The 144,179-nt window shown below is 42.5% G+C and overlaps 2 protein-coding genes, 1 long non-coding RNA gene and 1 pseudogene across 9 annotated transcripts in view; 3 read left to right on the forward strand and 1 right to left on the reverse strand.

Annotated features, from left to right (window-relative positions):
* The first annotated feature begins 25,901 nt into the window (after positions 1 to 25,901).
* PRR5 (proline rich 5) lies at positions 25,902 to 109,929 on the forward strand. 3 transcript variants are annotated; one of them, XM_042889839.1, is made up of 10 exons: positions 25,902 to 26,040; positions 46,026 to 46,162; positions 59,775 to 60,034; positions 69,629 to 69,709; positions 78,285 to 78,333; positions 78,993 to 79,050; positions 83,316 to 83,407; positions 85,595 to 85,735; positions 105,949 to 106,087; positions 108,756 to 109,929. In XM_042889839.1, the coding sequence occupies exons 3-10, from the start codon at positions 59,904 to 59,906 to the stop codon at positions 109,301 to 109,303; spliced, it is 1,239 nt and encodes a 412-aa protein (XP_042745773.1). In that variant the 5' UTR covers positions 25,902 to 26,040; positions 46,026 to 46,162; positions 59,775 to 59,903; the 3' UTR covers positions 109,304 to 109,929. The 3 variants fall into 3 exon arrangements, with proteins under 3 accessions (XP_042745773.1, XP_042745774.1, XP_042745775.1); XM_042889840.1 differs by having other exon boundaries at positions 25,903 to 26,040; positions 59,921 to 60,034; XM_042889841.1 differs by lacking the exons at positions 25,902 to 26,040; positions 46,026 to 46,162 and adding an exon at positions 59,644 to 59,709 and having other exon boundaries at positions 59,921 to 60,034.
* Positions 45,497 to 59,291, reverse strand: LOC122190104. 2 transcript variants are annotated; one of them, XR_006182081.1, is made up of 4 exons: positions 59,170 to 59,291; positions 49,763 to 49,874; positions 49,506 to 49,645; positions 45,497 to 45,821 (listed from the first exon to the last, which is right to left on the reverse strand). It is a non-coding gene; the product is annotated as an uncharacterized LOC122190104 (long non-coding RNA). The 2 variants fall into 2 exon arrangements; XR_006182080.1 differs by having other exon boundaries at positions 45,497 to 47,115.
* A 9,860-nt stretch (positions 109,930 to 119,789) lies between the features above and the next one.
* Positions 119,790 to 122,113, forward strand: LOC122190103 (annotated as a pseudogene).
* An 18,472-nt stretch (positions 122,114 to 140,585) lies between these two features.
* ARHGAP8 (Rho GTPase activating protein 8) overlaps positions 140,586 to 144,179 on the forward strand; it is a 76,740-nt gene continuing 73,146 nt past the window's right edge. For 2 of the 4 annotated variants that reach the window (XM_042889835.1, XM_042889838.1), the window contains exon 1: positions 140,586 to 140,688. The gene's annotated coding sequence lies outside the window, so the exon portion shown is untranslated. Of the gene's footprint in view, positions 140,689 to 140,872; positions 140,893 to 142,425; positions 142,530 to 144,179 lie in introns of those variants that run through there. The other 2 variants (XM_042889837.1, XM_042889836.1) reach the window with 2 other exon arrangements.

A 144,179-nucleotide genomic window follows, 5' to 3' on the forward strand; every position in this document is an offset into this window, starting at 1 on the left:
AGTGGAGATGCAGGTGCTAGATTTCCTTTCTTAGAGAACCGTGGCAATATTTTTGGAGTCTGCAACAAAAGGCTTCAGAAGGCTTCAGAACAGATTCTCCAGTATCCATGCATGGAGCAGAAAAGACACAGAAACACTGGATCCCTTATGTGCTCTTCTCTCTGTTGGCAACTGGAAAACAAGCTGCAGCTCAGAGATGCTGCATCCTGGCTGCTCCACTCTGCCAGAATCCCTGCGGAGACAGTGGAGATTCAGGCCACGAATGTCTTAATGCCTCAGTGTCAAAAGCAGAAGGAAATGCTGTGGTTTAAAAATGAAATCCAACTTTATAAGCCTATTTTAATACATGAGAATGAGACACAAAGGCAGATTTTTGTTTGTTTGGACTTATTCACATTTTTAATGTGATTTCCTGCCTAAATAGCTCATAAAAAATTGAGGCCATGTATTCAGTGGTAAAATCTGATCTAGGTCTACTAATTGCAAAGAGGCAACTGTCTTCATGCTTCTTGAGGTTTTGGCCCATTTAATCAAGCTTCATATGACAGAGCCTCTTTGAGCATACCTTGATGCAAGGACAAGAAATATGTATTTGGAATTCATGACTTAATTCTGCATTAATGAAATGTAACTCATACTGCTTTCATATACTGTAATACCATCTTATTTTTAAAAATGTAACTGGCTTACTTTTATGCCTTTTCTGCTTGTTGCAATGCAATATTTCATGTGCATTGATTATATTCAAAAGTACACAAGCGATAATTTCTCTTCTTTTATGATTGCTGTATATCACATCCTGTGAAATTTGATCTGAAAGTTGTTTATTACAATTGACAGCTGAGTACATAAGAACCAGAGCATGTTATCTACCTGTCTTGGTTGTCTTCCTGGAAGTGTCCTGCTCCAGGCTATGCTGTCTCTTTGAAGCTTTTGTCACTTGAAAAGTAATTATTACACAAAGGTGTCCCTGGAAACATTGATAACAGAATTGGTAGAAAACTTCAAAATGAAAAAAGATTGGCTAATTTTAAGTCATTTTCAGTCTACAGGTTTTGAAAGGAAGTCATTTTATGTGTCTGACACAGTTTGCAAACATTTTCATACAAAATGTTCTTTCATCTCTTTTGTAATATTTCCTCTTCTGTATACTTTTTGTCTCACCATATATCCCTTCCCAGTCTTAGCATGCAGGTGGAACAAAGGAATGAAATAAGGGAAGAAAAATTAGAAGTGTTGCAGAAGATATGTTTTAGAATGAAGGAGATGATGACCTAAAACTGCTCACTTTCTGTTCTCCTGCAACAGAAAAGGCAGAAAATTGAAAGGAAGAATAGAAAAGGCACTCTTATTTTAAAGCATCTTTAACTAATAGTCTGCACATTACGTTTAGGTGAGGAGGATGTAAAATCATACTGAAACATTGTGTGGAAGATCATGCTGCTTTCTGTACCCAAGGTTGCTGCTGCCCTTGCAGCTGGCTCTGTTTGGACTCCATGCAAATACTTTGTCCATGTTCTGAATTATACTGTGCTCTCTGAGAAGTCCTGGTAACAGATGGAGGTCCAGGCCTGGAAGAGTACCTGTCCCTAAGGAAAGGAGACCACTGCTTCTCACCCAAAGGAGAATTGTGCTGAAACTGGAGTTGGTGCCCACTAGCCATCCTGAGCATGATCCAGATGTTCCTATGCTTCATGCCCAGAGGCAATGAGTTTGCAGTTTTTCAGAGAAGAATGTACCATAGAGATCGTTATTTTGGAAATTCGTGTCATAGAATCACGGTCTTTTGAGTTGGAAGGGACCAATATATGGGAAATGTTTTCAAGACCATCTTCTCCGTTCTCTTTTTCACATGGAGGGTGGTGACACACTGAAACAAGTTGCCCAAGGAAGTTGTGGATGCCTGGTCTAGCGGTTGGCGACCCTGCACATAGTAGGCGGGTTGAAACTAGATGATTATTGCAGTCTTTTTCAACCCAGGCCATTCAATGATTCTGTGACTCTATGATTCTCTCTGTGACAGTTACCTCTCCATTGCTGAGCAGTATCAGTAATTTCTAAAACATATGATCAGAGCTGAGCACAGATCTGTGGATGCTAGATTAGGAAAAAAGCATCAACAGTTCTCAGTAGAAGTCTAAAATAAAAAAAAGTAAAGTCTTCTTTCTGTGCCCAAAACTGAGCAGTGCTCTGGTTAGAGGAGGAGGAGAGAAATGAAGGATTGCCAGCAAGGTACAAATAGCTTTTATGGCTTTATTGCACTTTAGAGGATCTCTGTCAGGACCTTGAGGACACCAATAAATAGATGCTGACCAGCCTCATCTGGGGTCTCTATAAATCCTGGGGCTCTCTTTAATCTCAGGTCTGCTTAAACTGCTGTTTGTGTTCCTGACTGAATACCATTGGAAATATTCTATTCCACTGCTGCTTTTACACTTGATCAGGATCTCAGCCTGTGGGCTGGTTTCTTAGCTCAATCTGGGACCTTCCAGCTGGTTGATAACTGAAACTGATCCTAGCCCTGGCATGTGGGCTGACTTCTCAGATTGATTCTGACTCTGTGGGATGGATACTGCCTATTGTGGCCTCTCCCTGACGGCTGTGAGGCTCTCCTTGGCTTGTGGCTCACCTTTCTTTAGGCCTCTCTTTGGTTATTTCTGGCAAAGACAGGCCTATATCCTGAAGGGAGAGATGTTTCTAGTTGTATTACTTTACACAACTCTTGCTTAGAGTCTGTCACTGATGCCATAGGGTTCAGACTAGAATGCAAGTATCACAGCCTCAAACAGAAGGAAATGAGATGCTATCTTTTGAAAGCTGTGAAGTGGGGGAAACTATTTTTGAGTCTACTGCTTGCAAGAGACTTTTTTAACTGCTCTTTGGTGAGAGCTGCCATAGTAGGAATTGTCATCAGAGCAGCCACAGCTTGTTCAAGCAGGTAGGTGTGCAAGAAAGGACAAGCAGTGAGCAGCAAAGCAGGGAGCATCTGGTGATGTTGCAAGAGGAGACAGGATAGCAGTATGAGGACCACCAGATTAGTAGCATCTTGGATCAGGTCCTGATATCAGCTAACACTAGACATTCTCCAACCGCAGAGTGATATACACAGGAGGAACTGGGAAAGGAAACGACTGGTGAAATGGTCACAGAAGCCATCTTACAAGGGGAAAGCACTCTAGGACACCTATGCTGAAGGAAATTGGCATGTGCCAGCATGTTTGGTCTTTTTTTTTTTCCCTTTTTTTTTTTTTTTTAATTTGAAGGGGTCTTGCTCTTGAAAAAAACCCACAAAATTATGATGTTTACATCAGAATAGCTCACTGAAATTAAAATGTTTATTTTAACTCTTTCAGCTCTCTTAGTGAAACTTGAGCTATTAGTGATGTTTTAAAGCTTGATCTGCAGCTGCTGCTGGTAGGCAAGTGGTGGCAAAAAACTTAAATATAAAAGCTTGTATATAGGAAAGTATTTCGACAGTGACTAAGGCAAACTTTTAAATGATTTATATAGAAAAAAATGGTTCAAAGTGTTAAGGGTAGCCAGGTGAAGCAAATGTAAGTTGAGCCTCCTACTTGTCACCTACAAAATCTCCAACTGATAGCATTATATTCTAACCAGCCCATACAGCCTTTCTGCAGCTGATTCCTCCTTTTGTGTATGAAAAGGCTCTGGGGAATCATTCTATATGATTCCCAGTGTTACATAGGGTTGTCATTTCACAGCGAGAATTCACTGAGCTCTGATGACTTCTGCAAATGTTGACTTGTGGCCAGGTGAGACTTCAGAGCACCCTATATTGTCTATCATGTTAGAAAATAGAAGGAATGAAACACCTGAGTCATGAATTTATCAGGTGTTTTCACTGCTGTAGCTTCATCCTGCTCCCTTCCCACACCTATTTCTGTGCTGTATCCAGCTCTGCTGAGTATTGCTGACTAAATCTTTTATGGGTGACTCAGAAGTGTTCATCCTGGTTAAGTGTTTTACTGTGTAATTATAGGGTACCAAAGTTATTAATGTTGCTACGAGGCAAAGATATTATCTTCAGTCTCCATATGTTCTGTCAGAACAAATGTTATTGCTACAAATGACATTTCTTGTGCAAAGACATACAAATGTAGCTGTTTTCTCCTGCCACTGCTGTTCATTTTTACCTTCCAAGTAACTGTTCGTGCTTTATAAGATGAAGTGAATCCATCTGTGTTTTGCAACTAACAGGATCATATGTCTGGTAGGGGTCAGCTGTAGACATGCAAAACAATGGGAGTCGAGGAAAGCAATTAAAACAGCAGCCGCTGTACGGTCTTAATAATGACAGACATAAAATTTGATGCTTAGCCAAATGCTTGTTCCAGACATTTTTGGAGGGAAGTGCCAACAACTGTCAGAGATATCCTCAGGAAGGCAGAATGTTCCAACCGGCCAAATGCTGGAAATGCTTGGTGACTGACAGTACATATATGAAAAAAGGGAGTGTTAAAAGAAGTAACAGCAAAGCCGTGCTGAACAGAGCAAAAGGGTGGTGTGAAATCACTGTCTTGCTAAGACTTGTGCTTTGTCACAGGACTTTGGGACCTTACTTAGTCTACAACTGAAATCCTTTTTTCTACCTCTTGGCCTTCTCCGTTCCTCACTTTCTCCACTGAGTTGAATTATACCTCTTGCTGTTCACTTATACTGTATTCGTGGTATTCATCACCAGTATTCTGTTTCACTTGGCTGCTGTTTTAGGAAGTTTAATGAGCCTGTCCCCAAAATTTCAGTTCTTTCTGACATCTTTGTTTTTTGTAAACAGAGGTGGGTCAAATATTTTTAGTCCACTGTTCCTTTACATACTTTGAAACAAAACATACATCTTCAGCAGAGGGCTGTGTCCCACCACATCGTCTAAGACTTTTATCCACAACCTAATCATCTTCACATAGCACCCAGAAACTGGAAAATAGCTGAGGTAAAAATGGGAATTTAGATTCTCACAGGTACCTATCACTTGTCAAAATGCAATGCATCACATTTGCCCTCCGATAAATTTATATGTATTCTACAGACTCTCATATTGCCAAGATGTTTCCAGCAGAGCTGATATTCACAGATAACTCCTCTGTGTGGGTACAGACTTGGGAAAGGTCTGTCAGTGATAGTCTGATGTAGTTGATTCAGTCACAGGTGTACTGCTGTGCTATTCATTCCTTACCATGTCCCATGAATACTTTCCTTACAATGCAGTATTGTTATTCTGTGCAATCCACCCATTCAAAAATGTAGGAATTTCGGTCTTTGCATTCTTCAGAACTCTGATTTTGTGCAGCTGAAAATCTTCTAGAGCAAATGAAACAATGATCTACTATAAGTGAATTAATGCCAGTCACAAACTAGTTAAGGCACATGTCAGGTGGATATGTGTCTGTTTAAGTGTCTTTGTGCTTACATGGAGATTTCCAGTCTGTCCTGATATGGTAGGAGAGAACTATCTAAAGACTAAAAAGGCAATTAGAGAAAGTTAGTTCTTTTAATAAAAAATAAACTGCATTCATTAGATGTTAATCACTCATAAAACAGATGCAGCAATTCATTTTGAATGTATCTCTTCCAAATAACAAGACTATTACAAGAAATGTAATTATTAGTATGAATCATCATAACCGTGATTTGTGGCCCAAAAATGAGTATTTAATGGTTTTTATAAAAGTTGTGGTCCTCATATGTGTGTTTGCTGCTGCGCCGTAGCTTAACGAATACAGGTTTCAGTCACGGGTTGCAGTTCAACAAAGACTTCAGAATACACACAGTATTAGTACATGCATAAGGGTATTCCTATTCCCTTGGCCCGTGCTAAATTGAACTCCTCAATTCTTAAAACTTATTATCTTTGGCATACTGTGAGATTGTGTTACCGTTACTCAGCAGTTAAATCTCTACTTCATTGCACTGTAACATTTATGTGATCTTTCTCGTCGTTGTAATGCCATATAGCATGCTATGGCTGTTCCCTTTTGAAATGTAGGCACTTTACATGACAGATCCATGCCTTAGCTGCACCCTTACACTTCACTTGCAATTATTTTATTTCTTTGTTGACTGTAATTGTTCCAGTCTAGTTTACTCACTGCTTTCATTTCATGATCATCATTCAGGTGTCATTGAAAACCAACAGCATGATCACTGCTCTGTTTTAAGTAAGGCAAGACATACTAGATATCATAAGTTTATAACTGGAAATAGATTGAAAGCCTGCTGTTTCTGACCCAATAACTACTCAGCAAACAGCTTCTCCAGCTCAGTTATTGCCTGTTTACACCAAATGTAAATTCCAGGTAGAAATGTTGTTCTTTCACAGGAATCAAAGAGAAATGGTGCACAACAACTTCCATTATTCCCCTGGATAACCAGGATTATGACTGCACAGGACATCTTGGGACACGACTTCTGATCTGCTGAAGAGAAAGGCAGCCTGGTCCCCATCAGTCTGTCTGCCAAGGACATGGTGGACTGCAGTCTCATTGGTAGACCACCTTGCTCATCTACTAAATACATAAATAAAATGTAGAGTTTTTTTCTTTTTTTTCTTCAAAGTAACCCACCCGATTCAACATATGGCAAGAAAATATCTGTTTTTGATGTAATGGAAATAGTGGAAGAGTCCAGTCAAGGGAGAAGAAAGAGATGAGCAGCTGCAGCTAGACAAAGTTGTGAATAATATTAAAATACATCCTAAGTCCAATATTATTAATTTTTTTTTTTTTATAGATTTAAAGGCAGTTCTGAGTTGCTCCCAAGACCGTGAATGGGAGACTAAGAAAAGAAGAAACAGTTAATAAAAAGTGATTAATGTAACTCATTTAATTACTTGTCATAGTTGTTCCTAGGATGCGATCTAAAGTCCAAGTTACAGGTAGGCAAAAATAGAAAGGATGTGTAAAATATATATCATTTTATGAAAGGCTCATTATGTGAAATGCATATGGATAAATCACTATGAGTACTCAGAAGGATTTCATTCCAAGCAGAAAACAAAATAGTTTTTCCATTCTGTAGAAAGCAATCTTCTTCTGCAACTCTTCAAAGTTTTGTATCAGCTAGATCACAATCTAGATTCATTGATTTCACTCTTCAAACTTGCCTCTGTTCAGATAGCTAGGTATATTCTTAGGTCATCCAAGTATTCCTTGAGGAGAAACAATGCAAGTAGATCAAAGTCGGTGTTCCCAGTCATGATTATATATTTTCACAGGTTTTCTGGGCTTGGCTTTTACCTAATCCAATGAAAAGCAGCTCAGATGAAGAATGCATTGACTGAGGGTATAGAGCAGCCCTGCACAAAGTAATGTACATATATAAAAATATAGCGAACCTTTCATCTGCAAATCTCTGTAAAAGACACACATCAAAAAAGGCTGCCTTAGAGAGCCTATAAATAAAGGAAGAAAGCAGAATGCTGGTGTAAGTATAGAACTGGAATACATGGCAAAAACTTGGATTTTCATTTGCCATATGTGCATGCCAAGTAGAGATGCACAGCGGAGTATTTCTGCACTCCCTCAGCCATGTTTTGTTAGGAGGAATGCCTTTGTTGGCATTTCCTCTGGTGCGCTGTGTTTTCAGCTGTGTAGGTTTTTCCAGAAAATGATTTATGAGACCTATTGCCCCCACTGATTACTTGTCTATTTTCTTAACAGAAACAAATGCAGCTAACTGTGGAGCAAATAATGTTTAGTTCACTTCAATATCATTAGACTATCTACTCTGGCTGTTAATGGTTTTAGGTCTTACGGCCACAAAAAACAGCCTAAGTTTTGCAGTGAGAAATTGTTTCAAGGATGTCTTGCTTTTTTTAAAAAGTTCACAGCTACTGCTTAGATAATATACAGCCACTTCTCCTGTGCAATTTTAGATGGCGTGTGAAATGCATTTTATCTTCCAACTAGCAGATGGAAAGTGGGGGGGGAACCTTACAAAACTGTCCTGTACGTTCAATGCAATGCCTTCTCAGTCCAAAAAGAAGTATCGATTAGCCATGAGTTGTTAATCCCAGTCAGTAATTCATGTCTTTAGCCAGAGCCCAAAATTCACTGAACAGCTAAAGATATTGCTTCTGTGTAATCCTAGGTTCTAATTTGCCCTTAAAATATTTCTGAAGGAGCCTATCCTCTCTCTACTGCTCTGCTAGAGAAGTCTCCTGGCCTGCCCTGTTCACTCCTTCCCTCCCTGCATTTCCCATATATTTTCTAAACATGCTTGATTTTCTGTATTTTTTTCTTTTCACATTACTGTTTTATTTCTTGCATGCATAGTTGTTTGTGGTGCACACATTCCCTCATTCCTTCCCCCCCTCTCCCTCCCCCCCTCAATGTAAGCCTAATTAAATCTAATTGCTTTGCCTGGATAGCCTTCTACAAAGCTTTGTCTGCAGCATCCCACTTGGTTTAACTCAAATGTTAACTAACTGTGCACGTCTTGCAGAAAGCATGTCAAATGAGACAGAGCCTAGGATAGCGAATAATGAGAAATAAAATGGAGCACCATAACTTCACTGTCATACTTTTTTTTGCTTTGAATTGGAAATGCAAGCAAATATTAACAATTTTTACATTTTTTTAATTCACATGCAGGGACTACAGTAGGTTTCTGAAGAAAGAAGAGTAGGGTATGAATATCATGGAGTGGGAGAAAAAGTCCCTCAAAGTTTGAGTGGTGAGGGTTAAGGGTCTGCAGGCCCTGTAGAAAGGTCAGAGTTCAGTTAAGGTTACAGGACAGAGAGCAAGCTCCAGGAGTGCTGCACCCTGCATTGCTTTACTCCCCAAATGGGGAAAGCTTCATGCTTAAGGAGAAGTGTCCACCAATAGTTCAGGATCTGGATAAAGCCTTGATGACCTTAGGAACTTATCGGTACCTCCAATAGTGGTGGTAAACTTTGTCTGTAATGATTTTTCACTACATTTTAGCATGAAAAATATATATCTTAAACTGGTATTATGCTCTTGTTTGGATACCTTGCAGAGATGAGATGAGATGAGATGTTTGCAGGAAGTGTTCAGATTATGACAACACCCATGATCTATCTGTCAAGAGCAATGGGTAGAGTGTGCAAAGGATAAGGGTTCAGACTGCTCATATACCCATCTGCAGAGGCAAGGGGTTGAATTTCAATGGATAAAAACTGGGTTTGATACAATGGTTTGCAGGGTCAAGGGGAGAGTGGGATGTGCAGTAAATTCAAGCTGTGGAGATGTTAATTGCTACAGGCAGTTTCCTAGAGACAAAGAGTGGAGTTTATAAAGAAAATGCAAATATCATAAAAATATTTATAGAGAGTTTATAATGAGTTTATAATACAGGGGCACGTCCATGGCGATGGAGATCCCCATGAGGGCTATGATATCCACGAGGGTTCAGTGGCTGTGTATGACTCGTGCTGGAGCAGAGGAAGATGAGTAAAGGAGATATGTGGCACAAAGGAAGTGTTAAGTGTGTAACCCAAACCTCCAGATCTGTTCAACAGGTCAATAGAGGAATTGGGATGGACTGAGTATGACCTACTATGAAAATTAGGGAAGCTGGGGTAAGGAAAAGAAGAGAGGTGTTTAAATTGAGCTTGGAGGGTGGAGAGTCATTACTAAAGCAGAAGTTGATTGGCAATAAATTGAATTCCAAAAAAATTCCCTGAGTTGCAACCCTTGCCTGTCACCTTGCTGAATGAGCAGGAGTACACAGGTGAAACAAAAGAACAGTTGAAGGTTCACAAGAAATTGAGCAGGAGGACCCTGGCTATCCAGAGAACCTGGGTCCACACTGAAGAACATATGAATTAGTGGGGAAGACAAAGATTTTAGCTGGATTAATTACTCTGCCTTACATTTCTTGGCTAAAGAATCAAGAAAAGCAGTCTTTTTTGTGACATTCATTTGTAACAATCCTGTGTACATGACTGAATGTACACAGACACCAAGCACATCAATACAAAAAGTTTAACATAAACCAGACAAGTAACATCTCCATTATCAGTTTGGGGATGGAGTGTTCAGGCTGTTTTGGAGCGAGAATTTGGGACATGCAGTATGTCCTTCATTACTTACCATTTTAATGGCATGATACTTCAAAAGACATGTGTCCTTCATCTGGCTTTGAATTTCCAATCTTCCAGTCAGCACATCTTGTAATACTCTGCTACTCATTTAGTTATCCGTATTATCCACCTAATATCAAAAAATATTCTGTATAGAGCTTCTTAAGATTTCATTATTAGTTCTCCTTACATGTTTATCCTGCATGATGGAATGAAGGCAGACTTTTGAATTCCCAAGTCATCCATTTCATCATTATACCCTTTCCAGCTTTTGAAAAATACAGATACCAGCAGGTAATCTATCTTGGAAAGGGAGATTGAAGAGAATGATCTTTGAACTTTTTCATTTTTTCCCACTAAATGATTTTTAGATTCTTTATCTATTTTGATAATGCCAGGCTTGGGCTAGAAAGATCCTAGATTTATTCTTGGATTTATTTGTCTTTGATACAGTGTAGACTCTAAGAACATCTTTAAAAAGAGATAAGCTCTTCCTCCAAAAACTGAGAGATGTCTGTTATCTCTGTTTAGTACCTAAAAAGATCCTGGTCCTTCACAGAACTTTAGCTGAATACATCTGGGAAAACCAAATCAAGTCAGCTGCTTCTGGCATTAAATCTCAGCAATTTTGTTCATGTCTCCCTCCCACCAGGAAAAGTAGTCTTCATTATTCATTGGCTACATAGGCAGTATAAGCTCCTGTCATATTCTGAGCAATGGTGAAGATGAATGCCTGAAGAAGGTGGTGTGTTTTTTTCCCCTCTGAATACATCCGTGTGGCATGCTGCAATGCTATGTAAAGATATTCCTATTTCTATGCACTGAAGTCAATGGTTCTGTATTTACAGATCCTTTGAAGCATCATTTCCTCAGCTTTGCTTGTTAAAATATATAGGCATATCACTGTGGCCTTGAATGAAATGAGATGGATATATAGACATGCATAATGCAACCAGACTGCACTCTACTGAATTCTACATCTACACATTTCTGTTTGTTGGTATGATCTGCAGAAGAAACACTGAGGTGATTTCAGAGAATGAAAATATTACAGGAATATGTCAAATACGTTTCCATCACCAAGGCTTAACTCTTGTGGTGTGTATTTGGGAGGAAAAAAGGTACTGTGATTTAAGACCTATCCCACTTAATTTGAATTGCTGGGTGGAAGAAGAAAGGAACCAAGAATGCAGGATTAACAACGGCTTTTCTGGAGCTGTTCTTGTGAGCTTCAGCAAAAATGATTCTCACAGATGTCACAAAAGTTGCATTTACTATTCTGGTACATTGTCATGAATGTGTCTTAGATGCAAAAATTATATTTGATCTCTCTGCTTTCTCTGCAGATTCACTGTAGTGGGAGTAGGATCAGGCTTTCAATAGATATTCTGTTCTGCACTCTGTCTCTGTCTGCACCTCCCTCTCTTGCACTCTTTAATCTTTGTAAGCAATTTTCTCTCTTCCTGCAGGGGTGATTGAAATGATCCTTTGAAGCAACCAGCTCTGACATTTGGAAAAGAAAAAATCAAAAATGAAAGAATGCTCTAATTAAGCAAAACATCAGTTAAAGCTCGCGCAAAACTGTAAGAATCTGATCAGTTCTTTCATGTAAGCTTGAAAACTGCACTGTGTTAGCAGAGGAGCTCATTAGAGGGTGCTTACTAAAAGTCCAGGTTATGAAGCAGAGACCCATGTGTGATATCCAAGACTACCTAGGAAAAGGTAATATTCAGAACCCTTCACATAACATATATTGTGACCTACTGCCCATGTAGTTCAAGGAAAAACAAAACAGTTTTATTTATACTGGGACTACTAATCACTGATGCAGACTGGAGAGGGGCTCCAAAGGATGCATATAATCTCTTCTGGGTATTTTACTGAGAACTGAGCTCTCTACTTTCCAGGCTCTTGCACACATATTTAATTGTACCTCTGTGATACTATATCAACTATGGCAATTTATTATATCCATTCAAGGCCATGTTTTTCTTATTATTTCATGGTGCTATGACTCTTAGGTGTATGGCAGTTTAAGGTAGTTCTTCAAGTATGAACTTCACCTTGCATTCCTATATCTTACAGTAACCTTTTGTATTTTCATATTGAAAAATACAGCTGAATTTGATGGAGAGAGCTGAGGCTGGCATTTTTGCAGTCAGTGCCTGCAGCTTGTTGTTTCAGCTAGATGGGGTAGAAACAATTTTTGCTGTAAATGTGATGGCATAACGAAGAGATGTTCTGACTTTCTTCTCAGACAGGCTCTTTGGAGAAAACTCCCTCCCTCTCCCAAATGCAGGGCTAGAGAGGATGTCTCAGTTTGGTCCCATAGTGCTTCAGAAAGCAAGTTTGCAGAATCCACTTCATAACAGTGGTGAGATACAGCTTAAAAATGAATAATTGTGGTGTGCCCACACACCGCCTTTTGAAAAGCTGTTTAAGAGGAGTGGTATAAATCGTTCACATTGTTTTACTCACTTTCCTTTTCTTTTTTTTTTTTTGCTGAGCAAGGAATAGTTGTCTGTGGCTGGTTTTGCCCTGCTGATTTTCTTTCTTTTTCTGAAGCTTTCTTAATTCATTTAGTGTTGTTGGGCAGAAATGCTGGAAGAGCACAATGGGTGCAATTTAGGAAAGTCCACTGCCTCCCTGAGCCTTGGTTGTGCCCAGTTCCTGGCATAGGTTATTTTCGATTAGTCGTAAGGTTTTTGCATTCCAGGCCTGCAGATAGTTGCATTTAGTTTATCATAATCTGTCCTGTTGGAAAGCAGAACAACCATAGGAGACAAAATGGATGAAACAGGAATAAGTAGAAGCAAGAGGAGGAGAGTCCCAGAACTTTGGCTGGACTGGGAGTTAGTTGCCTGTGTTAATAACATGCCAGAGCAGGAGAATTCTAAGAACTGACTCCATGTGGAGGTGCTGCTGCAGTATAGAAAATCTTCCCAGCAAGGAAACACAGTCTCTGTTGTGCAGCAGTCATTTATCACCAATCTGTGCCCTAGCAGTCTTGCTCTTCAGGCCTTGCTGACTTTGTTTACTGTAATCAAGTCCTGGAGAAGATGTGGCTTTTAGATGTGAATAATTTCCTTGCATCCAGCTACAGAATAAGTAAAAAACAAAAAGACAGCATTGGGAAAAAATGGACTTGGAAGAAATAGAATCTCAAACTATAGGCAGGACAAGGAAGAGCCTCTTCTTATCTCTGTCATCAAGTTTTGTTGGCAGTTATTTTGGCAGCATAACACACACTGACCACGAACTTACACAACTAGGATGGGAAGATATGGTGATGAGGACTGTGATGCTATTTGATTCTGCAACCTTTCTCTGATGCCCAACATGATATAAAAACTCATTTTGACAGAGTAAGTCCTGTGTTCCTTTTCTTTTAAACACATCTTTGGTTTTACATCACTCTCCCAGAAAACTCACTAACGTGTTAAAGTTGATTTCTTTGATAGCTTCAATCAGATCTGACAAGGAGTCTGCTTGCAACAGATATTTGTTGGAGTTTCTTGTCTAAAGCATCCTCTCAAACTTTTTACAAATTCAGTGTCTCAACACTATGAATATCACACCCACCACCCCCAAAATTCTGACAGAGCAAGTGGCTTTCTTTAGAAATGTCCTCTTTCCAAATTTTGCTTGCTGAAACTTCCTGTTCATATTCACTGAAGTCTAGCTTGTGGGAGGATCTAATGACATCGTCTCTCTTTATCTTAATCTCCAGCTTATCAGTTGTTCCTGCCCTGCAGACTTGAGGTCTGATTCCTCACCACACAATCTCCAGCCTCTGCCTAGCAGCAAAGCTGGGAAGCAAGTCCATAGTGTCAGTCCTGTGAGCAGGAACTTGTGCAAGGGTGCCTGCATCACTACAAGAAGCAAAGGCTAGGGAATGGATCACCTAATACAGCTCTGAACAATAAATATTAATTGTCAACTGCTGGCGAGCAGTGGTGGCAGACAGGGCCTATTTGGTTTGCCCTCTCATCATAGTTTACCTTCCTGTAAGAAGAAAGCTGAGTGAAGGAGCATCTAGAAGAAGTAATGCTCTTTCTTTTAGGAAGAAATTGCATCTGCCTAAGGGAGAGACATCCATATTGCAATGTGGATCAGAGGAAGCAGCAGCAAACCCTTAGCAAGGCGGTAATTTGCAGCACAGCTTGATCTGAGAGACTGCTGAGAAGCAGTGAGAATGCCTCAGTCCAGACCCCTGTGCTGACATAAAAGCAAATTTCTTTGAGAGCTGAGGAGACTCTTCAGATAGCTGCTACTCCAAAAGAAATTCCAAAATACAGAGTGAGAGTGATGGCTGATCTTTCTCTAGGAAGCAATGGGCAGGGGCAGATTTGTTCATAACCCCTTTTAACTGCTCCTATCTTAGCTAGTCATTTGACATTTTCTGAAAGAGTTGACAAGTTTTTAGTCTAATAAAGACTGACTCTTTCCAAATCTGAATGCTTAGGTCCCCTTTGAGGAGCTCCCTATGAAAGAAAAGGTCTTGACAGATTCATATGAAGTCTTCAGCCAACCTGGCATCCTATCACACAATCTTATGGCTTTCATAAAATGAATTAGCAGACTTACCTGGATTGGATTGAACTGAATCATCAGAGTAAAAAAAAAGACATTTTGTTCTCCTGTTACTAGACGTCTCAGAAAATCCTGAGAATGAATCATCAGATCATCATGAAATGCTTTTCCATTCTCTGTGATGGGTCTTTGCAAATCTTATGAGGTGCATAGTGGGACGGAGGCACTTGGATTGCCTCTGATTGGGTAGATGATGTACTCTTAAGGGTAGTGGGCACTTCAGTTCTCTTGTTAATCAGAACACTGGTCATTCTTAATACTGAAAATGTGCCCCCTAAAAAAAGCATATCCAAGTTTCCCAACAGTTTGAGGGTACTTCATGCATTACTGCACTCTGGGTAGCAGCGGACATTTGCCTGAATGGGTAGAGTAACACCTGTTTGCGTGGCTCTTTCTGCCTGTATAGCTGACAGCCTAATTGGGGCAGGAACTGTCTCATACTGTGTGACTGTAAAATGTACGCTGATGATCTTGTCCTGGGTTGAGGCTGCTGGAAGATGATCCAAAGAGGAGAGATGGGCATTTCCTTTCTCTGACTTTGGTAGATAAGATGCACTGTTTTTGGGTTGCCCCAGGCAAAGATATTAGTTTGCTATGTGCATTCTCTCAGATGCTCCTTGGGAAATTTAAACCCTGTGAGGCAGAGGCACTCACCAAACCTGGAACAACAAATTCCATATGGTCCATATGGTATTACATATCCATGTGTTCCATATGGAACACATATTCCATGGGCTAACGTTAGAGTCACATGGAGGAGATTCACAAGGCTCATTGAGTTCAACTGCTGGCTCCATATAGGACCATTCAAAATCCAAGCGGCTGAGAGCGTTGTCCAAACACTCCTTGAACACCAGCTGCTTGGGGGTTGTGCCCACTGCCCCGGGGAGCCAGTTTCATGTCCACCACCCTGTGCTGCAGCCCCTGTCCCTGACCCCCAGCTGCCCTCCCCTGACAGCTCCATGCCGTTCCCTCGGGCCCTGTCGCTGTCACACAGAGCAGAGCTCAGCGCTGCCCCTCCGCTCCCTGTGAGGAGCTGCAGCTGCCATCAGGCCTCCCCTCAGCTCCTCCGCTCTGGGCCCAACGCACCAAGGGACTTCAGACTCTTCTTATATGTCTTGCCCTCTAGAGGCTTCATAGTCTTTTGTAGCCTTCCTTTGGACACTAATAGTTTTGTACTGCTTGGTTCTGTAGCTTCATTCTCACTTCCCTTCTCCACAGCTGTGTAAGGACTGAACCTGCCGTGAGCCCAGGCAGAGGCATGTGCTCCTCTGCTTCTTTAGATGTCAGCAGAGCTATGAGATTTTCCTCTGCAAAACATCTGGCTCAGTATTACCAAGGTACTCCCTAAGACACTGGTGCTTCATCCCTCTCTCTGGATTTAGATACTAGCCCTAAGCTTTTGCAGAGAAAAATTTCTCTGAGAGAGCAAGGAAGTTCTTTTCTGTACAGTATTCAGAAGGATGCTGGTATATATGAAGTCCACCCTGTTCATGTGAGAAAGAAGGGCAGTAAAAGGAAAATAGGTACCTCCCACATAGAAAAAAGAATCATCAGTTAGCAGTTGGACTAAAAAAAATGTTATACAACACCACTCTGAAACTATTCAGTAGTTTTATATCTGGTCTAACCAGTCTTTTGCATTATGGAATCTTCTCCTACATACTATTCATTAAACAGAGGAATTTATTAGAGCAGAATCGGATTTACTTGGGATAGACAATATCTCTAGTGCAGGAAAAAAAGGCAGGGAAAAGAGCTCTAACCATTCTTTGGAATATATTTCTTTTATGTGAATGGCACTTACTGCTCCTTCTGTGGTAGGAATGATGTATTACTTAGGAGTGCACAAAGATTTTCCACTGTCTGAACAGTTAAAAGCCAACAAATACTATTGTTTTCACACCCCTTGCTCATACATGACTTGCTCCTAGTGTGCTCCTCTATCTTATTTTTCTGCTGAAAGTTTTATATTCCATGCAATGGGCTTTCAGCTGCTACTGAAATCAACTTTCATATCGGCTGTTTTCTACACTGATTCATGGACTCCTAGGTGTCTCTAACTTTTTCAGGTCCACTCAGATGCCCAAAGAAAGAAAGCAACAAACAATCAAAAACACTTGTTTTGATAAGTGGGCTTATGTTTTGCATATAGATTCTCTTGGAAGGCTTTACAATTCAACAGCAAGAAAGATTGAAAACTCTAAATTAGATGAAAGCAGAAAGTGTTGTTATACTTCTACTTGCCTGTTTAGCCACCTGTTAATTACCCTGTCAGAGCAGATATTCTCCATGAGTGAAGTGAATTACACAGGCAGTGTTTATCATTCTGGTGATGCACAAGTCTTTCTTCCAGTTATTTGCCTAGGCTGTTCATTTTTCCACACCAATAGATGTTTTTTTTTCTCTCTAAAGCTTCCTTGAATTGTCCCACTTCAAGGTATGAACAGGAAATTCCTAAACAACTGTGCATTGTTCCTTGATCAAGGATGTTTCTTAGTAGGCCCTTTTTCAAAAAACGACACACAAATACACAAACCAACCGACCATCCATCCAACCAACCAACCAGATCAAATCCTTTTCTACAGAGCTGTTCTTTGGAAATGTTAGAATCTCACATTGTGAAAAGGGAGCAGAATTGTTGATGATAGAAAAGATGTCCTTGCACGGGACATCTACTACACATCTAAGTATGCACCCATGTACATAGATACGCCATTTGATACTTTGAAAATACAGAATTTGGAGATTTTAGACTTTGCTGAGTAGCAAACTACCACTGTCATTTTGTTTTTTACACAATTCCCACAGTCTTCAGCCATTCCCAAAGAACATAACACTCATCAATAGCTAGAACTTTCTTAATCTACATCTACTGGTCCCCTTCCCCAAATCAAACTGTATGAAGATGTTTGTATTAACTTCTCCCTTCCTCATGTAGCCAGTAAAGACTGGAAGTTTAAACTCAAGAAATTCCTAACTTACAAATATATGAGATTTGAATTCTGTTGTATTTGTTGCTAGAGAAATGTCAGCTATAGATGCTTCTGCAAACAAGTGTTAGATTATAAATGAAATTGAGCTGATCTAAACTGTCCAAGTAAGGCACGCAGTGTCAGGATACATTATTTGGAAATAACAGTGGCTATACAGAGACCAAAAGGTCTTTATACTGTATGAGTAGGGTAAAAATTTCAGATTTTTTCATGGTAATAGTAACTTTTAAAAAAAATAATAGTTGCTATAACAGTAGATAAAAGGGAAAAAGAAATGTATGGATTATAATTTACCACATTTAGTTCAGCATCATATTTGTAATGTTCCTTAAATTCATTTTGGTACATGAATTTTAAAGACCCTACAGCATTACTGGTATGCCATAATTAATATTTAATTTTTTTTTTTACATTAGGACTTTACAGTAGGACTACTGTAAGTAGTAGGACTACTTTTTATTTGAAATATTAAAAATAATATTTCAAAAAGAGAACAGATTCTCTTAAGGAAAAGCCTTAGTATGGTAGCATTATTTTTTTTTTCAAAACACATACTGGAAAAACATAAAATGAGAAATATTGAGATGAAAATATTTCCACAAGAGCTTCCTATCACTATGTGATACACATAGGTTTTTAGCAAAACATCTTTTCTTAAAAGGCCTCTGTTATTACACACTTCTGAATCTTACTCCGAAGAAATTAATCTTAATTCTCTTCTACCTCTTTGAAAAATACTCTCAGCACTTGAACAACTTTAGACCTCATAAGATATGAGAATAACTTTTGCAGTGGGGGAAATGCAGTCAGAGCTGAGATGGAGAGTGGCAAGTGCTTAGTAGAGAGACAGCCATGCTATATGGTATCTCGGTTGTGGGAGGAATGGAAGGATCAGTTGAAGTAGATCATGTGGTGAAATCAGCAGTGGTCTGAATATAGTGGTCTGAATAAGCAAAAGTCTTAAAAAGGATGTCCAGAGATGTGGTGTAACACAGCTCCCTGGACCAAAGAAAGCTACTTATTCAGAAAAGCAGGAGCATTACATCAAGGAAACACCTGCAACAGTCCCCACAGTGTCCATGGCAGAGCAGTGCAGAAATAGCATTCACTTCCTGCGATGTTTCTCAATATTCAAAATATTTCTTAGTCTCTTCTGATACAGCTGTTCTGCTCTGAGGAAGTCATCAGATACTCAGCATGGCTGAGAAAGTCCTGGTATGTCAGCCAGTGAGTAGCAGCAGCACTTCAGGCCCATGTGGAGTGTGAGGGGGTTTAAGAAATGGAGGGACAGAGGAGGTAGTGCTGTCCTCAGCTGTATTACCTGGGAAGGCAGAGTGAAGTGCTCAGCAGACTTTGTCAATAGAGGTGGGAACAGGGTGAGTGGGCAGCAATAGCTTTTTTTTTTGCTAGATTCATTTTGCCAGCAAATTTCAGATGCTGAGGTTTGAGGTGTTGCTGTAGTTGAAGTCATTGCTGTAAGGTTCTCTGGTGGCCAATGGGAGCCACAGGAAAGAGCCTGCTTCTTTGACCACTTCATCCTGAACAGTTCAAAGATGAGAGAGAGGAAGAAACGTTGGCGCCCTAGAACAGTTAAAAACATGGTCATAGGTTTGCTTCTACAGGAGCTGTGGGAGACCTGCATGCAAATTCAACATTGGAACCAAAGCAAGAGCTTGGGTCTCACGCATCTTGGATAAGCATTTCTCAGTCCTCAGGTGCCTTGCATGTTCTCGGGGCAGTCTCACTGATTTGGATCAAAAGTTGCAGTCTGGATTCAAGAGTCTTTTCCTAATCAAAGCTTAATTTGAAAATTCCTTCTGTACAAAATCCTGATTGGTTTATCAGATGAGCTAAATATAGGCAGAAGTCTCTCTCTCTCTGCAGTTTGTAGCCATCTAGTCTGTGGGATGGTAGGCTTAGAACTGTAAGCTTCTCCTAAATTTCACCCCTGTGTGTTGGAACAATGCTAAGCATGAAAAGAGCAGTGATCCCAGCTGGCATCACTGAAGCGCTGCAGGACTGCTACCAATAATTGTGCTCAGAGCTTACGTTGCACTGAATTGCCTCATCAAGCATGCTGGTTTTTGCAATGTCAGCTAAATGGCAGTTTATGTTCCTTCCCTGCAGACTACCAAATTGAAGCCTCTGGTTTATTTCATGTATCCTCCAGTGTTGGCCCAAATAATTCCAAAGTAAAAAAATGGTTCTAGTGTTCAAATCTTTGTATGGTGAATGCTTGGTGGCAGACATCTTCATGTGAAGAACTACTGCAGTACTCACATTTAACTTACAGATACTTGCTTGGTACAACACTTAAGGTTGGTAAGATTCTTGACCACCAAAAAGCAATGGGAGTTGGGATGCAGGATTTGTGCCAGAATTACAGTGCAGATTTGTTACATGCCCTTCAGCAACTCATACATGCTCTTAAACTTCCATTTTATAAAATAGCTATCAGTGTTTCAACTGAATGCTTTCAGAGAGCTAATTAATGTTAGTAAAGCATTTGGTATTCTTGGATACACAGCTACAGAAAAATAAATCGCTATGCTTTATGTTGTAAATCAGATTGCACTCCATTCCTAAACACTCCTTTCATCTAGGGCTGATAGCAAACCTTAACAAGCTCATAAAAACAAACAAACAACAACAAAAAAAAAAAACAACACACAAGGTAAGATACAATTGCCTGGGGGCATTTTAATCAGAAGATCTTTCCTTTTCAGGTGAAAAAGACATCTACAATGAACAATTCTACTAGCCAAGAAACAAAGAAAAGGCTTCTTATGCTAAGTTATATGGGCGTAATTACTTTGTGGCTAGACAGTGGGAATGAGAAGAAGGCATCCCATTTCTGAGCCGCTTAAGCAAAGAAGAAAGCCAAAGTCCTGTGTCTAAATTAAGAATTAGAAATGAAAGGTCTTTATCCTAGCTGTCCTGTAGCTGAGGAAGCTATTTAATAATCAACTCAAGCCTCAGTTGCTTTTTCCGCTGTCTGTCCTGTACCTTAGTGCTACAAGCCCTATTTCAAGCACCGTGATGATGGTTCATCTTTGCTTCAGCTGAGTATGCACAAAAACTTGTTACTCTGGGCAATAAAGTGATTCCAGGCTTGTATTAATTTCAATCAGCTGATGAAAACTGAGCTTTTGCCTTTGCTCACACTTCATCATTTAGGGAAAAAAAAAAAAAGAAAAAAAAAAGCCTGACTGGAGAGGTGTTGTTCTTGCCAACAGAGGGAAATATCTGCTGTGGTATGAAGCTGCCTGGTGGGGCACGCTTAGCTGAGCAGAGGACATAGTGGCAGTGATACTCTGATGGTCTGAGCTGGTAGTTTTCCACAGCACTTACCCAGTATCAGGACATCAACCTTTTTCCATTAACTCATCCTTTCTGCAGCTCTGTGGTTTCCTGTGCTTGTTCTAGTGCAAATTTCTTTCCATCCCCAACTTCTGTTGCGCAGTTTTTACTTCATAAGGCAACAATTTTGTTCCCATTTTGATAATTGTGAGCTGCCGAGGACAGAAAAAAGGTGCTAACCACTAACACCCTACATTTCCAAGAGCCCTACATACTCTTTCTGCTTCCATAGCTGAAGCATTTAAAGAATGCCCCACGAGGCATGAGGAAACACTGGCTTAAAATTAACTTTACCAACCTCAAGACTCTTTGGCAGCCTGAGGATGTGCATGTGAGCAGCCTCTGGAAGCACATGGGTGCCTACATTTCATGTTGCGCAGCTCCCTAGCATGGATCCAAGACCTGAAACCTCTTGTGAGAAATATTTATTTGCCTCACTGCTTTGTGCAGATCCTTTGCCAGGCAAACTCCCTGCGGCAGAAAGATTTCCAGACCCCAGTATCACTGGAGGCACATTTTCAGGAGGGAGGCTGGCTGGCACTTGCAATGGATGACCTGACACACAAGGAGTGAAATCAGCCCAGCTGTCTGCCGGTTTACCTTCTGCTGCCTTTCTGTGCATGCTTTGGTCATTTTGAGTGGGTGATATTCCACTCAGCAAGGAGTATTTGCAGGATAATCTCATGAAAACTAAGCTCCAATCCTGCAAGAGATTCCTACTTAAGGGCATTTGTGCCCGTGCTAGTTTTGATGGGATTCAGCCAGGCTGTAGGGAGGTGCAGAGGGGTCACCAATTTGAATTACCACCAGGTATGACCCTGATACCTAGCCATCTTCAAAACAAACTGTAAGTGCAGCTTCTAAGCTTGATAGGGAGCATACAGTTTTTAAGCTAAGCTTTAAGAAAACTTCCAGAGAGAATGCAGCTTGTACAATTTGCTGACTTAAACAAGTGAATGTATTTGAGACTCCTGATGACAAATTCAGGTACAAGTTCCCACTCAAAAAAAAAAAAAAAAAAAAAAAAACAAAACAGAAAAACAAAACAACAACAACAACAAAAAACCAAAAAAACAAAAAACCCTGAGGTATCGGTTATTCACAATTCTGTAACATTTCTGGAACAACCACCCAGTTCAGGCTCCTTTGCATTACAATTATCTGTTTTTTTGTTTGTTTGTTTGTTTTTTAATTAATCCTTTTGGTTTATATTTCTAAATGGAAACAACTTCGAAACTTATGCAAACATCTTTTCCAAGGCTTTTAGTTTGCTCTACAGACTTCTATATGAATCTATCTATGTATCTATGTATCTATCTATCTATCTATCTATCTGCATGTCTGTCTGTCTGTCTGTCTATCTATCTATCTATCTGTGGTATTGAAGAAAAAACATCAGATCTGGGGAGAAAATTGCTTCATGATCCTCATGGACATGTTGTAACCTTCATTCCTTCCCCCAGGTTCAGAAGGGCAGCGTTACCCAGATTTCTGTGGTTGGTTAAGCTAATGAGAAACCATGGCTTCCTTCCATGGATTAATACAGCCTGCACGCTACATGATTCTTGCACAACTTTGCTATGGCCTCAGTTGTCCATTCAGTTCACCACACCAAGTCACTGACGTCCAGAAACTGGACAGCAGAACATGTGAGCAGCCTCTCTCAAGAGGAGGAAGAGCACGCAGGATGAAGCTGATGGGGCTGAGACATGGGCTATAAGCACAGCCACCCGACCACCCTTTGGGTCTGTTGCATGGCACAGTCATTCCTCGCGGGCAGTGTGAAGCAGAGCAGTGTTCCCACCAGCTCCCCGAAGCGAGCTGGCATCTGATGCGGCTGAAATCAGTGCTGGGATCGATTTCTGTAGCACCTGCTTTGGTTTAAACCCCCTCAAGAGTGTACGTCGAATCCCGTTAACTCAGACCAAAACTACTAACGGCAGACCAAGCAAAACCGCAAGTTGTGACCCGGATCCGCAGGGCAAACTCCAGCCGGGCAGCGTTTTGCTCTCCCTGCGCCGGGTGCATCCTCCCGCACAGCCTCGCCCGAAGCTTCCTCACACGCGAGTCTGTGGGGCGCGGCTCAGCCCGCACCTCCCCTGGAGTGGTTCAGCGTTCGCTCCTTTAGCCATTTCAGCCCTGTCCGCAGCTGCCTGGGGCAGAATGGGTCTCCCTCCGAGGGCGGCAGCTGCCCCGCAGTCCGGCTCGGCGGCTGGAGGAGGAGCTCAGCCCCGCCTGTACCCCGGTTCCACAGGGCATCGCACCCGGGCATCCTCGGCACCGGACGGGGCGGCGAGGCGGGAAGGGAAGGGGCGGCCGAAAATGACAGCAGGGCCCCGCGGGCGCTGCGGCATCGGGGACGGCGGGGCGGGGCCGCGGCCGGGGCGTGGCGGATTTGGGTTGCAGGGGGCTTAGGGCTTTTTCTAATCCCCCCTCCCGGCGGTGAGGAGGCCGCCTCGCCTCCGCGGTTCTCCCCGCCCCGCTCCGCCCTCGCGGCCGCGCATTGTGCGGCGCGGTGCGGCCCGGCCCGCACTGAGCGGCCACGGGAGCGCGGCCACTGCTCGCAGCGGAACACGGTGAGCGCGGCGGGTCCGGGTCTGAGTCTGGATCTGTCCCTGTTCCTGTCCCTGCCCGGGCGACGGCCCCGGTCCTAGCGAGGGGAGCGGGGTGTCCCCTCGATGTTGGGGCTCTCAGCGAGGTGGGTCAGCTCAGGGCTTTGTTCGTTCCTTTGGAAGCAGAGCCACGTTTCCCCCTAGCGTGGTGCTCCTGTTAGTTCCAGACCTCGGGCTCGCAGTTCTTGCACGCCGCGGGGCTGTTGGGTTAGCGTTTGTGCAGACGCTCATCTCCTTTCTCTTGCAGTCTGAAATAGCTGTCTCAGGTAACGAGCTGGCTCTAAATGTGATTCCTGTGGGCTGGCTGCTGTGAGCCTTATTCACGCAAGTACGATCTGTATGCATGAGTAAGATTTTTTACAGAATGATTTTGCATGTTTCCATCCTGAAGCTTGTAATAATCTCTGATAGCTTCTGCAGAAGATGGGCTCGTGTGTTTCAGTTTCAGTATGTGTGTGTGTGCGCGTGTGCAGGTGCTGATAATTTTGGCAGTTTATTGCTGATGGTTGATAAAGGTCCGGTGCCTCCTTTCTCTACAAGAATACATTAAGTTGGATGCAATCTAGCATTTAATACTGGAGAGGCAACAAGAGCAGGCAGCCTGAGGAAAAGGATCAAGGAGATGATTTAGCTATTCTACTGCTTCTAATTCCCAGCCAGTGTGCTTTTGAGCATTTCATTTTAAATCGGAGGAAATAATCAGTTTTTTGCAGTCATCAGCGCATTGATTAATTATCAAAATATACATTTAAAACAAAAATGTTAGTGCTTCATTTAAAGTAAATGATTTTCTTTTCTGTTTCACTGTCTCTCACACCTATTAGCTGTACAGAAAGAAGAACAGTAGGTGATGATGAGGCAGCCTTCCTATAGTTTGAATAATAGAAGTTGTACCATTTAGGCCAGCTGTGAAAGAAGGTTGTCTTGGTATGTAGGACATAGGTGGATTTCTGACTGTGGTGCTGCCTTGCAAAACTGTCCCTTGGTCATAACTTCTCCCTTAGCCGAAGAATAACTCATTTAAAACTTAGTTCTAGGAGTCAAGTGAATTTAACTCCAGTTGTTTTATTCCATGTTAGTCTATTAATGTGTTACTAGATACACGTATCGACAGAGAATTCATACTCGAAACACACACTATTGATGGGGTGACTTAATGCTTCATTTTTCTTATTAATAATCTGACTAGGGGAAGACTGTGGAAGGAATATGGAATTAAGACATGTTCCCAGAGAGTGTGCAGTAAACAGACACTGCAAAGCAGTGTAAGAGGAATTTCCAAAAGAACTCATTTCCCAAGATGGAGCTGGATTTTTAGCACTCCTATGCTCCAGAATAAACTGCCAGATTCCTGATTCTTTCTCTTTATTTCTCAAACTGTTGTATTTAGAGCTCTTCGGAAGACCTTGATGGAAGTGCATTTGTGTCAACCAGTAGTGCAGGTCAAGTTCTGAGCACTTCAGAAAATCAAGCCCTGAGCAGTTAAAAAAAAAATCTGATCCTTCAGTTACAGTCACCCCTCTTCTTCACAGAGTTCTATTATAGAAGCAGTGTCTTTCAATTTTTATGGCAGGTAGAATTATAGTTGTTAGATGTAGTCACAATAAAGTCAGCAAAGTTATCTTTTTTTTTTTTTATATAATATAAAAACCACCAGGATTAATGAATAACTCCATAAACACATATGATAAAATGCAAGATCTGTAAGAGAACTGTAAGTGGCAATTAATCTCTTAAGAAAAACAATAGGTAATGCTAAAAATAGCATTTCCAGCAGGAGAGTTCAATATTGTAGTGGATATTAGCTGAAAGAAGGTATATTGGTTCAGCACTGAAGGCTCTGATAATTTGTGCCAGCTGACATGCAGGCCTGCTTCTTTGTCGTCCTTTAAAGCATCATTCTTGCATGTATGTTTGATAATAAACCACACAAGCAAAGCAAAAATTGTGCTCCAAGGGGAAGATTAGAGTTTTTTTTTTTTTTTTTTTCTGTAAATAATATTATTATAATTTCTGAAGCATATTCTGATCTTGTACAACTCAGTGTAGAATGGCTGAGCTGTGTTCAACTTGTGCCTAAATTGGTCCTGTAAATGGGAAGGAGCATCCGCGCACCAAGAGGAGAATGGTTAGATCTGTTTCTGAACATCTAATGGTGTTTGAAGTTCTTTAGCATTACTGCAAGAAAAATGTCTTCATAGTCAAGTCAATGGAAAATTTGCTTTTCCTGTAGCCATGACCACAGTGTCTGAAGGAACTGTTGAATTATGAGACCTGGTAATTTGCTGCCTACGTCTGTGGTCCAGGACTCTCTTACACTGAACAAAAAGAAGAGAGGAAAATGACCAATGCTTGTCCAGAAGTATGTCCTCCTGGTACCATTTGCTTTCCTCATGGTTTATTGGAACAAGAATGGTGAGTTTGAGGTGTGGAGAAAACAGTGATTAAAGTGATTAATTGGCTCACGCATATGGAAAATACTATGAGGCTTATGGATTATTTGAATTAAGTATTACTATTAGAGACATCGGTTGCCTGTTCTAAAATTGTATGTTTCAATTGTATGTTTCAAGCTGTTGGTGATATTAAAGTGTTGCTTAAACTGTGATTTAGGTCTGTTTCAGCAGAAAGGCCAATGAAAGTCTTTTAGTAGGGAAAATTACAATAGGTAAGGATTTTTCTATTCAAATATTTATTTTAGTGGCTGTGAAATGTGCATATATGGGAGTGAGGAAGAGGGAGCTGAGTTAGAAGCTGTGGTATAAGGTAAAATTCTGATATTTTATGCCACCTTGCAAATACATTTGCATTTAAAATTTTCAGGCAAGCTAAACTGGAGGACGGGTGCAGAATGCTAAACAAAACCTGACAACTAAATCAGATGCTACGTAAGGATCCTGGGCATTCCCATGCTCAGACATTTGAGTTCCAGATTGTTACTCGTAATGATTATTGATCTGAAACAAAGACATGTTTGGGGAAAAAATGAAACATCTATTTTATTCCAAACTATTTTCATTTCAAAGATATTTACATTCTGCCACTTCTTCCTTTTTTTTTTTTTTTTTTTTTTTGCATTACCCTGTGACTGCTGGAAGGCTCACAAGAACTGTAAAACCCAAACCCCTTCCTGCCTGTCAGCTAGCCACAGTATATGCCTTCGTGTTGGTTAGGCTGAAATTCTGTCTGCCTTAAGAGCAGTTTGGGGCTCAGCATTGGACTGAAAGGTATTGTGTATCATCATGTACATACTCTTCATGCTGCTTGAGTGAGCAGGCAAAGCTGCAGCTCTTCTTGGAAACCTGGTGTGGATGAGAATAAAATGCATTTACACTCATTACCATTGTAACGTAAATGCCAGTATGTTGACAATCAGGAATGGAACATGAAAGGCATCAGAAGAGCTTGGTGCATTTTACCTGCAAATGTGTAAAACTTCAGTGCCTGCAGCTGTTGGAAGTGAACCTTCCCTCAGCATTTGGCAGACCAGCAGCAAGGAACGATCTGAGGAGTGGAAAAGGGCAATAAAATGAGCAATGCTAGTGTGTGCAGTGGGTGTGTGATGGCATACCAAAAGTCACGGGGTTAAAACAGATGGAAGGCTGTGGCAGTAAAGCAGCAATGTAAGGTGGTGCATTTGTCTGTGGTATCCTGGTTGTGCATAAAAGAGTAGTGTGGGTGCTCTGGGTGCAGTGAGCTCCCTGGGTTAAGCAGAAAGACTCCTGCGTTTTGAAAGCTTGGGAGGGAAGGGAAAAAACTGCCCAGGTAACTGAGTTGGCTGAATTAAGAGGAAGTGCTTAGTGTTGATTTCAGGTGCAGATACCCCATAGAGCATCATTTAGCCTTTGCAAGGTTTCCCAGGTGGCCAAGAAGGCCAATGGCATCCTGGCTTGTATCAGAACTAGTGTAGAAACTGTGTCAGTTTTGGGCCCCTCACTACAAGAAAGATGTTGAGGCCTTGGGGTGTGTCCAGAGAAGGGCAACAAAGCTGGTGGTCTGGAGAAGCAGCCAAGGGAACTGGGGTTGTTCAGTCTGGGGAAGAAGAGGTTCAGGTGAGACCTTATTGCTCTCTGTAACTACCTGAAAGGAGGATGTGATGAGGTGGGGTCGGCCTCTTCTCCTGAGTAAACTAGTGATAGGACTAGAGGGAATGGCCTCAAGTTGTGTCATGGGAGATTTGGATTGGATGTTAGGAAAAAATTATTTTCCAAAATAGTGGAGTCACTGTTCCAGGAGGTGTTCAAGGAGCGGTTAGATTTTGTACTTAGGAACGTGGTTTAGTGGGGAATTGTGGGTGGCAGGTAGACTGTTGGACTGGATGGTCCTGGAGTTCTTTTCCAACCTTGGTGATTCTATGATTCTAAATAGTCTTCCATGAGAAATCCTGGTAGCGCTGTTGGTTTGGGGATTTTTAGAGCTTGTGGAGAGGCCAGGAAGATGTTCTGCAGGGCTGACAGCTCAGTGGTATGATCTCCCAGGCTGAGCCTTGCCTGGGGATTGGGATGGAGATGTCAGAAATGAGTGTGCAGTTAACAGGCCTGCTGTTCTGCTTAGAACCCACTCCTAGATCACCCGTGCAGCCTGCTGAGGGGGACGGACCGCCCTGCCAGCCTGGGCTAGGCGCTGTGGGGAGAGAAGGGGGCTGGGTGTACTGATAGATCCTGTGCCATCTTTAGCTCACAGGAGCCTGCAGTTCAGGGAATATAGGAATGCGTGTCTTGCTGGCAGCTGAAATCCATGCCATTACTCTGTAAAACAAATGTTGTAGCATATGATATGCCTTTCTGATCACACCGCAAGGAAAGATAGGAGGGGGAAAGAGATGGGGGACAGTTTCTGGTGGTGATCACAGCAGGTCACGCTAGAAATAGTGCTTTGTTTACGTTGATTCTGTTATTTTGTGTTCTTGGATCTGTGTTATATTTTCTTGAGGAAAATCTGTAAAGGAGAAGACTCGGGGCGTTTTCTTGCTTTAAAAAAGGATATTATTGGAATGTAGTTACCTCTTTGCTGAGTCCTGTAATAGACACAACATTGTGTGCTTGCTGAAGTGTGAAAAGCAACTTCAAAGGGGCTATTCTAGAATCTTGGGCAACACACAAACAGATCAGAAGGGCTGAGGGCTGTGATCCGAAACACTGCAGTCAGGGGAGGGAGGGATGGCTGCTTTGGATGAGTGCCTGGGATTTTTCAGTCCAAGATCTTATTTTTGCTTGCTTGAATTTAATCAGTTTATTTGGGTTTAAGGTTTATTTGGAAGATGATTCCAAGAATATGAAAGGATTATGATTTTGAACATAAACCTAATTAGTTTTGTGGTACTACTGTATAGAAGTGGTTGTTCTGTCCCTCTGTTCAGATACGCAGTTGATGTGTTCATGAACAGAGACAACTGAATGGCCAACTAGTATGATAACATACCTCTCTCAGGTGGTTCGGTGTCTTTAACATGTAGTCTTTTCTCCACTGCATTTCTTGTCCATCTTGGAATAGTCTAGGGTTTGTATGAATTAGACGTGCTCTTACTGCAAGAACAAGTGGAGTCACAAATGCTCCAAGATGGTATGTTGCTGCAAGACAGGGAGGAATGTTTCTATTCTAATTCATAGTGGATGCTTTAAAAATTGGAGATCATTTGACTGTCTTCAGCATGAATGGTTTATTGGAGTGCAGGCAGGGTGAAAAAAAAAAACAAAAAAACAACAACCAAAAAAGCATTTACAAAACTGGCTTACAGATGACCCTCCTTTAATTAAGTGTAACTTGAGTCCCTGAATTTGCTCATTGGATGACTTGGAATCAGTTCTCTGCTTCTTGCATTGCCCATTTGAAGTGGAAAGAAGAAATTAAACTGTGATTTTAAAAAAATATATATTTTTTTTGTTTTGGTTTCAAAGGAAGTCAGAAGGCTTAGAAAAATTGAACATTCATCCAGAAAGTGCATTAATCTAGCTTGGATGTGCTTATCCAACCCCTCTATAAGCCAGTACTGCTGTTTTTACTACTGTTTCAATTTTTTTTTGCCATAAAATATCCCTTCAGGGATCTCTCCAGAAAGATTAAAAGGTGACTTCTCTTCCTTTAATTACCTCTTTATACTTTGATTTAAAAAAACACCATCAAACTAGTTGAATGTGGCAACTTTTGTTGGTTCCAGTGAATAAATTCATTTCACATGCAATTCTAAGAGAAACATCCAGTGCTGCCTGCATTATTGTCTGCATTAACTTATAATGTGATCTGGTTTTATAGTGTTAATTTGCTATTAAAATATGGGCATTGCTGATTATGTACGGAGAGCCTTGATTCGCTCTTGATTACTCCACTGGTTGGCAGCAAGGGATTGTGCTTGTGCAGAAATGGGGTGTTACCAGAATTGAACATTTGTCAAAGGCCATTAGGACTTTTTGGTTTGGTTTTTAAGTTACCTCTGAAGTACTCAGCGAAAGCCACTGGCAGTGGGTTATCAGACTAAGGAGATGTCTGGGTTGGCTTGGTATAACAAAAACTCTAATCCTAAATAAAGCAGTATTCCTGGTGTAAGTTTTCCTTTGGTGTGTCCTATCAGTGAGGCCTATTCAAAATGCCAGGAAAAAGACATTCTTGTGGTAATTCTGGCACCCTTGAAGATAGGAAGTATTGGAACTTTTGAAAATGCGTCTGTTTTCATAAAACGTCCAAGCCAGTTTTGTGTAAGTGAAACAATTGGAAAGTTCAAATACGAAGCCAGGGCTTGGCTCAAGTGTGTGAGATTTACTTGTGTGGATCAAATTTGGCATTACAGCATGCTTCAAATTTAATTCTGTAATGTGCAATTCCAGCATCAGTCAGGTTTTGTGTTGGCTTTTTTTTTTTTTTTCATTTTGTTCTGCATTGCTTTTGTTCATTCATCACTATTAAGCAATTTCCTGGGGCCACTCAGGCTTAAGGGTGTGTTTGCATGACTACCGGAATTGTCTGTGGTTATACAGAAAGGACAGAAAGTATTAAAGAGGGCTGTAAGATATTTTTTCCCTGTCTACAGCACTGTATACACTTTGTTACAGTCATCACGGGTTTCTCAACATTTTCCAGAAAATGTCATGTGAAGAATGGCCCCAGTAAGGAAAGAGATGGAAGGTTTATACTAACATAATAATAAATAGTAAATTCCTTCTTTTGATGTTTTTGGGGTCAAGTTTTTAACATTGGTAACACACTACTGGCACTGCTGCTTTTTATTCTTTTTGCTGGCAGAATGCTATCCAAAAGAATATCTACTAGCTGTCTAAATTCAATTCCATTTTCTTTTCATAGAGTTTTTAACAGTGTTTAATGAGAGATGCAACTGAATTGCAGAGCTATTATTCTCCCCCTGAATGCACTGGGGTCCACCCTGAAGTCCTGTGAAGGCTTTTTGATCGCTCACGTTTTAATCCTGTCCCTCATAATTATTTTTTGGCTTACGAGGAGTCCTGTACATACTAATTCTGGAAGTCTTAGTCATGCTTATTTAACAAATGGCTCCACTACCCCATTTATCTGCTTTTGTATCTATTGTTTATTGGCATTTTTTAATTGAGTCTTTAAACCCTTGTGTTCGGGAGCTAGGACCACCCGTGTGGTTAGGCAGTAAACAAACACGAGGCAAATTCTCAGCTGACGCTTTAGCAGCATTTAGGTATCCTAGAGAGTAAATATCCACCACTGTTGCAAAAACAATCTTTGTGTCCTATGGATATTGAATGCTGCAAGGAGTTAGGCTTTATAAAGCCTTCATTTCCTCTGTGCGCTTAGGCAGAAACATGATGCTTTTTCTCACGTTCTCTCTTTGCCTTGCACTTCCTCTCATTCGCATAAAGGGGCTGACAAATGGTAAGGCAGAGCGAATGCTTTAGGTAGAGCTTGCCCCTCCTATTGTCTGTCTTGTTTGTTTGCTGGTTTTGACAGCTTCTCTATTCAGTACTAGACAACAGGAGAAGAGAATTGCTGCTGAAAATAAAGATACTCTGTTTTCACGTAATCCTGTGAAAAAGAACATTCAGTTTCCTGCACAAATGGTCAAACTGTGAGATTCTTTACTGTCCCTAACTCCTGTAATGGCAAGAAGAACGATGAAAGCCTATTGAAATCAGGATGATGGCACTGTAGAATGCAACCTGCTATACACATAATACTTAGTGCCCTCTGAAGACTTGAGCTGGGAGCATGATTTTCTTGGCATTTGAGTTTGAAGCCGAGTATGGGGGTGTCAGAGGGCAGTTAGCAGAACCCAGGCTCTTCCCAAAGCATTTTTTGTTTTCCCTCTGATTTTCCGTATGGGCCCTCACCTGCACAGTCACACGGAGGGACACACGTGGATGCACACTCTGTGACAGATTGAGCATGAATGTTGATGCTGCTCTTAAAACAGGCCACCCCTCTGCACTTTTTCTGCAGTGCACTTATGTAGTCATGTATGCAGAATGTAAATCCCTCAAAGATGTGCCAGATATCTAGAGATTGCCTGCGCTGTGTTGGTGCAACTAGTGAAAATAGTGTATGGTGCTTGCCATTCTTCCTATCAGTGGAGGAGCATGTCCAGACAGACATCTCGACTAGCATCTTCTGTCCTCTCAATCCCATTGCCAGCAGGAGCCAGGAAAGATGGACACGACTTAGACATACGTAAAGGGATGTACCCTTTAGAGCTTTTTGCTTTGTACTCTTTCAGGAAATGCAGGCAATGAAACAGATGATATATATATTTACTGGGATTTGTAGTCATTCAATCTGAGCTTTCCAGAGACTGGCTAGATACATCTGGCAGAGCCCTGGAGAGCTCGGAGTGGCTTTTATCCATGGCTGCTACTGAGCTATATTTACATACCACGGGGCTAGATTACCTGTGGTTTGATCTTTGGGTGCAACCCAGCACTTCTGCTGTATTATCCCATATAAATGCTAGAGGCGTGGTGTGCTGTGGTTTAGGGTGGCCACAGTGATGAAAAGAGCTTCTTGAGGGATCTAAAGGCCTCAGAAACTTTTGCCACTACTTTGGCTGGCTCCTGCAGCTCTGGGCATGTGTTTCAAGATCTTAGATACAAACTGAACCATTTGCTTAGATTCCCTCCCTCGTCCTTTTGTTTTTAATAAAGTTCTCTGCATCTGCTGTGCTGTGCAGTCTCTTGCCTGCCTCTGCAAATGAGGCAATAATGGAGCAGATTTATTAAGCTGATAGATTAAAGAACAGGAAATAAGAGTGGATTTAGTGGAATTTGAAGACAGTTGTGACCTCTAAGGAATACTGCACTGGGCTCAAATAAAGCGTGGATGGTGCCAGTGGTCAGGGTGGCCAGAGTCATAGGGGACATTATAAGTTAGTTAAGAGAAAATCACTTTGCTTAGATTTTAAAAACAACTTTCTTTTTTTTTTTTTTGCTGATTCTGCAGCAAAACCCCTATCTTCTTAACATTGAAAGGAAAACAAAACACCTTTGGCCTGATGCAGGTCCTCTCCAGGCAGCAGTCTGTTTAGTTGTGAATTTACAACTTCTTGCTGCGGAAAAGGAACCCAAATGTTTAGTTGTGCTGAGGGGCTGGCAGATGCAGAGGTGTGTTGGTGCTGGTGGGTTGCTCTGTAGAACTGAGCAGGATGCGATGAGCTAGCGCTTATTTATGCTGTTGTGCTAGCAGCTGGGCTGAAGTCTGGGAAGCACTTGAGAAAGAGTTTGTCAGAGCAAGTGCTGGGAAGGTGAGTAACACCCATGCTTTTAGAGTAGCTAAAAGTATTGATTCTTTTTTGCACTGCTTTTCCGGTATAAATTGTTTCCACGGGCAGCGCTGTGTACCCTTTTCTTGGGGTATTTGTATGCAAACACTGCTCGTGCTGTAGCTAATGCCTGCAGCACTGACAGTCAACTCTTGTGCTGTCCTAATTCCTATCCTGTCCTCTTCCCCACCTTCTCCAATTACTTTCCAGTTTCATCTGTTTAAAAGCTGTAAATTACTACAGTAAACCTGTGACTGTCAGGGGACGTGTCTGTCTGTGGCTGATGTTACTGAGTGGAAATGTGCAGCAGTGTAGAAGATGAGACCATTTGTATTAAGGATGCTGGGCTATCTAGAGGTCTTTTATTTTCTACAGAGTGGAAGAGCTCATATAGCAAGCTTGAGGATACATAAGGGAAATATTTGCTGCAGCCTTTATGCATGAAGGAACTTGAGGGAGGACACAGATATATGGGCCCTGCTGCACCGTGGTACACCTCATTGAAACACTGTGCAGCCCTGGCACCCAAGTGGGAGATGCAGGTTTGACACCACGGCAAGGCTGTGGTGCCAGGATGGCATAGATGGAAAACTGCCTTCCAGCTCTCCCTCCAGCGAGGCAGTGAAATCGGATTCAGTAAAAATGAGGAACTAATACTAATGAGGGTTGTGCCCTTCTTCATATGCTTGATTTTTTTTTTTAAAACTAGAAGCTTGGGTTCCATGACCACAGTAAATCAGTTAAGGTGAGAGGGGCTTTTGAATTTCAAAACCTGGAGACTTCTGGCCCAGTTTCACTGCTTGGGGAAGGCAGCAGATTCTTCCAGCTCTTGAAGCTCTGCCTGCAGACTGCTGAAAAGAGTGGATCTGGGGGAGCTGTAGGGAGGGAGCATTCCTTTCTATTTATTTTATTTTTCACCTTTGAGGGCTATTTTTGTTTGTGTATATCTTCTTTGAGCATCATTATAACCACAGAAATAATATTTTAGAGAGAGTATGTTTCTTCCCCTGCCCTTTAATTAACAGATGAGAGCCGCCAACCATCACCCAAGCGTATTCCAGCAAAACGAAGACATTTCTGGTGTATATTTATTTATGTGGCAAACATGCAGAAGTAAAAAACAGAATTTATAGCTGCAATATAGTATTAATAATAACTTTTCAACTTCCTAGCCATCAGAATTAAATTGGAGTCAGGGCAGTCATTTCTAAGTTGCCTTTCATTTTGAAGTTGCCTTTAAACAGGGGCAAATGTGCCACATGTGCTTCCCATGAGCAGTGGGGCAGTGCTGTCCTGCCACAGGGCAGCTGTGCTGCTGTTATCTTGGTGAGGTCTTCAGAGCCAAACGCTGGCTCAGTGCAAACAACTGGGGTCCGCTGGTCTTTCCTGGTGCCTGACAAAAGCCTTTTTTCTCACTTTTTGTTTGAAAATGAAGGGATACAAGGAAGATTTTTTTTTCTTTTTAATTCCATGTTGTCTAGCTTGCTGCTGTGAGATTATGTGGAAGTTCTTCTGCTACTCTAATTATCCATGAAGGGTTGTGCCTAGAACATATCCTGGGAGAACATATGCTTCTGTTTTTGCCTCTGCTAAAATAATCTTTTTGTGCTGCCTTCCCACGTCACCTAACTCAGGGAGATTTTGGTCTATGGCTGAGACCCCCACAGTTTAATGCAAAACAGTAATAATTAAAAATGCTTTAATACGACTATTTTTTGCTGTTTTGTAAATGCTTGGGAGCCTGCTTGATAAAATTTGGAGGAAAAAAATGTCCAGCTTGTAGTTAATTTTTACTAAGGTGCAAGTGCCTGTGAGAAATTTTCCTAAACTAAATGTGAGAGGTAATGCCTCAGCTTGCATCAGTCTTCTGAATAGCTTTCAAGTATGGGGTTTGTGTTCTTTGGGGGGTTTTCCCTGACACTTTCCTTGCCTGTTAACCCCTGGCAGCTTTCCAGCATTGTTCTCTGAAAGGGTAGAGCAGTGCTTTCACTGCTAATTCAGCAGAGATTAAGTGATAGCACTGGTAGAGGTTAGGGACTGCAGCTGGAGCAGCTTCAGGTTGCAGTTCCTTTCCATTAACATATGTATTCCTTGCTCGCTGAAGATAACTGCTGCCAATGTTGGCCATCACTGTTCAGGATCTCCGTTCTGATTCACTTTTCTGTCTTTGTTATACAACTGATGCTCAAATGTGAATGCTGAAACCCTAGCAAAAATTCCCTCTGTTGTCAGCACTACGCAGATGGCTCCAGGTAAATTCACCATTAAAGCACTGGCCAGCCAACATTGTCCACCAGCAGAGTTTTGACAAGCTTCACAGTGAGCCTTCATGTCCAGACTCTTCCTTCTCTTTGCTTATCACCTAATTTTGCTATTGTAATGCTGGGTTTTCATAAGATTTCCCATAGTTTGGTTTAACGTGCTGTAAGATCTATGGTTGAGCTGTGCTGTTGGATCTTAGATCTGAATTGTGTTGCTCTTCGATGACTTGTGATACTGGATCTCCAGTGCTTCCCTTGTTTTCACGGGAGCATGAAAGTAACCAACTAACATGGATCCCCAACGGGGCTACCTTTTGATGAAGGAGCATTTGTATTTGTTCTGGATGTTAAGTGACTCCTGCTGCTTACACAGGGTTGTTACCTGGTTACAGAGGAGTTGTGGAAAGCTGTAAGCGCTCAGTGGTACATTAAGGTTTGTAGCTTTGCATTCCCGCTGCAACTCTTGGGTGGTACAAGAAAGCCTCTGCTGAATTACTCAAAGGAGGTACACTGTGTGATCATACATGTCCAAGCCTGCTATAGACAGTTTAAATACAGAGCTCCTCTGTTCCCCACACAGTTGCTGCTGTTCCTTTGCCTTGAGTTGTTCTCGCATATGCTTGCTTTGCTGTAGAGGATGGTACTGCCATGGTGCTCTTCTCCTGCCCTGGGCATCAGGATTGCTGCAGCTGGTGCCTGCTTTAAACCTGCCACCTGCATCTGCCAGGGGACCTGCTTGCAGCATATCATAGTGTCTGAGCAGGAGCTTGGATAGATTTCAGTACATGCATTTCACACCAGCATAACAATTGTGTTGGAGCAGAACTGGAGTGATGCTGTGAGCCTGATGAATGTATTCGTTGGCAAAATGTTCGTTTTCTAAATGCTCAATGTTGGGTTTCTAGCAGCTCTTTTCCTCTCTGCTTGGTGAGAAGCTAATGCGTGGGAGCTTCATTTGTTATGGATTTTTACCACATATTTTGGTACACAGTCCAAAAGTTCACAGAGCTCTGTGCAGCTAGGTAGGTGATATGACTTCCTTTGCTGGAAACAAATTCATCCATCCATTCATGTGTAAAAATCTTAACTGTCATGGAAATTTTGGTAGGAATGTGACATTACAATCAAGGGTCAAATCTCTCAGGAACACATAATGGCAAATTAAAGAGTTTTTTTTCTTTGTTTTTGTTTCTCTGGGTGATGGTATCTTTCTCTTTTGAAGTTGTATAAAACTTTAGCTGTGTTAGGAGCCAGCTGGTTGTCTGGGACAACTCATTGCTTTTATGGAATGGAGGAGAATGGGGAAAACTTCTTGGCTTTTGTTTTTTGTTTTTTGTTTTTTATTGGCAAATCAAGGACCATGTTTTCTTTCTTTTGTATTTTTCTGTACGTTTGTTTTGGTGTGTTTTTTTTTTTTTTTTTTTTTTTTTTTTTTTGAGTCTGGCTGACACCAGTTTAGCCCTAAAGAGGCTGTTACACTCATATGCCCATAACAGAGGCAGGCTGAGATGAAGCAGTGCTATGGTGGCTGACAAAGGGATGCTGTACCTTGTATATGGAGTGACAGAAGAGAGACTTAGTGCTGCAGCTGCTCTTCAGTTACTTTGTGGTGATAGTGCCTACGCAACTTATGAACAGGACTACACTGTATTAGTCTTTATTTAAGTACACAAAAATACACACTCAAAAAGTACATATATATATATATATATGTGTGTATATATATATATATATATATATATATATGTATGTATATGCATTCCCAGTTAATAGAAAGTAGGAGGTCTGGTGAGGAGATTGTTCACAAGTAGCACTGGTGGGAATGCTGTAGCTTCCTTTGACTGTCTGATGTGTTCCCATTGTTGGCTGGTATGGTCTATGTCTTAATGAACAAGTATGCTTTAAATTAGTCTCTGATGAACCACCAGCCATCCTGTGGGAATGACTTACAGACTGTGCTCTCTTTGGCTGACAGTCAGGGTTTTCTTCCTGGGTTCTGTGGGGTTGTTGAGCTAAAGGAGCATCCCACCAGCCTGCTGTTCACCCGCCAGCCCTGCCCATGCTGGAGCAGCTGTGCAGCAGCAGTTGCCATCTGTCTGGTTGAGGACAGATTGCTCACGCAGAGAATCAGGAAGCAATTATAAAGCGAATCTCATTTGCTCTTTGAACATGTGGAGGTCCAAGCAGCTCTCTCTCCTCCCCCGCCTGCAGGAAAGGGAATAAAATGTGAGGAGCAAAATGCAGGAGAGGAAGGGTACAAACTGCTGTTTTCACCATCCACCCACCTTGAGCTGCTCAGCTGATCTGCTGCTGGCAGACTGCACTCTTCTCACCCAGTGGAGATGGCCATGAGAGCTGTGCAGAGAGCCTCAGACCCTGGAGACTGAGGTTGGTGAATAACCTGCTCAGATTGCACTGAACTCAAAGGCACAGCTTCTATTTGCTCTGAATCCTTCAATATCCTCTTCTTCCCCTCATTTCTTTCTTCTCTGCCCCCAGAATTTGGCCAGAATTTGGGAGCCAAATGTACTTCCAGTACAAGTGCTTTATCTGGATCAAATTCTGTACCTCTGAGTACATCATAATCAGTTTTGGAAAATTAAGAGGTTATCTAAAAGTACAGGGGAACTGCCAGCTGTAGCTGTAGTGAGATGACTTCTGTCCCGGGCATGTGGAAGAAGCACTCCTTTCCTTTGTGAAGCTGTATTTTGCATGTACTGCTGTGGAGACCTTGAGAGCAGGCACATGTGGCCTTCAAGGTGATGAATGCTAGGAACTAAGCAAAAATACTCAGGGTGTGTTTGTGCTTTTGAGAATCTTTGGGTACCTTCCTTGACATCTCAGAAGAGAGGAGTCCATCCCTCCTCCTTGGAACCACACATTCTTCAGAGGGGTATCAAAAAAACCTGGCTCCTGACCCAGTCAGTCTCTGTTGGTGGCAATAAAAAATACCTTGTGTACCCAGTGCAGAAAAATTTAAATCCAGCACAACTCTACTTCTGCTTTTCCTCACATGGGGTTGCTAATGATCATAGAGCTTTTCCACAGATCAGTCACTGACAAGCGTCCCTTCCGGAGCCTGAGCACCTCTCAGGCAGTTGATACTGTTGGGGATTAACATCTCCTCACTGTAATCATTACTGGAAAATGTTACATTTTTTAGGGGCTCTGTGTGCCTCTTCCCTAACTGTCCGAAGGGGTGATGTTGGGGGAACGTTACAGCTCCCTAATATTTGCATTGTAGGGCTTTGAATTACTGATGGCACAAAATTATGACCGCTTTGAATCTAGCTGAATTTTATGATGGTCCTGTAATTGTACTTCTGTTTCTCTTTTCTTTTTGATGTCTTTTTATTTCCCATTAAGTCCTTCCCTATATCCTGCACCCTGTCCTGACACTGTTGCAGCACATCCAGCCTCTGGCTAGTTTCAGGAGGAAGGATAAAGCCATCTGAGATCCAGTCTATTTCCTCCTGGTGCTGTTTTACTCCCTGCTACCCAGGCATATTGTCCTCACTAATCAAGAACTTACATCATTTTCTCCATCTGTTCTCCAAGGCTTTTTGGGGTCTCAGGTGTGCACTCTGAGGGCAACAGTAGGTGCAACTGCAGAGCCCTGCTCTCCTTATATGGGTTTTACTCAAGAAGCTTTTGACTAAGCAGCTGCTTGTTGTGCGTTGGTAGAAGTCTACTGATCATATAGTAGAAACATCAGAGGAAATTTAAATCACTGCCTTTAGCTATTTGCTACCCTTCTTCAAAATCAGCAAGGCTGGTAGAAAGGATCTCCCTATTGCATCTGGCAGCTTCACCGGAGCCTCACCTGTCTTGGCAGCAAACCTGCAACCGTAGGGCTTTGCACCGAAAGAGACCCACGTGACATGTCCCATCTGCAATCTCTGATTTGGTAGAGGAAGGGAAGGGGTGACAGTGTTGTAATTTCTTGAACTTGTCTTTCCAGAAAGAAAACGTTTCTAATGCACATAGAGAGAGTATGCATGACCATGGGGTGCTATCCATGCAAAGACAGGACTCTCTTTTTCCAACACAGTAATCCTGAAAATGAGGAACTGTGAGATTTCACATGTTTTTTTGCCCAGTTCAGAAAAGTTATGAGCCAGAATCCCAGTGATATGACTGGAGAAGTTCATGTTAATGTCTCTGGGCCTTAGAGCATGCTCAGCAGAGTCTACAGCTTTGTGAAAAGAGAGAAATTAAGTTGTCAAGGACTATCACGAGTCATGACCTTGTCGTTTCTTTTTTCCATGCGGATTCAATGTTATTGCTGTATTGAAAATGGCTTTTGGCTCAGTTCTGCTGTCAGATGCCTCTCTCTGCCTCTCCTTTTGCTTCTTCCAAAGCTTGCTCGTTGCCAGAAGCCATGAGTTGGATGAGAAGGCAATGATTTGTTCCTCTTAGCTGCTCATGACTCTCAGTTGTCTGGGATCCATCAGTCTCTTAATCCCTCCGTAATGCCTCCGTAGAGGCCTGCTGTTGTTCTCATAGGAAGCTGCTTTTTGCTGTGAATGCTTTTCACATATGTTTTAGGTGCAGCTGCTGTAAATGTGCTCTGGCACCTCCACAGCTGGTGGCTGAGCATGGGGATGGCAGGGGTGTCAGGGCAAGGTGGGCTGTGGGCAGAATGGCTTATGAATAGCTGAGGGAAATGAAAATGTCTTTCTTTTGCTTTTCTACCTCGCTGCAGTGTTTAGGAATGAGAATGGAGGTAAAAAATGGATGCTTTACTAAAAAGAAGATGCAGCTGAAGCAAAGTGCCTCTCTTCTTTGAGGGGAATGTTGGATCTTGCCTTAATTTGCTCAGTTTTCAGATTAAGGGGTAAATGAGGTGATGGTCCCTATCGACAAGATTGCCCTAGGTGACTGAGCCAGCAAAGGAGACCCAGCAGGTGCTCCATTGAAATCCTTCATTATATTCTCTTGCTTACACTCAACTGCATCATTTCCTAGTAAAACCATTCAAAGGCTGTGTCAAAAATTCATAACTTTGAGTGCTTTAATGGAAGCACGGGAAAGGTCTTTCTATTTCACCTGAGAAAGCTGAAGGGAGCTAACAATGTTTAGTTAAATGGTGGTGTTCCCCAGAAGAACTCTACCCTGAGCTACTTGAACCTTATTGTTTGTATTAGAATCATGGTGGGACACAGATTTTCTGATGGGAGTTCTATAAATGGACAACTGGTAAAACCTAAGCAGTAATACATCAAATATGAACATAGAAATAATTCGCGTGAATAGGATTTTCCAGTCTTTTTCTGCAGACGTTAAGCATTTTGTTATAGTGGTCATTAAAAGCAAAACCAGAACAGTACAGAAGGGTTTAGAAATGGCAGTCTGCAATGACATTTATGATCTGGAGGAGCACAGCTTTTGGGTTGTTTTTTTTGGACTGTTGTGTCATGTGGCAATCACCTCTTCACAAATGTGATGCTGTTTTACCTCTGTGATGCAACTGACAGCCTGCTGGCACCATGAGAACACTGGCAGTGGTGCAGCTGCATTTGCAGCTTCGCTTATGAAATGTTTTTGCTTAAGTAATGTTGATGAAACATTTGCATTATTGGGTAACAAATCAGGGGATTTACTGCACAGCTCAATTTCAGCAGTCTGGCTCTTTTCTGGTGGAATTGGTCCCGCATGTAACAGGCAGAACCCCATGAAAGCACCACTTTGGTCTGTGCTGTCAGCTAGTCTTTGTGCTTGAGATTTAAGGGATGGCAAACAAAGAATGAAAGAGGTTTTAAGCAGGAGTTTTCAGGATGGAAAAGGTTGCAATCTAAGGAAAGAGAGGATATCTTTTGATATTTTTGGACTAAGTTAATTTTATTAATAGCCCCTTACATTTTGTTCTTGTTCTTGGTACACATTCTAGATTTTCCTTTGTCTCCACGGAATAAAATTTGACCCATTGTGGTGCAGAGCTTTCTATGAGTTTTCCTCCAACTTCTTATAAGGGTAACACCAAGGGTTGCTGGGATTGTTCAGTCTGGAGAAGAGGAGGCTCAGGGGAGACCTCATTGCACTCTACAACTTCCTGAAGGGAGGTTGTGGTGCAAAAGGGTCTGGCCTCTTCTCCCAGGCAAATAGTAGGACCCGAGGAAATGGCAAGAAGTTATACCAGAGGAGGTTTAGGTTGGATATTAGGAGAAACTTTTTCTCTCAGAGGGTGGTCAGGCACTGGAATGGCTGCCCAGGGAGGTGGTGGAGTCGCCATCCCTGGCAGTGTTCAAGAGGCGCCTGGATGAGGAGCTACGAGAGATGGTTTAGTAGCTTGTGGCACTGATAGGAATGGGAGGGTGGTTGGACTAGATGATCTTGCAGGTCGTTTCCAACCTTGTGATTCTGTGATTCTGTGGGTTTTGAGGAGAAGATATTCCTTTTGGGTTTTTGTCTTCCTCAGTTTACATCCTCGGAGATGCACAAGCAGATTGTCACTACTGCAGCAGAAAACTCAGAAAGATACGTGGAACAGAAACAAATGGTCAGCAAAAAGGTTTCAGCTACAAGAAGTCAGTATTAAAAACAATCATTATTTGTCTGGGGTACAGTGTTGCCCCAGGGAAAGTCAACAAGGGTTTTCCTGTTGATTTCTGTAGCCAGAATTCATCAGAATTCATCCTTCTGTTATAATTTGAATTTATGGCTTGAATTCTAGCTTAATTAAAGTGACATTTTTTCCCTACAGAAAATTAATCTTTAAATAAAGTGCAGAGGAAGTACAGTTATCTTTTATCTCTGGCAAAAAGAAATACATACATCATTTTTTTTTACCTACAAATCCCGCATTAGTCTGAAAAAAACAGTAAATGAGGGTGCCTGGGTAGCAGCTATAGCATATGTTGAACCATGTGGTTTTGATGCTTGGGACCAGATGTATGCTGGTTTATTAAATAGCCAGGGAGGGGAACATCGAGAGCACAAATGCCAGTTGCTTCATAGACTGAAATGCTACTTATCCACCACCAAAAAGAACCCACACACAGAAAAAGTGGAGAGTATGAACTGTATTTTTAAATTGGTGCCTTCTTACTTCTTTCCACGCTTCTGCTTGATTTACCTGAGCTTACAGAACTGAAGCAGTGACCCAGCCTTTGCATTTCCAGCCACCAATGTTCCTCCTGGTCAGTGTGGTCAGAACATCTCTCAACAGGAGAAGGCCCGTAATGCTCTGCTGTGGGTTTTCAGGCAGCAGACCTCAATCATGCCAGGCTGGCTATAGTTATAATCAGTTTCCATCTAGCATGTTGGTTCTTGGCTAGCACCTTGCATTCTGCAGTTACTGAAATGTTGGGAGTTATCTGACAGTCACTCATAGCTGAGTTGAATGACGTGCACATTAATACCACAAATTGGTCCGTGACTGATTCCTCTGACTGCAGCTGGCTATGCAGAGGCATCACTGGGCAACTGTGTCAGCTCAACTGAAAGAGGGATTTACTGCAGCCCCTGCTGTCAGTCCTAAGTAGGAGCCGGCATTCCCTTGGCCAAACAAGTTCCTATTGCTGGAAAAGAATTAGTTTTACTCACATTCACGACTAAGCTAGTCATGTAGATAAAGAGGGCAGCTACATTAGTCCATGTTTGTACTGCATCTGTGAGTGTGCTCTGGGATCTGCACTCTTCTGGGCTCGTGTCTCCTTCCGTGCTGACTGGGAGATCTCAGGTCCTAAAGCAGCAAAGTGATGGCTGTGTCTGCAAAAGTGTTTAGGGTCATCCGCAGTGATTGTCATCAAGGATTTTTGTTCCTGCTTTCCCTGTAGCAAGGCTTGGGGGTCTGTAAGTGATGCTGTGCCTTAGAAAACAAAATTGATTCTAAAACTCACCTCTGGGAAGTGCCTGCTTTAAGGCATGGTATCAATGCTTGGTAATAAAAAGCTGTATGAATTCCTGATCGGCTCTACTGCCCAAATAACACACTGATTGCTCCACTGGTGCAACAAATACACTTAGTTAAAATGTCCTACAACTTCCATACTATAGCACTGTGGGCTGATCTATCTATCTATTTATTTATTTACTTTCCTCATGCATTCTCATTTTCCATTTCCTCTGAGCCTATAAATAGGTTGAAATGTGCAGGATATTGGATGAGAGCAAAATAAATATAATTCACAAGTTTAAAAAGAAATGATGCTTCATACATTTAAGGAATGGCTGAGCTTTGATCATCAATCAAAATGGCTGAGGATCTTTGCCCTGAAGTACTTTCTCCCCCCCAGTCCTAAAAAATTGTGGTATGGTTTTGGTTTCTTATTCCAGCTAATCAAATTACCACAGGTTATAGGCAGTGTGGAAGATGTTCTTATTTGCTGGCACTGAAGTGTCAAAGCAGAATCTCCATGCACAACAATATTTTCATACCTGTAAGCATCTAATCTGTGAACCAAATAGCTCTTATTGCACTTTCTGTCCAATCTCAGTGGGAATTCTCATATACTTTAAATTAGAAAGGAGATAAAGAATCTTTTTTTTTTTTTTTTTTTTTTTCAATTTGTCTTTTAAGCAGGGTGGAAATAAAGCTGAAATTCATGGCAACACCTATTATTTTAGAGAGGTGTTGTGATGATATCCACTTTCAGCAGAGCTGAGCTGTTTGTGGCTTTGAAGGACGTCTGTGTCCTAACCGCTGTGGTTTTGGCAGGTGCTTCTACTGCAAAGCCAGCCAAACCAAGAAAATTCTGCCCTAATACAGGTTGCTTTGCTTAACAAAATTTTTCATGTATTTGGACAACTCCTGTCTATGTCTGCAGTTTTTGTTGGCATAGGATGTTCATAAGCAGTGTATGGTGTTCTTGCCTTTTTTAAGCATTTATGTGAAATATCTCACATGAAATATGTTCATTTGTCATCTTTCAGATGTATGGGTGTTGCTGAAAAGGCCAGTTTCTCTACCTTGCCCCCCACGTATGCAGAATGCCACTTCCTTACAAGCTTTCAAGCTTAGATAATTTCTCCCATTCTGCAAACTGAGTGCTGAGCTGCTTGAGTGTGCATTCCTTAACACATTGCAGTGTAAAACTCCTGGCTTCGTACACAGTTATTTAAACTAAGACCTCTGACTTGGACTAAAACAAGTGGTAAAAGAGAAAGTGGAAGCATACCCTAGAACAGACAGAAGGCAAGAATATAAAGTGATCAAGGATTGAGGATGGGTGGATAGTGATAGGGCAAGGGGGAATGGTTTTAAACTGAGACAGGGGAGGTTTAAGTTGGACAGTAGGAGGAAGTTTTTCACACAGAGGTTGGTGAACGGGTTGCCCAAGGAGGCTGTGGATGCCCCATCGCTGGAGGCATTCAAGGCCAGGCTGGATGTGGCTCTGGGCAGCCTGGTCTGCTGGTTGGTGACCCTGCACATAGCAGGGGGTGGAAACTAAATGATCGTTGTGTGCAACGCAGGCCATTCTATGATTCTGTGATTATTTAGTTCTCTCAAAGGCACAAAAGATTAATGTTAGTAAGAAGTACAGCTTTTTAAAACGTAGAAGTGACTTACAAAGTGTGTATGCAATACTAGGAAACTAAAGCTGGACTGTTTTATACCCAGGTTTAAGTGAGTTGAGAATGAACTCTGTATATTGCTGCTAGTTATATTTAGCAGTGTGGTGGAGCTGGTACAAATGACTATGCCACGTACAATGTGCTGAAAAACTGAACTCAGAATGTGTATGCATGTGTGTGCTAAGTTTGTGTATATGTAGATCTCTAATTGTTTTTATCATGATCATTATTATTATTTAGTACTTTTGGTATATATTGGCCAGTGATTAAAAAAAAAAAAAAAAAAAAAAAGTCTTTTAATTATGAAGGTGATTATATTGGGATAGAAGTCACATAAGAATAAATTCTATGCTGCAGGAAGATATCCACTCTAGGGTTGTTTATTGTGTTTGTAAGCATCTCACTTCAAGACCAGCTGTGGACAGGCAGACAGACATTACAACCTTTATTTGAAGCCCTAAAGCAAGAATTTCCATTATTTTTAATTGAGGCATGTAATACTTTTCCAGGTCTTACAGGACAGCTTCTCTCCAAAGGTGGTGATCATTGCAGGCTATGAAGCTTATTGCAAACCTTTCTTTTGTTCTTGGACGCAGAACTGCTTGCAGTGCATATGCTAATGGAAAGTGGCTTCTCCACTTCGGTGATAAACACAGCGCTTAGAGCTGGTGTCAATGCGTTGGTTCCCTCTTAAGGAAAACGAAGCAGGGAAGGGAAAATTAAAGAAATGTTTACTTATATCAGTGATATGTGCTATGAGATATGTGAACTGAGTATTGCAGTTGTTTCACTTCTGTTTGTGATGTGTGTGAGGTTATTAGTGCACAGTGGAGAAACAATTCCTACAATAACAGCATGTGCAATGCTACTTTTTGTTCATCTCTTTATTGCAGAGCTGCCTTTTTTACAAGGGGATGAATTTTTTAACCAAACTGTATCACCTGTCAAGAGTTTTCATGTGATTCTTGGATACCAGCTACAGAGTCTTCGCTATCAGTTACTCAGTCCTGTTTTCTTCTCCCTTCAGCAGGTAAGAAAAATTTCCTGTAACACTATCTGCAGTGGGAAAATGTTTCCAGTTTAGGGCACCTTTTGTTGGACAGAGTAGAGTTAGCATCTCCCTTCCAATATGTCATGCAGATCCTACTGTGTTTCATTGTTGCTCAGATCAGTTTGTATGACAACGCAATTCTCTGTAATTTTTAACGTTTGTGTCAGTCTCTCCATCGAGCTTTAGTGCAGCTTAAAAATGGTTTGCATGAACTTTCTGTGGTGAATCTGCTTACAGCTGAATAAGGGCTATGAGAAAGAAGTATAGAAAATTGCTTGAATTTCTACTCTCTGAGAGGAGCCTCTAAATAACTCCTTGGGAAAAAGCCTTGAAGTAGAGAGCCAGCACGGGTGGTGCAAAAGATCTTGTGTTACCCACTGTGGTAACCTTGAGCTGAATGAGTCAGATCCTGCTCACCAAGAGCACAGTCAGACAAGCATTGCAGAAGCAGATTACACCGCCCCAGCTGCCTGTGCACTGAAGCATATGAGGAATTCCCAAATGACCTATATATGATTGATATATATATATATGTATGTGTGGGTGGGGTGAGAAGCAGCACCAAACAGCTGAGTAGTAGTGGTATCTTTAAACAGCTGCAGTTGTTTCTGCAGAGGTGCTTGGGTACAGCCGCCTCAGATTCCTTAATGATCAGTGCTAGAATTGGGTTTGCATTTGAGGATCAAAGTTTTTAGATAGGAAGGGAGACAGATTTATTGAAATGACTTTCAGTAAACATCAGTCATTAATGGAGAGCGTATATGGGAGTGTGTGTGTGTGTGTGTGTGTGTGTGTTTATGTGAAAGGAAAGTAAATGTTCTTAATCTGTCCTTGAGGTTCTGTTTTTCTTTAATACTATCATCACATATGGTAGCTTTTATTTTTTCAAAGCAGCTTTTAAATTTTCTTGGAAAGCAATCACCAGTTTCTTCCTGCAAAAAAAAGTTTTCTTTCTGATCATATATTTAGAGACTCATTTCCTCTTAGATAATTATTTAGTTTATCACTGAGCTGCAGGAGTTAAACTGCCATTACTTCAGGTTTTTGTTGTTTGTTTGTTTGTTTTTTCCTCCTTTTCTGTGATTTTTAAGCAAAGAAGTCTTTTCTAAAGGGTTTGCTCTTTAAAACTTCAATTCTGATTTATTGGGCAGTAATGCATACTTTCTTCTGAATTTATATCAAGCCCTAAGGGGTGGGAATGCCTACTCCATGCTGCTCCATTACAGTGGTAGCTGGATTTTGCTACAGTGATTACTTTTTCTTATTCTAGGCTACCAGGGTTACATGGTTATGATTCCTCCTGCAGCTCTGCTGGGAATTTGTGCCCTAGTCATTGTAGCCCACAGCAGAATTTAGCTTCATCTGTAAACTGGATACAGATGGTAGGACACTCAGAGCCAGGCTGGATGTGGCTCTGGGCAGCCTGGTCTAGTTGTTGGCAATCCTGCACATAGCAGGGGAGTTGAAACTAGATGATCATTGTGGTCTTTTTCAACTGAGGCCATTCTATCATTTTATGATAAAAGGTAGATAAATCATTTTCCCTCATGTTGCACCTGTTTTTCAAGGATTTCTAGGGTGTTTTTACCTGTTTCTAGAGAAGAAAATCAGGGGCACAAATAGCAGAGAGGACAACCTGGCAGCTGTGATAGATCCCAGGCCACGAAAAGTGTGGGTGTGGGTATTACTCTGAATTTCTATGGAAAAGAGAAGTATCAGGGTACCACTTGGTCATTACCTATGCCCATGTTATTTCAAATGTGCTCAGGAAATCTCTGCTTCGGCACTTTGCATCCTTCTCAAAAACAAGTACCCACATCTGCTGTGTACTAAGTTAATAATCTACCAACTAATCTGTTATTAAACATAAGTTTTCCCATAAGCATCTCCAAACGTTGCTCCTAGGAGGTTTCAGTCATTGCAAACAGAACTAAACACTGACCTCATGCTTCATTGATATATTTTTTTAAAAAATTGCAGCAAACACTCCATCTTTGGTTTGTTCATTGCTAAACTTCTTTTTCTTGCTATTGTAAACATCTGCATCTCAGAACAAACAGTTGGACATGCACATGGCTCCTGTTTCTAGTAGAGCATTTGCAGTTTTTTTTCTGCTGTTAACTGTTTATAAAGCACTGTGTAATCTGTAACCTTACTGTGATGGACAGGTTGATTGGAGTTCCTGCCATGCAAGGCAATATAGACACAGTGCCTCGAGCAAATCACCAGCACCCTGAGAGAATGTTTGCTAACTGAAGTAGCAGTGCTTCATGAAAAAACAGTGCCTGTCTACTGCAAACCTAATGTTTTATAACCACTTACTTTTTTTCACTGCAAAAGCCGTAACTTCTCACTTGCTGGCAGTGTACTAGACTTTAAGTGATGCATATGGCTTTAAGTGTAGCATTGTATTCCAGTTTGATATTTCAACAGCATGCGTATTTTCACAGCTGTATTTACTATTTACTCTTACTTGTGGTATAATTTAAATGTCTTAGGATTCTGGTTATGTTTTTTCAGTGACTATAGGAAGCACATACGTAACGTTTCAGAACCCCATCAGTTTACATCTGCAGGCCATGGCCATTGTAAATGTTTGTGCATTTGTTTAACTTTCTGGATGTGTACAGTCCCATAGGAGCCAATGGAAGTATCCCATGCTTCAAATTCATCATGTGCAGAAGTCTTGACATGACAGGCCTAATCAGAAACAGGAAGATCATGTGCTTACAAGGAGAGAGAAACCAGTCCTTTCGTAATTAGTATAACGAGAAGTTCCTAGGAAAGCTGTAGCTTTGTTTGCACCCTTTATTTTCGCTCTTCTTTCAATAGAAAGAGGAGACCTGGCATTATTTTCATTTATTATTTAATTCTTGTCTGCCCCCTGAGCAGGTGCTGCACTCAGCTTAAATCTGCCCTAAAAATCTTAGCCGATTCCCTCTCCAGAAGATTCTCTTTAATAGTAATCACAACTGGCTGGCTGTCCTCTCTGTTCAGTCTGTCCCATGAAGGCTTATGTACTTGACCCTTTTCTCTGTGCCTTGTGATACCTTTGATCAATCTCAACAGCAGACTCCCCTGGAAATACACCTAATTTAATATTTCCCTTTATGAAACACCAGCTGAGCCTGTAAACAAAAGATAGCTCCCTAAGGTCTCTTCATCCAGGGTTGGAGCATGTACTCAAGGAAGTGAAGCATTCATTAAACGGATGCCAAATTATTTACACTTGTTTCCTAATCAATGAGGCAGTAAGAGACTGGGAGTGAAATGCACCTCCTCTAATTTGATATATTTACAGCTTGGAATACCATATCTGTACCTGAATGATTCATGTTACATTCTCTTTGCAGTCAGTGGAGAGAACAGGCACTTCCAGAGCATGTCCTAGCTCAGTAGTTTCATTCAGCTTCATAGAATGTGTTGACATGCAGCGCACATATGTCCAGTTTTCTCCAGCATCTGTAAAAAATGCAGTCTGCGTTTCTCTCCTGTGAATGTTACCAATGTTACCTCATTTACTACTAGCTTATTTTGAATGAGCTTAATAATTGCAAAGGCCAAGCTGCAGGAATTCACCTTTATCGGAGAGCTTCTTATTCACACCTTGCAGTTGTGACCTCCAGGTTACTATGCTGCTGTCACTGCAGCCCTGAGTGTCCCGTCTCTTTTCCAGAGCTCCTGTGGAAAGCTTACAAGGAAGAAATGATCTCAAATGTTATTCTTGATTTTCTTTCTTTTCTTTATTCACCATCTCAGTAAAAAACAGATAGTAGTAAAGTGCAGATAAATGCACAAATATTCAATCTATTGATTTACCTATCTAACTGTATCTAAAATAACAGCATCACCTATGTAGCAGCTGAAATCTTACATTTATTACCTTCAGTTCTGCTTTAAGTAAAGAGAGAAGAAAATAGTAACTTTCGTTCCTCTTTTTTCCCTGAAATCCACACAAATGCAACTCAGACTACTTCAGTAGAGGGCAGATCACCTCACTGAGGTTTGAATAATATTCCAAAAGCTAAATCAGGAGGATTGTCAACATCAGTCAAATGATTTGAGCCTGTAAATTATTATTTTTTTAATTTGATTTCTTCAGAACTTTGTTGTTTCTGAGTTGAGTTGGGACTTCAACTATTTCAGCATTTGACTTTGACGAGATAGCAGTTCTTAATAAAATAGTAGAAATATGTAGATAAATGCAAGTGATTACTTGTCATGTTTTCATCAAGCATCTTAACTAGGATTTAACACAATAACTGGTAACAAAATTTTAGGTCCTCTCATAGAGAAAGACAGGTACACAGCATTAAGGATTCATCCTTAAGATATTTAGAACCGTGTACTTTTTTTTTTTCATTGCTACTGAGTTCTTAAAGTAGTGTTGGAAGGCATTTTGCCTTTTCAAAAATTCTTTTAAAACATTTGAACCAAGATGATTTTCTGTTGAAAGCATGGGTAGGAAGCAGCATATTACAGTAAATGAACACAGAAAAAATTCTGTTTTATTCCGGCAGAATAAGTTTAGATATGTTTACATTTCAAATGACATGATAAATTCTTGTACTAAACAAAGCAAGAAAATTCAAGTGGAGTAAATGAACCAAAAACCTGGCTTTGAACAGCTATTCATTTCAGTCAGAGCTAAAAGTTCAATTCTGGATGCTCTCATTCCTCCATAGCTGAAGGCTAATACGGATTGATTTTGTGTATGAAGTGATCCAACCCTCCCTTCTCTGTCCTCTGTTCTTCCAGTCTCCAAAACTAGCTGGCTCCTAATGCTGCATAGACAAATAAATACTGCAGAAAGAAAAACAACCTTTTTTTTTTTAATAAACAAACAGGAAAAATTACAAGTTTTATTTTCTTACCTTGAGTTCATCAACCAAATTAAACGGGTTGCTTAAAAATTGATGCAAAGTAGTGGCATCCTTACAGATTTTCTAATTACACTCAGCTGTGATTACAGTTCCACCTGCCCAGTGGGAACAAAATGTATTTTTTGCTTAATTTTTTTTTCTTGGTTTCATTGCTAATTCACTCCCTAGAAGAAAGTACCCTTTTTAGGAGGGAGAGAACTCAGTGGTTTCATGACCTTTTATTCCTCAGAAGAAATGGGTGAATTCACTTGGAATAAATACAAACCAAGCCAAAACATTGCGCAGGAAAATTTAAATCCAGATCTGACCTTTCTGAGATTCAGAATGAAAAGAAAAGGCGGAGGGGAAAGGTTGCCTCCATTTATCTTCTGTTATCTTCCTACAGTTTGCAAGTACAAAAATACCACAGCAGGGACTAAACCTTTATGGATGTGTGTTGTGGCAGAAACCAGATGAGGAGCAAAAATTGAAGGTTTACTGACAGCAAGCTTGCTCCTGCAGCCTTTGTGCAGGCAGAGCTGCCAGGGCTTTCTCTGGATGATTTGACAAAGAGGATTGAAGAGCCTGTGTGGCCACTGCTGAGGCTTCCTAGCAGGTCAAAGACTGTTGCCCTGATGGTGAGTGGGCTGGATCAAGAAAAGCAGTTTTTAAGAAAGCATGACAGTATACTGCCCTCCAAGTTCAGTGCTGAGATGTGGGGAATAGAGCAAAAGCAAGATGTAGTGAAGGGGGTGTTCACTGGAGAGGGGCCTGCAATTTCTGTGCCCACCAAAAATGGAGTGACACATGGAAGCAGTGAGCACAGCTGCCATCCCAGCTGCTTTGCTTTTGCCTTTGCTACCCCTTTCCAGCAGCCCAGCAAAGCATTAGTTGCCTCTGATCAACTGTAAATGTGATCAAGAGGTAGTCACCCCTTCAGTCAGGAGGCCACATGCTGCTTCCCAGTGGGCTGCACAGCCAGCCTTGCTGTGACGGTCATGGTGGGCTGGGGCCCTGTCTGGCGTTTTGTAGTAGTGCCTATCCTGCGCAGCGTTCTGCTGCCTGGCAAAGTGCACTGCACTGTAGTTTTATGCACCTGTATCTGGGCCCACTGGATTGCAATGCTTGGAGATGCACGGCTGAGGAGATATCCCAGCCTGACAGCACTGTGCCTTTGGGTCTTCAGGTACTGTCATGCTGAAGCATGGCAGGCAGCTTTGTGGGCTTGGGCGAACATAAGAGAGCTTGTGATTTCGTAGGAGTAAAAGGTGGCTGAGGCTGCAGTTTCTCAGTGAGGGAAAGCTCTGTGCATCCTCCTCTACGCTTCCCCTCTGCAATTGATGTTTCTTGCCTTGAAAATGTCGGCTTGGTGGCATTTGGTGTCTGACTATTTCCAAAGACCAGAATATCTTAAAAGAAATTGAGATGCAGGTTTGAATATGGAGCTGACCACAACTCCATTCATGAGAAGCCTTCAATTTATCCTTCTTTCCATTGATGTTCCCAAAATGAAGCATTTTTCACAGGAAAAGACTGAAGCAACTGCTGGCTGCAAGCCCAGCACCACTTGGCCTAGGATTTTCTGCATGAAGGAGCCGTGCATCCTACGAGTGCGTCCCAGGCCTTTCAGAACTGGGATCCCAGCTATCTGGCAAAGTGTCTGTGAGCAGTGCTTGAAATAAGTACTTCCAGCTTTCTGCTTAGGAGTTGGGAGCTCAGTCTGTGTGGGCTTCCAAGCTGCTGGCCCTATAGCAGCAAGCCTGATGGCTCAGGCATTTATGTGATGAAGGCCTTTTGTATCCTTGCTGTTTCCATGGCCAAGTATCTCAGTCTGCAGGGACTATTTCAGCGTGTGTATACGAAAAGAACGCACAGGGTCACTATTTTTGAGTTCCTCATGAAAGCTCTACCACACTAAACAGTACAGAGCCCAATACACAGCCACATGTTACATTCTGTTATCTCTAAAAACTGGCAGATTTTCTTTTAAAAAATATATTCTTGTGATCCCAAGGGAGAAAGATCAGTTTTCTGTAAGAATCCTTTGTACTGAAGGCTAGGCTTTTGTGACTTCTACAGGGCTGTGAGTTTTGTTCCAGAGAGCTATAGTACCATTAAAGTAACAGCCACACAGTACTACTGGAGTCAGAGATCCTCTGAATTTGCAGAGTTGTCTCTTGCATTGCTCAGTGCTGGAGCGACCTTCCTGACTTATGCACAGGAGGTGGCAGTAATCTCAAGGCATGCTTCTTGTTTCCAGCCATGCTTACATTCTCATACACTAATTGTGAAGCCAGGATATCACTTGTAACTAACTGCTGGCCAGCAGTGCAGTTTATTAGGAACTCAGCAGGTTACCGGAGTGGGTTCTTTGTGTTGGTGACCTTCCAAAGCAATCAGAGCCCTCTTGGAAGACCTTGAATAAAAAAAATATTTGGGTATAAGAAAAATAGCCCCGCGCAGCACACAGTTCCGATCTCCCAGGGTTCACAGATTTGGAAGGTACTGTACCATATGTAACTGTAGATGACAGCACTGAGATACTGTAGCTGCTGGATCAAGGTCATGGTGTTCTGGGATCCAATTAAAATTATGCAAGATAAGCAATTTAGGAAAGAATTCACATAGAGTTTAGGAAGAAAAAAAATTTATGTGCGTTATGAGCTCAGTTACTTTGTAAGATTAAGTTTTTGCTATCTCATGATCTTGTAATAAAAGCACAAAGTATTTTAAACACTTGATTTGCTCATTGATCAGGATTCTGAAGACCTCAGTTTCTAAATCACAACTACAAGGCTGACTGCATTTAACAGTGAAGCTGTGTGTTTGCCTCACAGTTCATATCAATTGTGTGATGTATGCTGTTTGCAATGATTTGTGAATTTGGTGAGTGGGCAACAGCGAAACCTGGCATGGGCACGTCTGCTCTTTGGAAGCCCACCACATGCCTGGAGGGGATGTGAATGGAATGCCATACTGGCACAGGTCCTGTAACCAAGAGCATATGACCACTGTGCTCTTTTGGATTGCAACATTACCTTTAGTTCCCCAAACCTACATGGAGATAATGAGGAATAATATGAGCTGAACTGCCTGCTTATGGGATGCTTCATATTTTAGAAGAGGGCGTAGTGGGCCTATTCCTATTCCAATTGTCTCCTAATTTCAATCTCCTGAAGGACTAGGATAGAAGATGTAGCTATCTTCTGTATTTTAAGAACTGATTATGTTGTTGTGCTTAGTAAACTGAAAAATTCTGCTGTCAAAGGGGAAGAGATTTCATAGATGCTTTAAGCAAAGGTGTTTATTGCTAGATTCATGAGACAGCTGAAGACTCATTTGCAAGGACTGTGTTAGTAGCACCATTTCAGTCTCCCTTTTTTTCCCCCTGTCTGTATTAAAACTTTTCCTGAAGAGTTAGCTAACCAAAAAAGCAGGGACCATGACGACAAAGGATGATGGAGAAACAGGAAGGGAAAAAGGTAGGCACAGTCAATGAGCAAGTTAAGAAATGTCCAGTAGATGTGGGAGGACATGGATGTTTGCTGTAGTTCAGATGGTCCTTTGCTCACAATGCAGGTCTCTGTTTCTGCTAAGAAAGTCTCCTAAGATCATTCTAGCTGCTCAAACTGTGAAGGGAATGCTTAGGAAGCTGGCCCTGATGTGCTGTGGTTTGTAGTGATTATGGTTGTCCTTAGCTGGAGTAAGTTGGTGTATCTCCAAGGCAGGCGGTGCCTGTGGGTAGGGTCTGAAGTTCTGCAGGATGAAGTGTGCTTGGAAGTGTTGCTGCAGAAGTCGCAAGGGGAGCAGGTCACCTCTTTCTAGCAGAATTCAGAAAGGTTCTACCTTCTTCTGCTTGCTTAGGAAGGAGATACTGTTGTCCAGCATTTCTTCTTTCTATCAGTGTAAAGTACAAAGAAACCTTGTGTGTGCATGCCCCACGTGCAGCTGATAGAGCAGAAACGCCAGCGCTCTCTGACGGGCAGCACTGGTGGTTGCAGCAGTTCAGGAGGGCACAGGAAGTCTTTCAGAGGCTTAGGGGGCCCAGTAAAGTCAGTTGTGCCCTATAAATCAGTGCTCAGCTGTGACGAGGGCAGAGGTAAAAGAAACAGCCAGCAAAGCCGATGATGTCCTATGACCAGTCTCAAAAATGCCAGGTAGAAACTGCCCTTGAGAGTTCCTTTATCTCCAGGGGCTGCAAAATGAGTGGGATGGAGGGGGTGGGGTGTAAATAGACCCTATGTAGTTTTATACTGTCTTTATTCTCTTTATTCTTTGTTTTCTGATGATAGAGGAGCTTTATGTGACTATTGCAGCAAAGGAACTGATGAGTCATAAGGTTCATTTTCCCTTCCACTCTTCATCCTTTTCCTGACAGCCTCATCTCCCTCTGCCCTTCCATGCTGCGCCTTTAAGAAGAGTGGTTTTTCCAAAGACTAATTCCTGAGCTTTGGCATGTGCTTAGGCATGCCCCAAGTTTTGTGGTGTACTTTATGAAAAACTGCAGTGGGGAGCTTTTTAACTCCTTGCTGCCATAGGTGTGCTTTTCCTCTTTGTTCTTTGCTTGCAGAGCATGCACTGTTCAGCGTTTCTGTAACGATTTCTGTTCTCTTCCCCAAAAGGGAAGGGGATATATATGCATATACATATAAATATATGTATATATTTTTTCTCCAGTTAAAATTTGTATTTATTCCGTCACTTTTTACATGCCAAGTCTGTGCTGAATAAAGCTGACATGGCAGATTCTCTTCCTCATTATGTCCCCACGCTTGCACCATTCCTTCCGCAGTGCTAACCTGTCAGCAGAACAGCTGACCCACAGTGGTAACAGCATTGGCAGCTTTATTAAGGATTTCATATATTGTAAATTTCCTAGGGTCCCTGCTCATGAACATTAGTTTTTGTTTTTCTTTCCCATCTCATCGCAGTCCATAGGAAACTTGTAAGAAGCCAGCGAGATTGTATTGTAGAAACTGGTATAATGTTAAGTAAATACAATGTAGGTGGTTTTTTTTTTCTTTTTTTTAGGCAAATCTCATTTTTTGAAACTGTTTGGAGGAGGTCTGCCTGGAATTTTGCTGACAGTTTCAAGGCCCCAGCTCCCAAAGGATTAGTGCAGGTGTTACAGGCACATCAGCAGTAACTGCAGAGTTATGCAGGGTCATTATACGTACACAATATATATTGGTGTTGTTTGAGGCCTGCAGGCAGTTCCAGGCAAGCAGTGTTGTTGCCCTGCAGGATGCCTGACTTCATCTCAGGCTCTGTGGAAACTGAGGGATGTACCAGTCACCCATGGGATGTGGGACCCCATATGAAAGAAAGCAGTTCTGAGTAGAGACAGGCCTGGTTTGATGGGGAGATGCTGGAGGGGTGGGAGGGTGGGAGCAGGTGCTGGAGCTGGTTCTTCCTGCTGCACTGAGGTAGCTGTGGGACTTTGTTGAAATCACTTAACCTTTGTGCCGCAAGCTTCTTGCAAATAAAATGACATTAGCACAGGATACTGTGTACAGAGATTAACCAAATTAATGGGATAGTGCTTTAGAGCCTCTGCTCTACAAGTGTGCTGAGCCAAGTTGTTCTGTTTAAGAAGCTTGTTACCGAGCCCATGGAGGGCCTCTGCCTGCCAGCCTCCCCCTCCCAGCCACCCTGGTCAGGGCTCTCAGCCCTCCTGGGGGACAATAGTGAGTGCTCTCTGCCATTCATCCCCTCAGTCACTGGGCTGTGATTACTTCACCAGTGACTCCAGAGGAGCATCTGCCTACAGGCCCCATTGAAGAGTACTGCATCACACTCTGGCCACCCTGGCCCTGCAGCATCCCCTGCGAAATGTGCTGGAACAAGCACTTCAAACACCAGGCTCCCTTGGCATCTCTGCTGCCTGCTCTCTGGGTAGCCTTGCACTTCACCTTTTTCCTCTTCACTGGGAATACCAAAGTGCGGATCCTGTGTTCTGCCTTAGTACCCCAGAGTTCTTCAGGCTGAATTAATGAATGCCGTGAAGTCCATGATGTGCCAGGACGTACAGCAAAATGTAAATGTGAAGTAGGGCTTTGTAATTACGGGTGAGGTAACCCTTGTTGAGAGTGATTTGTTTTATCATAAGTCAACATTTGATCAGGTGGAGTCATAGGAAGGAGCAGGAAGCATAGACCAAGCCTGCCCTCTGCTACCTTTGTCAGAAATGTTTCAGGAAACTGGAATGCTGCTTTTCCCTTGTGCTGTGTGCTTGCTAGATGCTGAGTCCAGTGCTGGCTAAGGATGGGGTGGCATGAAAACAGTCTGACTGCTGTGTATGTTTCAACATACAGAGGGAAAAAAGATTTTTTTTGACAGGACAAGGAGGAATGGTTTTAAACTAAGACAAAGGAGGTTTAGGTTGGATATTAGAAGGAAGTTTTTCACACAGAGGCTGGTGACACACTGGAACAGGTTGCCCAAGGAGGTTGTGGATGCCCCATCGCTGGAGGCATTCAAGGCTGGATGTGGCTCTGGCAGCCCCGTCTATTGAATGGTGACCCTGCACATAGCAGGGGGGTTGAAACTAGATGGTCTTTGAGGTCCTTTTTAACCCAGGCCATTCTATAATTCTATGATGATTCTATGATTTTTCTTCTCTTGGGACTTGGTGCTTTATGAGGAAGCCAAGCACTGCTCTTTGCAGTGCTGGCTGGCACATCCAGCACAACAGCTCTTTGGATTTGATCAATTTATGAAGTGGAGGATTTCGAGAGGAAAAAAAGGCAGATGAAATATTATTATGTAGCTGCTGGCGTGCTGGCATCGTTAGGGTGCAGTACACAAAATCTTCAGTATTGCCAAGGAAAGAAAGAGTTAAAAAAAATGCAGAGGTTTAATTCAGGATAATAACATTTGCAAGGCCTGTCGAATTGACAGCACGTGAGCAACACAAAAGCAACCAAGCTAGGTGGAAAATGAAATTAGATGGAATCCTATTGCCAGAGGTTTGTCTAACTTGTGTCCCTTAAAGGGGTAGGTGCACTTTTATCGGAAGCTTCACCTCCAGGCTGGTCTCGCTGGCTGTGTTGTCCACAGAAATTGGATGCCCTTCATCCTCTGTGAACAAAGCACTGTTCTGCTGTGTCTACTTTTGGTGGCTGATTTGTCTCATTCCTCAGAATACAGCAGTGTATTGTTGTGTTTGTTTCCCTTAGTGGCTGTGTACACAGTAAATTGTTGTTTGTCTGAGGGATTCACACATCTGGAAGAGACCAGGAATAGCAGTGCCTTTGTCCATAAGTCAGATTTGGAGCTGTAGGTCCCTTCCAAAATGCAGAGTTACATATTGTCTGCTGCAGTGCTTGTTTGTGTACTCAGATTTTTGGATTGGAAAGGGCAATGAGTATTAGCACTGACCCAAACAGTGGATACTATTACTACTACTAAAACTAGTGCAAGGTAAAAAAAATATATACTTTTTTTCCTGTGCAATTCAGCTACTACTTCCCACAAAGGTACTACCAAATATAATTTTGGGAAGTAGATATTGATACACAAGAAGCTTGGCTGAGTTTTGGTGAGTAGCGAAAGAAATTAGCTATTATTGAGATATTTCAATAACTGATGCAGAGAGGGCAGATCTCATGGTTGAAAAAACAAATCAGTTCTCCTGTAATATCATCCTTGAGATACTATTTGAGCACAAAAAAATCTACTTGCAGCCTGGATCTAGACAGTAAGTTATCACAGATGAAAACAGAAAAGGAGAAGACAAGTCCTTCTGTACTGCAGCCCTCTTCTCTGCCAGGCTGAGCCCTCACAGCTCTCACCAGATGCTTTGCAGTGACAGGAGTGGTCGTTGCACTGCAGCTCACTCTTGTTGCAGCCTGCATACTTTCTGAGGGAGCTGTCGCGGTCCTGTTAGCTCCTTCCCCACTGGGGAGTGAGGCTGTCCTGGGCACAGAGCAGAACCTGGAGTGAGCAGCAGCAAACTGAGCGAGGTGGGATCTTGTAGCAGCATAGCCTCAGCCCCAGTGCTCTGAGAGATTTCTCCTTTGAACATAAGGCACTTAGGGCTTCTAAAGGAGCTTGCTATGCGCCAAGTCATGCAGTTGCTACATTATTCTACAAAGAGACAGAAAGACCAGGCATCAGACTCACCAAAAACTCCTCAAAAGGGCACAACCACACTTCCAGTTTCCGTCCTGCCGCTGTTCTGTGTGCGACCGCTCTTGGTGCCGCGATACTGTGTGTATGTCTGTACAAGTGAGGCAGCGAGAGCACATGAGTGCAGTGTTGTAACATGGCAGGGCACAGGCAGTTATGAAACTTTCCAATAAACTCTCTGCGCGTCAGTATTGGTCGCTTGGGTGTTGTTTTTTTTTTTACTTTTTTTTTTTTCTTGTGTGTGTGTGTGTGTCTGTTGCCTCCAGTTTCATTTCCATCACGATCTCAGAGAGGCGGGCTCAGCAGAGCTAGCAGGGCTGGGCCCCAGGGGAACGCAGGTCCCGGGGCAGGTGGAGCGCCCCAGGGCTCTGGGCCCTGGCTCTGGGGTGGGAGCAGCCCTGTGCTGGGGGCTGGGGGCTATAGGGGCCCCTTCAAAGTGCCTGAGCCGCAGCCGGGAGCTCGGCTTTTGTTTTTTAAAAGGACTGGAGAAATTATTAACCACAATTCATGACGTCAGAGTTGATCTGATTAAAGGTTTGTTTTCTTGCTGGCAGAGGTGTGCTCCGTAGAGACTGGTTCTCTCTTCTTTTTTTTTTAAGTTTCTTTTTTGAACAGCAAACGGAGGGAACTGCTCGCATTGCTGCTGCTGCTGCTGCTCCAGCTGCGCGTGTGTGTGTGTAAACAGGATGGTGTATCTGTAGCTGCCACGCGCAAACACACATTTGACCATGAGGACTCTTCGCAGGTTGAAGTTCATGAGTTCGCCCAGCCTCAGTGATCTGGGCAAGAGAGAGCAGGCAGCCTTGGATGAGCGGGGGACCCAGCAGCGACGGGCCTGCTCCAACGCTACCTGGAACAGGTAAGCTCCTGCACCATGTCCTGCCACCCCCGGGCTGCCCTGTGCTTGCCAAGAAGGCACAGGCAGCCTGGCTTGCTGACACCCTGAATGGGTGAGAGCTAGCTGGGCTCTGCCTTGGTGCATTCCATGGATATGTGCTCCAATGAAAGGCCAGAGTAGCTTGTATTCACCTTGCTGTTAGACTTTCTTTGCAGGCTGATAGCAAGCAGGGCTTCCTGCAGATGGTTCAGCCCCTCTGTTGTGACAGGCAAGGACTTGTTGCAAAAGATCTGGCTGCATGTAGGTCCTTGAGTCCATCTGGATATTCTCATTCAAAGTGGATTTGGTTTATTTTACTCAAAATTTATATATATATATATATATATATATATACACACAATTAATACAATTCATATATATACATTCGTATATATATAAACAATTGTATATATACATTATATGCAAAAATATATTTACAATTATTAAAATTCATATATATGTTATTTTTATGCACATGACTGTACTGCTGATGGTTGATGCAGATTTGCTGAAATACTCAATTTATTCACTTCAGTGCAAAAAGTTGTTTGTGTTTGTTTCTGTTTGCATGTGTGTTTGTGCACGTGCATTTTGGGCAAGGAAAAACAGTCCTTGGTTGTGTTCTTATACATTTGAATGTTATTACTGTTTGGTAAAAAAGAAAATCGCAAACATTCAAACATATGATCTTGAATGAGCCACTGAGCAGAGATTCAATGAATAAAGAATGAAGTGACACTGAAAGATGAGTCTAAGCCTCTGAGTCCTGAGGACTGTGTCACTGCATGGAAAGTTTCACTCATGTTTTATAATTGTCTGGAGGTCACGGAAAGAAAAATAGTGGAGAACTATAGACACATTTTTAAAGGTATTTCAGTTTTAAGCAATTATAATAAGATTTTAAAATATCTCTCATTCCTCTCACCCATTGCTGTGTGTTCGTACTCGGATTATGAATTGGCTGTCTGCTGTCAGCAGCACAGTGAGCGCTGAAACTGTATGATAACAGAAGAGGCTGGGTACCTGCTCAGAAATACGTGCTGTTTGAATGTCAGAGATGCTTCCCGTGTCCTGATGGTGGTGGTACTCGGGGAGGAGTCAGCAGGGAGGGGAGGTGCTGCTTGGTGTGAGCGAGGTGTCTGTGAGCAGCTGTGCCACTACTGTGTGTGAACCCTGCCCAGGCTGGCTTTCTGCTGGGGCTGCCTTTCCCCATGCACTGGTGGCTGTGCCATGTGTCCCCACGGTTTGGTGACGTGAGACTTGAGACACCTGGTACTGCCCTGCAAACCAAGTGGGCATCTCCATGTGTGCACTAGCAGCTCCCTGGAGCTGCGACGAGATACAGATGGTGAGCAGGTTGTGCTGCAGGGACGAAGGGAAGAGCCTTTATTTCTGATGCAATAGCACACCCCAACAAAGAGCTAGCATGAACAGATTGCCTGTGCTGCTGTGCTCTGTGCAGTACTGAGTGTGAGATCTCGCTGATCAAGGAAGTCAGGACACACCAGAAGAGTTTGCCCCTCTCGCCAGTCCTGGTTGTGCTTTATTTAAATGCATTGTCGGTTCTTGTTTCTTGGCAGCAGCTTTGTCTGGGCGTGCCATGCAGGTATCTGCTTTGGAGAGAGGTGTTGTACCCAGTGCATCAAAATGGGTTTAGGGAGAGGGAAAGCACAGCCCCATGGCAGGCCCTTCCCTGCATGGGGCTGGTGGTGTTGTGCTTTGAGGTGGAGCAAGTCCAAGCTGCAGTCACAGTGCTGAGACTTTCTGTGGACTACTGTGGCTTAGTCACAGTGGGCCATCTCTGCCAACGACCTGCAGCCCCACTTCTGCCATCAGGCTTTGTGTCACTGCAGTATGGCTGCCCAGAGACATCCCCCCTGCTGCCTCTCAGCGCAGAGACTGCTGCCTTCTGAGGCCTAATGATAGGGCTTGCAAGGGGAAACACAGTGCCTGTTGTGGGAAAGGACAATTTCTTCCTCCGTAATACCTTTCCATCACCTGCAAACAGAAGTGCTGTAAAAATTCTTGGCATTGCTAGATCAAGAGAAATTGGTGATGAGCTGCAAATCAGGCTTTATATCACAGCTTCTTCTGAACCTGCGTTTCCACGAACCGCAGAAGATCAGTGCATCAGCTCACAGGTCGCATGTTAACTAGCAACCCGCAACAACATAGTGGAACAATGCAGTTTCATTACAGCTCACAGAACTTGCATTGGATTAAAATAGCTTAGATTTTTTCACTAGAATTGTCTTCAATTCCTTCCCCCACTCCCCGCCCTCTTCTGCTTCAGGCAAAAACTGAGAGCTGAGTGCTGACTAAACCAATCGGACCAAGAAACCCAGAGTTTGTAATCCTGAGCTTGCTGCTGGGGCAAACAAAATCCAGAAAGTTTTTCTTTCTGAGCAAGCCAGCACAGACTGCCCAGATAAGGCTGATGCTGCCCAGGTTCTGCTGTGGATAAATCTCCAGTGAAAGGTGCTTCTGTCCTCTTGCTGTGTGAAAATGGGGAAGTTAAGGGGAATAAGGTGAAGGAGTAGGTAGTGATGGAAAGGCAAAGAGCACAAATATGAGATGCTTGTTATGGCAGTGATGCCAGCAGTAAAGCCAAGCAGACATGCAGAATCAGAGTTTTATGGTTTGGGGTAATTTTTATAGGGTTGTAATGCGTGCAATAACTTCTTGTAAAGTAATTTTTACAGTCACAGGAACCATATTTCATCTCCTACTTAAACATGAGTGTTTTTTTTTTTTCCAGATCATAGTGAGGCTTCTCTAGTGGAGAAAACATTCCAGACCTATTCCATATTCAATAGATACAGTATGTATGGTAATAGATGCGTTCATATATATCTACTGTTTCTACTGGGAAAACTTCCTTCTTCCAGTATTTAGTATTTATTTAGAAATATTGTGAGATATTCACGCCTGTGTGAGGAGGACTGGCTTCTTTTTCCTCTCCCTTCAGTGGGAGTCCTCTGGAGAGCACTTACTTACATGGGTGAGAGCCAGAGGCAAGCTGCAGGGTGGGGAAGGGTGCAGGGTACTTCCCACTTGGCCATACCACCACCACACTAATGCAGCATGCCGAGCCTTGACTGCTGCTCTAGGAACTGGTAGTGGGAGCTGCTTCCCAGAGCTCTCCAGACTCATCTGTACTTGTTTGAATGCAGGTATGATCGGAAGAGTTTCCATAATCTTACACTCCATAAAATATGAAATCTTGGTACACCTCAGGGAAGTCGCTTCACCTGTCTTTCTCAACTTCTTCATAAGTCAAAGTAGTATTTAGAGTTGGTGAAGTTGGGGAACTAATGTCTCCAAAACTCTTTGAAGACAGTTTCGCAGACCAGCTTACTTTCAGTTGTATGATCCAGTACATAATTACAGCCTATCCCACTTTGCAGATTGCTTTACCTTGGCTAGAAATTTGAGAAACATCAGTGAACTAGCAACTGCAATGTTACTTTGACAAGGACAAAGCCTGTGGAGTTCCAGCTGGACTGAAGCTATTCTGAAAGTGGGATTGTCCAGGTTGAATTAAGCTAATTCAGAAAAATGAGTCTATCTTCTGGAGCAGGGTTGTCCTCAAAGAATTTTATCAGGTTCATCACTGCAAATTAGCTATTTGGAATACTGTCCAAAGGAAAAGGAGCCCTCAGTCATTTATTCCCTTTCAAAAACATTGCATTCAACTCTTCGGTGCTAGCAAAGAGTGATTATTTATGCGATGTTGTTTACATTCACCAATTTCACCTCAAGAAATTTGCAGACCCTGAGTAAAAAATACAGTGATATTTTTACACACACTGCTTGCATATGACAGCAATGAATGCTTTAGAGAACAAAAATCACCTGCGTGCTTTGCACAAGTAAAACGTTGGGCCACACCACATGCTTTGCTAGGCGGTCCCAACCTGGGGCTGTGATCTGGTTGGACCAAACAGGCAGTCAGATTTTGCAGTTGTTTCTCAGCTCTGCAGGCAAACTGCTTCTGAACTGATAAGAGTCAAAGAATCAGAGAATTGTAGGGGCTGGAGATCATTTAGTCCATCCCCTCTGTTTTGAGTATCTCCTGAGAAGGAGACTGTGACCTCTCTGAGAAGTGTGCTCTGTCACCCTCAAAGTAAAGAATTTTTTCCTCAAGTTCAGTTGGAACTTCCTGTGGTCCAGTTTGTGTCCATTGCCCTTTATTCTTTTGCTGGGCATTGCTAAATAGAGCCTGGCCCATCCATTTGACTCCCACAGTTTAGACATTTATAAATATTGGTAAGATCTCAGTCTCCTCCAGACTGAACAGTCCCAGGGCTCTCAGCCTTTCCTCATAAGGCAGATGCTCCAGACTCCTAGTGTTCTTTGTGACCCTCCGTGGGACTCTCTCAAAATTCCCTGTCTTTGTTGAACTGGGGAGCCCAAACCTGGACACAGCATTTCAGATGTAGCCTCATCAGGGCAGAGTAGAAGGAAAAGATCACCTCCCTTGACCTGCTGGTCACACTCTTTTTAATGCATATTAGGATACCATTGGCCTTCTTAGCCACAAGTCACACTGCTGGCTCACGGTCAACCTGTTATCCACCAGCACACCCAGGTCCTTCTCTGCAGAGCTTCTTTCCAGCAGGTCTGTTCCTAGCCAGTTATGATGCATGCAGTTACTCCTCCTGAGGTCTAGACTCTACACTAGCTCTTGTTGAACCTCACCAAATTCCTCTGCACCCAATTCTCCTGCCTGTCCAGGTCTCAGTGAATGGCAGCACAGCCTTCTGGTGTGTCTGCCACTCATTCCAGATTCATGATCAGCAAACCTGCAGAGCGTGCATTCTATCCCTTCATCCAGGTCATTGATGAAGACATTGAAGAAGACCAGGCCCAGTACCTACCCCTGCTTGCCACTGCTTGCCACAGGCCTCCAAACAGACTGCACTACTGACTTCAACCCTTTGAGCACTGTCCACTCATCTATCTCACACTTCTCAAGTTTACTTATGAGGTTGTTATGGGAGACAGAGAACAGTGTTTTGATCATTGCACTTCTTCCTTTTTGGATTCTTAAAAATGTCAGGGGTATTTTGGGGCTGGAGTAATGGGGCAGTGAGGCAGAAGGCAGTGGTGTTTGGGTGCTCAGCTAGTGACTCAAGTGAAGCGCGTGTGTTGGTGATAGTGAGCTGCATTGGCAAGGGCTTTCTATCAGGTAAAAGTCAGAAAAATAAGCCCCACCCTCCCTGCCTTGGCACTTGTACTATTAGGGTGGTTGGGAGTGTCAACAGCGAGTGTCAAACTCGGTGCTTTACACAAAGAGATTGACATTTTCTATATCCCTCCATGCTAATGTAAACAGCGGTGAAGCCAGGGCTGTGTGCTGCAGCTGTAGCCACTGCTGCCTTCTCTGCGGGGTCAGGCAAATCTGTAATGAGTGATCTCTCCAAGGAGCTGGAATTTCTTAGTGTTCTGGGTTGATTTTTGCTGCTGTGAGAGCCTTCTCAGCTGTAGTTACCTTTTGGCAATCAGCTGTAACTGTGGCAACTACTGGAGTGATCTAGCATTTTGTCTTAATTCTAAAGGCAAAAAAAGAACATTATCAAAACATTTTTTGTTGTTCTTACTTTCTTCTTTTCAAGACTGAAATACTGGATAAAACTGACAACTCTGCAACGCTCTAAAGTTTTTGTAGGCTTTCATTTTCTACTCAACAGTGATCTTCACAGTTGTCTCATCCAAATTTCCACTCTCGGGCTGAGCCTGCTGTGGGTACTCACCTCTTCCCTGCCCACCCACTGGCTCATGGCTCCTCCCAGGCTTCCTCCTGCTCCACTGCTGGTTTCTCAAAATGATTTCTTCTTGTGGATACCAGCCATCATCTTCACACCAAGAATGGCCCATGGCTTGTGTTTGTATGGAAAGGCGTTTGCAAAATGTGTCTTAGTGCATGGACACCAATCCATATTAAATAGCACATGTTAAATAACACAGCCACAGCAGTTTGCCCCAAGTCCTGCTAGTTGAGGAGCTGGCATGCGAATTAATACTCTACTCTCAAAAAGTGCAATAATCCCATAACCCCGAGATTTGTGTTCTTTTGCAATATGGAGGCATGTTTCAGATGCTTACTGCTCGGGTGCACAGAGCCTTCCAGTCCCCTTCTCTACCAGAAGATACTGATGGGGTTCTGCTAGAAACTGCTCATTTCCTTAAACAGGAGAAAGCACAGTAATGCAGGACCAGGAGGAATTGTATGTAAAACATGTCAATACAGCAAAGCAGAAACATTCATAACCCTGGGCTTAAAATCATATGGGGTCTTGTCTTGATTAGAGATTACAGCCTTATTTATTACCGAGTGTGGGTACCTCGGGAACAGACCCATTTTTGGTTTCTTTTCAGCTCTGTTTTGTCTTCTGTTCTGCTTTCTTCTTTACCTTGAGCACACATTTACAGGCACAGCAGCTCCAGGGAAGGTGTTCACAGTAATATCAGTGCATGAGTACACCACCCATTATTAACTTTCATGATGTAAAAGAGTTAAAGAAGGCAGTTTACAAAGCATTTCCAATTTAGTGTAACCATTAAAATGTAAGTTTAATTATGTACATCATGACTTAAACCTCAATGGAGGTTGGTTGCAGGCACAAGTGATCCACCCATCTTAAGCATCTAGCAGAACTCTTGTGTGTAAGCAGCAGCTCAGGCTTTCTTTTCACCAAAAGATTGTACTGATCTGACTAAACCCTTTTAAACAATCACTCATTAAGGAAACCATAGCATTACTTTAAGCACAGTTGGATTTGCTGTTTTTTTTTTTTCATTAGCTTATGTTTACTAAGAGGATTTATGCTAGCTTTTTATTACTCTGACACCAACTTACGCCATCAGTAGCATTCCTATTTTTCTGACTCCTCTGCATTCTGCTGAGCAAACATTGAGCGGCAGACCATAGTGGTGTGACTGTAACTGCATCCCGGCATCCTGCATGAATGCACTGCTGGCTGAGATGGGAAGGCAGGGCCAAGACTTGTCCTGTGGGTTAAACAGCCATCCCTCACTTCAAGAAGGATCCCAGGCAGATGGAAATGTCATCACTAGGATGTTTATAGGTGCTTGCAACTCATAGTTCTCATTAAAAAACCTTGTTCTGTGTTATTTCTTTGAGGGATTATGATGGACCTGCTAGGCTGGAAAGAGAAAACCTCCCCCTCATTTAGAAAAGCACCAGAAAGAAAGCGAGAGCATACTGGCTTCTAGGAGAGAGGTTTAGTCATTCCTCCCTGCAGAAGGATGGCAGGAACACTGCAAAGTTCATTTCCGAATCAGAAGAGCGTGTAAAGGCTGCTTGTTTTATTCACTACATTCATCGTACTTCACATATTACTCATAATATTAAAATACCCAAGTCACCTCGCTGTATACTGTAGACATTTAGCTGCCAATTTTCAAATAGTCGTAAATGGAATGTGATTGCTTGAGCCAGCCAAAATAAACTGGGTTAGATTATCATGTATGTCTATGTGCACATAAATGCATGGGGGAAGGGGTGACCACTGCGTGTGTGGGAGTGCTTAGTACCAAGAGAGAGAAGATGATAGCAGTTCCTATTTGGACCTGCTTGTGCGTTTCTTCCCAGTGTGTCATATCCTTCAGCTGCCACTTTTAATGTCCTTTACTCACAGATGAATGCAACTGAGCTTCTCTTTGCTGTTTGATGTTGTTGGGTCTGCAGTTCTATCTGCCAGCTCACTCCTCTGCTTCCAGCAAGTATTACAAGGGCTTTGTTTTACTGTAGACCTGAGGTGGTTTGATGTGGGTCCCTGCGATTCCCACACACCCTCTGCATCTCCTTCTAAGCAGCAAATACCAAGCTTTGCTGTGACACTGCAGTGATGCCTTGGCCTTGCAGGATGTTGTTGAATGCACCTGGAAATCCTTCTGAGATCCTCTGCCAGCGGGAATCAGGTTGTCTGTGGAGACCTTATGAGCAGAACTCATTTCAGCTCTTTGTCACTAGATAGGGCAGTCCCAAATCCTCATACCTCCTGGCTGGACAAATTTGTGTGCCTGTAAACACTGCACTCAACCTTAATGGGGTTGCTTGAAGGTGGTCCTTCCTTCCCAGCTGAAATCTAAAAGCCCTGTAGTACTTTGAGGATTTTAGCTCCATGCTTAAATGTGGCAAAAATCACCAAGCATCTACAAGTGCAGGGATTAGCTAACAGATAGGAAGATTGTATCAGTCTTCTTTAGGAATCAAAGATGAAGTCTGCTGTGAAGCTGTAAAAGATGGAATTGGGATGGGGAAGGAAGGAGACTTCTACCTTCCTTCTGCTAGTACTGGAACAGGTTTGGTCTCACCTTTCACTAGCATTTCTTTACCTTTGCCCTCAGACCTCAGCTCAGTGATTTAGACTGATGTGTCATCACCCTAAGAGCATTCTGTGTGTTTCAGGAGCATTTCAGGGCTTCATCCTGAAGCACTTGTACTCATTTTAGCAACCTTTTGAGGTGTGGTCTTGTTAAATTCATGGGTTTGGTAAGCATCTCTGCCAAGCATGTGGATTGCTCTGTAGAACGTGCAACACTTTTCAGGGGTTTGTCATTCAGCATTTTAGCATTTGTGGGGATGGTGGCCATGTGCTCCACTTACAGACTGTGCTGGAAAAGTGGCTTTCTGTTGAGCTAGAAAATTCTGTCGCTCTTAATCATAGCTTCACTTGTGGCTGATTGCAGAAGAAAATCATCACCACTAAGAAACATCTGCTTCAGGACAGTTACATACATCAATGAAAATGAAAAGGAAGCATTGCTGTAGGACAGATGGTTAGCACGTCCTTTTGTTCCTTGTTGTCTGTCTCAGAAACTTTCCACCTGTTGTTCTTTTTATGCATCCGTGGTTTTTCTTTAGATGGAGCAAGAGCACAAATTTTTGAGAAACAGAAAACCGTGTTTTGTAATCGCTACTGTTGTAAGGGTTGCCCGTTATTGAAAATGAATGAGAGATTGATGAAATTGCCTTAAAATTCATAATTGTGTAGTGTTTCTGCCTTTTATACTTTTTAAAGAACTAATTATTTTTGAGATTCCAATAACCCTGTTCTAATAAATTGATGCTTTATTTATGAATTGAGCTTCAGGTCCAGTGTCCAGACTTGACAAACACTGGTTTGTTGGTAAAGAAATCAAGTAATCATAAGTGAGATGCCAACAATGCTGGAAATATCAAACTGATGTCATAGCAAAGTTGTAAATTATCTCTGTAGTGAGCCCATAAAATATAGGCAAAAATATGCTTAAAATTATACAGAAGTACCTGGAGTATATGAGGATAAATTTTCTGAGGTTACTGATTTCAGGTGCGTAACTATGAAAATTGTGAAATTGCAAAAATCAGAAAGAGATGCTTTTCAAAAATGTCATTTGTTTTCTAGAGTATAATTCATTTTAAGGGATCTGAGGTACAACCAGCAGTCATCTGTTACTTTTAAGAATGGTACTGTGGTGTCTGGGAAGATATATTTGCCGCACTGTGGAAGCGATACCTTTCTAAAATGTGATCTGGTGCTAATGACTCCTCCTGTTCTCTTTCAGTATCCACAATGGAGTAATAGCCGTGTTCCAGCGTAAGGGTCTCCCTGATCATGAACTTTACAACCTCAATGAAGGAGTCAGGTAGGTGACTCAGCTCTACTCAAGGTGTCATTAGCTGGCATGCGCAGTACGGTTTGCTAGGACTTGCAGTTGGAGTATCATCTTTCTTGATATGTTGGTTTGAAAATAAGGAAGGAAAAACAGGATCCCATCCTGAACACATAGCAATGCAGCTCTATACCACTGCAGTTATGCCATCCTTTCCACTGATGCTAAGCCTATCTCTGAAGTGCTTCCTTTGCATGCATGGACGATATAAAGCCTTCAAGTGCTCAGGTGCAACAGAGCAAGGAAAGACATTGTGCCTGGGAGTCCCTTCCATCTAGCTGCTCCTTCTGTGTGAACTGAATGTGCTCTAGATGTTATAAAGCTGTCTTGTCAGCAGAGTGACCTTAGTAACACAATTTAAGGTTCCTGTTTCTCCGTCATGCTGTGCTGATGCTGTTTCAATAGACTAAATATAGACCAGTGAGGCATATAATATTGTAAGTTGTTGGGTTTTTTGTTTTTTTTTTTGTTGTTCTGTTTTTGTTTTTGGTTGTTTTTTTGGTTTTTTTTTTTTTTTTTACATGAAGAAAAGTGAAGGTGAAAATCTCATCATTTTAGTCATTTAAGTTTTTGTTACAAAGAAAAATCTGTCAAGACATAGGCTGACAACATGGATTTACAGCATCTGTGATTATTTACTAAACTCTGTCTCACTGACAAGGGCAAGTAGCACATTTCCTTTTCAAAGCTTGTCCCAGTGCTTTGAAGAATAAGCAAGGGAAAAACAAGCCACATTTGCAAATGACAGACAGCTTATTGTATTCCCTCTCTGTCTTCAGATAAATCCTCAACGACTCCCTATCACTTAATAATTATTCCTGCTCTGTCTGGGCACCACAGTGTGACAACATCCATAGAATATCCAGAAAATGCTGGTCCAGTCAGGATAATTGTGGGAATATCTTCAGAGAAGTCCAGGCAGATTACATTTGGCCAGTGAGCTCTCTCTTTTTTCCTCTTTCTTTATCTTTTTAAAATGAAAATAAACTTATTCTTCATTTATTTCTTATTTCTCTGGGGAGAAAATGACACGCAAAGAATAGATTTTCTAGGATGGCTGTCAGTTAGCATGATCCATCAATCATTTTGAGTTGGTTATTGGTGTAATGGTTGATCATTACTGTAAGTGAAGCTAGGATTCTCCAGCTTCATCTGAATGACAGAAAATGGTTGTTGTGGGCTGAGATTTCCTGGTCCATTGCACTTGCCTCGGGATGCTTGTCTGCTGGTAAGGAACAGAAGAGGAAAAGGAAATTATCCTCTGAGGATACAAGTATAATCTTGTATGGACCAATAAACAGAAGTAAAATTGCTGCTATCTGGTAAACAGCACCCAGATTTTGCATTCATTCACCTGGGTGTAAGCCCTGCACAACGATGATACTTGCTAGTACAGCTGTGTTTAATTGCAACATCTGAGGCAGCAGAAGAGGCAAACTGACTACAGACTGATTTTTTTTCCCAGCTAGTGATGGATTATGATGCTGCATGATAGGCCTGTTTCCTTTGTTAGTGTAAGAATAATGCTGCTGCATTGTCATCATGGCTGATCATTCAGTTTTGCTCTGTTCTGGGAGGAATAATGTCTGGTGACTCACACCTGAACTGATGGACCAAATATTATGAAATCTAGATCGATCTAGAAAGGCGCTGTCATAAACAAGACATCAGCAGCATCACTTGTTATGTGAGTGAAGCATGGCTTTTGAGGCTGGTTCACATAGTTGTGTCCCTGCTACAGGTATTTGATTCCCACTAATCAAATCAAGCTCCTAATGAGAATCATGTTCAGGAAATGTATGACTTTCCCCTTATAGCCTGGAAAGTAAGGGCAGGTTACTCAAAGGAGCCCCAGCCTAGAGGTCGTTCCCTGTCACCTTCTACTTGGCCTGAACATCCTTCTAATCCATTGCCAAATTCCACCCTTTCTCTTATTGACTGCTTGGACTTCTTGGTGAAGCTTCTCAGTGTGTGTCCTGCATGCAGTTCATTCACACAGAATTCTAAGATGAGAAATCAGCAAATGGACTAAGAGTACAGAAAGCTCTGTCTAAAGAAGAAAGCATGGTGGTGATATTTTTTGAGCCTGTTTGTGTACATGTCCAGATGTGGCCTCTTTCTTGAATCTGCACTCCTGCTGGTTTCTTCATTTTACTGCTGATCATAGTCATTAACTTTGTGGGACCTCCTGACTACTTGCAACTCAAACCTTTCTCTTCAATTAAATTCAGCTCAAACCAACTTTTGGTTGAGACCAACTTCACACATACAAAAAAATCTGGGTTACTACTCTTGATATTTAATTCAAAATATTTTATTTTGGTTAATATTAGTATTCAGTGTAAAAACATCTGGTTTATAAATATGACCTCAGAAGTGGGACAAGTCTTTGTTTGCCTTAAGATTGTTTTAGATGCATTTTCCCAAGAAGTACATAAATAAAATGAAACACATCACCATTACTTCCATGGAGCAAAATTTTTTGTATGGAAGTGTTTGAGTTATCAATAACCTAGTATCAATAACCTTTTTCAGCATTTACTGAATGGTAAAGGAAGTTTTTGTTTTGACACTTTAATTGGAGCAGATTCTGGAGTATTTTCATAGTTAAACCTTGAATACCCAATTGACCCACAGACCAAGTGTTAATATTTGAGCACGTTATTCCTGTGATGTTTGTGCACCTTCATTTTGATTTAGGAATGTCACAGTGTTCAATTACCGTATGTCACGCACACGGGCAAATACAGCTTCCTAGCCTGAATACACATGTAGAGGATTTGTACTCTGATTATTTATGCACTGGTTGCTTAATAAGTGTCAGTGGGTACAAATCAGTACAGTATCACTTACTGCTCTGGGTTTGGCCACTCATTTATACCGGTGCCTTTTGACACCATTCTTATGTAATTGCTCTGGTATTAGAAGGTGGCCTTAAGTAAGAAGTTGGATAGAACTGAGGAGCCCTACATCAAAACAAGAACAACAACCAAAACAATAAACCTAAACAGTGTATGATTTCAGTTCATTTCAAATTGCCCTACCACCTGAATGAAGATGCATCATAATGCAGGTACCAGAGAAGATACTCCAGTAAGAGGAGTCTCATCAATGCATGTCTTGTACATTACTTCTTGTGAGCTCTTACTAGATAATTCAGTAGGGGATTGATTAAAAGTTTAAGTAACAAAAATCTCTATGCATATACTTACTACTTAGTATTTATCTTGGTTTATTTGTGCAGTGGAGTGGAAATGATGGTACATTTTCCATTTTCATTTCATATGTCACAATATGTCATTTCAAAATGTTTATTTACACCACTTGTAAACCAAGGAAGAAAAACAAGGTAAGGGAAATGCAGAGGAAGCCCAATATCCTGTGTTAAGATCAATACACATTATAGCTCCCTTTTTTTGAGTTTCAAGATAATGTTTTGATGCAAACACAACACATTTCAGTGTTGCTTCCTCTTTTGTAGCAAAAGTTCAAACCCAGTTAGATCACATCCTTATATTTGCTTCATATAATCTAATTGCTAGTAAAGATAAAATCAGGTATAATACTGTCTTAGACTTTAAATTCAGTACAGTTACATACAATAAGGAGACCTTATTGGACTCTGTCACTTCCTGAAGGGAGGTTGCAGTGAGCTGGGGGTTGGTTTCTTCTCTCTTGTAAGCAGAGATACGACTAGAGGGAATGGCTTCAAGCTGCGCCAGGCGAGATTCAGGCTGGACATTAGGAAATACTGCTTCTCTGAAAGAGTCGTCAGGCACTGGAATGGGCTGCCCAGGGAGTGACCGACCCTGGATGTGTTCAAGGAATGTTTGTACACTGCACTGAGGGACGTGGTTTAGCGAGAACTATTGCTAATTGGTTGGACTGGATGAAGATTTTGTAAGTCTTTTCCAACCTTGGTGATTCTGTGATTCTGAGTAATGTTTCTAGAGAATCTCAAAATGAACCAAGGAAGCAGCAGCAGGAAGATTAAAAAAGACAGGAACTATTTTAGTGTGTTCTATGTGCATTTTTACTATCAATTTATGAAGGCATTAAACAGGCAATGAAAGTCTGATAATAATGATATACAAGCATCATAAAACTGCATAATGACTGTCAGCAAAATCAGATGCACGAGTCTTCTATCTGATCAGTGATCTCTTACAGGTTTAATCAGATTTTTACCTAGATTCCACCATAACATCCACTTACCTAGATAAATTTACTCAGCAATCTGAATTTTCCAACTTCTGACAGATGACAACCTAATCGATTTTTTTTAAAGGAATTTAAATAAGGATTGAAGAATAAAGAGCAAGCAGTGTGTTCTGTCCAGTTTCGTTGTGGAACTCTGAAATGAATATGGTGCTGAGAACTTCAAACAGCAGTGCTCTGCTGTGGCCTGAGGGCCTCACTATTTCACTAGAAATTAATTAAGCAGTGTGAAGTGTCTGTTTTATTAGGGATTCAAAGAGCAAGATGCATTAATTGTGCTGTCAGTTTTTTCTACCTTGAACCAGAGGTGTTAATGTAGCTGTGCTGCATAATGTGAAGCAGTTCAGTGCGTACAGTCACAGAATCATAAAATCACCAAGATTGGAAAAGACCTCCAAGGTCATCCAGTCCAACCTTCCACATATCACCAATATTTCCCACTAAACCATGTCCCTGAGTGCAGTATCTAAACATTCCTTGAACACCTCCAGGGAATGGGACTCTACCACCTCCCTGGGCAGCCCATTCCCAGCTCCTTACCATTCTCTCGGTGAAGAAGTATTTCCTAATGTCCAAACTGAATCTTCCCTGGAACAACTTGAAACCATTCCTTCTAGTTCTATCACTAGTTACATGGGAGAAGAGGCTGACACCCAGCTTGCCACAACCTCCCTTCAGGTAGTTGTACAGAGCTCAGGTTACCCCTGAGCCTCCTCTTCTGCAGACTGAACAATCCCAGTTCCCTCAGCCGCTCCTCATAAGGATTGTGCTCCCCTCACCAGCTTTGTTGCCCTTTTCTGAACATGCTCCAGGGACTTGATACCACTTCTTTGTAGTGAGAGGCCCAAAACTGAACGCAGTACTCAAGGTGTGGCCTCACTGAGGCTGAGTACAAAGGGATGATCACCTCCCTGCTCCTGCTAGTAACACTGTTTCTGATACAAGCCAGGATGCCTTTTGGCCTTCTTGGCCACCTGGGCGCACTGCTGGCTCACGTTCAGCCAAGCCTTGATCAATATTCCCAGGTCCATTTCCCCTACACTGTCTTCCAGCCACTCTGCCCCAAACCTCTAGTGTTGCCTGGGTTGCTGTGGCCAAAGTGCAGAACCTGGCACTTGGTTTTCTTGAACCTCAATCCTGTTGGCCTCAGCCCATAAATCCAGCCTGTCCAGATCCCTGTGTAGGGTCTTCCTACCCTCAGGCAGATGGACACTTCCTGCCAACTTGGTGTCATCTGCAGACTTACTGAGGGTGCTCTGAATGCCCTCATCCAGGTCGTTGGTAAGATATTGAACAGGACAGACCTCAACACTGACTGTTCGCCCAGTACTGGTCACCAGCTGCATTTCACTCCATTCACCACCACTCTCTGGGCCCGGCTTTCCAGCCAGTTGCTTACCCAGCAGAGTGCATCTATCCAAGCCTGACAGTTTCTCTGTGAGAGACAGTGTCAAAGGCTTTCCCTCCTCCACGAGCCAGGTCACTGCATCACAGAAGGAGATCAGGTTGGTCAAGCAGGACCTGCCCTTCATGAACCTGTGCTGGCTAGGCCTAAGCCCCCAGCTGTCCCACACATGCCATGTGATCTCCCTCAGGACAGTCTGCTCCACAACCTTACCTGGCACCGAGATCAGGCTGACACGCCTGTAGTTCCCTAGATCTTCCTTATGACTATTATTGTAGAGGGGAATCAGACTGACAAGTCTCCAGTCCTCTGGTACCTCTCCAGCTAACCAGGAACGCTGTTACATGGTGGAAAGCAGCTTGGTAATCACCTCTGCCAGCTCCCTCAGCACCCTATTTGGCTGGATCCCATCTGGCCCCATGGACTTGTGGCAGTCCAGGTGGAGTAGCAGGTCTCTAACTGTTTCCACCTGAATCGTGGGGCGTTTACTCTGCTCCTCATTCCAGACTTCCAGGTCAGGGGGTAGAGTACCCCAAGGACAATGGTCTGACTTTTAAAGACAGATGTAAAGATGGCATTGAGAACCTCAGCCTTTTCCTTATTCTCAGCGGTCATGTTCCCTGCTGCATCCAGTAAAAGATGGAGATTCTCTTTAGCCCTTCTCTTACTGTTAATATATTTGTAGAAAAAGTTTTTTGTTCTCTTTTAAACATGATTCTATGACATAATTAACTGCAAGCTTGTTGTTTAGTTCATTCACAGCTGAAAAGTGGAAATGGGGTGGGATTTTGTTTTATCAGAGGGCCAGTTATCAGATAAGTAGAACATCATTTTTTATTTCTTTCTCTAAATGCCAAGAATTATCAGTAGATATCAGTAGAATAAAAAGAGAAAGTATTTGCATATCACCTGTTAAAGACTACGAGGAAACTAGGACTAGACTTCAAAGAGCTGCTAGCTTGAGGAAAGGGTAGAAATTTAAGCATAGTAGAATTCAAAACCACATCTTTCTTGTTATTTTAACATAAAATTGCTTAATTATCTACATTCAAAGTAAGAAAAACCTTAAGTTCCATTGCTTGTGATCCAGAAGAAAAACGACTTGGACAGTAAATTACCATTTTGAATATGCATGGCATGCATAGCATCCTTTTACTTGTTGAAGTAAGGGCTGGTGAACATTTCTAATGCTTTAAGGCTTTAACAGTTTTGTGGGGGCAGGTGTTCAACCTTGATGATGGGATTGTCAATGCATATGGGAAAGGATGGAGTCTCAGGACTCTGCAAGGATTGTTCTCTCCCATATGTTGTAACAGCAGGCATGCTGAGAGGTCTACCCGTACAGTGGTTATCCATGGCAATGAGAGACATACAGCTAAAGCCTGGACTGGCTTAGATAACTTCTGTTTATAGATAGTTTGTCTGAGTTGATCAGATTTGTAACCAAAGAGGATTTAAATGATTAGAAGCTTCTGAAAAAAACTCTTCATTGTGTTTATTTTCCATTTCCTTCATGCCTGGAGTGTTTCCCCAGTGTGCTATGGGGTCAGTGTGGACATGCACTTGAGGATAAATAAATAAGATACTGTATTTGGGCCTCTTAAAGATTGGCCTGACCCTCCTTCCCCTGAACTTTCAGAAGATCTCAGGAGGCTATGCTGAATCCCATGCACCAGACAACAACTCTGCAGACTTCTTTATGGGAGCATAGTGTTATGCTGGGCTTTTCAAACTGGACATGCATTTGGTTACTAGTTGTAATAATTTAATTACTTGTTTGTTTATTAAAGATATAGCCTAAAGGGATAGATGATAATTTGCTACCAAATGTGTAGTTTACATAACTACACGAATGATCAGAGCACTGAGTTGTCTAGCTGATGCAGGTCTTTAGATTTTGAGTTGAATTTTACCTCATTTCTTCCTGGTACTGCATAGGCAGGTTTCCATAAGAGGCCAAGGCCTGACTGGCAAGAGCTCAGAAAGTCCAGTTGGAGTGAAACTCTTAAATGGTCTGACCTCTTGCTTCTGCATCTTAACAGTGACATGAGTACAAAGAAGTGCTAAACATCTAGCATCCAGTATGTGAGACTTAAACAATATACAGCTCTTCAGCTTTGTGGTGACTTCTGTCTGGATGGTACTGTTGGGCTTGTGGGTCTGGAGGAATGCTGGCTCTTGACATGAAAGTTCTTTATGGTAGGTTGTTATGGTTTTTGGGATGTGAATTTGGTTTGCTCTGTGAGATGAGTTTATAGGTTTTAGTGCAAAGGAGTCATGAAACACAGGGTTGAACTGTTACGTTTATACCTGCTTTTTCACTGAAACTATATGAAACTTCAGCTTCATGGATCCCGACTTGGAAGATCGTGACCCCTTTCAGAAAATTCACTACATTTCATACTGCAGCAAAACCCGCGGAATATCGTCTTGTCTCAGGTTTCCCTCTAAACATTTTGTCATGGCTCTTTTGGGGAGTTACACAGAACAAATTATCCGGCTGTGAGAACACCTCAGCTAAGTTACATGCCCGTTTGTTGGCTCAGCCGCACTGACAGACACAGAGTGCCAAGATTTCTCCCACATTTGCCACGCCAGACACCAGTCAAACCCTGACACTGAAGAAGAACAGCTCAGGCATTTTTAAAAGCGTTAGATGTAGGATGGAATACAACCTCTTTCAGTTTCTTTTCATATGTGTTTGTGCAATGGACCATCTAAAAGAACAGCAGGTATTTTGCACCGCAGAGAAATGCTGGTTGAGAATCTTAGTATTGTTGGCCCTGTTTGTTATAATTTTAGTTAGCCTTTATTGGCAGGCCGTGTGAAAATATTTTCTTATTAGCATCTTCCCCTTTCTCATACAGTGAGCAGCTAATACAGTTTGTTGATTACAGAGGTCCTTTTCATATTCTTTTTATACAGGCAGTTATTGAAAACAGAACTGGGATCCTTCTTCACTGAATATTTACAGGTAGGCATGTGTTTTCTTTCATTTAAATCAGAAATTTTTTTACATGCTACTGAGGAAAATCCCTTCCCCTGCTCTAAATGCCAATACGGAGTCACTTGAAACCATTTAGAGATTTCCATTGACTTCTCTATGTTGTCATTTATGAGTAAGTGAGATCTGGGGTTTATACATACATTCAGATAGTGAAACCCCAGTGCCTGCAATAGCTTTGTGCAGTTGATGTTTTTTGTATGGCACTACCATCTTTCAGTAGATTTCAGACATTCACTTGTAACTTAAAATTTAAATTCCTGAATAAAGCAACTAATTTCACTGTAAGTATGTTCCTAGGAAAGACAGTTAGTACTGGGTACCTGTCATCTATTGAAGCAGTATTCTTTTCTGAGACAGAATACCTGCAGTAACAGTCAGACATTTGAAGTCAAGGAGCACTTTGCACTGCACAGAGTAGATGCTGTGTCCTGCAAGCAGTAGGAGATTACAGCATTATTTGAAAAGTGTCCCAAGCAAGTTGGACATTGCAGGAAAAGTCCTTCTGTAATGGATCATCAAAATGAAACCTGGTCTACTGTCAAAAGTTAAGAAAGATCAAAAGGTGAAATATGATGGCTACAGGGAAGTATATAATTGAGTAATGTTAGTCTTTATTTTATTTACAGAATCAACTGCTCACAAAAGGCATGGTGATCCTAAGAGACAAGATCCGGTTTTATGAAGGTAAGTTGGATTTTAGCATAGCTATCTATAATGTCAGAGGAGTTTTAGCAATGCATCCTGAAAGCAGCTCAGTTCTTTTTGTGAATTCTTCTGTACCGTGGATTAAGAGGTATCAGTCTATTCCTCCAATATGTTGTTCTGACATACCGTGATGTTCCCATTGACCTTCATCAGGGAGAAGTGACAGCCCAGAGAAGCTAGAGAGTAAAGGATTAATACCTCGGATGTAGGCACTTCCTTCTCCTCCAATTAGTCTACTCAATATTAAAGAAAAGAGGAAAAACAGAATGACTTTAAGATCCAAGTTAGTTGAAGCGCCTGTCAAAATGCCGAGCAATGCTGTGGGTTGTCTTAAGAGTTGTTTTGGATTCATGCTTACATAAATGAGGTCAGATGCTGTCTCTTTTTTTACTGTCAAGGCAACGTTAAACTGCCTGCACCTTCTGGAGGTGTCACGTTGTGGAAGTAAACATCAAGGTAGTTTCTTTTATGTTTGGAACAGTCCAAATTTAAAATAAATGAATACAGAGACGGGATGAATTTGTGAGTGCGAAGCAATTTCTTCTTTTTTTTTCATTTGTGTCTGTGCAAATCTGGAGAAATGTGCCCATTAGAATTAGTTCCCACTGATACAGTGGTGTCATTTACCCAATCTACATTTCTCGGTCCACTCGTTCTCTTCCCTGTCAGTGTAAGCACCACAAAACAACTTGAGCCAGGGTAGCTTTTGAATAATCTACGTGAATGCAGAAAGGTATCTTCTGAGTGTGCTGGGGGCAGTGCATGGGAAGAATGCAGCAGGGGCAGATGTGTTTTGCCTGGTCAACTTTCAACCAATGCTTCCTGTTGATGGCCACCCTCATTTCATGTCCTATGCTATTCTGCAGCTTTTAGATGTGTTATTCAATATGCTCTTTTGTCTTAGATGTAGGCATACAGCATTAGAAAGTGACATGATTTTGGAATATTCCCAAAGATTATTGAATGTGTAAGTGGTCTGAAGATCTTTGAAGAGTCTTTTTAAAGAAATGTGGCTTTCCCGAAGCAGAGCTGCAGTCATAATATCACTTAGTATAAATATACTGTTTTAGCAGTAGCCTGGAGACAACCATTTCCATTCATTTCAGCTATCTCTGAACCTTAAATGTGACCTTTCATTACTGACAGAACTGTTGATGGGATTAAGATGGTGCTATAAGATCCAACTTTTCTGCTAAAAAGACAATAGCCCAGAACACAACAGAAGGAGAACAAGTTTCACATTACAGTACTCAAACTCTTCTGAGCGAAACACTGAGTTACTCAGTTACATGAAGTAACAGCTTGGAGAGCACAATAGAGCTGTAAGGCTTCCGAGGTCTTTGTAGCTGCTTTGTATATCACAAAGAAAGTCATTTTTAAGGATCAAATTGGTAAATTAGATGCAGAGAACTACCAAAGTTCAATCCCTTGTTCTTAAGGTTTTACTAGCTTGAAAATGAAAAATACTACCACTGATGTTTGATGTCCATGCTGAGAAAAGAAAATTGAAATGTAAGACCAGTAAGTGGCTTTCAAATACAGGAGTGTTTTTATTAAATACCAAAATTTCAGCAATCTGGGAATTTATTTGTTTTTTTAATGTGGTGAATCATTTTATGTTTTCTCTTTAAAATATGATCAGAACTGCTGGTGACTGTTAAGTTGACCAAACATACGCTTGGAAAAAAAACATGGAAATGTCAACTCACTGAAGGATATAGGAAGGCACCTGCAGTTCAGGAATCTAATTTAGAAGCAGAGATCTTCCTGGCACAAACTTTTCTATTACCTTACCTTTTGAGTTGCTGGTCGATGTGAGTTTCCAGGGCTGGAATCTGGTTTTCACAGCAGCAAAGGTGCAACACTGTAGAGTCCATCCCATAGTTGCTGATCCCATTTCTCTCTCAAAATACCTGCCACTAAGTTGGGAGCCCAGAAGTCATGGAAGCTCCCATTCTGAGCAGGTCCTTGGTCTCTCCAATGGAAGGTCCCTCCTTGGTCTGTAGTGGTCCTTCCCTCAAATCTCAGGTTGTCCTGCATCTGATGGTGTGGGTGTCCCTGTCAACTCGGTGTTTTCAGAAGAGAACAGGTCATTTCAGAGCACACATTGGAGTGGTTTTGTTCTGCAGGAAGTTCTGAAAATTTCAGCCTTTGTTTTGAGAAAATGGTATTTCAGTCTTCTATTTCCTTCAGAATTTTCAGTTAACTTCAGGAAATGCTGAGAAATGTACAGTGTGTATTTTCAAGTCATACAAAACTGACAACATTACCCTTCACTTAAATGAACATTTAAAGTAACCTAGATTTCTTGAATCAAGCAAATACTTAAGGTAAATATAGGACTCTTTGCCTGACAGTAAAAGAAAACATATTCTTGAAAGGACCAAGAAATCATATTCCTTGATGTGAAAGATGCTAATCATCACCACACTACAGGAATTCCTCCTCAGCCCACAATAAAAGGCCTGCCTGGTGAAAATTATCTCTGCAGCCTTTCTGAGCTACTGCACAGAAATCCACCCCTTTACAAAACAAGCTGCCCACAACATGGAAGGAATGTGCTGTACTAAAGGCATGCTTATCACAACCACGTATTTCTATTTCGTACAATTTGGGAGCAAAATTTGAAAAGGACTGAATCTAAATATTCAGCACCCACATTTTGGTTCCAGATTTTTTAAAGGCTTCCTTTCCATTTAACCTGAATTTATGGGCAGCTAATTTATTTAACTGTTTTTAAAAATCTGCCTTTCTGGCTTGGTGTTATTTGGATTCTCCATCATGATCAAGTTTTTTGTCGCTGAAACACAGTTTCTTATGGAGTTTATAATGCAGTGGTATTTATTACAATTACTACTGCCACAGCTGGTAGGAAAAAGACAAATTAAAAAAAAAAAACAAACTGAAAATGAGAAGACCCTTTTCAGTCTAGTACAGGAGTGTGTAGGACAGAGAGAACCCCTGCCTGATATTGCAGATATGAAGGTCTTGGAATGGATCATCAGCTGCAGTATAGAATAGCGATCTGGCTCTGGATTTGTCACTCAAAGCACTCTATGTCATGAACCCAGGAGCTGCAGCTGGGCCAGAGCTGCTGCTGTTTGTCTTGCATTTAAAAATGCAGCAAGATGAAGTATCCCATAATAAAGATTGGTACTTGTCTAACTCAGAGTATAGGTGCTTTCATGCAGATTTTCTTAGTGATATGTGTACAATTCTGGGCAAAATGCTCCTGGCTGAACCTTAAATAATGCTGTAGTACAAATATGAATAGTTTTCGATTCTGAAACCAGTATTGAGATTGCCATTAAATTTGCATCCTGATAAGTCATGTTGTCATATCTGAATGCCTCATGTCATTCATGTATTTATGTCCAGAATACTTGCTGGTGTGTGTGCCGTTGTCCCCACTTCATGGGTGAGGGGCAGAAGGCTACTGAAGAGCTTGTCCCTGTTCACATAGGCCTCTTGGGCCTGCATTCAGCTATCAAGCCAGAGTTTCTGTCCTGCAGCTCTCAGGTCCTGCCTTTGCCTCTATGTTTTATATAAGATGTTCTGTGAGGAACTCGGTGTTCAGCTTGGTTGTATAATCCAGGGTTTCTCCAGTGTGTCCTGTGAAGGCTTCCAGGTAGCTGCAACTGGAAAAGAATTGAAGAAATTCCTGTCATGTCATCACAGATTTGATGCATCCTTTGAAAGCTATAGGAAAGCGGAACGCCTGCAGCACCATTCTCTGCTTTCCATAGACCTTGGTTGAGATCAACTGTGTAAGGGTAGATGCAAGGAAGCTGAAAGGTTGATGTATGGGGTTGCTTTGTAGAAGCATCTCTACGGAGTGAGCCTTTCTCTGCTGCCCTGTGGCTTGAAGTGCAGAGAGAAAGATGGTGGGGGGAAATTTCCTGCAGGAATGCTTCTACATTTAATCTGCTGTGTCCTCCTGCTGTTTCCTGCAGTCTTGTCCAGTTGGAATTACTGCAGGAAGAGGAGCAGGCATGACTCTATTCTTCACAAGGTTTTTCTGCATAATCTTGAATCTCAAGTCACTGAGTTTAGTAAGAGCATTAGTTTTGTCATCTGAAAAGACACAAATATTGAATTATTTGATGTTCTGAAAGAAATACAAATTCCTTGCTACTGAAAGTGTGTGGTAAATGATTCATCTTTATGTAGAGCTAGCAGAGTCATGTTTTCAGTTGGCTGATTAAAACCAAAACAGTTCACTAATTTGTTTTATGTTTTTGCAGGGCAGAAGCTGCTGGATACCTTAGCTGAAACCTGGGATTTTTTCTTCAGTGATGTCCTGCCCATGCTCCAGGCTATTTTCTATCCTGTGCAGGTGAAAAATTACACTGTTACTATAGAATCTTGAAAAACTGGAAAAAGCAGCCATACTGGTTCATCAACGGATTGATGCAATCCTAAACTCTCTCTCCTCGGGCCAACCTTCCATTACAGCTCTTCTGTACAGACAAGTTATGCAAATAAGTCACTTATGCAAACAGATTTGAAGTGCTCGGGTGAGAAAGATGAAGGGGAACTTTGAAAATAGGTATAGAGTACAGGTAGGATGACTCCTTATGTCAGCTCACACTAGAAGTCCATGAAGGTCCTGAACAATAAACTAAAATGTGCACACAGGGAAATAAGTGGAGCTGTGTTGACTTCAATGCACACATTTCCTCCTCTGCCATATGAATGCCTGTGAAGTACCCTACTTTTGAGAAGAAGGTCAAATTCTATACTACTTCAAATGGAAAACAACAGTCAGTAAAGTTAGACAAGTTAACTTGAGCTCAGAGTTTGACTCCAGTAATTTAAAATCCATATTAGGTACTTGGTCTGATTTGAATGAAGGCTCAAACTTCTAACTTACTGATGGTCAAAAGAGTGTTGTTTTTTACTGAGGTCCTAAGGGAATTTGTCCCAGATAGTTATAAGTGTTCTAGAGTTATTCTTGGATACCTATAGGTTTTTTTGGGGAGTTCACTGCCTAATCATATTTGGGAAAGCTTTGGAAACTTTCTTTAATTTTGCCAAATGGACTTCATGCCTGAAGTGATTGTGCAAAGGTCATCAGCATTACCATTTTGCAATTAACTGAGTTAATTGAAGGCATGAAATATGAATTAAGTGGAGAAGTTGCAACTTTACAGAAAATTTGATTCTGAAAGAGGAGCACTCTGCAATCATATACATTGCTAGCTCACAGACTTGTGTCTGCCCAGTAGAAAGTTTAAAATGGTAGAGAGAAGTTGATATTAAAATCTGTTAGAACATCATGTTTTTTCATAGTGGCACATAAGCTAAATCCAAAGGGTTTAGGAACCTAGGAGTATAGGTAAGTTCTCAACCTGATTCTAAAAAGTGCTTAACTGAATTAGAACTCAGATGTTTTTGAAAATTGCACCAAATACCTCTTTTCAATATTGTATTCTTGAAACATTTGAAAATAACCTATCAATGCAAATCTTTTCATTTTTCAAATGGAAATAATTGCTTTAATTTTCAAATAAGCCTGAAGGGAATAAAAGCCCTAAGTTCCGGGTAATTTCAAGTAGATCTAGGTCCCTGATGTTCTAAGGTTATTTCCAAAAACCTAACTGATGTTCATGCACTCTTGGGAGTTCTATTCACTGGCAATTAAAGCAGATTTGGGGGCTTTCTTTACTTTAGTATAAATAATTACAGAAAATGAAAAGGAATGAGGGTATGGAGGAGTCAGCTTTTGTTCTAAGCTAATCTAAATCAGTGCTAGCTGAAAACCAGATTTTTCAGAAGTGTTGATATTTGACTGGCAGCACTCAAAACTGCAGGCAAGAATATGCATGTACAGCTACATAGGTCTGAAGAAAAATCCCTAATCCCAGCAACTGGAACAGTTTTACAACTTCTCATTAGGCATAAATGATGTGCTGTTAATCTTTGTGGGCAAAGCTAGCATCACATTTTTCAGATCAGATTTTTCTAAACAAGGTGTGATTCTTGTACTGCAGAAAGATATCTTGGAAAATGCAGTATGAGACTTCAGCTTAGTTCTTGCCTTACACTGAAAACCCTGAAGCTGAAGAGAGCATTGGGATCCACAGGTGGGCTGAGTCAGGAATTACACCATAAATTGAAGAGAGTACCCAACCACTACTCAAAATCTTGAGAAATACTGGAGATCCAGCCCTGCTTTTTCATCCCTACTTTCTTTTATTTAACACACTATATGTCTCCTTGATGTTAAAGTACAATATGTACAATATATATCCTGCACTCAGGTAAGATTTTCACTTCTCCTCCCCCATCTCTCATTATCTTCATATGTAGCTGTACTCATTCATTGTCTGCGTATTCAGAACTTCGGAATCAAATTCACTGTGCAGATTTGTGGGTCGCCCTGTGTCCTTTGTTGTATTCCCTCTGCTTTTCACTCAGGTTGATCGTTCTTGTAATCCTTCAGAAGTGGAGAAAAGACTGAGGATATGGAAACTCGTTTTTGCAAAATTCATAACCCATTTTTCTTTGTTTCTGTTCCCAGGGAAAGGAACCCTCAGTTCGGCAGCTGGCTCTTCTGCACTTTAGGAATATAATTACCCTCAATATTAAACTAGAAGATGCATTATCACGTTCCAGAGCAAGAGTTCCACCTTCTATTATTCAAATGCTGCTAATACTCCAGGTACATTGATATTTTTTCTGACTGTTTTCTTTATCTGTCTTTCCTTACTGTATTGCTCAAGTCTTCTTTAGTGGCTTCTGATTTTAATCCTTCACTGAAAAGTTCTTACCCAAAATTCTATAGCTTCTATGTAATTAAATTTAATCTTGATAATATCTGGATCTGTAGAATCTCAGATTGTATGCTTAAGATTCAGGGGGTCCAAGAATACAGAGTGGTTTTGAAACCATAAGGCTTAAAATAAGAAGTTTTGCAAGCAACCAGTGTATGTGGTAATAACATGACTTTCATGAAGTGCTTTGTGTTACTGCACTAGCAGTTCTGGATATGAAGATTCACATCTGGAGTAGGCAACAAAACAAATTTGCAATTTACAGTCATATTTGGTCACTAGAAAGAAATTCAGTCAAAACTGTGAACACAGTAACATTAAAACCAAACACTGGTACTTGCCTTCTGTGTTAAAAGTTTTATTAGTAATGAAGAGGAGGAACTCAGGTCAAAAGGCAAGTGTATAAAATGTTTTCTTAATTGAAGAAAGGCATGGCCTTGTGTTGAGAAGGAGGGTGAGACAGAGAGAGGGAGAGACCCAGGAGTGGATTGCCTATGGAGTGGGAAAAGTTGATATTTTCTCGGTTGGTTATTTTTTTAATAAACAAATAGATTTACAGCAAACAAAAGGATATGGTTTCTCACACTTAAAATTATTCTTCGCTTATCACCACTATGAATTAGTCCTGTGTCTGGAGTGATTTTAGAGGGCTTGATAATCTAAAAGCTGATGATGAAAATGGAGCAAGAAGATGACCTCCACCTTGTCAAGAAATAGTGTTTCATTCAGGGGATTACAGAGTTCATTTGTTGAGGTGTGTAATGGTGTGTTTAACTTAGTTTTCTCAAAATGTTCCTTACACGATAGGACTGCCTGGTTGCCGCTTACTACCTTTCTCCCTAGACTCCCTCTCACCAAATGTTTATTGAAACTGCAGGCTTATTGTGACACATTGACATTGATATCAGAGATATTAATATTCCTATGAGTTCCTTGGAAATTACTGTCTGGAGAGAGGAGAGGAACCTCAAGGAAAAATTGGAGTAAGAGCTTAACTGCATAATGAGACTTCAAAGAATTCACGTAATTGAACTGTGAACCCGGCTGTGTTAATAGACACCAGAGACTCCACATGAGAGAATACCATTATGAAAATCTTAATCACAGGAAGGTTTTCTACCAAGCCTCCTCTTCTAGACGTAAGGTAAACTGCCTATCGGAAACCAGCTTCAGAAGTGTTGTTACTGACATCTGCTAGCTTTGTTGTGGTTTCTTCTTTAAAGGATCTGCATTAGCTATGGGCACGATCCTGCTTCAAATGAATTCCATGGTGAGCTAGAAAATGAACATCCTGATTCAGAAAGTTCATGCGGAGTCCTTTGCCAGGATCAGTGCTACAAGAAACAGTTTGTTGACAAATCTGCTTTCTTCAATAACCAAAAGAGTTAACAAGTTGTCAAGTTAATCCATTCCCATTGCAAAAATGTCGGTGGAAATCAATTAAAAGAAGGAGAGGGAATTTGCCCGTGGGTGTTCATTTCTGCATATGTTACCTACAGTTTTGTGGTGGGGATGGTGAAAGTCCTTTATTGGCAGTAGCTCTGCCAAACTTGTGGTTTAAAATCTAATGGAAATTACAGGAAAAGGACAGAAGAGGATCTGGGAAAGAGCTATTTACATGCCTAGCCGTGGTTGCCAATAATTGAACTTCAGAGCAAAGACTTTTTCCCAAATGCAAATTTCACGTTACACAAAAGCAATTTTTATATGTTTATGACATAATAATGGAATTTCCTCAAGACAGATTAGCTCAATATGTGAATAAGGCTGAAAGCGAGAGAACACTGCAGCTGCCTAAAAAGTACATAGTGATCTTGTGTTTATAAATATCCCAGACTGAGAGAAGATGCTTTGGTGTAGGCATTGTTTAATCCCTATTCTGTGTGCTATCTATATCACTTTCCTAAGAAGCTCAGTGACACTGCAGCAAATTCCCATGGCTGGAAGATGATTCTAGTGGCCCTGGACAAAGTGTTGAACTTGCCATGAAATTTCCCCATTTCTGTCCTTGAAAGTGTTCTGCAGTTACATTACATAATTACAGAGCAGGTCATACTCTTCAGGACAGAATCCGTAATGTCAGCTGAAGGTCACAGTTTGACATGGGCACATGCTTGCATGTACCAGTCTGGCCTGTTGGACTCGATTAAAAAAGCAGAGGTTTGGTAACTAGTACAGGGTGCATCTGATACTGCTCATGTACTATCTTGTCATAGCGTAAAGGTAGTGCTCTGTCAGTCTGGCAGAAGACACCTTCCTTATGGAGGGAAAAGGAAGCTTTTTAAAGAGGAAATAGAAGCAGCAGCAATCTTTGAACTTTATTCAGGAGGCAGGTTGCTGATCCAGCAAAGCTCAGTAAGCAAGTATTTTACCTGAACATGGTTAGCTTCACTGACTTTAGCACGTGAGCAACTTTGTTGGCCTCTGTGTGGTTACTGACCTATTGCAAGTTTCACATGTACTTTGCTTGCTCAGCTGGCACCACTCTAGCAAGATTGAAGCAGCCTCTGACAAAGACCTCCTGGGTAACAGGTACTGAGATGAAGTTGATCTCCCTATTTCATTGTTTGAGTGATTGTTTTGCCTTTTTTATAGCAAATCTTTCTTCCTGTCCAGAGTAAACCGTTTGCTTGGAAATGTGTCTACCAGCTATGCACTTAATACTGTAGTATGGAAGAAGTGCCTTGTACCACTGATACTCATCTGCCAGTACGGCCTGACCCACTTACAGAGAATGAACTGAAATGTTAATCCTTTGTGGCCACTTAAGTTAAAGTGCCTCCAGGCAGGATGCTCCTGTTTATCTGGTAGAATCTTCAAGAACAGATTTGTGATTGAGGGAAGTAAAAGAAGAGCTAAAAACTTTTGAGCACAGGTATATGCACTGGAGTGCAAATCATAGAATCATAGAATGATCTGGGTTGAAAAGGACTACAATGATCATCTAGTTTCAACCCCCTTGCTATTTGTAGGGTCACCAACTACTAGACCAGGCTGCCCAGAGCCACATCCACATCAATACACTGTGTTATCAGTCTCACCTCAATGACCTTTCTTTTTGGGTGGAATTAGGAAGGTGGAGAAAGAGGCGTAAACAGAACAAGATACCACAAAAGAATTTTCTCCCATATATTGTGTGAATCAAAGAGAGTAAAATACTGCCAGAGGGTAAACAATCTACCTTATTTTCCAAAACCTGTATTGCCTAAGGTTTTTGCCACTGAAACTGGAACATCTTGTCTCCAGGTATCTTTCTTGACATCTGAGAAAGTCAGAAGCGGGAGAATTAAAGAGTGTTTATCTGCATCTTTTGGTTGACATCAGGATTATTTGAGTTCAAGAATGTCTCTAGGTCACCCGAGATATTTCAAAACTATAGAAAAGCATAGCACAGCCATTTGTGCTGAGGGACGAGGCCTCACTGAACTTAAGATCTAAAGAGAAAAATAAAACTGTGGTTTCCTTTTCAGCTTCTCTGAGCTTCACTTGAAATGCCTTGTTCGTTTTCTCTCTGTAAAAGGAGACAATATAAATACTTAAAATCACCCACTGGGACCTGTATGTTTAGGACATTCTAGAGATAACAAACATGCAACTCCTCACACTTAAAAAGATGTGGAAGAGCGCATTGCAAGACCTGAAAGTAGATGCAAAGACTGCTGTTTTTCCATCTCAGCAACCACACAGCAAACCAAAGACAGCACAGTGGTTAGAAACAAAATACCCTTTTCTATCGGAAAACTGCAGGGGTCTGTCTATGGAAAAACAGAATTTCTAAAAGACTGTGATGTCTGTAAATGGGAGTCAAGTCACTGTGGCCATAGGATTTTTAATTCAGTGATTGCTTTTGAGAGGTTTTCCTACTAAATCGTTTGGACCTGAAGCATAACTTCAACAAAGTGCTGTGGGTGTAAGGTTTATCCATACCTTTATTTTCTTCTTTTCTTAGTTTTAGCTGGGACAGAATTGTTTTCTTTAGAGTGTGTGGCATGGTGTTTTGTTTTCATTCTCAGAAAAAGACAATGTTGACAACACACCAATGTTTATAGTTACTGCTAGGCAGTGTTGTACAGTGCCAAGGCCATTCACGCTGAAGGGTCCAAGGATCTGGGAGGGAATAGTATTAGGGCAGCTGATTTAAACTGGCCAAAGGGATGTTCCATACTGTATGACATTGTCATATATGAGTGTATAAAACAAGTGATACACAAGCAATTGCTCACTGTCCCCTCAAAGATGCCCAGTTCCGCCTCTAAGCGGCGGAAGAGAGTGAGATGAACTCTCACTCCCTTCAAAACTCCTTCTGCATGGTGCCATACAGTACGGAATATCCCTTTGGCCAGTTATAGTCAGCTGTTCTAATACTATTCCCTCCCAGCTCCTTGGACCCTGCACTGTGAATAGTGTGTGCTATAAGGTGCATACATATATATATATATATATATATATGTCACACACAGTCTTGACTATTATCCTTTTCTTTTAATAAGTAGTTTTATCTCACCCCACGAGTTCTACTTTGCCTTTTTTTTTTTCAATTCTGTCCCCCCACCTCACTGGGAAGGGAAGGAGGATGAGCAAATGACTGTGTGGTGCTCAGCCACCTGCTGGGTTAAACCACAACACTTCTCTACTTTCCTCTTAATTTCTGGTTGATAAGACAATAAAAAAAATAAAATAAAAGGAAACCTATAAATGAATATATTGCAGACCCTATAGAAGTATAAATCAACAAACAGAAAACCTTGCTTCCCTTAGGTAGTGCAAGAATGTGTCTTCCTCCTTCCCAGTGAAAAAAATGCTTTGTCTGTGTTGTTTGCATCAGCCTCACAGACATGTAAGGGGTCAGATCAGAAATCTTACAGCCAGGACAGTTCTTGACAAATAGAGAAGATCCCACCTTTGTTTTATATTGATATAAAGGAAACTGAGAATTTCTAAGCAGTGTCCTCTGTCTTATTCTGTTGCATTTGTTGTTTCTGAAAGTGCAGTTTGTAGCAGTGAAATTGTCAGAAGTTTGTTATGCTGGAATGAATTTGTATGACCATGATTTTTATCAAGGCATACCATTCATTTTTTGTAGGAAAAAGATCCTTTTGAAAGCAAATCTTGGTGTTTTCACTAGCGAGGAGTACTTTTCATGTTTGATTTTGCTTTTCTTCATATGATTTTTATTATTGTGTTAGTTTGCAGATGCTGGAATATATTTCTGCATGGAAGCAGTAAAAATGCTGCATTATTTAATCTGTGTCATAGAGTATTACTTCAAGCAGGTTTGGATGTGCTATGCAGGTGGCTGGGATGGGGAGCTGGAAATTGATGGGAGTGTTCTAAAAAAAAATGTCAGCAGCAGCCCCAGTGTGACATAGAGGAACCAGAAAGGTCTAAATGTGTGTTACAGTACTGCTGACACTTCTGTAGGCACCATGGTGCCAAGACAGGAGTTCCAAGTACGCCATGTGTCCTAGCCAAAATACGCCTTCATTCACTTTCTTGCATGTCAGTCAAAAGTGATTCCCCTGCCACAGGCAGACACAACAATGTAAGTGACAAGGCCATGAGCCAGGGACAGCTGGGGGCTGTCCTTTTTCTAGCTGTAGATTTGTAGTTCAAGAGAGAAACCACATCACAGGCATTGTTCCTCTCTAATGCTTCTAGCTCAGTTTCCACCTTTTGCTTAGTTTGAGGCTTGCCACATCTTCTCTAGGTGCAGAGGCAGGGAGGTGGGGATGGATGCTGCTGAGCACTCCGTAAGTTTGTCTGACTGTGGGCTTCTGCAATCACAATTGCATTTCAGTCGTTTCTTCCACTTAGCGGACTTGGAAAGGTGGGTGCTCGTGTGGATCTTCCTTATTATCATGACGGTGAAAGTCCAGGGTCATAAATGAAAAGAACAGATTGCATTTTGAAACTGAGTGTTCACTAAAACTAGCTGTCAACATTTGACAGCACTATGTGTTGCCATTTTTCTAACTGTAAGCAGTGGGGAAAAAAAGGAAAGCAACGCAAACTGTTCTGTTGTTTTGCTGTATGTGAACTTGTCTCATTAATACCATGGCATAATCCTTCAAATGTGCATCTTGTTCATCATCTTCACAGAAAGGCAGTGTAAGTCAGTTCAAGGCAACATGACCACAGCCTTGCCTGAACCAATTAAACACAATTGTGTTGGGAGGCAATTTGCATTGTGCAAACTCCCTTTGGGTGTATGCTCATGGTGCATTTTGAAAGTACCTTGCTTTATGTAAAATGTCACTTCTGTGAGGAATGCCAAAGGCATGGCTGTGAAGCTCTTCTTTGAGCTAGGCTGTTCCCATCCCTCCAGAGCTGCAGTGAACTGCCTGAATGTCATCTTGCACTGTGGCATTATCCTAAGAGCTGCATCTGCTCAAGCCAGGTCAATACATGTTTAACCTGAGCTACAGCTAGCAGTCCTTACTAAAATACATTTGTGCTCTGGAGTTGGCCTCCATTGAGCCTGGCCTATTAAAACCAGTTCATTTGTAAGCAAATCTTGAACAGAGTTAAACAAACAAACAAACAAAACAGAGTTAAATTGGTAAAATCATTTTTAACTTGAATTAGAACATCCCTGCAGGCTCCATAATTTTACTGTGAGGTAGAATGCTTTACCTAATTATGTTAGTTTGTACAAATGCCTTTTGTGGACCTACTCAGGCTACTGGACTAAACCCAGTATAAAAGGCAGTATAGAAGTTTTTACCATTGAAAACTGAGTAGGGAGTGTTCCCAAGGTGCAGGAATCCTTTGAGGCAGGGTGCTTTAGTAGTGTAATTCACGGCTTGTCTACAGGGGGAATGTAAGAAAGTTTAGCTACCTTTTAAATAAGATTAATTAAACCTCATTAAAACTCGGTATGGATACTAATTCTGAGAATTAAAGGACTAGGAAGAGTGGCAAGATAGATGAATGACACTTTAATTCTACTTCAGAGGCCAGCGCACAATTTATCTAAGAGGTTCATAGTGAATATTGCTTCATTTTCCTGAGTGCCTCCAGGTAGACAAACCACCGGGGAATCACAGCAGCTGGTTCCCAGAAGCATCAGTCACTTCCCACCCCTCACAGGCATTGACTTGTGAGCCCAGTGCCACCAGACCTTGCGTGGCACCTGCCAGCAGTGGTGACACTTAGTGCTAGGGGAAGGAGGACAGCGGGATCTCCATGCACATGGTGTTTTCAGGCAGGTCGCAAGGCCAATTGATGCTTTGGGCAAGGCATCTGTGAGCAGCATTTGTTTTGATTCAGCTGGCACTGCTCACAGAGAGGGCTGCTGGAAGCTCATCCTTGCAGGAAGCTTTTTCTCTGGCCTCAGTTTTCCTCTCCCATCTTCAGTCATGATGTTAAACTGGACCAGGCCCCTGGAGCAGCCTGTTGCTGTGTGCCAGGACACAACAGCAAGACATATTAGGTCGTTGTCACCGATGAACATCTCTTGATAATGTCCAAAATGCTGTCCTCCCAGAGGTAGCAGCAAGTTAAAGGAAGGCAGTAGGAAGTTGTGGATGCCCCATCCCTGGAGATATTCAAGGCCAGGCTGGATGTGGCTCTGTGCAAGCTGGTCTGGTGGGTTGGCGGCCCTGCACATAGCAGCAGGGTTGAAGCTAGATGGTGACTGTTGTCCTTTTCAACCCAGGCCATTCTATGATTCATATGATTCTATGAAATTCAGGCACAGTGAAATGGGCAGCCAGGTGGTTTGGGGGCAGACAGCATGGCCAGCACTCCCAGTTCGAGAGATGGCTTTTCCCTGATGGCAGTGTGGGAGCAGTTTGCCTACATCAGTGCAAATGGCAGTGTGGTGGAGAAGTCCCACATATGTAATTAAAGAGTGAAAAAAATAATTTCCTGTGTGAACTGTTTGGAAGCAGTTCTGACAGCTGCTTGCTTTCCTTCAGGAATGATTTCTCCTGGAGTTTTGTTGTTTGCCTGTTTCTTCAACTATGCTATAGGATTTTATTGTTATGGGAAGCTATAATTTTCCATTTAAACCGGCAGGGTGCTTAAAACAAATTGCACAGATTTTCCTCGCCTCTGACATCTCCCTGGAAGATGCTTTGGAAAAGCAAAGAGTGGTGAAAGATATGGAAGCTTCTGCTCTGAAATGCTACCCAAGCCTATCCCTGGGCCTACTGTTGCCCCTTCTGTGGCAACTAGAGCCAGAAGTCCATGGGAGAGTATGTTGCAGGCTGGTGGTGTGAAGGCTTGCACAGGAGGTAATTGCTTTGTGGTGTATTCTAAAATAAAGGGCTGTCCATCTCAATCTACAGTAGGTGGAGGAGTGGCTGAGTATCTTGGAGTCGTCCTCTCTCTCATGACAAGTGCGGAGTGTGAAATGTCTTCCGTCAGGAGTTTCGCAGCCTTACCCTGAGCTCTGTTGTGGCTGCACAAGTAACAACTGCATGGCACAGTGATATGCGTACTGTGAAATTCATTAACTTGCCACTACCCAGTAATTACAAGCAATTAAAAGGCAAACAGTTAATCATGTGCCTGTGCAGGCTTTGGATTATGCTCTTTGATTGAAATCTCTCTGTTGCCAGCCATCTGTTGTTGCCAGTGAGCTGCCTACTCCTTGCTGCAAATCTTCCAGGGGTGCAGGGTGGGATGGTCCTGCCTGGGGTCAGGCAGTGGGTCACTGTGGAGTGGCCCTGATACCTAGCAGCCTTGCTGTGGCTGAGTGAGCTGACTGGCCTTTGCAGTGCAGTTTTGCTGAGACTTGACCTTTTGTCGGAAACAGTATGGGAACTACAGTGAGAAGAGGCATGGTGGAGTGAGGGGGGGGGCTGCCTTGCCCGTCTTTCCCTCCAGCAGTGCTGCTTTTTAGTGTTTGCTAATCCAAGTGCAATTTTGGAAAATGCAAGCACACTGGAATTGAGAAGATACTGGCAAAAGAGTCATAGCTTAGCCTGGCTGAAGTCTGTCAAGAAGATATTCTGCAAAACACAGCTGTTGCACTTGGAGTAGCTCTCACATAACACCAGTTTACTTTCTGTTTCTTGTGAATCTAAGAGCTGTCAGCTTCTTCTGCTAAGGTGCATCTCCAAGCTTCTTGCCAATATGGATAGATGGAGCCTTCCTGTGAAGGACACTGAATAAACACAATAGAAATATGCTCTCTGCAATAAAGATTTTGCAACCTGATAGGAGACAGGGAAATATATGGATGGGCAGATGGATAGCGTAACAAAACAAGGAGTCAAACTTACTAGTACTGATCTATGGCAAATAATTTCTTGTTGTCCATAGTGATCCAGATGTCCTTTAGAGAGGGCAGTGAGGTCTTTGTCCTCTGTAGGCTGTAGGTCGCCTTTTGAGTTCCAAGAATGAAGATAAATCTCTCATTCCTCCTGTATCACTCATGAGCCTTTCTTGTGGTTTCACTGTTCAGCTACAAAGAACAAAGGCTTTGAAGAAAGGGTATTTCCACTATTTCTCATAGTGTCTGAATCACACAAGGCTGGGTATTTAGGCAGCAAGAAACTAATGCAGCTTGACTAAAGCCCCTGTTTTCCAGAGAAGAAACTGAGCAGCAGTGTGGTCTGAAAAGTTGTATAATATGATTATGTATTTTTCAGAACTGCTAACATTTAAAACAGCAGCAAGTTGAAGGATTGTTCCAGCAGGCAGCTGTGAGCTGTTATGCAGATTAACTTCCAGCATCAGACTGCTTTGAAGACAAATGGCTTTCGTTTAAGTAGCAGGGTTGTATCTTCAAGAGGTACATCAGAGGTTCAATTGACGTCAACCACACGTTTTTTTCCTCCATGTTAATCTATCGCAGTTGTTGCGAGAGCTGCTGTGTCACTGATGTGCCACAGTGTGATGTCGTTAGTGTGACAGGTAGCTAGGATGAAGGAAGGATGGGCAGCCTGCCTGACTGCTTAGGATAGGGCTTCTGGAAGATGCTGCCTCCTGGTTCACGGGGATGAGTTGGTGGGCATGGAAATTGTCACCATCAGAAATAGCAAAAATGGAAAAAAAAACCCTTCAGAAGGCACAGCTGACATGTTTTCCATTAATTCCTTTCTTGAGTCCCCTGCAGAGGTTGAAGTGGCAGGGAGGATGCTGAGGGATGAATACTTATTAATGATTTAAGAGAGGAGAGTGGCTGTGAAAGCATCGGAAATCCTCACAGGTAGGTAACAGCAGTCAAGTTAGTGTTTGCAGAGCTTCAAAAGCATTTCTTCAATGTCTTTTCAGACGAGGCCGGATGCACTGAGGGAGGGCTCTACCATCCTTTTTTTTTTCTGTTCAAGTCCCCACCTGAAAATAAATGCATGATGGATTTTCTTATAATAAATATTTAGTGAGAAGAAACTCGGAGACAAGACTCTGTAAAAGGCTTGAATGCTCAGAGTTAAAAGTTGTCAATTTCCCAGCAAGGTGAGATGAGCTTAATGTGTACAGATCAGAGAGAACTTCAGGAGGGAACCTGAGAGAAATTAGAGGTTTCACTCCCTTGGCCATTAAATGTCACATCTCATTATTTGGTGACGCACAGAGTGATCTTTGTGTGGGGCTGCACTTGCTCTTATGTGCACGCCTGTGTTTGCCTCTGAGTCTAATGTGGCAGTGCCACAGCATCTGGAAATGCAGACAAACTAGCTCCAGCTCAAGTTTATTCCATAAATAGCTCTTCAGAGACACTCACTTATGCATAGATTCATTTGATGTGTTGTCAAAGTCACATTAATTAGCTTATTTGACTGGAATGATTGCAGTTTTTATCAGTGCCCAGAGGAGACACTTAGCTGGTAATCAGGCAACCTCCGGCCCTAAAACTAAGAAAGTCAAAATGCATAGCATTATTTTTGCTGAATCTTTTTTAGCAGACTGGCCTCTCAGCTTCTGCAGGATGCTAACCAAAGCCTCAAAGTAACTTCCTTACTTCTAATCATTTTGTATCACTTACTTATCTTCAGTCTTCATCTTCTGCTTTGTTTGTTGTGTTTTTTTTTTTGCAATCTCATATAGCATTTTCAAGAAAAGTAGTGTATTATATTTCTGTGGGTCAGAGGAAGACTGGCCTCTTCTCAGTGTTTGATCCTTTCTGGAAAGAAAAATGCCATTGCTGTCTTTGTACAGATGAACCATTGGAAAAACTCTGAGTTGCCTAACACAAACCATGTCTGCTGTTTTGTCTCCATTATCTTTTGTCTGTGTCTGAGTGCCACCACTGAAAGGAAGAGAGAGACAGCACTGCTTCTCACGCTGACAGTGACAGAACTTGGCACTTGCTGGAGATTAAAGTGAATATGACAAGATCTTTATTTCTGAGGCAGTCAGAGGGATCTGAAGTGCTGACTTCTGTCAATGCCGCATTGGCAAGCTGTTCTGCCTCTCCCTCTGCGAGCACTGTTGCTATGAGAAAAGCAAGAGGCAGAGATAAGACCAGATGTGTTTAACCCTTGAAATATTCGAGGATTTACCAGTGTAGTAGTGACTTAAGATAGGGCAACGTGAGAAAGAAATGACTTGAGGCGGTACTGCCAGGGGATCGTAGGCATACAACCATCACTTGTGTGGCTGCATCATTCCAACATGTGAAAAATCTACTGCTGTTTAGAAATGGACATGTCATACGTAGAGCTTGGCCTTTAGTAGTTGTAAAACAGTATGAAACCATGAACATACTGGGGACTGTTCTGATTCTGAATGTTTGATGTACAAGACCAATTTTTCACATTCCCTCCAGGCACCAGGTATGCCTAGTTGTGAAAACATACTGCTGAAAACAAATTATCCTGCATTAGATATGAGTTATTGGCCTCCTCCCCAGGGGTGAGGGCTGTATCAGAGAGGGGAAGCAGGTTTTTTTTTAAACTTGTTCTTGTCTGCAGAAATGGGCTGTCTGTTTTTCCCAGGACAGCAGCGTTTGGGCTGCTGCAGTGAAACTCCCTTGGAAAGGGGCATGGATAATTCAGGTGGATCAGGTTCAGCATTGGCAACGCAGATTCAAAGCAGAATGTAGTCTCTGCTTGAAGCAGTTTTGATCCTTTTTTGAGTCTGTTTCCTAAGGGCTAAAAATGTTTAATTTGTCTGCTTGGCATGCAAGTGGCATAAATCATTGGGGGAACCCAGGAGGAAGTAATTGGAATTTTTGGTCCAGGCTGGAAAATGCAGATGAGTGGGCTAGAGACAGGACCTGGTTGTTTAAACTGTCAGTTCTCAACCTGTCTCTGCACCTAGTTAGTTTGATTCAGGGTGTTCCTTTTATCTAGAAGACTTTTCAAAGGGCGCGTACTGATCACATAGTCCCTCTAAGTGAGCTCACAGAGTTTGATTCAGTTCTTTCTGGGAGCTCTCAAGTGTAAAGTCCTCCAGAAATACTGAGCCTCTGTACTGATGGGAAAATGTTAGGATTTAATCAACATAGAAAAGTTATCACTCTTTCTATCTCATATCTGACGTCAGTTTGCCCCCCTTGGTGGTTTAGTCAGTCCGCCAGCTGATGTCACCCAGCATACCTTCACTAACTGTGACTAATATTCAGATTTGGGCTGAATAATTGTTGCCAATAGCCCAATCTTCTTTTGTAGGACAGCAGAAGAGTTCAGCATTGCACTCATGCAAGAGGAAGGATGCAGCTACACAAGAAAAGCGTTTTGCAAAAGTGCTGAAGAAAGCCATTCTCACCCCTGTTCAGAGGATTCACTAGTTAATCTGTTTTTTCCTTTATTTTTAGAAACTAGTCTTATCAATTATTGACCATCTCCATTTCAGTGGTTAAATAGTTTCTAGCACGTATTCTTTTTTCTTACGGTCTTCTGCAAATTACCATACGCTGGGTTTTTACATCACTGCTTTCTAGAAGCATCAGTATTTCCTACAAGAAAGCCCTTCATGTACACACTATTTCCTTTTTTTGTTCTTCCATGCACTTCACACGCTGTCACTGTTAGTGACAAAACGTTGAAGTCAATGAACTTTTGGTCTGACACTGAGCATTGAATTCTATGTACTGCATTGCCCTCGATTGTCAAGATGGGGAAAGCTGAGAAGAATCAGTTATCACATGTGATATTGCAGGAGTTTACTCACAAATTTGCCTTTATTCTATGTGTCAGTGAAGGCATATGCTGTTCCATGAATACGATTCCATTTGTGTAGTACAAGGGAATCCTTTCTGTGGGGGTGACTCTCTGGGCACAAGGTGGGAATCGAGGTCACAGTGTATACAGCTTAAGGCATCCTGATTCTGATGGGAGCCCCAGGCAGTTGTAAGATCAAGGTCAGTGAGTTTTTCAGTAGAGTGTTGTGCAAGTTAGCTGATGGAGGAGCTGCGAGGCTCATGGTGCTCCACTTTGCAGTAAGAGCAGCTGTGCACAGTAGGACAGTCCAGTGGCCCACAGTCCCCACACCCCACTTGCAGTGATTTTGTGCCTGCCCTGAGTCAAGGTTGCTGCTGTGTTGCTTCAAATTTGAGAAGGCTCCATGGCTCCATGAAAGCATGGTGAGAAGCAGTTATGGCCTGTGAGGGTGCTTTTTCACTCATCTCTTAGAAGCAAGGCTCCTGCTACTTCACTGACTGAAATAAAAGGCAGATCTTGCTGTCATGTGGTCACCAGGGTGTATGCTGTAGTCTGTTCACTCACTTCTCCACAAGCAGGACTGGCTGAGTAACGCATGTTTTCACTGTAGACATTGTTCTGTGTCTGTCTTGTGGTATGACTTGTGACTTTTAATTGCAGTTTTCCCTGGGAGTATCTGGCCGACTATTACTACCCAGTGTTTGTCAGATTATTGCCTTGCATGTGTGTCAGTCATACTGATCTGGTCTTTCACCAGTGAAAGAGAGAAATGCATTTCTTAATGCATTTTTCTTTCTTTCAAAGAATCTGCTAGGCTTTAGCAGAAAAGAGCTATGTTTCTTAGCCATTTTCCTGTGTGGTTGAGACAGGGCGGTTTATGAGGCCAGGACCTCATTTTGTATTTGGGCCTGACCCTGTGAGCACCTCCTGCTGCCTGTTTCATTTCATGCAGGACAAGGGCAGGATTGTTTTTTGTTGGTAGGGACTAGTGGATAAGGATGCCCCAGCAGATCCAGGCTGGGGATGCCCCAGCAGCCTAACTCTCAGGGAATGTTTTCTAACCATAAACTGAGCCACATACAACTCTTGCTACAGCTTCCTGCCCCAGGGACTTCACTCCTGTGGGTCATCAAAACACCAAGAATAATGATTGCTATGATTATGTAACCCAGAAGTCTGGTTTTTGCTTTTTTGTTTCTCAAGTCCAGAAGTCAGTAAGCTAGGATCTGGCTTGTGGCTGTTCCTGCTCGGTGTCCCCTGTGGTAGTGCTGCTGCCTAGCAGTTTAATTACAAGGCAATCTCCCACACCACTGTTTATTCATGTAAACATGCTGATCAGCTGAAACATTAAAGCTGAACTTCAGAGTGCTATAATCATGTAATCAACGACCAGTGTACACTTGAGCATATCTACATTTGCATGCTGGGCTGAGGTAGTCAGCCCATTAGGTCAGCATTATGTCTAATTGTTAGAGTACACTTAGACACTGGAGATATATTTTCTTGTATAATTTATTAGGTAAATGGACCTATAATACTCTGTGCTAAAGAGAGAAATGAAAAGCAACTGACTGAGACCTCCATTTCTAGGTGTTTCTAGTGGTGGAAATTGTTAGTCAGAACTGGAAACTGTAAAGGACCTGTCGCCTTTCGTAAGTTCTGAGCAAAACTCTTCAGTTTCTGTTGGTTACTTAGAAGTGGTTTGGTGTTAATGGTTGTTTGTGCATATTTTCACACACAGATGAGTGAGGAGTTACATGGGCCAAGTTGCAGTAGTCCAGTACTGAAGCAGCCTGCAGTCAAGATGAGTACAGAGGGCTCTGCAGAGAAGCCCAGCAGATGGTGGGGAGCTCGTGCAGGGTTTGAAAAAGGAGCTAAGGATGAATGTGAGGTATTAGGAGAGAGTGGGGGCTATGGGATGAAGGTAAGGGTTGAATTGAGAGGAGCTGGGTATGAGGGAGTGATGGCTGTGTAGAAATCCAGCTAAGATACCAAAGAAGAATGACATGAGCTAAGCATCAACAGAAAACATCCAGGAGAATCTGGAGGCAAAGAGTAGCCAGCAGGTAGCTTTGTTCCTACCCTCTTGGCATGCACGAGACATTCTTTTCAGGTGTGCCAGATAAGCAAGAGGACATGACAGCTTTTGCTGTAGCATTTTTTGTCTCCAATTATTTTAATTTATGTGTTCAGTTCTCTGATCTGGTACCTTGCCTGTCATCAAGAGGATGATGCACTGCAGGATTTTTAGGATAAGTATTTCTGAGCCAACATAACCCACCAACCCCTAAGATTTCAAGAAAGTTGGATGAAGTGATAAATAGATCATATTTTTTCTTGTGGTTGCTCTGCCCAGTAGAAGTGCTTGAGAGGAAAATTTCATCTTTGTTCTGCTTAATCCTGTGCTAGCAAGGATGTGTGAGCAGGCTACAATTCATGGAGCAGCAGTGCAGAAATTCCCCAGTGTGCTCTGTGGCGTCTGGTCCTAAGGGGCTGTATGTTGTTATCAGTCTTCTTATCAACAGTAGAGATTTGTTACTACTTTCTGCCAATAAACAGTACAGATTTTGGCATCACTTTGAACCTTAATATCTGTGAAAAGGAGACATGCAGCTTTGCATCCAGTTGTTGAGGCTAGAAGTGAGAAACAAAAAACACAAAAGCAGTTCCCTTTCTGAAGCATGTCAGGTTTCACAAACCAGCTCTTTTCCATAAGAAGTCCTGCATCTACTTACAGGAATATGGGAAGCCTAAAACTGTGCTCTTGTTTAGCCAGGCTCTCTAATGAGACCTACCAACCTATCAGCAGCGCTCGTTTGGAAGTGCTGGTTCTATCAGGGTGTATTTTAGTGGTCATTATTACAAAAAAAATGAAAGGATCTGAGTTGCTGTGACGAACAAAAAGAAAGAGAAGGATCATCAGGGGGGCTGACCCAGGATACAGGGGCAGAGGCTGCAGGCACGCTCGCATCCTCTCAGAGAATTCAGCAGAGGGTTGATCTGCCTTGTGCCATTGTCACTGCTGGCTGCCTGCAAAGAAAAAATGCAAGATGTTGGAATGGGTGTCATAGGATATAGAAATAAAGAATTGCGTTGTTATTTCATTGACAGAAATTAAAAAAAAAAAAAAAAAAAAAAAAGGAGGGACATTTGATTTCTGTCTTTCTTTCATTTTGTTCTTTTTTGTCAGAAAAATTGTGACAAGCAGAGAATATTTTTCTGACATCTTTGCAAGTTTTATAACCTACACTTAGGTAAAACATTTATAATGGATTAATAATATTTTGTGTTAATATGTGTGTTTGTTAAAAAACCTCCAGAGCAATCTGTCCTTGTTTTACAGTTTGCTTGAGGTCAAATCCATAAACGCTAACCATAGGCAAGTTTGAAGAGGCTCTTCAAGCCCTTAAATGCATGCCTGGACTTGGGCCCACTTTAGGATCTCTTTTATGCTTCAAGCAGTCCTGTGTACTTAAAAAGGAGGCTGAGTTTACTATATTAGTTTACTAAACCCCACATCATTCTTCCGATCATTTATTAGCAGTGCCAAGGCAAGTTTATCACCTATTTGTTCCCCTGTGCTTTCATATGAAGTCCTTGTGTCCTTTAAAAAGACAGTGGGAGTTGTGGTTAGCTTGCTGCACTGGCAGCAATGCAAACCTGAGTAGCTCAGCGCCTCTATCCCCACTGGGATGACATAGTCACTGCTGGTAACTGCAGGCTCATGGATGGGGCAAGCTCCAGCAGAGAGAGCAGGAACTTCCTAAAAGAGCTACCAGTAACCAGTGGTCTTCTGTGAATATGGCCCTTCAGGGAGTACTTATGGTATATTTTTATATATCAAAAATAGGAGTGCATAAGGTCCCTTTAATGCTTTCAAACTGCTGTATGCCATTCTCTGTTTCTAGATGTCTTAATTATAGGTTCATGAAGTCAGGGATTTGGATACAGTATTATATGCAGAAATACATGTCTCCTGGATGCTGAGTGCAAACTTTACCGTTTGTGATGGTTTGCACACATTCAAGACTCCAGTCCTCATTATCCATGCCTTGGGAGTAGGGCAGACTTGTCAAAATGGTACACTGCAATCCTTCCACAGGTAATGAGGTAATAGATACATCTAGTGCTTTCGGAGAAGCATGAAACTCTACTGCTAAAATGAAATTGAGTTCATGAAAGGGCAGAGTTATCTTCTAAAGTAAGTTTTTGCATGACTGCAGAGCAAATACTGCATTAAAGATAAGGCTAGAGCCTCTGTTTTACTGATAATGTTCCAAGTTCTCATTTTTTTTCTCCAAATTATGATACAGTTTCCTGAAAGCTAAGCAGCCATCCTGCTAGATCTGACTGCTGCTTTATTGCTACTTAGTGGCATGTCAGTCTACTAAGACATGAAGCAGTACCTATAAGAAGAACCGTGAGTTTCCAGCATAACAGGAAAATGCTTATTGGCGACTTGGAAGTCCTGCCATCTTAGAAACTATTGTGAAATGGATCACAGTCACAAGCTGGCTTTAATTTAAAGCTGATTTTGTCCTTATCAGCACAAATGCCTATACATTTGGCAGAGAACCTATAATGGTATTTACAAATTTTCCTGTAGAGGTAGATATCTATGTAGATAGATGTATAGGCATTTATATATGTATATATAGATATCTGTATAGATATATTAATGTGTAGATATGTGAAGCATTTATAAACATACTTTGCTCCATTCTAAAACCTCCACCAGAAGTTAAACGGAGGTCTGGGGGAATAAGTTTATCTCTCAGTAACATAGCGAAAGAAATATGAGAGAAACACCATTTTAACATGTTCCTTATAAGCTCAGTTTGTGGTGTGAAATTCCACTGTGTGTTTTCTCATTGAAGCTGCAGACTGCTTCTGAACTATGGTTTGGGGGAGCTGCCTTCAGGAAGGCTGTCCTGGTCTAATGGTTGGCGACTCTGCACATAGCAGGAGGGTTGAAGCCGGATGATGATTGTGGTCCTTTTCAACCCAGGCCATTCTATGATTCTATGAATAGCTACCATGGAAACCAAAAATTCAGGCGTGTGAAACTGATAGGAAATCTGGCAGCATTAAGATGCCACTGAGCAAGGTTGCTTTTATCACTCACACAGTATATCAGTTCTGCCAGTGTTCAGGGTTGTGTTGTGGGCAGCGTGGTACTAGCAAATTACTGGGTTTCATTCTCCACAGCTGGTGTTTTAGCTGCCCTCTTTCACCAAAAATACCTAAGTGGCAGAAAAGTGCGTAAGGCCTCAAATTCTGGCTACGGACAATGTTAAATAACACTTGTCTTTGCTACCAATTTTATGTTTCACATTTTGGACACTGGTTCCTGAGGTAACTGAAGCAGGTACCTGAAGTGGGTGGCCTACTGTTTTGATCTTTGTCAGCAGGTTGTGAATGAGATGGGGTCATGAATACTAAGGTGTACGGCAGTTACCTTTATGAGGACTGGAAAGATCTTGAGTAAATCCCACCAAGACAGGAGATGGAACAGATCTCAGTATCAAAAAAAGTAGCCATCCTCCTCCTGTTTGAAACCTTTTCTGTGGTGCAGACCTCAGTAACTTAGAAATAATACATGCATCTTCACTAAGCATTCTGAATTATTCCCGTGTTATTTTTGTCTAGCTTTAATTGATTAGGTAGTTATGAGTTTATTCTGCAGGCTTTTTTGGTGTTTGCAAGCTTTCAGTTTCACAGCATATGTGCTTGTAGTCATATTTGTATTTGTGAATCTCTGTAAGTTTACAGGACATAGCACATCACCAAAGATTGTTACTCATTATCAAAAGCCCAGTGAATTGGAAAGGAGATTCTATGTACCCTCTGCTGGATTTTATTTGTTTTTCATTCATAAATTTTGGTCAGTGAGTGCCAGCTGGCATTCAGGATGTCCAGCAGCCAAGGGGTGAAGCAAACATTCATAAACACATTGCAGGCTGATGCACATTTGTGGATACTGTGTGGTGAGTCATTCTGAGCAGCTAATACATCCAGAACATCAGGATCCTGTCATGTGCTGAAGGAGGTGTTGCAGTTTTTCCCATTTGTTCTGCATCTGGCTCTCTGGAGGCTTTTATCCCAACGTGTTGTTTCTTGTTTATTTGATAATATTCTGGAATCCAAGTAAATTCAAGAAGATTTCTGTTGGGTATGACATTTAGGATCTGAACAAAATTAGTCACGTGTACAACATAGGTGAGTACACTTTAGGTAGGATGAGGCATCCTACACTTGAGTAAATAGAGCTGTGCTCTGCACAGGAGCGGACACGCTAAGTGGAAGCGAGAGTGCAGATGTACAGAGCTTAGCCTTATAAGCCCGTTTGTGAGTGGAATTGCAGAGTTAAGATCTAAGGGCAATGGGTTTTGTCTTTAGGGGATTGTTGCAGTTGCTACTTTTAATGTGAATTTTGCCTGGATTTATGGATTTTTGCCTCTCTTGCCCTGGCAAGTAAAAGGAAGGAGGGAAGAAGGAGATATAAACCCCTTCACTATAGGTGTGGGTTTTGTTGTTTGTTTTTTTTTTTTACAATACCGTGGAAGAAATACTTTTGAGAGTCGGTTTCATCTTTTCCTTGACCCTGTTGCATTACTTACATGGCAGTGCCACCGTGTGGTACCAGCTGCAGGTGTAGTGTTTGGTAGTTTGTGCTCATCTTTCATTCAGGAAGTCAGCAGAGGATTGCAAATGACAGGAACTCTGGGGCTGGTCTAACCGATCTTCACAGACCTCATCCTCCATCATCCCAGAGTGCCCTCGTACCACCCAGGCCGCTTCTAAAAGCCTGCATTGTCAACTCCTCAAAATAGCTGCTGCCTCCTTCTGAGCATCTGTGCAGTGCTACATGGTCTCTTGACTTTACAGTCAGATGAAGCAGCAGTAGAAGAATAGCATCACCTTACAGTTTGCATTTGCTGTGTAATTTACTGAACGTGCTTGCTGCCTCTCTGCTTGCTGTGGTGAGCAAGGAAGGTTTGTGGTTGGAGGAGACAGCACTCATCATGTTGGTGTTTCTCTTTCAGGGGGTTCACGAGTCAAAAGGTGTGACTGAAGATTATTTGAAACTGGAATCCCTGATCCAGAAAGTGGTTTCACCTTATTTGGGCACCTATGGTCTGTATTCCAGTGACGGACCCTTCACACACTCTTCCTGTATCCTGGGTGAGTATCACTGCAGCTTGATTTGACACAGCTCAGAGAGCATCCCAAAAGCTTAGTCCACACAGGACTTTTTGGCCTGCACGTGAGGAGGCAGAGTCCAGAGAAGGGCAATGAAGCTGGTGAGGGAAGTGAAGCACAAGTCTTCTGAGGAGTGGCTGAGGGAGCTGGGATTTTTCCGTCTGGGGAAGAGGAGTCTTGGGAGACCATTCTTCCCCCTACAGCTACCTGAAAGTTGTGGCACGGGTAGGTTGGCTTCTTTTCCAAGGTAAGAGCGATAGGATTAGAGGGAATGGCATCAAGGTTCGCCAGGGGAGATTCAGGCTGGACGTCAGGAAATACTGCTTCTCCAAAAGAGTGGCCAGGTGCTGGAGTGGGCAGACCAGGGATGAATCACCGACCCTGCAGGTTCAAGAAAGTATAGATGTGGTACCAGGGAACATAGTTTAGTGGGCAGTGCTGGTGGTAGGTGGACAGTGGGACAGCATGATCTTGGAGGTCTTTTCCAACCTTGGTGATTCTATGGTTCTATGAGACTGAGCAGTATGACCACGCTATTTTTCTGAGGTCGTGCAAAATGCAAAGTCACGATGATTTGGCAGTGGCAGAAGATGGAACCAGCACTCACTGCGTTAGTGCTTTGAATCTGGAATGTGTTCTGCTTTTCCATTCACTCTGAGGGAATGAGTTTTGACACAGGATGCCTTATGGACAGAGAGAGGAAGACGTAAGAAGCAATTTTGAGATTGCTGAGTATTGTGTGTTCACTAGTGTGCAAAGATTTTACAAGGTTATTTAAGGCAGGAAAAAGTGAGAATTTGTCTTAAAAAAGACTAAATGACAAGCTTTCAAATATGTAAAAGGTTTCTGCGGAGTGGAAGATAAGATTAGCACACATACCAAGAGAAACTCAGATTACACAGGAGGGAAGGTCTCTAACATTGCATTGGTTATGTGCTGGAGTAAATTGTTGGCGTAGGCTGTTGAATGTTCACTGCTAGAGGTGCTATTTATGCATTGCACCTATAAAAACCAGGGTGGTTGAAAATGTCCTGCCTGATGGCAGAGTCCCTTCCAACTTACTGTCTAGGGTTCCGTGTGCTCTGTTATGCGAAGGCAAGATTAGGCCAAGAGGAAAGTCTTTGGAAAATCCCTCTGAGTGATGTATCTGTTGAAATTGCAAAGGGGGTGTTACAGTGTTACTTACATTGTAAGGCATTGAGGAAGTGTGGTACAGCCCAAATACTTTTATGTAAGTATTGTGATGGCCTACTTGAATAGAGAAAATCGAGGAGTAAATAAGTTAAATTGCGTGGATTCTGTACAGTCCATTTTGTCTGGTTGCTGATCTTCCTCTGGAAGCTGAGTGGAAAAATGCTTGTGCTGCAGTATGCACTGAAGAAACAAATATGTGATATTGTAAATTGCGGTCTTAATTACAGAAACTTCTTTAATTTGTGTGATTGGCTTTTGTATACAGGTAAGCACGAAAGTGTAATTGTCGAAGAGAAAGGCATTGTTAATGGAAATTGCAAAGCTTGGAGCTGAGCATATTCTAAGCATCCTAACTTCAAGCACTTTTTTTTATTATTATTTTCAGTGCCTGTAGTTGACATCCAGACTATATCCCAGTTCCCTCCTCCAGCCGTGCCCTTTTCATGAGGATGGGAAGTGTGAGTGGCAGGGAGAAAGCTTCAGAAGTGTGACCCAATCGATACACCACGTTTTTATCTTTATTTTGTGCACAAGTGAGGCAGAGCAATGAAATAGGCCAAACATTTGCATGATGATGATTTCATCTAGCTGCAGAGATCACTCCTGCCCTGAAGCACCGGTGGAGGATCTCCGTGCTCACTTGCTGCCACCTGCCGTTCATTCTTTGCAAAGCACGCACTGGGTTAACAGTGGCGTCCTGAAAACTTCTGCCGGGCTGAGTGCAGCTCTGTTTCCCAGTAAGGTGCTGCGGGCACTGCCTTCCAGTGACCTTTTGCAAAGGCTGTTGGTGTTCTCTCGTGGTGTGGTCTCCAAACAATGCCTTGAATCAAAGTTTTTTCCAAAATAATTTAGTGAAACTGTGTATCTTCATCCTTTATGCTCCAAATATGAAGAGATGAGATTTTTCCCAGGGTGGGTGTCTGGTTCCCTGATTTCTGATGTGGGTTGATTGCACTGCCTCTGCAGTGCCCTTTTGGTTTGGATTGAAGAGATGAGGTTCTGAAAGCGCAAAAGGAGGTGAAGTTAAATAGAAATCGGTGCCACCGATCTTCAAAGTCAGCTTTCAAAGACTTGAAATTAGTGATGATCTTAATAGGCAGAACAAGAACAGAATTTGGCTTTCTGGCACAGCTTGAAGAAAATATATGCGAGTGTACATCAAGCCTTCTGCAATATGTACTGTTTTACTCTAGCAGTTGAAATTGAATGACCGTAAGGGAATTTCAACTATTTTTTAATTAGATTTGAGGCATTTGGTATGATGAAGAAAGCTAGGAATCTGAATCCTATGGAGCTATAAAACCAGCCAAATATATTATTGTTAAGAAGTTCCCGTCGCACCAGAAAAGCTTCTTAGTATGTGGGCCTTGACTTTTCTTTTGAACACTCATAATTACGAGTACCACAGAAACAGGAGACTTCACAGATGTCATTGTGGATCTTTCTTTGCTTACAGAGAAGCGGTTCTTCAGGCGTTCCAAGTCAGGTGACATCCTCGCCAAGAACCCTGTGGTGCGATCGAAAAGCTACAATAATCCGCTGCTGACACCAGTAGCTGAGTATGAAACAGAGGGTATGGCTGCCAACGGGACAAGCGTCCGAAGACACTCTGTTTCAGAAATGACTTCCTGCCTGGAGCTCCAGGGCTACTCCAACCTCACCACCATCATGGACAACGGTTCTAAGAGCTCCATGACGGCCACAAAGAACTTGCTGTCCGACCAGGAGCGGTCCAGTGCTGTGTCAGCGCAGTGCTCTGGCAAGCTCAGCGCAGTGGAGCAACAGAAAGGACACTTCCACTCAATGGACGACCCACGTAGGTCTTTTGAGCTGGACAGGGACCCTTCCTTGATTCCTGTTCCTTCTTCTAGCCCCGAGAACATGGTGGACCAGATTTTAGAGTCCATTGACTCTGATTCTGAAGGCATTTTCATTGATTTTGGCCGAGGCTGTTCCAAATCATCAGCGTACAATGTGGACGTGAACAGACAGAGCGTCTTGTGAAGGACAGCAGGACCCGAGCCTTGGGTTTTAATATTATACAAGAAAGCTACTAATGTGTTGAGTCAGACCGTGGGCAAAACCTACATGTGTCTAGGGCACAACCTCAGCTGTGTTGAGGTATAAAAACACAGCAGTTTACAACAGGCAGGAATCAGCTGCCTGGGGGGAGCAACCCCGATGACTTCTCCCAGTCCCCATCCTTTGCATTCTGATTTCTGTCTTTCTGAACTTAGGGATTCACAAACAAGCAGGTATCTGGTAAAACGCACTTGTTCCAACTGGCAGTGTCGATTCAGTCATGCCGCCTGGTAAATGACTCAAGAGACTCCTGTAGAAGGGCAGGTTGTTCTCTGGACGGTGACATGTCAGCTGGAGCACAGAAAATTATCCTTTTACAGAGAAAAACAGAGGCTGTGGTCCTTCATACCACAGAACACAACGATAAGGAAGTCTCTTTTAATCTTTTCTTGTACATCTTGTATGCACTCCTTTGCCCAAGGGTGAGCTAAGGGTTCTTGAAGAAAGGCAAATAAATGGAAACGTGCTACCTGGTGTCATGCAATGCCTGATGTCTTGTATTCTGCTTCATGGCTGGTGCTTTGTGTCTGTGAGAGGGTTGTCTTGAAACTGGCTCTTAAGACCATGTTAAGACATGGCACTTTGAAGAAATTCGCATTGCTGCCTCCTGGAGCATCCATTGCAGGGAGAGTTTCCAGCAGGGTTCAACTTAATTGTTCTTACTAAGTAAATAAAAACAGGCCTCTCGATGGGCATCTCCATTATCTGTTCATACTCTTAAAGTAATTCCATAATGCATCTGCTGTAAATCCGAGTACGTAAAGTATGTCGTAAAGGGAGTTTTACAGTGGATTGGTACACGTGATACCAACGTGAAGAAGAAATCCTGGTGCCTGACAGATTCTTGACCAGATGGCTTCACAGTAAATGCTGCGCTACTGCAGGTCATTCCATTGCAGGTGTCTCTTCTGGAGCTGGGAGGTAGTCGGTACCTCCACAGCTGCCCAGCAGAGATGGGCCTGCGAGTGATGAAACAGAACCTGGTTCTTAGCTCAGAAACTCGAGGACTCTTAAATGATATCATACTTATTTGATGCAGAGATGAGCAATCTCTTCCATGTCCCAGTAGTCTCAAATCTTATGGCTGAGGAGCAATCCTTGTGGGGAATGTGATAATTGAGATCCAGGCAGGCTGAGGCTCCACTCCTTGGAGTAAGTGCCCAGAGCACAGAGTCATTTGAGTTTTGGCACCAGCTTCCAGGCGTACTTAGACCTGAGCACACTTCCAAGATCAAGGCATGCTGCTTTGCCTGTGGGTCCATCCTACATGGAGCAGAGTCCATGTGGGCGTACCTTGCCAAAATCAACTAGCAGAACCATAGCTGCAGCAGAATATACCTGCAGCAAGAGCAGCTCCAGTGCCTCTGGATGTACAGCTGAAAGCCACAGATCATCAGATCACTCATAGAATCATAGATTCATAGATTCATAGAATCATAGAATGGCCAGCGTTGAAAAGGACCACAATGATCATCTAGTTTCATGTTCCCTTTCCTTTCATCCTCCTGAATTGCTACAAGCTCCCATGTGCATGTGCCCAGCACTGGCGAGTATTTTGTCACGGTAACACTGCAGTTTGAACTGAACTTTTACACTTCTGATTCTTACAGTTAACGGGGACCTTTTAGGGTCAAAGCTCCAGCACCAGAAGGATCTTCTGTAGGCAAACAGACTCTACATCATTCTCTGTATTTGTTGCCATCATATCCTTTTAGTGGATCCGCACCTCTGAATTAGGTCTATACATGCTAATTAATTCTTACTTATGATCAATCCTCTGTCTATCTCAATGCTTTGTTTGGTTTTCCTCCTCAACAGCAGTGCTCGCTGACAAGCTTACAATGGCATTGGCTCTGTTCCTTTACGCGATAATACCTACGTAATAGCACAAAGGAGAATTATAGAATGGCTTACGTTGGAGGGGATGTTAGAGATCATCTACTTCCAATCCCCCTGCCATGCACAGGGCTGCCAGCCACTAGGTCAGGCTGCCCAGGGCTCCAGCCAACCTGGCCTTGAATGCCTCCAGGCATGGGCAGCTTGTTCCAGTGCCTCATCACCCCCGAGTAAAATATTTCTTCCTAATGTCTAACCCAAGCCCAGCCCTTTTCATTTTTAAGCCATTCCCCCTATCATACTGTGAGCTCTGAGCACTTTTTCTTTTTTTCCCCTTTGGATGCACGTTTCTTTGTTGTTATCAACATCAAGCTGCTTCTTGTACATTCTTCCAAGTAGTTTAGGTCCCCATTCTGTCCTGAATGTGAGTCCTCAGTGAGTCCCAGGAGCAAATATCGCTGCTTCACGCTTCATCCGTATCTTCCAGCCAATAAAGTAAAGGAAGACATTCGGCTTGATTTCCAAAGAGGAAAATTTGTCTTCCCACTTCCAGTAGTTTGGTGGAAAATTGAGATCACAATACTATGTTCTTTATGATTGCTCCAGCAGATTTTTTCCAGGTACAGAAGTGAAGCTTGATCGTGTGTAAGTGCTTGGCTCCTAACCTCAGGTGTGTGACAAAGCACAGGTAAGGTGCATGTGTTCCCCAGCACAGCGGCTGACTGTCATCTAAGACTCCATCTGCTGTGAAGTACTCAGCCTCTTTCACCACAGACGTGACGGATGTGCCATCATCTGGAAGAGTGACACGCTGCAGCTGGTCCACACTCCTGGCATGTTCCCTGGCAATCTCATTGCATGGTAAGGTCGAGGTGTAGAAGTGGAAACACTGCACCCCAAAAATGGAAGCAGAATGGTATCTGGGTAGTGAACAGGCTACAGAAACTCTGAGTGGAAAGCTGAAGGGACTTCAGATGAAAAGTGAAGCTCCCACCCCACCTCTCCGCCCACAGCCTTGTAACTGCCTTATTGTTAAATCTTGTTTTGGAGAAGAAAGCTGGGCAGTGCTGAGTGCAGGATTTTGTGTGGAGGCTTGTGCCAGAGGAAATTCTTGGGGCAAGGGTGGAAAACGTTTTCAGTTGTGCAAGTTTCAGTTTAAACTCTGGTCTGTCATTTCCCACTCACTGACCAGATCAGCTCGTGCAGTTACTTCCTGGGGCCCAGCAGCATGGGCACGGACAGCAACACCAATGGCCTTGCCAATGACACAGAGAGCTTTTCTGCTTTATTTGAACTAGTTTTTATTTTCTCTGCAGACAGCAGGCCGAGAGGCAGATGTTGGCCTCCCGGCCAGCCGAGCCGTGCTCTGATGGCAGTGGATGACGGCCTAGCACCGCTGCCGGGGCTGCCTCTTGCGGGGCGGGGGCAAATCCCCGGGGCTGCTGCAGGTCTTCCTCTTCGGGGGGCGCCGGGGCCCCCCACACGAGCAGCTTCTGCCCCGGCTGGAAGGGCCTGCTGCCGCCGCCTGCCCCGGCTCCTCCTGCGGCTCGTGTGCTGAGGCTGCAGCAGAGGTGCCGGGCTGCCCGGGTCCGCCAGTCGAGCCGCCGTGCAGCTCCTCGGTGCCTGAGGAAGGAAGATCCCGATGGGAGGCTCTGGTGCTGGGGCTGGCCGCAGGGCCGTCCTCCCGCAGCACTGCCGTCCCGCTGGTCCGCCTGGCGGCGGATGTGGGGGCCGTACAGCGCTGCGGCAGTGCTGATGAGGCGCCGTACGAAGGGCACCACGTCGCCGTTGGTGAGCGTTCGCAGCTCCCGCACCAAGCTCTCCTCGTCCAGCCCGTTCTCGCAAAGGACGTTCACAGCAGTCCACTGTCCCAATTGCACTTGCCACCAGACGCCGCTGGACCCCTCCTGGATCTCCTCCTGCAGCCACTGTAGCAGGGGCGCGAGGTCTTCCGGGTGTTGATGGAAGAAGGCAGCCCAGACCTCGGCTGGGAAGTGGTGCTCAGGTGGAATGAGCTCCGGCTCTGCAGGCCCCTGCTCATCCTGCAGGCCGTCATCTGTGTGTCCCGTGGGCTGCGGAATGGAACGCTCCAGGTAATCGTCATCTGACCTCAGCGAGTAGCGGATGGTGGCTATTTTGTGCCCGCATACGGCACAGCTCGGCTTCTGCTTGGCCCACCAGCTGGCACAGCCGTAGGAGAGCTGGTGGTGGCAGGGGGTCACACAGGCGACATCCTCCCGACCTTGCCCGCAGATGGGGCAGGTGCAGTTGGACTGCACGTCCATGGCCTCGGGCTCTGCGGTGAGCTGGGGAGAGCTGAGGTCGGGAAGCTACTCCCCTCACTGATGCTGCAGCAGGCAGAAGGTGGTACAAACTGCAAAAGAGAAAGAGAGGCCACGGTCACCTGCTGCCCCGCAGGCAGGCAGCGGTGATGCCCCAGTCCCTCGGCAAGAAGCCCTCCCGCTCTCTGTTCCCCACCAGCTGCCTCAGGGCCGTGTTCTGCACCACTCACCTCTGCTGCTGCAAGCGCACCATGTGCAGCCCCAGCTGCCTGAGCCAGGCAGGGCTGGGGAAAACCCTGGGGAGGCTCCCTCAACAAGCATCCCCCCAGCTGCCAGCACGAGGCATTGCCGTGCTGCCTACCTGCACTGCTGCACGCGTCTCTCTGCAAGGTCCCAGTTGCCTGCTCCCAGCAGGGTCAGGGTAAAGCACAGGTGGCTCTGAGACGGCTCCTGAGAGCTGCGCAAGCAGCACCCGGAGCACGTTTCAGCTCCAAAGCTCGCCTTGTCCACACTCCAGTCCTCACACACACGCTCGGTTGGAGGCCAGGCACGAACTGCTGGGCTGGGCTGCCGCCCCCGCCTTAAAGCAGGGTGGGCTGAGCTGCCACAATACATTGCACAGAGATGTCACAAACCATCGCTTGGCCATGGCCTCACCTTCACTCACGGACATCACCACCCGTTCCGCAGTGATGTCACCATCCGTTGCTTGGTCATCACAGTGAGCTCGTCTCACCTGCTGCACTGTGCCAGTGGCATTCCAATCCCAGCACGCTTTTCTGGCCTTTCTCCAGCACCTCTGCTTCTTCCATTCCTCCCCACATCTCATGTGCTTGGCATCAGAGTTTCACACCAACCACCGGTGCCTGGGACGTGTCTTCCCACAGGCCCCATCGGGTTGCTCAGGCCATGGCACGCAGCCCCAGGCATGTACAACCAGAAGGTTTATTCAATAAAAGGTCACACTTCCCTGTGTCTCTTGGTTGAGATGATTGTAGAGGTCTTTTCCAGCCTTAATGATTCTATGATTCTATGCTACCCACATCCACAGTCACTGCTGAGTGAACCTTTCACTTCAGGGGAACATAAGGTCACGCTGGTGTCCCCGATGTTGACAGCTCTCCTTCAGCAGGCTTTCTCTGGCACACAACACTGGTGTCATGGGAAAGCCCTGCAGACTCCACTGGTCTCAAGCAGAGCCATTGGCAGCGTACAGATGGCTGTCACAGGGCCGAGAGCTGAGGGCTCTTGCTGATATCCCTAGCAAGTTCTTGTTCATGTGGATGTCAGGGTGCAAAAGTACCTTGCCGCTGAGAGGCAGCTTTTCTTGGTCTCCTGATTTCAAAGGGCATAAATGGCATGCTTTCATGATGGAGGGAAAACATAGGTTTGGATCTCAGCCGCACAAAGTGGCTGACTTCTCTGTTTCACAACACCTTTACCCAGAACCCATAGTTCCATCTCTGCCAGTTACGTGTGTTTTGCGTATGTGAGATCAGTGATCCTTAGTGTGCTTTCTGTCTGGCAGAGTGCTTCAGCTCAATCCTCTTTCTTTTCTTTTCTTTCTTTTTTTTCCTTCCCTTCGTGCCTGTGCCAGAGCGATGCTCTTCTGCTTCTGGCTGTCCAGGCTGGGCTTTTTGTATCTTCGTGTCTCATTCAAGCCTTGCTCATATCTCACGACTCAGTACAGAATATTAGCTCTTTTCCTCTGGTAGAAGTGCTCCTCTTATAGCTGTTAACTTAACTGTCCGTGTCTGAAATGTATAATATCATCTCTGTAAACCATTTTGATAATTAAATCTCCACCACAGGCTGCCACGTTGATCAAAACCTTAAAGATGATCAAAACCTTATAGTTGATGATCCACCTCTCTGACATTTCTTAGAGATGTGGTGGTCTTAAAATTGCTTGCACAGAATTGGTATGATTGTGGGAGCTGGAGAAGAGGTGGAAAGAGGTGTGGAGCTTTGCTTTGCTGCAGATGGTGCAATTGGCCAACACAGCCACCTGTTCCCACATCTGTTCCCACAACACACGAGTAAGGGAGTGATTATCACTGCTGTTTGCCTTGCTTATAGCTGATCTGAAGGCCAGGTGGACTTCAAAAGGAGTTTGAACTAGAGTGTTTAACTTGCGCCTAGCAAGGCATCTTCATTTCTCTGCCACTGTGCCCCGAGACTTTGAATAACTTAAAAAACAGCTCGCTACAATGAAAGTCAGTGGGATGTTTGTATGTTCTGAGAATCCAAGAACTGTTACTTGGATGGCAAACTCCAACACCGTTATTTTCAGAAATAAGGGTAGAATGTGCATTTATTTTACTGAAAAACATATATTTTTCAAACATGAAAGTTGTACTTTACACTCATTGAATTGTAGTCTTAAGATGCCCTTCAGAAGTGCTGTGTTTAAAAGAATCTCCATCTTAAAAATCTATCCTCAACACAGATAGGAAATGACTTAGCTTTACAACTTGCCAAATAGCTGTGATTCTTTGAGACTACTCAATATATGTAACTGTTCAGACTGTTCTCAGGGATGTTTGGAATGGTTCAGTGGGTTCCAGGTCATTATTTCAGTTTTTCTGGAAATAAAGTTTAGGAGTTTGTTGTTGACAAAACATCTATGCTGGAGTTCCTGGCGATAATGCAATGAGAGTTATGCATTAGTTGTTTCATTAATGACTAATATATGTCTTAGAGCATCAGAGAACAGGTTTTGTTCATTAGATGCCACTAGTGTGGTAATACATGTGCATAACAGCAGCTTTGTTTCCTGCATCTATCTTGAAAAGCAAAACTGTAGTTAAATTAAATTATATTAAATTGTTGACGTTGAATCAACATTTGATAGAGTGTGAAGGGGAATATCATTCAGTTTGTGGAAAGCCATCCCTGGGAGAAGGACTGCCAAAGAGGAGGACAGTCCATTTGGCTTGGATTTTCTACCATCTCCATTGAGAAAGTAAACATAACTTTGGTGTACTTCTTACAGTCATAAAAGAGATGGTGTTTAAATTGAATTTCTGTTTTTCTTCTGGAGAACCAAATTCTTGTGTCTTGTTTGTCTCAGACTGGAAAAAAAGCATCCAGTTATTGAACTGAGATGTTTAGAGGACAAAGATCATAGAACAAGGCTAGGTTTTATCTGTCTTGCCCCAAGCCCTGCACACTGCAACTAGTTGCACAAAAGGAATCCTCCAGAACAAGCTCAGGAAGCTTGCACTCAGGATTTCTTCAACTACTACAAAAATCTTAGGGAGGCATGGGGCAACATGCCTTGTGAACAAAAATAACTGTATATGATTATAAGCTCCTTTGCAAGGTGAAGGTCATTTCTTGTTTCCCAAATACTCCTCTCATTTTGCTTGAATTTGTTCTTAAAATCCTTATTGAACTTTTCTAATGAATGCACACATACAAACACTAGAAAATTGTGTTGAGATCATAGAATCACAGAATCACAGAATTGTAGGGGTTGGAAGGGACCTCAAGAGATCACTGAGTCCAGCCCCTCTGCAAAGCAGGCCCCCTGCAGCAGGCTGCACAGATAGGCATCCAGGCAGGTCTTGAATATCTCTGGAGAAGGAAAACCCACAACCTCCCTGGGCAGCCTGTTCCACTGTTCTGTCACCCTTATCATAAAGAAGTTTTTCCACAAGTTCTTATAGGACCTCCTACATTCAAGTGTTTGGCCTTTACCCCTTGTCCTATCACTGTGCACCACTGAGAAGAGCCTGGGCTCATCCGTTTGCCTCCCACCTGCCTTTAGATATTTGTAAATATGTATCAGATCCCCTTTCAGTTTTGTTTTTCCCAGACTGAGCAGACCGAGGTGACTCAGCCTTTCCTCATACAGGAGATGTTCCAGGCCCTTTATCATCTTTGTGGCCCTCCGCTGGACACCTAGGAGATCCCTGTCTGATTTGGACTGGGAAGCCCAGAACTGGACACAGATGTTTGGTGTCTGAGCATGCTCCTTAAGCAGAAATTTCGTGCTCCTACAAGCCTGGGTTGGGACAGAAACTGATTCCCAGTGCTTCTAGAGCTCGTCAGGCATTCCTAGCAAATAAGATCAGAAAACACTTCCATTTCATCCTAAAAGCTCATTCGTTGTTATCACTACCATTTCAAGCTTGGAGGATGATACTTTGTCCAAGAAGGTGCTTCTCCTCCCCAGAAGCCTCTCACTTAGCCCGAGGTTTCCCTGATGGCCAGACTGAACTTAATTCATTTTTAGTTAACCATAAAGGTGGGTTCAACACATCCTTAAGCCTCTTGAACTTCATCTCTCCCAGTTCATAAGTTGGTTTATTTTCACCTCTTTCTAAGCTTTTCCAAATTAAAGTAATGTGATTTTTAATCCTCTCTTTCCTGGTATTTGCTCAGTATCTAGTACAATGGAGCCCTCAGATGCTGCCTGTGCTGCCGTGATAATTCAAGTGAAACAGAGCATTATAGAGCAACTAGCTTCTTTTTTCCACATTGCAACTGAGCAGCACTTTACCCTGGTAGTAAAAATAGACAGACAGTAAGGGTACAAAAACAAAAAGAAAAACCAGGCATAGAAAAACAGGCTCAATAAATTCTTCACTGCCTATGAAAGCTCAAAGAATTTGCTTCTAACACAAGCATGTTATTGTCAACAGCAGCATCTCTATTAGGCTTGTTCCCTTTCCTAAACATTCCTATCACTGTCATTTCTCAAGGTTGTCATATTCACAGCCTTGACAGCATAGACACTACACTGTAAGATCTGTCAGAGAGGCCAGCTGATTTTCTCCATCTTCTGACACTTGCGGGTCTTTAATATCAGGCTGTCATAACGCCAAAGAGAAAGGTGGATGCTTCCTCCTCCAGTACTGCTCCGGTGACTGCCAGCACTCACTTTAATCATTAGTCTTACACTGCTGTAAAATCCTGACTTTTGTGCCCTTGGTGTCCCATGCTAGAAATTGCTGCTGGCAGAAACCTAGAGCAGAGTTACAATAGTCAAATTAATTCTATACTTTCTACAAAGCTGATCTAGTTTTCTTTCTGAAACTTTCTTCTTGTGACTCTTTTTGAGAGGGGAGCTGCAGTATGTGTAAGCCTCATTCAGTGACAGGTATAGGTGAAACTCAGCTGCTTAAAATGGACCTCTCTGCACCTGGACTGTTTGTCTGTAGGTCCCCTGCTACAGCAGATGAGCACAATAGGCAGCAGTGTTTTTTGCAGTCTGTAACTTCTTTGATCCAATATCAAGATGAAACCAAGAGAGAAGAAGAACAAGAGCCCAAACCAGGCAGTGGTGCAGTATCCATTCTGTGCATGGAGTCAGGGCTGCCCCACAGGCACAGTTCAGCATGTGCACTTGGAAAACATCGTATTGTTGGTGATTGCACAGCCATTCCACTGGCCAATACTAAATCATAGATGACATAATCACGGAATGGTTTGAGTTGAAAGGCATCATTAAGACCATCTAGCTCTGACTCCCCTGCTGGAGGCTGGGACACCTCCCACTAAACAAAGTTGATCAAAGACCTCTTCAAGGTCTTTTTGAAAGGGGGGCTCAATATCTCCTCCAGGTTAGCGTTGTCCTCAAAGTTTGCATTAACTTCCAGCCCTGCATCCAGACATTGCCTGATAGTGTCTATCAACTCTTGCGTAAAGTTTGCATGCCTCCTCTTCATGATCTCCAGTTCAATACTGGAACACCACAACCTTCTTTTCTCCAGACTGAAACAAAACCAGTTCCTTCCACCTATCTTCATAGAAGTAGACCCCCAGCCCTTGGGTTATCATAGATGCCTTCCTCTGCACTCTCTCCAAGATCTTTGCATCCCTCCTGTGTTTTACAACAGGGAACAAGTCTGATGCACACGGACATCACCAGAACCTGGGCATGTTCTCCAGCCTCCTGTCTGTCCATCAGAGCATACAGACAGGGATGCCCCTACAAGCAAAACTCAGCACGTGTTTTTGGCGAACTTCTTGCGGTTGCTGACATCCTTTGTGGTCCCCAATTTCACACCTGGTTGTCCCCAGCTGGAGCTCCTGCAGCCCCCAGAAACACCACAGTTGCAGGCACCCTGGACCGCCCTGAGTGTCCTTGGCTCCTGTTTTGCAATGGCCATGAGGGCAGCAGCCATGATGATGCCACCAGACTGGCAGACCTGTGCAGCCCCGCACTGCCCAACATGCACCTGCAGCCAGCACCAAGCACACAGATTCTCCCTTATGCAAGTTCTGCTATGGAAATCACACAGCATTGGCAAGAAGTGGACAAAATCTGGGAAGAGATTGCTATTTTATTCAGGTCCCAGTGCTCAGGAAACTGATTTCCAGCCTATTTGCAGGAGCAGGGGGACATCCAGCAGGGAGCTACTCAGGGGAGTACATGGGGAATGGGAAGCAAAGTCTCGGTGAGGGCCGGTTTCATTCCAACCCAGCTTTATTTGCCTCTCAACTTAAGTTCAAACAGCCATGGCTCAGGACAGGACCAGCAACAAGTGCTACTCAGTGACATCAGCTTGGGCAGTTCCAGCCAGTCCAGCCTTGGGCAGCACACACTGGTGTCACTGAGATGACACAAGGCACCAAAGTGACATCTGAGCATCTCCCACCGGAACACCCAGGCAGTGCTGGCAGATTTCCCTTGCCAGCAGGCAGGGCGCACACCGGCTTGCTGCACAGATGGCTGCACGTGCAACCACTGATCAGTGTGAGACTGGACACACTGAAATGGAAGCTTCTGCCACTGATCTGGAGGAGCTGGTCGAGACCTCAGGCTCCTCTTCCACTGTCACAGCAGCACAGAACCAAGCACCAGCTGGTCGTGCTGCTGGGACATCAGTAGCGGAACAACAGGATTCACAAATGTTTCCCAATGAGGAGGAGCCCAAAGGTTTACCTCTGAGTTCCTCTGAGGAAAACACTGGCCAAGCCAGTGTCTTCTCACCACTCACCTTCCCACAGAAACTCTGGGTACTGGCCGAATGTGAGCAAGGAAGAACTGTTTGCAGTGGAAGTCCTGGCCAAGGAAGCACCTGTGAGAGCATTTGGCTGCACAAGCGTGAAAAGCTTTGTTCGCCAGCTCAACCACTACGGCTTCACCAAAGTGCCACAGGACCTGGAAAGATCTCTGTCCTTTCCTGAGTTTCTGGCTGAGGAAGAAGCAACTGCTGCCCATAGGAAGGTAAGCACATCAATTGGTCCCCATACGAACAGGCTCTCACAGTAAACTCACAAAACATCACGTTTCACTCAAAGGAACTGTAGCATTACAGTGGCTGATTGGTGTGGTTTAACCCAGCAGGAGACTCAGCACCACACACTCATTTGCTTTGTTGCCCCTTCCCAGTGGGATGGGGGAGAGAAGCGGAGAAAAAAGGAGAAGTCCTGGGTTGTGACAAAACTTTTTTACTAAGAAAGGACAATATTTTTGCCAGTGTATGTATATATGAATGTATATCACGAGTGATGCACAAGTGATTGCTCACCATCCCTCGACACAAGACCATCTAGCTTGTGAGCAGTGTAAGAGAGCCGGATAAACTCCCATCCCCTTCCAGACTCCTTCTGCTAGATGTCATATGACACGGAATATCTCTTTGGCTGGTATAAGTCAGCTGTCCTAGTTCTGATCCCTCCCAACTCCTAGGTCCCTCTGCTGAGAATCGCCTGGGCTCTGTACAACGCTGCTTAGCAGCAACTACACACATCAGTGTGCTGTCAACATTGTTTTACTCCCTGAACCAAACCATAGCATCATGCCAGCACTCTGAAGAATACAGTTCCATCCCAGCTGAAACTGAGACACCCGTCAGCCTTGTTCTTAGCCACATCTGTCCTGAGCTGTGAGAAGCCCTAGTTCCTGTATCTTGCTGTCCTTCAGTCCCACGCTGACAGCACCTAACGCTTCTCCTTTATCTTTCCAGTTACTTCTTTACTCCAGCCCCTTCTTCAGAAGAGATTACCCGTGGCTGCTGGAGCACTGCAAGTATAGAGCAGCTACAAGAGAAGAGCTATGACTGCCCCTGCCCTGCAGGAGGGTCTGAATGAGAACACCCAGAGGAGCAGCCCAGATGCCTGGCCAACACAGGGAGTGCCTGCTGGGCCAGAGAGGAGCCTGCAGGGAGCAGAGCCACAAGGCACACAGGCAGCAGCACCCATGGGGCCCCCACCAGCAAAGCGCCCTAAAAATGACACCCTTCAAGCCCAAGGAGGTGCTGCTCACATCCTGCCGGGCTCTGTTGCAGCCTGCCCTACACCGGAACAGTGTGAGGTTCTGCTCCACTCCATCCTGCCACCGAGCAGCATCCAGACACTGGGTGCCACTTGCACTCCTCCATCACAGGGCACTCTGCCCTTTGGGGTTCCCAATTTCACACCTGGCTGTCCTCAGCAGGAGCTCCCACAGCTCCCAGAAGCACCACAGCTGCAGGCTCCCTTTGCTCCTGCTGCAGACTTTCCTTGGCTCCTGCTTTGCAATGGCCATGAGGGCAGCAGCCATGATGATGCCACCAGAATGGCAGCCCTGTGCAGCCCCGCACTGCCCAACGTGCACTTGCAGCCAGCACCAGGCTGCCCCGCACCAGGCAGATGCAGGCCATGGGACGACTCTGTAGTGCAGGACCCTTTGCAGGCAGTGCTGCAGCAGCCTCTACTTATTTGTTCCTAGTTTGTAGCTCATAGGTGTGTAGTTTTGGAAATAGCATGTTGCAGTTATTACCCTTCTCAGTTTTCATGCCCCTTTGTTTATGTATTTATCTATTCACTCATTAAATATTTAAGGTAATAAAAGGTTTGAATATTAAATCCTTTCATTTGCCTTGTTCTTTTTTAAAGTCATTCCCTTCTCAAATGGAATTTATATTTTGACTCACAACAGGCAATGGTAGCACTGCCTCTAACAACAATGGAATCCTTTTCTCTTAGCATTTTGGTCTAGATTCCTTGCTGTAGAATAAGAGACTGGGTCACATTTTCACATCTTCCAGTCTGGGAGACATGCTCCTAATCACAGAACCATAGAACGGCTTGGGTTGGAAGGGACCCTGAGGATCACAGTTGTTCAACCTCCCTGCCACAGAACTAAATCAGATTGCCCAGGTCCCCATCCAAGCTGGCTTTCAGAATCTCCAGGGACAGGTCATCCACAACCTCTTTGGCCATCCTGCTCCAGCACATCACCACCCTCTCCATAAGAAACTTCCCATTGGTATTTAATCTGGATCTCCTCTCCTTTCGTTCAAAACCAGTCCCCCTTGTCCTATCACTTACCCACGGTTGTAAAAAGTTCATTTCCCTCCGAAGTTCAGTCTCCCTCTGGATGGCTGCAATGAGGTGTCCCCATCGCCTTCTCTTCTCCAGGCTGAACAAGTCCAGCTGAAGTTGCCGTCACCAGAACCCCAGCCCATTTCCTGAGGCTTCTCTCCAGCCTCCTTCCCCCTGTCTGTGGGAGGAGGCAGGACACATGGGCACGATTCAATACGTGCTCTGATCACTTGCTCCTTAAATGAGTTGGTCAGTCTACTAGCATTACTCTAGCTTGACATTGATTCTTCTGTCTAAAATTAATCCTCCCTTAACTGGAAACCATGCGTTAAGTACTTCTTACATGGCATAAAAAATGAAACCAAAAAAATAATGTGAAGGAAGATAGGGTTGGCTGTTGTTCTCTTTTTTTTTTTTTTTTAGTCAGAATTTTACACAACCTCATTTCTGTTGTCCATGGGAGATGAAGAAAATCGAACGAAATACTTTTCTGTGAAAAGTGGCAAACTCAGCGTCATTTTCTGATTTGCTGTCTGATTGGTTCTGATGCATTTAGTTCCTTCTGATGCAAATGAGTTGTATGCAGTAATTCAAACACAGCCCTATGTATTCAAGGAACAGGAGACCTAAAGGTCTCCAGATGCATTTTGCATGCCTTTGCAGATGAAACAGCAACTCTGTGTTTAATGTCCCCGGGTTACTGTGCCAAGCTACATCACTGCCAAAGTAAGTGGTGCTGAAAGGCACAGCAGCTCAACTGTGCTGTGCTTTTTTCATCCCCTCGTCTTTCAGCAGAATATGTTCAGCAGTTTTTTTTATTGCTAAGAGATGTGGAGAAGTGGGAGAAGGGATTGTTGCTACTGTTTTTTATCAAAGGGCTATAACAATGATAAAGGGCCTGGAAGCATCTCCTTTAAGAGTAAAGGCTGAGTAACCTGGGTCTGTTCAGCTTAGGGAAAAGAAGACTGAGAAGAGAATTGAGAAATATCTAAAGGGAGGTGGGAGGCAAATGGATGAATCCAGGCTCTTCTAAGTGGTGTGTAGTGATAGTACAAAGAGTAATGGTCTAAAACTTGAACAGAGGATGTTCCATACTGAGATCCAAAAGAATTTCTTTGTGGTAAGGTAAGGGTGATGGAGCACTGGAACAGGTTGCTCAGAGAGGTTACAGAGTCTCCTTCTCTGGAGACATTCAAGACCCATCCCATCTGTGCACTCTCTTGAGGTCCCTTCTAACACCTACGATTCTGTGATTCTGTGGTTCTGTGAAACAGATTGATTTACCATTCAACAGAGCTTTCTATAAAGAGCTTTGTAGGCTCCTCCAGACAGTGAGCTGAAGCATCAGAAACAGAAAATAAGGCACCCCTGGGCCAAGGTTAGCCTGTAGGAAAGCATTACCATGAAGAGAAAAGGGTTCAAACAATAATTTTTGTTAGCATTGGGCTATGTTTCTCTCTTAAGAGGAAGAAGTAAATTGCTATGTTAAGATAGAAGGAATTCTCATAAATAGTTTTAAAAACTACTGAATTAAGCCCTTGTCCTGACTGTAAATGATCATTATGTTAACAAGGAAAACAACATTTTACATATAATGGTAGAACTTTCAAAAAAAAAAAAAAGTTTTTAATCCTGTGTTGATTTTTTTGAAATCAGCAATATTCAAGTAGCCACCATGCAGAGGAAGAAAAATCACATTCTTTCATGTTTGTGTAAGGAAACACACAAAAAATGCAGGGGGATGAAATTTAGAAAACTTTGTCCTTTACTCCATTTTGTCCCCAATTCCATCTAAATGGCACTAACAACACACCAGCAATAACACAAGAATCCCAACCTGTGCTCGTACGAGGGTGCAGTGCTCCCTGCCTGCCTGGCCCTGTTCCTAAATGTTATTTTCTAAATGGAGGACTAATTTTGGTTTCTACAATGAAGCATGGCAACATTTTGGGTTATGTGTAAGGAAATATTTATCTGTTTTAATATGCTTCTTCCTCTCCAAAAAACTTCTCAAGCTGCATTTGCCTTTCATCACCAAAGCAGGAAAGATGCTTTAATCTTCCATCCTTAGTTATACTTCCCTCATTTCATCTTTATAAAGGCAAAAAAGTCCTCTTTTAGTAACAGTGTTGTTCAGAACTTTGTTGGGAAATTCTTTGTCCTTGGTAATCCCCCTGCCACCTGAAAGGAAATGGGTAAATTCCCTAATTTCAAAATGTCCATGATAAAATAGCTGTGCTCAGCTCGTGGAGAGCACAAAGACAAAGATATACTCCACAGTGTCGGCCCACACCCTGCAGCACCTGCAGAACAGAGGATGGAAACCAAAAAGCAGATAATTTCTCACAATAAGAAAGTTGCAGAGATCGTGCAAACAAGTTTGATGATTATTTTGTTTTACCCTCAAGAGAAATACATGGAGCATGTATGAAAGAGATTACAGAAAATTGCAGGAGTCTCTGAAGTCTCCTTCCAGAAAGCCTTCATGGTACTGAGGACTGTTAGACTCCTCCATGTTATACCAAAGGGATTTTTGTAGATTTCATTTCTGAAGCTGTTCTTTCACACATGGCTGTTTCAATTTCTTTGGACTGAATGAACTTTTCATCAAGATCATAAATGAATTCACAGCCCTTTTCTGGTGGTAAATGAAGAAAGTGCACAATTTTTCTAATAGCTGTAATGAATACTGAAGCACCTTAAAGGGTATGCAGCAGTGAAAATGATAGAAAAGAGAACAGCTTCTTGTTACTCATGTGGATTTCTCTACATTCAAGAGTCTGTGTTTGTGATTACTTACCCACCAGCCTCCAAAGGTATCTTGCTATTGCAGTTGTTTATCCTATACCCCGATATAAGGCTTAGTTATACATGTAACAACAATATACAAATGTTCTTTTACAAATACCTGTTAATTAGACACTTTCAACATCTTGAAGACTAGGATAAAAATTTCTGGTTTTGAAGTTTGCTCTTCTTTTCTCCAAATCTTAAACTTCTGAATTTGGCTGTATTTTATTATTTCAGTTGACACCAGACCAGGTCAGACTGTTGCTAACTGATATCAGCCGAACCAAAATAAGCTTGATTTCAACTAAAATGATCACCTTGGCAGCCTTTTGCACAGGCTTGACTGAATATGTTCAAAATAATCCATCTCAGCAGACCTTGCTTATGGGAGACACTTAGGAGCCAGAAGACTGAGCCAAGGATGGATTCTAGATTTCAGACAAAAAAGCTAAAAATGCAACAGTAAAAATGGAAGAAAATGAAAATGAAAAGATCCAGGTTACGTGTTTACTAACTAACTAACTATTGATAGTTTAATCTAAACAATTTTTTCCTACCACAGATTGATGTTCTATATATTCCTGTCTTGCAACTCATCAGTTCTTTCTTTCCTCTCCTGCAAGCCTCTTCCCTCCTCTGAAGTCCCAGTGCCTGTGATCTTGCATTCAGGAAATACCAGCTGAGTCTTTTTCAGCATCAGTGTAAATAGCTGCATTCAGGGCTATTAAATCTTTTCAGCTTTGTTTTCACAAGCTTCATAGACATAGAAATGCTATGGCGTATTTAAACTCTGTGATCAGTTTGATTGTCCTGATCTTTTTGTTTAATAAATATAGTGTCACTCTGCTTTGTCAGGTTGTGGGTATGTGAATGCATGTGTGTGCGAAGAAATTCAATGAGCTTCAGTGCTGAGAGCAGCATATTATTTCTTGCTCTTCTCAAAGCAAATAGCTGTGATTACAGTTCATGCACACAAGGAGTAAAGGCTCTTAATATGTGTCAGACTTAGGATTCTCAGACTACTGCTTTGACATCTGACATGGATAGCAATGTGTGGTGTTTTTGAATTTCTTTGGTGGACTTTGAGCAATACTTGCAGCCACAGTGACATTCTCAGCATGCTCTTGATTGGCACCTCATTAGTAATAACTACATTCATATGGTGGACTTCACACAACCAGAAGAAAAATTACTTTAGATAAAAACTCATCTCAAAATATTAAACCACTATTTTTTATACTTAAACAATCTCAGACCAGACATACTTCTTACTGCATCACATGCATTGACAGATGGAATCTTCAGTTAGCCTAACGGTTTTGATTCTGAAATAGAAACAGTGATGACATGAAATAAAGTTCATTTTCTGAGGCATAAAAACCTATTAAAATTTTAGAATTCTGGATAGTGATTTGGCAATCTGGAGATGTAATGTATAGAATAGTTGTTACTACATCTTTAAAAAAAAACACACTATTATTAACACTGTGGTTGGATGCATGATGTTGTTAGAAAAGTTGAGTTGTGAATGATTTTCCTGAGCCTACCTCAAAGTTCATTAAATTAGTAAAACTCTTTCTTTCTCATTCCTGGAAATTCATGCATCAGTTCCACGGTGCAGTTCTGGAGACTGCTTCCTCACTTATTTATGAGCTGACTGCCCTCTTTGTTTTCGCTGGCAATTGCAGCACAAAATGCACGTAGTCTGTTTGGTTACTCTGGGGGCCAAGATCTGCTTGCCCTCTTCTTTCATCTGGCTTTGGCAAAAAGCAAAAGTAGGCTCATGGCAATGTGGTGTTGAGCCTCTTGCTGCCAGTGAAAGCTTTTTTATTTTAAGCAATGTCTTCTGCATTGCAATGCTGAGGCTATGTGCTGAAGCAGAATGCTGCCAGCCTGAATGATGTGGTGCTCCTGTGCGCTCTTCACCCCAGCCCACTTCTCTGCACACTCACCTCTCCAGTACAAACTTTATTTCTTTGCTCTAATTTGCACATAACACTTCACCTCCAGAGTAAACCGACGAGAGGAAAAGGTAACAATCATACAACTGATGCCAGCATCTTCTCCATGCAGCCTACTGGGCTATAGATACCTCTACAGAGCGCTTTGCAAGGCGAGGATCTGTCCCTGAGTGCTTGTTATGCACTGCAATCCCACTGTTCATTAAAAACTTTGTGCCAGCTGAGGATATTATTATTAGCTCTAATTGGTGCATAGCTCAGCCAGCTTCACTTGACATGAGGGTACTCATCAGTCTTCGATGCTGAAGAATCTCTCTCTTCGAGTGTAACATCACGTCGTGCAACTTTGCTTAGCCTCTCACACCTGCCAGATGCATTTTCAACATCATCAAAAAGTATCCCCTAACTTTTGATCATAGTAATAATATAGTACGAGTTCCAGAAGACAAATTTGTTTTCCCCAAATAGGTTTCAGAATAATGCTGCCACTCATGATGCACACTGTACTATTTTTAAAGATCACTTTCTGGAACAAATATCTCTGGGACAGCAATCTGTGAACAGAGATCAATGTTTTACGTACTGGAACAACTTGTTTCAGCTATTCCTGTGTCTTGCCAAGAAATAGCAAAGCTAAAATGAAAATGCTAGTACAAAAATGATATCACAGAAATGATAGCATTCTCTTCTCTTGCCAAATACTCATTTCTGCTTCTGTGTGCTCTTTCCTTGTGATGGTGTCCTCAACAAATCTCATTTCTTCATAACCATGAAAAAGGAGATTCAACAAGATGACATTCTTGTCCTGCATTCATACGTGACAAAACTTTAACATAAACAATTGGGACAAAATCGTTATTTCATGAGAATCTGTGTAACGCATGAAGGACGGATGCACTTCAGTGTGCATAATTACAGACCTCTTTCTGCTCATAATTACCTGAAGTACTTGAATGATGGGCAAAATCCAGGGCTCCTCTTTTTTTTTTTTTTTTTTTTTTGTCTAAATATAATTGATGATGAGTGACTTAAAAATGCTTTTGATCTGTACTTTAAGTTTCAGCACATTTTTCAAGGTGACCGACTACAACTTACAGCAATGGATAACAGCAATTCCTAGAGAGCAGGCAGTGCCATTGATTTTGACCTTAGCTTTCAGTTGGCAAGCTACCAATAACTTCTAAAAAGGCTCCAGCAAGCTGCATGAAAGTACATACTGCTGGCTTTATGGCAGCATGAGATGGCAAGATAGCCAATGTATCAGTTACGTTCTGTTGATGCAACTCATGTTGCAGCACAACTTACAGGTCTGCTCTGAAGGGTTTTGATCTTCTCAGATGTAATGAATTTCATGAGCAGAGAATTTCATGTGCATATATTATTTAGCAGTAATACCCAATTGGCAGCAGACACAATAGATGCTGATTGATGGGTTTACAAAGAAGTGTACTAACTATAAACTGTGCCCAAAATTCCCTCTTTAGCAAGAACTGATCAAACATAAAGTAAAACAACACAAATATCAAAGCATACTAGGCAAATCTCGAATGAAAATCTAATTGAAATTTACCATGCAATGTTTGATTGTATGTATAGGCCTGGAGATTTTAGTGCAAAGCCAAACGTTTATTTGTGCAGGTTTGGAGCCGTGCTTCCCATCTCAGCCTTTTTTCCTGAGTACTGAGGAACTTATCTAGCTTACAGCTTCCAAAGGTAGTGTACAGAGGCTTCTAAAGCCACCATTAATTGCAATAAGCAGATTTGCAAAATCCTTTCTCTTCTGTGCAAAGATCTTCATCAAACCTTCTATTCAAATACCTGGAAGGCTGTTTGTTGTTATCTGATATTGCTGGAAACTCCAGATGTCTTTATTGCTGTAATCAAATTCAACAAATAATAAAATGCTACCATGAACCAAAATGCAGGCATACAGATAGGATAAGGAATGTTAAAATGACACATGGATGAGCCTTCCTTTGGGCAGTAAGGTATGCTCAAGTTATTTGATCACAGTTGTATTGGTTTGTGGATTTTTGGCAGAGTGAGACAGGAGGTAGCACTCAGCCTGTGCTGTCAGGAAGACCTCCTAGTAAGATCGTCTAACTCATTGTGGCCCCTGCATTGCTGCCTGGTTTTTATAGGTTTCTCAGATTTTAAAATACTGAGTACCCAGTTTGCTTCTGTTCTGCATTTGTGAAAATTCTAGCATAGTGAAGCCCAAGGCTTGGATTCCTACAACGTGTATCAAGGAGAAAAATGCTACAGCCCAAGGGTCAATTAAAAGCATCTACAGAGCATGCAAATTTCCCTTGTAGATTTGAGAAAGAAGTTTCTGTCTAGCTTTCAGAGAATTTCTAAGGACTACACACCTTCTTTTTAGTTTTTCCTGCTTTATTTCCTTTTTCAGATACAGCAGTTGTTCATAGTAATAAACCCTAAGAGACAAGACAGCATAATACTTTTGAAAATACAACAGATGCTTGTAATATCATTGCTCTCTCTGCAGGGATTTCTGTAAACCGATTCCCTGCCTCACTCAGCATGTTAACATCCAGGAGCAGAATATTGTTTGTTGAATTTATAATGGAGCTGGGGATTCCAAAAATTGATCCATGGGGCCATGGAAGTATAGAAATTCCAAACTATATGTTATCAAGCTGCCTTTTCTTTGCTGGTTCTCAAACATAACTCAGTTTGCATTTACAGACGCATTCCGAAAAAGCTTCACTTGGTGCATCCTTAGCAAGAAACTGTCAAGGAGAATGATTATCTGCCAAGTACTGACATGTTTGGGAATATTCAGTACGAGGTTTGGCGTGTTATTTGAGTGAATGATTTCTTCTGTCACCTTTGAAATACGCATCGTCACTTTGGCAGCCTCTGTGTCCAAGAAGGTGTGCAGTGCAACGAGACATGTAAGCGAACTTGAATCAGGCAGAACAGTGTGTGTGATGAATGAGAGAAATAAGTCACTAGGAAAGCCTGGGATACCAGTAGAAGAGACAAAACATTCTCTCAGACTTGGATGAGCCGAGAAGATGGGGTTGATTTTGTTTTCTACCTTCTTTACAGATTTCTGGGGGTGCCTGATTAGAGAGAAAATATGCATGAGAAATATAAAAGCCCATGGGAAAACAAACAAAGAAACAAACAAACCAACAACCCTCTAAAGTCTTGGTTTCCAACATTCAATTCTTTTACAGCATTATTCTGTCTTCTCCATCTCCCCAGACTTTCTATGAATAAAGTGTCACTCCACAGTTCTCTGACGAGCTGTGTAGCTGCAGTCACTGTTCTGGTCCAGAAGACCATTTCTCCCTATGAGGTCTTTGGTTATAAAAAATTATTTTCAACCATAGAAAGCTTCATCAGAGCCCACAGTGTTGCTGTAACCCCACTGTCCCGCTTGAAGGCATCACAGCATCTTTCCAGTTCACCAGCTCTGCTCTGAGCCCCAACATTGTTCTTGCACAGGTCCTCTGCCTGTCTGAAGGGGCCTGTAACAAGCCTATTTGCCTTAGCAACTGAAGGGGAAGTAAAACTGTATTTCTTTAGACACATCTCCTGTTTTTCATGACTGTTTTTCTCTCCATTACTCATATTTCACTCCTTTTTACTATTTTTTTTTCTTACATTTGGCTTCTCCTTGTTCTTTTTCTCCAAGACCAGTATCTTCAGACCATGACTAAATGGATGAAATTAAGTGCTTTCACATGTTGTTCTTTGCTTGGTTGATTTTTTTTTTAAATTTAATTAAAGGCTATAGCTTCTGAAAGTGGGATAGTTTCTGTAATACTGTGCAACTTTAAATAGATGCTTCTAGGAATAATGCACGGTACTTGTTTGCTCGTCGATAGATTAAATTCTAAAATTTAAATGTTATAAATTTTTACAATCCTGTCTTTGGAGAAATTCCACTCACTGCAAATGTGTACATTTCTTTCTTATTGTTTTTACTATGTCATTTAACATATACCAGAACTTTCTCCTTTTTGTACATGAAACTGCAAGTAGGTCTTTGATATGTGCAAGGATGGTGCATGAATCTAATCTAAGCCAGTTAGGTGTCCGTAAAGTGTAAAACACCATAAAGCTCTGAATTTAGCTGGGGCACATTCTGTTGCTTATATGTAATACTTTTGCATTGTTACTCCAAATAACACCAGTAGCAGTAGCAGTAGCAGCTTCTATATTCACTTGTTAACTGCTTGCTTACTCCATCCATAATTTAAGCACTGTATGAACCCCATTCATCATGCATTTATCTTTTTCAGACACTCTGGGCACTTTAAATCAATCCACAAACAAAACCTTCCTTGTCTGCACCTCCTCTTCCTACAGAGCCATGGTATCCATCAAGGTTTTTCCTTGGTCCTTATTTCTGGTACTGATGAACTGTAGATATTATACAGGTTATTGTCTATAACTGCTTATCAGCCACACTCTCAAGTTCCCCATTATCTCAGTTCCAGAGTTACAAAATAATTAGGCTGTCTGTCACTGCTTTGGCCAGCTTACAATATTTAGCTGTAAGTATATGTATCCCAATGGCCTACGAATACTTCTTGTCTTCTGAAACCTGTTGTTTCTAAGGATAAATAAATTCAAAATGCTTTAGGGCATTGCAGATGAGATCCAAACTTGATGCTTGTGCTCTGATGTACCTCCCTCATGGGATGCTGGAAACTCAAGAGGAGTGGAGTAGAGAGATGGGGTGTTGGGCAACTTCTGAGTCTCAGCTTTGTCCTTTTGTATGATGTTTGCTGTCTAAGCACCCTAATTTGAGAGTATGGTAATTCAACTTTCTAGAAATTTCTGGAGTGGTTCACATTTTCCCTACAAGTCCTACAACTCCCCCATCTAACCCTCTCTATATGATGCTTCTGCCCTCTGTAATTCATGAGAGGACTAATTTTTTTTCATCCTGCACCTCAACTCCTTTCCTTCCAAGTTGAGGTTATGTAGTTAGAAAAGCTAGTTCTGTATGCATGAGCAAGAAATGCTACCAACACCACTGGGTAGCAATTTGTCTTTTTGAATTATTTTTGGTAACGCCTTGAAGAATTTGCATGAATAGAAGACAGGCAGGCACTAAATGGTGATGAATGGATACCCTGGCTTGAACACTAAGCAGTAATCTCAGCCTGAGTGATGAACCTGGGGTGTTAAAACGATCCCTATAGAACAGTAAGATGCATGCTCCCAGAGTATCTCTTCAGCTTTGACTGATATTGCTGTGAGAGATGCATTTGCACAGAAGCTTGGTGGATGTTTAGGACCTTCTTCAGTCAACACAGGCCCATAAGTTTCAATGGAACTCTGCCCTACTAAATGAAGGCCAAGTATTTTACACCATCATCTACAGCATGTGCTGTTTGGATGAAAGAGAATTGCAATTATACACTGGCTTTTAAAAATATTTTCACTCTTGAAAGAAGCCTGATTGACAAACTATATGAACCATTGAATTGTAAAGCAACAAATTTTATTCAGAAAACTCTGAATATGCAAATTTATGGGACGGGAAGCAATATTCTTATTCCTATTTAGGATGGGTTTGATAGACAGAAATAATTCTCTTGTCACTTGTTACAGAGAAGAATTATTAATTTTGCATTGTCTGTAGAAAGGCAAAAGCCAGCAATCATGTTACAAAGTAGGTTGCATAAATTGCTTGACTTTCAATGCCTCTCTCTCTATCACATCTTATGAAGAAGAAAAGATTTCTTAATGGTGCCAGGTTCCATTATAATAGCAGCGCAACATAGTTTTAGTTGACGCATACCATGTCCTAGGAAAATAACAGGCAAACTCCCTGACCATTCAATTACCATATAAATAAGAATGCACGTATCTCCCCTCATATCAGCATCTTCCTCTTTTTGTTGTTGACGAAAATATGTTAATGGGTAAAAGCAGCTTTTCATTTGAATAATGACTTAATGCTTCTGTGAATTTCAGATGGTGGATTAAGCCTTTTCTTTAAAAGTTTGCAATTTCCCTATAGTTTACCAGCTGTCTTTGCTCAAGGAAAAAAAAGAAAAGGCAAATGAGAGGCTTCAAACCTCAGCACCTGCTTGTGTGCTGCTGTGGTTACATATATCTGTTTAGGGAAATGAAGCACTCAAGTCCTTTGCTGTCTTTTGTCCAGAAGACTATCATGGATGTGAGACAGGAAAAAGAGAAGTGACATGTGCTTTATGGTGTAGGCTAATTTTCTCCTTCACACCTAGCCAGGTAGAGCTGATTCTTTGCAGGTACATGCTTCAGGTTTACAAGATTTCCAAGCAAATGTTTTACTACTTTCTTTTGACCTTACAGAAGGAGAGGCTCCAGATCTAAGTTAAAAGGAATTACATGCAGGGCAGTTAGCTCAAAATTCAAACCAGTATTGCTGTTCAAGTCCCCTTCCTATTAAAGGAAGAAAAACAAAGGCAACACCATGCTCTCCACGCCTCATTTCTGAAATAACTTAATCTTGCATGCTAAGTGCTTAGTAGAAGTTTTGAGCATGTCAAGGAGGATCAGAAGATGCTTTGAGGCTGATCCCTGTCCGAGTGAAGCACCAAATCTGAAGTTAAATGTTGCAATATACAGTAAGTACCACAGGGCTCTGTGAGTGCTGGTCATCAGATTAAATCCACTGTTAAGGTTGCAGTTCTGAGTCAGCTGTAAACAAGAAAGCTTCCACTAGATGGAAGGCTCTTCTTTCTGCTTTCTCCTCATCTCTTCCTTCCACTCACTGAGACTCAGACCTGAAAACCACTGTGCTCTGACTGTACACCCATGTCACTTGGGAAAGCACTTACGTTGCTTTGACAAGTCACTCTGCAAGGGCCAACTGATTTTCAAAAGGTGTACTTAGCACATCTGTGTGAAAAATCCAATTATGTTAGTTATTAGCTCCGAATGATGTCAGTATACATGTAGGCTGAAAACAGGAAAAACACTGGGCTTTGCAGAACAGTGATTTGTTCCTCTCAAGTGAATTCCTTAATGAGTTTATCCCTCTGATGATGGGAATAAGAATCTATGTTCTTTTGTCTTGCTAGGGAGGAAAATAATTTACATTGTAGTATGCACTAGGAATGGTACAGATGAAGGAAGATGTAAACAGGTATCTATGCTTGTATTTGCTGATGTAGCCTTTGTTTTTCTCCTAAGGATTGTAATAGTCATTCTATAATACGAGGACATCTTTCATTAGTTTAACTAATCAAAGGGCCCTTTCCCAGATTTGTCCTGGTTGTGGTGTAACATTTAGCTTACTCATCATCTTCAATAAACAGCCAAAAAAACCCAAAACAAAAACAACAACAAAAAGGAAAAGTTAGGGTTCAAGCAAGCGAAACGTTGATATGTATATATATGTTTGTAAATTTCAATTTCAGTTATTTTTACATTAGTTCTGAACTTTTGATCCGCTAACAATGTATTTGGATTCCTAATTCCATACATCTATTCTAAAAAGCAAAACAAGATACTCCATAATAGCATGCACAGAAGTTGCAGCATAATAAACGGAAGTCAACAGAAGCCATATGGAACATGAATAGAATTGCCTTGCTTTGTTGCCCATTATCATCTTGGTCTAGTTCCATATGGTGATTGAGCTCTGTTTACATGACTTTGATGTGTAGGCATCTATGTCATTGGAATTGTTAACCAATTAATAAAACTCTACTGCCATATGTGCTGATGCTACAGTTTGCTGTTTTATTTGCATTGGAAACTGATTTGGGAAGAACTCCATTCTCAGTTCTGTTCTGATGGTAATAATGTCCTTTTAAAAAGAGACTCTGCTCAGAGTTGCAATTTTCATTTGCGGTTAGAGAGCTCTTGATGCAAACTGATCCAAAACTGTTGGTAGAAATTCAGATCCGAGTTGTTAATGACCTGAAAAATCCAGCTCTTCATGGTTTATAACTTGGGAACAAATTCTGATTAATGAATGCATGTCAGAAAGTAAAGTCATCACCTTATGTATCATTTAGAAAGGTGTTAAATATGAAGTAGAAGAAACTCATGAATAGGTTTTTGGACAAGTGCTGAAGAAAATTGATACAACAAAGATGGCTTCAAGATTATTCATCAGCCATTAAAAAAAAATTGGAAAGGTATTCAAATCTCACACGTTGGCTGAAAACCAGCTCTTTCATTGATTCCATTAAAATCTTCACAGGAGATAAGATTTTGTCATATTTCCCCACCAAAAAGTAGCCAACCTTTTTTGACGCATCAGGTTTACACTGACAGTCAGAGCCTTGGCTGGGTGGACCAATGTTCTTCTTACAGAAGTCTTATGGTTGCAGATCATATTTCTCATAAAAATCAATATCTGCAATCTTTCTTCTTCGACTGTTATTTATCTCTTCCCTCCAGGAATTTCCAGCCCTGCTCACTTCACCTTTTGTTTACATTATTTACTAAAACAACAAATGTATTTGTACAGCAGTGGTTCAGCAGTATTTGTGGGTCATCTAGTACTACTTTTGTAATTACTCTATGCATCACAACATTCCATGCATGATTTGCCAGAATAAATAGTTTTACTGCTTAATTCAGTAACACTAACCCAGCAACTGAGAATTTGGCCCATGTTAGCATTCATCTCCTATAAAAGGGAATGATTCTGAAAAGAGCCTGTGAAATTACCGAACTGCAATCACCATAGCTCACTAATGCTAATTATCGTGGAATTTCCTGTCAGAGGAAATCCAACTGTGAGTTCACAAACATGTGTGAAAGCAAACAGAGAGGAAAACCAAAATTCAGACAGCACTTAAATCTTGCTTTCAAATCGCAGCTTTCTTTTTGCATTCTGTTCTGTTCTGTTCTGCAGCAATGAAAGGCTCTGACAAGCTGCAGGAAGGGGGAAATACTGAAGAAACAAGACCCGAAAAAAAAGCAATTATTATTATTTTTCTTTTAAATGATGTATATATTATTTTTACCGGAAGTGATATAATAGGAATTTCTTCTCACTTTTTAAATTACTTTTTTTTTCTTTATTACTCTTACAGTAGCGCTGCACTGCCATTGTAGAAAGTGGAGATAAATACAAAGAATACAGCTGAACACCGGATTTGTGTGTTCGTGTTACATTCATTGTGGTAACTGATACAATACACATCACAAATAGCTAACAATAAGGGACGCTGTGCCCTGTACTAAGTCTTTTTCTTTTTTTTTTTTGTTACTGGAAGGCTCTCATTTGCAACATTCTCTAAAGGAAATTTTAACAGTAGTGAATTATATTCCTTAATCGAACTTGTATATCAATTACAGATTTACAGATGACAAATAACATGCATTTTGTTCTTGTTCACATGAAATAACATGCTGGGGTATATATACACGTTTCAGAGTCAGATTGGGTACACTCACCCATATCATAATCCCTTATTTTGGAGAAAAAAGACTATACGACTTAGTAAGCTTAGCCTGGCAAGATGTCAGAGCATTACTCAAAAACATAACTTTGCTGGCTTTGTTGATCTTTCCTTCAGTTTGCATAAAGTCAGTTGCCCTCAGGGCTGAGATTTATCTTAGAGACCCACAATGCAAACCTGTTGATTTTGAAAGAAAACCAAGGATATCCTTTACCAAGTAAAATCCTATAGTCTGATATTACTACAATGCATCATCACTCAAACTTGTTTACTCTGATGAAACTAATTCTATACTTTGCTTTAGATCCTGGCTACGGCAGTGAAAGCAACAAAAGTGATATACACCTTATGATGACATTCACCCAGAGGGAGATGATGAACAACTGAGCTAAAGTCTTTCAGTGATGATCCTACAGTCCTTACAGCCATCACTGCTCTGACTTGAACTCTGCTGCTCAGGAGATCTCAAGGACTGGACGTTCCCCTCTTCAAAATTTCTAGATAATCTTTCTCTACAAACTGAGCTCAGAGTCATGGGTCGGTGCCCATCTGAAGTTCTCTCAACATCCTATTTACTCAAACACACAAGGACATAGAGGAGATAAGGTAAAGTCAGAGAAACTTGCATGCTCAGGGAAGGATATGGAAGTATGGTAGTCCAGCTGAATGTCTGCATTTGCCTTCCTCCCATCCTGTTTGCACTACAGCTCTGAGGAATTAAAACTCTCAGCAAGGACCTCACCATGGTTGTTACTATCTGTAAGAAAGCAGCCTGGAGTCAGTTGGGAAGTAACTAAGGACGTGGCAAAATCCATGGAAGGAGATCTCTTAGACCAAAGTAATGCAAGAGAGATAACTCTGGATTCTGTAAGACAAACCTACTATTCTCTTACCCATGAACTTCACTTCCACACCTCATTTTGAGACACCAGTTGGCTACAACAGGACACAAGCAAAATGATTTGCTTTAAAATAATAAGTTTTATTCCACACCTATTAATTGGAAGTGTTCATAAAGAAGAAACTAGAAGCACTGTTTTGTGCTCTTTTGTGGTTGCAGACAAAACATTAAAATGATAAAAATACAAATAAAAAAGTAATGCATTTGAAACACACACACAAAGCACTCTTAGGGCATTCAGGTTGCATGCATAAAGCCCTAAAGGCATGATGGTAAATAAAACTAGGAACCATGCAGTTTGATTGCAAGATTTTGCAAAAGAGACCTCTGAAGCAGTCTTTGAGGCAAAAAAATATATGTAACATTTGGATTTTCAGCCTGAGGAGTAAGTCCAAAATCAATCACAAGCATGTTGTGCTTTACTTTCAGGTCACACCTAGAGGACACCACAGCTCAGGAAAGACTTGGAAAAGTATGGAGACTTTTTGGGGGATCTGATGAGAAAAGAAAAGTGATCCAAGCAACTACAGGCTCTTTTATCTGACCTTATTAGTACACAAAGCTTTAGAACAAATGTTGAATGAAAAACTAATTAAAGATGTGGAGGTAAATGCAAAACTTGTTAAAATGCAACAGGACTTCATCAAGGAAAGAATATACCAGACTAAGCCCATCTCTTTCTCTGATAAATCAGTTTTTCAAACAATGAAAATAGCATAGATCAAATCTATCTGGACTTCAATAAAACATTTGAGAGGATGCCATGCGAGAAAATATTAATTAAGATGAAGAGATGTGGATGAATGTAAGAAATGAAAAGTAAGGACAATAGCGTGAGCTGAAAAGGAAGCTCTAGATGGAAGGATGTTACTAATGCAGCTCCATAGGGGCTGATCTCAGAACTAATCTTAGTTAAAATTTTATTAGTGACCTTGGCACAAAAACCGATGAAAGCTAATGAAATTTGCTGATGACATGAAGCCAAGACCTGCTGTTACAACAGAGAAGACTGGAATACCCTGTGGAAAGAATTCTAGGAATCTGCGGACAGCAGAAAGAAATGACATGAAATTTAATGGCAGAAATACAAAGTTGTGCATTTAGCACATAGTTCATATTAATTCTAATCACGTGGGCTGATTAGGAAGCTTCTCCAGGCAGACTGAAGAGAGAAAAGAAACTCAGAGGCAGATATGAGTTCACAGTGAGCTGCTTTTTGTTTGGAAATGTGGCATAAAGGACACACAGTGCAGCTGGAGCCGTTGGGGCAGCTGTTCTGGCTGTACCCAGCCTCTCCTCTCCAGTGGCAGCAAGGAAGGGAAGTCTGGCAGCATTTTCCTGCAATCACGGAAGCATCCGGCAATTTGTGACTCAGTGAATTGGTGTCTTGGTGCCTCTTTTTTGTGTCTTTTTTTTTTTTTTTTCCTTTGATTTATCTCAGCTGACTTCCCAAATACCCACCCTCTTCCTGGCAATGATCACTTCTCATCACAAGTACAAGGAAGCACTTTGAAAACAGCGGTTCAGGCAAAACTGGGACAGAACACTAATTTGGAGTATTTTATCTTTATTAGGATGCTAATGGTACTTTGGACCACTCCTAATGGTATAGGGATGTTTGGGTAGCCTGGAGGAGCTACTGGTGTCACACACTAGCGAAAAAGCCATGTGAAAAGTTATGTGTCAGTCATCTGTAGGGTATATGTACTTGTATAGGCTGTGACATTACACTGGGCAGCTGTCACTTGTTCGCTGCCCTGATAGATGCAGCAAAGCCACCACACAGGCCTTGCACAAGGGCTGTACTTGGCTTTTCTGCTGCACATCACTGAGTGAACTACAGAGGCTGATTTTGCCAACAGAATCATAGAATCATAGAAAAGGTTAGGTTGGAAAAGACCTCAAAAATCATCAAGTCCAACCGCAATCTAACTCTATACCACTCTAACAACTCACCATGTCCCCGAGCACCACATCCAAACTGTTTTTAAACACATCCAGGGATGATGACTCAACCACCTCCCTGGAGAGCCTATTCCTGTGCTTAACAACCCTTTCTGTAAAAACTTCCCTGATATCCAACCTAAACTTATCCTGATGCAATCTGAGGCCATTTCCCCTCATCCTGTCACCTGTCACCAGTGAGAAGAGACCAACCCTGCTCTCGCTGCAATCATCTTTGAAGATCACAATTTGAAGAGAGCAATAAGGTCTCCTCTCCCCTCATCCTCCTTTTCCCCGGACTAAACAGCCTCAGTTCCTTTAGTTGCTCCTTGCAAGACACATTCTCCAAACCCTTCACAAGCCTTGCTGCCATTCTTTGGATGTTCACTACAGTACTCAGACGGCAACTCTCAAAAACTTGCTATCTGATTTTTCTTTCCCCCTCATCAACAGAGGCATTAAAATGAGATTAATTTCCGTATCTCATTTTTGCATCCGGTTTTACTCCCCTCTGGACCAATTCAGTTAAACCCAGGCTCCATGAGTGTGGAGCTGGGACGGTGAGCGACCCTGCGGGGCGGCAGCACCCTCAGACTCACGCCTCCTGCCAGGTCCTGCGGCAGGAAGGGAAAGTGAAAGGATCTGGGACTTTGCCGCGCCTCTACCCCGCGGCCACGCTGGCTTTAAGCCGCCCCGGGACAGACTCTCCCCTCTCCCCTTCTCCCCCCGCCGCGTGCCTGAGGTGAAGGCGGCCGCCTCGAGCTTCACCTCCTCCAGGGGGCTGGAAGCTCCGTGCCCCGAACCGGCCTCGCTCCTCCTCCGGCCGCCAGCAGGTGAGGCCGGCCCCGGGGCGGTGCTGCTGCTGCCGCCACCGCCCGCTCGCTTCGTCCCGGCCTGTGGAAGCACCTGTGGTGCCTGCTGGTCCCACCGCCGCCGCCAGGTACGTGAGGCCGGCACGGCCGTCCGGGTTTCGCCGGAGGCACGGGGAGAGAGGCGGCCAGCAGCGGCCCCGCCTGGCTCCTGTCCTCGGGAGTGTGCGCGGGTTTTCCCCGGGAAGGGCAAAAGCAGCTGAGAGACTGCGGGAGGGCAGAGGGCTGTTCGCGTAGAGCTGCAGGGGTCCGCAGAGAGCTCTGTGGAGCTGCGTGTGAGTATGCGCGCGTTCAGCCAAGCCCTGGGTGGGCTTCTCTTCCCAAGGACCTGAAGTGAGTGCGCTGTTCTTCGGTGGAAGGTGGATGGGCGGCTAGTTGGTTTGGGGCTTCCCTCCAGCCTTCTTCCTCGTGTGTGTGTGTGTGTGTGTGAGAGCTGTGCCCCGCAGAGACACGCAGAGGGGATGTTTGTGGTGAGAGCTTTGACTTGGAAAGCACTGACTTTGAGCCAGCCTGAAGTGGAGGTGTGAGCACATCCCTTCCAGGGCTCTTTCGTTTTTACAGCTCTCACAATGATAGGATCCAAAGGTCGCAATGAGGGAAGGGGTTATGCCTTAACCTACAGTAGGGTTATACCCTGACCAGTGTTATATGTGGCTGTTGGCTCGTCGGTGCCAGTGCTGAGCCCTGTGGCTGTTTACACAGGGATATGACTGAGTTCAGGAGGATTCCGTATGTCCAGAACGTGTTGTCTGATGGTTGGTGGGTGAGTTTGTGCTCTTGTGGATGTGCCTGCTGATTCTGCGGGAGGACCAAACGTTCTGCATGTGAGACCTGTTTCGAGCCTGAAGCTCACGTTGCTGTCAAACATCACTAGGAAGGGGGAAGGTGCTGGAAAGATTGCAGCGTCAGATGGTTGTCTAGATACCACTTGAACTGTGGGTGTAGAAACCTCCAACACTGTAACTAGAAGCCATAAAATCTCATGCTGAATGTCTCCTGCTATATACTGACATACTGTATTTTTAAGGTTTTCTTTCCTCCTCTGCTACCAGCCTGTTGAAAAAGTGACTATTCTTCATTGCTGTCGTAATATGTGTATGATTAGCTTGATTTTTCAGTGTTGCAGCATATTTTTTATGCAACCATAAAGGCTGCCGCCTTGAGTAAACAAAAAACATGATATGCCATTAAGATCAGTATCATTGTGCATGTGCACAAGGGGCTGAACTCCTCTTGTGAGTTCTTCCATTCTGACCTGTCCAGCTGTCCCAGTTGGTGGTCCTGCCGCTTTATTTCCCAGCGGGATTTGCAGGTTGGAGCTGGGCAGGGTTTAGCAGAGGGTGACCAAAGCTCACAGGAGCTGCAGTGGCCCAGAGTGCAGTTTGGAGCCAGTCCAGCCGGGGAGCTGCTGCCAGCATTCCTGCAATTCCTCCCCTACAGCCGCCCTTGGGAATGCATCCTGGTAGAAGTCATCCACTGAGAGGCCGAAATTCAGCAGGGACAAAAGAGGCTAAGCCTCTCTTCGTGTGCCTGATCTGTAACTAAACAGCTTGCCCCAAATCTGAGGGAAAAGCCCATTTCCAGATGTCTTTCCCCTTCCCACAGATTTCGGATGACACTACCAATGTATTGGGGCTCACAGCAAAGAGTCTCCTGTCCTTTATGCTGTGTTGTGATGTTGTAGCCTTGCTGAGATTTTTACATTTTTCTCTTTTTGACACAGATGAGCTCTTAGTCTGTTATTCAGTCCCTGTGCTGAGTGATCACTGACCTGCTTTGGTCTGTTTTTTTCCATGCTGCAAGTCCAACCAATGCGGCTGGGTACAGGAGTGAAAGCTCTTTCCTGAATGGCACTCAGGGACAGAGGATGTAAGGAACCTCCCTTCTGCCCCAAAACCTCTTCTGAGGAGAGGTGAGCTGTGCTTCTGTAAGGCATTTTGGGATCAAAGTGTGATTTTTGTCACAGACTTGTTACTAATCTTTGGCACATTTTCTAAAAGAACATGCCATTTCATCTCAAATTTAGCAGTTTGCTGAAGAGGACTTTTAATAGAACTAAAACAGATAAAGATTCTGTAACAAAATAAGTTCCTTTTAAAAGTTGCTTTAACACAAATAAGTTGCTTGTTCCAGTGGCTTCAGATAAAAATAATCAGTGGAACTGACTTTAAAATGTGAAATGAAAGCGACTTCCCTTTTTCATTGTTAGAGCAGGAATTCAAAAAGTAAATAGCCATAGTTGATCTAAACTGTGTTTTTAAGATCTTCTGATTTGAATAAATGTTTAACAATAGTACAGCTGGGAAGATGTGTAAGCAGTACTTTTGTACTCCTCTTACTAATTCTTAAGCATTTCTTTAAGTGTACGGATTGAAGTCACTGTTTCACAGAGCTGAGTAAGTATTCTGTATGCTTACATGGGTTTTAAATGTAACAGGGTTGTTTGTTTGTTTGTTTTTCCTTCAGATAAACTGTTCAAAGTCAAAACTGACCTTGGTAAAAAGTGTTTGTGTGTAGTATAGCTGTAGGCATTTATGCTGTCCTGATTGGTCTGGCTGGAGTTTGAAATTCAGCTATAATTGAACACTTGTCTTTGATAGACATTATTGTAATTAAAACTCCAATTTTATTTAATAATTTTTTTTTTCTTAAAATTACAGATGTGTTACATTTTATGGGACTTATAGGTTGGATATCAGGAAGGACTTCTTTACAGAAAGGGCTGTTAAGCAGTGGAATAGGCTCCCCGGGTGATGGTTGAGTCACCATCCCTGGATGTTTAAAAACCATTTGGATGTGGTGCTCAGGGACATGATTTAGTGGAGGGTTGTTAGAGTTAGGGTAGTAGGGTTAGGTTGTGGTTGGACTTGATGATCTTTGAGGTCTTTTCCAACCTGAGCAATTCTATGATTCTGTTATAACTCAAAGATAGGATAAAGATTGTCTCCTCCAGACTGTGCAAGTGATAGACCAAAATGTTAGTGTGACTACAGGTGCACCTCTGAGAGGTGGAAGTGAGGGGATTCAGGCAGCTTAATGTTCACTGTGTCCACAGTTGAGATTTCAGATTTACAATCGTAGAATCATAGAATGCTTTGGGTTAGAAGGGACCTGTAAGATTATCTAGTTCTAACCACCTGCTATAGGCAGGGGCACCTCCCTCTAGATCAGGTTGCTCCAAGCCCCATCCAGCCTGGCCTTGAATGCTTACAGGAAGGGAACATTCACAACCTCACTGGACAACACATTGCTGTTGCTGCTCACTACCCTCACAGTAAAGAATTTCTTCTTGATATCTAGTCTAAATCTACCCTCTTCCAGTTTAAAACCATTTCCCCTTGTCCTATTTCTACCTACCCTTATAAAAGGCCCCTCCCCATCTTTCCTATAGGGCCCCTCAGGTACTGGAAGGCTGCTATGATGTCTTGCAGACTTCTCCAGGTCCCAGAGAAGAGCCCCAACTGTCTCAGCCTGTCTTCGTATGGAATGAGTTCGAGCCCCCTGATCATCTTAGAGACACTCCCCTAGACTTGTTCCAACAGCTCCATGTCCTTCTTGCGTT

The sequence above is a fragment of the Lagopus leucura genome, unplaced genomic scaffold (genome assembly GCF_019238085.1).
Source record: "Lagopus leucura isolate 7727_CA_CO unplaced genomic scaffold, USGS_WTPT01 Super-Scaffold_100159, whole genome shotgun sequence".
Lineage (NCBI taxonomy): Eukaryota > Metazoa > Chordata > Aves > Galliformes > Phasianidae > Lagopus > Lagopus leucura.

Bases quoted from the DNA above. Each gene is read 5' to 3' on its own strand.
- PRR5 (XM_042889839.1), top strand. From the start codon at position 59,904: ATGAGGACTCTTCGCAGGTTGAAGTTCATGAGTTCGCCCAGCCTCAGT. The intron at 83,408-85,594 runs GTGAAAAATTAC...TTCTGTTCCCAG, and splicing joins CTATTTTCTATCCTGTGCAG to GGAAAGGAACCCTCAGTTCG. The intron at 106,088-108,755 runs GTGAGTATCACT...CTTTGCTTACAG, and splicing joins ACACTCTTCCTGTATCCTGG to AGAAGCGGTTCTTCAGGCGT.